This window comes from Staurois parvus, unplaced genomic scaffold (assembly GCF_062004578.1).
Source record: "Staurois parvus isolate SC_StPar_1 unplaced genomic scaffold, SC_StPar_1.0 ptg000151l, whole genome shotgun sequence".
In the NCBI taxonomy this organism is placed as follows: Eukaryota; Metazoa; Chordata; class Amphibia; order Anura; family Ranidae; genus Staurois; species Staurois parvus.
Window position 1 is genome coordinate 12,040,230 of NW_028317947.1, and position 114,622 is coordinate 12,154,851.

The 114,622-nt window shown below is 43.3% G+C and overlaps 1 protein-coding gene across 4 annotated transcripts; it reads right to left on the bottom strand.

Annotated features, from left to right (window-relative positions):
• Nucleotides 1-7,925: 7,925 nt before the first annotated feature.
• Nucleotides 7,926-105,932, bottom strand: LOC149464481 (trafficking kinesin-binding protein 1-like). Of its 4 annotated transcripts, XM_089674451.1 has the most exons (18): nt 105,797-105,932; nt 87,752-88,029; nt 85,776-85,970; nt 33,808-33,884; nt 31,548-31,664; nt 31,349-31,446; nt 29,726-29,834; nt 29,560-29,638; nt 27,026-27,156; nt 26,848-26,922; nt 24,926-25,063; nt 24,748-24,812; nt 19,220-19,414; nt 18,791-19,086; nt 18,018-18,236; nt 17,072-17,174; nt 13,424-13,515; nt 8,845-8,981 (listed from the first exon to the last, which is right to left on the bottom strand). In XM_089674451.1, exons 1-17 carry the CDS (start codon nt 105,814-105,816, stop codon nt 13,467-13,469), a joined length of 2,244 nt encoding a protein of 747 aa, XP_089530577.1. In that variant the 5' UTR covers nt 105,817-105,932; the 3' UTR covers nt 8,845-8,981; nt 13,424-13,466. The 4 variants fall into 4 exon arrangements, with proteins under 4 accessions (XP_089530575.1, XP_089530576.1, XP_089530578.1 ...); XM_089674449.1 differs by lacking the exon at nt 13,424-13,515 and having other exon boundaries at nt 7,926-8,981; XM_089674452.1 differs by lacking the exons at nt 13,424-13,515; nt 17,072-17,174 and having other exon boundaries at nt 8,792-8,981.
• Between the last annotated feature and the right edge of the window lie 8,690 nt (nt 105,933-114,622).

Consider the following 114,622-nt stretch of genomic DNA (forward strand, 5'->3'; position numbering starts at 1 on the left):
CACACTTAGTGGCACAGTACCTAAGGTACTAGCACCACAAAAAAAAAAAAAAAAAGGGGGGGGGGGGTTGAGACCACAGCCCCCTCTACCTCATCGCACCAGTCAGACTTAATGAAAAATTGCCAAATTGGGGCACAGAAAGTGATAACATTTGACAGCTTCTAACCCTTTACCATTCTATGCAAAAAATAGCTTGAGTTAGAATTTAAAGCTGGAGTTAAATTGGCTCATATTTTGCCCTTCCTGGTTCCACCCCATCCCTTAACATGCTAATCAACATTTTATTTTAGACCCAGCACCATCATCACTGGGTGTCTGTGCTTCTCTATGCTATGCTGTAGATGCTGGGCGCAGGGTACTGTAAACAGCTTCCTGAAAACATCACAGCAACTTGTCTCAATTTGCCTTTCAGGAGCCATTTCTAATGTAAACTGCGAGAAGCTCACAGTGTGCAGTGAAGTCAGAGTAAGCAGTTTTAGTACAGGAGAGGAGCCGGTACAACTGAGCAAGACTGAAGGGAGGGCTGGAGTTCAGCTTTAAAAAATGCAGATAACTTTAGGGGAAGGATTCATAAGTTGCAGTGACATTCCTTTCATGTTCTGCATTGATCCCAATAGTGTCCCTATAGCCCCCTCTTCCTAATGTAGCGGATTTCCTGGAGTTGATCATGTTCACCTTGCAACAGGATTTTTGCCTATTCCATTTCAGCACCTCCAGTGGCTTTGGGGCTCACAAATGGTAAATTGAACCATAATCCATGACAACTCTCAATGCCTTTACTGAAAATACACTTGTAACAGGCAGTCTATGACCCTGCAATAACTTACTGTAGGTAGATACTTGTGGATGAATCACCTACCACATTTTTAGATCTCTCATGGATTCAATGGTGAAATGTATGCATCAAACTACCTACAAGTGGGTATCCCTTTTCCTGCACGATTCGATTCCTCTTTAAATGCTTGCTGTCTATGTCATAGGGAAAACCTGAAGTATAAATGTGACATGACTAAAGGGTCTCTTACAACTACCAGTCAGATTCATAACCACCATTGTCAGTCAATTCAAACCTGACTGGTGATATAGCAGGCAGCACAGTGGCTAAATGGTTAGCACTTCCACCTGGCAGTGGTTCAAATCCCAACCACGACAGCACCTGCCTGGAGTTTGCATGTTCTCCCTGTGACTGTGTGGGTTTCCTTCGGGTTCTCCGGTTTCCTCCCACACTCCAAAGACATGCTGGTAGGTTAATTGGCCCTAATATGTCTATGTATGAATGTAAGTTAGGTACTTTAGATTGTACGCCCCTCGAGGGTTAGGGACTGATGTGAATGTACAATATATATGTAAAGCGCTGCACAAATTGATGGTGCTATATAAGTACCTGAAATAAATACATATAGTAATCAAAAAGAGAGAGGAAGTTCCATATAAAACCAGATCTAAGTATTTTTATATATTTTTTTTTCAGAAAAAGTAATCCTGTTAATACCTCAAAATAGATGTACACATCAAAGAATACTAAGGTAAGACGATCCATACTGGTGGTACCTGGCAAGCCTGTAATGATCTCTTGGCAGGGCCCTCCCTGTCCTGATAGGCTTTGGTCAAATCCTCTGTTCCTACAATCAAAGGGCCTGCCATCCTTTCAAGTAATTCTTCTTATACAGGATTTATAGCTCCAACAGTTTGCACAGCGCTGAGGGAAACCGTACAGTTACAATACAACTGAATACAGTAGGAATCAGAGGGCCCTGCTCCTTAGAGCTAACACTCTAAAAGGAGATCATAAACTGCTATAATTAGGCAGCCCCTACATAGGTTTAGTTAAGCCCCGTATATTTATCCATTCCATGGGATCTGAGACAACCAATTATGGAAAGCAGAATGGCTCCTTGTCTCGAGAAATTCTCTCTACACTGCATAAAAATTAATGCAGTTTGTGATCTCCACTGATTACGTAAGTGCAGTATAGAAAGCAGAATTTGTCTCTTAGCAGAACTGAACCAAACTGGTGTGACAAGCAGATATCTCTCCCTGTTTTCACTCCTTGTCCATATGCAGTTACAGTGCAGAAGACAAGCTGAAAAATAAAAGGCAAAAGGTATTGGTAATATTTCGAAGGTTGCTTAGTGTCCTGACATCTAGTAAAGTAATTTCTGAGTTTTATAAAGTACAGCTATCCTTTACAGTGGAATAAATCCAGTTTTGAGAGAGTGGCAACCTTTTAAGTACGATGAGGGAAGAGATGTAAACAGAAAAAAACTTGCAGACACATTCTCTTGTAGAGACAAGAAACCAAAGTCTGACTTACCTCTCCGGTGTGACTTTTTTGGCAGGCCTGACCTATAAAATGGACAGCCACGGTCTAGTGTGGATTTTTTTTAAGGTCTGTGATTCTTGGAAATTCACTGGCTTGGCAATAAAATGTCCCTGAAAATGCTATTAAAATAGGTTACTCAACCACCACTAAAATTCATCTGTTTATTGAACAGATAATCAGTCAAAAATATTTCCATCATCATGAAATATACATCTCAGAACATAGAACACATTACCAGTCACTAATAAGATCACCATTGCAATAGATTTTGTCAAAGACTGAGAGCGCACAAGTCATTTTGAAATAAAGGCCAGAACAGAAGATTTTTTTTCTTTCATTTTAAAGACTAACAGAACTACAATCCAAGATGTTGTATGTGAGAAGGCAGCTTTTGGATCATATATAGTGCCTTCAATATAATACAACCCATGTTCATCATGTAGAAGGGTGTTTAGTCATCATGCTCATTCTGAATGACTGTGAAGTGTCCTTGTACAGTGACATACCCCTTGCTGTTGTGCCTCAGATGTATCAAAGATAACACCCCGGACTTCCTCCTCCAAATGTAATGGATTTTTTAGAGGCATAGATGGCTGCTAATTAAGACTACTTTCTAGCCTAGTAAGGTCTGGCGAGCCCCAAAACTGTTTGAATGAGAAGCCGTACTAAACCCAGCGCCGCACTAACTTTTCCAAAATTTGCAAGTGCAGTCAGATTTAAATCCCATGTCCGTGCTAGGCCTTCATGCTCCCATGTAATACATTACAATCCGGCTAAGGTCCCGTTAACACCTACCAATGGGACCATGTGTGATTGCATGTAGAAACCTCAGCGCCTGGCGATTAGCTACAGGAGGACGCCCCATTGAAAGCAATGTGAGACCGACAGCTCCAACAGGTAGTCGCAGCTCGTGGAGCGATTAGCTGCAAATGCATGGTCCTTGACCCAGACAGTCTGCATTAAGGGCCGATCATTCACAGGCAACCGCTGCTTAAGGCCCCATGTACACGAGACACTTCTGAATGATGGAAACTGCTGGAAAATGTAGGTTAAAAAAAGTCTGTTTAGCTGCATTTGCATACCGCGTTTAGAAGCGTTTTTTAAAGATAACCTCAGGAGACCTTCCCAAATGCCCAGAATACACTGAAAACAGTAAAAAAATTTACTATTTCAGAGAAATAGAGAGAGCGGAAGCAGAGAGAGCAGTATGTGTTGAGCTTAGGTTTCTTTTATTTTTTTTGTGGTGTTTGGATGTGTTCCAGCTCATTTCTGTGCAGAAATTATTGCAGCAGTGTCTAACATATTTTCTTTCATACGAAACCTCAAAGTATGGTGTACCAGGTCCATTTGAGTACCGGGAAAACGCTTTGCATGCACTTTTCATGATGGCTCTGGACAGCATCTGGAAATGGAAAAGTTAAAAAAAATTGCAAACGCTTTTAAACGCAGTTAGCCGCATTTACAAGCGTTTTAAATACATGGAAGATTTTATCAGCGTTTCAAAGGAACTAGTACACCAGGAGTAAACACTTTGCATGCATTTCTGATGATGAAAAAAGGCTCTGGACAGCATCTGGATATGGAATAGTTAAAAAACGCTTCTAAATGCAAATGCTTATAAACGTGGTTAACCGCATTTACAAGCGTTTGGCTTTTGAAATGCCGGTAAAATCTACTCCTGAACGCAAGTTTTCTGCGTTAAAAAAAATGACTGTAAACTCAACTGCCTGTAAACGAAGATGTGTACATGGACACATAGGAAACAATAGGGAGAGTTCAGAGGCTGCTGAAAAAAATGCAGAAAAGCTCCTAAACGTGAGTTTATCAGCTCATGAGCCCTTACACCCGATCAACTAATCACATTGCAGTTCACAGCATACATACAGTACAATACACGGTCTCGGAATTGTGACATGATTGCAAGAAACCTTAAAACAGCAGTACGGCATAAAAATATATTCCCTGTAAATCAGTAGTATTCAGTTCACCTGCAGATGACAGTAAAAATACCAGCCTTTAGGTGACTGTAGTAAACTGTTCATGAGTAGGTGACAGTTGTCAGTATGAAGTGTTTAGAAGATTCCCTTTCATCATTTCAAGTAGTTTTGAACATTTCAGAATGTAGAGGCATCATGTATCTTAAAGTCTGACTTTTGTCCTTTGGAAACAAGATCGTAGATTAAAGAGAAACTATAGTTCCCTGGACACATTACCGCAGCTATACGTTTCAATATGGGAGTGTTGTCCTTTGCGTCTGTCCTACACTTGTACCATTTACTACAAAGGGTTTGGTCGGGCTAAACACAGGTATTATAGTCTACACATGCTTTTAGATACTGAGGCATAATGAAAGGCGAGGTGGTTGAGGGATGCTATGGGGTTTATTTACTAAAGCTGGAGAGTCCAAAATCAGACTCCCTTCTGCATAGAAACCAATCAGCTTCCAGGTTTCATTGCCAAAGCTTCATTGAACAAGCTGAGGTTAGAAGCCGATTGGTTTCTATGCAGAAGGGAGTCTGATTTTGGACTCTCCAGCTTTAGTAAATAAACCCCTATGTGTCACCTCGCATGCTTTCAGATGTGGGAAACAAAGGTGGAATCTGGTCCGCGTTTTCCCGGGTCACCTTGGCATTGTAGGATCCAAACCGGGTTTTGCTTCCTACTAGTGACCAGCAGCAGATGAGAAAGAAGGAAGAGCTAGAGCAGGATGGTGCTAGCCTGGGACTCAGGAATCTAGCGGAGATAGAGCTACACGTGGAGATCCCGCTGTAAGAGAAAGGATAGAGGAATCTGTACTGTTTAGTTAGTGCCTGGAAGGCAAGGATTTATTTTCTGTTTTGCTTTGTTTGTAACCTTTTAAATAAAACTGACTACAAGCCAGAATTTTAACCTCTTCACGCCGGCCGAACACAAATGTGCAGCCTCCCGGCGTCTGGGCCTAGATGCCGAGCGGCCGCACATTTGCGTTCCATTAAAAACAGGACATATGTGCTGAGAGTGCGCGCTCCCAGCATACATGTCCGGTACTCACGGAAAGGTCCCGATCTCCTCTTTCGATCGGGACCTTTCCCGATCATGTGACGGCGGTCACATGACCTTAAACCCCGCCCTGCCTCCCGGCTTCTGAAAGCCTTAAAGGGTCGGGAGGCGCCAGCGCGAAGGGGTTAAGAAAAGACCTGCCTCCTTCCCAGGGAAGGTGACCCCAGTTGAGCTAACCCCCTGCACAATATGCATAGGTCATTGAAAAGCAGTGCTATCAATAAACAGAGGACCACAGGTACAAACTTGCAAGAGCAGGGTTCCCAGAATGGGGTCCCCTATCTCAAACACCCCATGTGATATGTGAGCAGTAGCAGCAATAGTCCTACCAATCATACAGGAAACCCTGCTACAACTGTGCACCACCTGATGAGCGTCTTAGACAAGATTAGCGTCTTACAGGGATAACCCTGAAGTAGATAGAACTATGCACTCATGCATATGACAAAGGACAGAACATGTATTTACACAGATCTGCTGAAGACTGACATTTTTTAAATCAGAGTGCATTTACTCTACATTTAATAACCGACACCTGTTTCTAATACACAGTTTAAAAAAATGACACCTTCATGTGCACTATAATGCAACATACTACCTATTAAAACGGTATCTAAACCCAAAAGACTAAATTGTAATATATTGCAACTTAGATGCGGTCGCTACATTACCTTTTCTTTCCCTTTATTTCTGCCTGATAATCCTGCAAATAAAACCCTTCCTGTCCCCGGGTGGCTACACTCACTGATCCACTGTATCCAAGGTGCTGCCTCTGCATCTCACAAACAGTCATCAGCTTTCTAAAGAATAAAAGTGCAGCGCTAAAAAGTATTCTCCAGTATAATAATATAAAGTTATAAAATGATGTTTAAAATTGGTGACAGTTCGTAATAAGGTGCTTGATACAGGAGTTGATGGTCACTTCACATTCCAGTAGGCAGCTACAGAGACGTCCCCCTTGGTGTGTGCGGATAGGAATCCAGGCAGAGGCCTCCTTAATGGATGGGCGGACGCTTGTCAGTGAACGCTCACTTCCAGAGCCCAATTTTGAGGATACAGGAGCCGAATCACTTGTGGCACCAATCCAGAGGAGGGAGCTGTTCCAGTGTTAGCTGACAAGCGTCCACCCATCCATTAAGGAGGCCTCTGCCTGGATTCCTATCCACACACACCAAGGGAGAAGTCTCTGTAGGCACCTACCATCCAGAAGGAGGAGAGTCTGTTAAGATGGCCCAACTCATCCATCCCATCCCGAGAGGGGGACCTCTGTTTATACTGATTATATGCGTATTTAAAGATACGCATCTGGTGAGTGCGTATTTTTACTATTTACTGACACACCACTGGAATGTGAAGTCACCATTAACTCCTGTATCAAGCATTTTATCACGAACGGTCACCAATTTTAAACATAATTTTATAACTTTATATTATTATACTGGAGAATACTTTTTAGCGCTGCACTTTTATGCATTTGAATTTTATGAGGTTTTATTTAGTTACCTTCTACGTGCAACAGCTGCTATATTACTGAGTGCTCACTGATTCTATATTTATTGCACAGCTTTCTAAAGAAACTTAGGTAGACCCGTGGAGCCAATCCATCTCCGTTAGAATGTACTGACTGCCCTGAAGAAGGTGGAGGCAATTCCTCTATCTGTACATGTTTTACCTCCACTAAACGATTATATTCAACAAGAGTTTCCTTATTCTGGGACCTTGGGCGCTCCTCTCACCTTGAAAAAAGCAAAAAAGGGTGCATTTAAGATGAACAAAGGCAGACATGTTTAAAGTTGACAACCATGGCTTCCTCCTTGAGTAAGGACAGAGGAGCACATGAAAGAAAAGCAAAACCAGCGCTCAGGTCCATACACGTCCTAGGAACACGGTACCAGTCACTTGTTGAAGTGGAGACCTCTAAAGATCGGGGAATCTTGATAATACTGGAAAAAAGCAAAAGGCGCACTCTCCTCGTGAATTGCCATGATCAAAAAGAATTTATGGAAAATGACAAAAGTGTATACTCACAAACCAAGAGTCATAAATAAAAGCAAGGAACCAATGTGACAGTTCCAGCAAATGGTGGTCTTGCGACAGGGTGTGCTAACGCATTTCTGGAGATGAACTGCCTCAGAGCTCATCTCCCAAAATGCGTTAGCACACATCCTTGCTTTTATTTATGACTCATGGTTTGTGAGTATACACTTTTGTCATTTTCAATAAATTCTTTTTGATCACGTTAATGCACAAGGAGAGTGCGCCCTTTTTTCCTTTTTTCCAGTGTTATCAAGATTCTTCGATAGTTAGAGGGCTCCACCTCAGCGAGTGACTGGTACCGTGTTCCCAGGACGTGTAATGGACCTGAGTGCTGGTTTTGCTTTTCTTTCACATGCTCCTCTCTCCTTACTCAAGCACTGTACCTATGGAGGAAGCCATGGTTGTCAACTTTAAACATGTCTGCCTTTGTTCATCTTCACTACATGGGAGCTGATGGGATTAGTAGTTTACAAAAGGTAAGGACACTCTCCGATAAGGGAAACTAATAGACACAACATCTACAGCCTTGTAAGTTGCAATACATTACATTTGTGTTTTTGAGTTTATTTGCTTTTTAGGCTGAAGGTCCACATATACAAAAGCTGGATAGAACAATCAGAACCTGAAACAAGGATTTTTTTCCCATCCAGCATGCCCATCCAGTGGGCACACATTGAGCTGCCAGTTTATCTCTGCTTGGTTGAAGAGAACAGTAGGAACCGTCCTCTTTTCTAACCTGTTTGGCCCAAGTCCCACATGCCAGCACTTGTCTGCTGCAACAACATTGTGTTCATCTTTTCACTCAAATGTTCATTGGGGTACATAAATATTCTAATGCTTGATATATTTGGATAGTGACCATACAAGAGGTCTCTCTTGTAACATGGATGGAATGGGGTTAAATGCTTAGCTGCTTCCGAATGAGCTGTCTGACAACAAAGTGTTTACACTTTTTTTTTCAAGAGCATGCAAGTCACGGTATTAAAAGGTCTGTGGCCTTCATATTCCAGGAATCTTCATCTTCTGTACATGTCCTGGGAAAGTCCACTCAGTGCAAAGTTTTGCAAGTTTTCATGCTGCCTCATTGGGCATTTGGGCAATGTGAATTTAGCTTGGGGGATTTCTATCCTCTGTTGTCCTCTGGAAAGAGGCAATACCCCTTTCCACCACCTGATTCAAACCAAGCCTCTGCAACTGTCCCACCAAGTTCAGGCTGAAGATGCTTTTCTGGGTTGGAGCAGAGTCTGATGTCTTTTTAGCTGTAGCAACGTCCACTAGGGATCTTCCAAAACCCAGACCCATCAAAGTCCTACTCCATCTCAAAGGTAAGAAAGAACTGTGTGCAATTGGAACAGGAGGTCTACTTTCATCTTCTGTTGAGGGCACCTTGTTGGGCTCAGCGGTGGCAGATATACCATGTTCCTGAAGCAGAGTAACTAGTCCCATGGGAGTGTTACGTCCAGAGCCGGTCTGGTCACAGCTTGATGCGGCAGAGGTTACTGTTTGGTCCTTTTGAGTATCTAGATTAAGGGAACTTAAGCTCTCAAAGCTTCCACATGAAGAAAGGACTGTATTACGAAGACTGAGGAAGAAAGCATAAATAGAGATGTTAATGCACCAAGAAATTAGGTCTTCTAATACACTGGTCTACTCCCATATGTTTCCTTTTGGAATAACAGAAATACAACTGCTACAATAATAGTTTTGGCCTCTTTTCCTTTTCTTCACTAGATCAGGTTATTGTTCATTTGATCATAAAACTGATGCTGTCTATATTTATGAAGTTATTTTGTATGAAAACTAAAAGCAAAAATGGAGAGGTTACCTCGAAGAGCTTGCTTCGATTTCAGCACACACTTCAGCACTTATTGCTCCAACATGCTTATGTGACGTGATTTTGATGCTTCAATTATGATTTTTTGAAGCTAGACAAATGCCTTGTGTGTTAATTTCTATTTGTTTTAAAGGGGCCCAGTAGAACCCCAGCTCAGTAGTACCCTCAATCAGCAGATCCCCAGCTCATTAGAACCCTTGTTCAGCAGATGCGAGCTCATTAGTACCCTTGTTCAGCAGATCTGCAGCTCATTAGAACCCTCGTTCAGCAGATCCCGAGCTCATTAGAACCCTTGTTCAGCAGATCCCGAGCTCATTAGTACCCTCGTTCAGCAGATCCCCAGCTTATAAGTACCCTTGTTTAGCAGATACCCTGTTCAGTAGTACTTCCAGCTCTGCTGATGCCCCACTCAATAGTGAGCCCTAGCTCTGCATGCCTAGGATATGGAATGGGGTGTCTAAAAAGCTCATCTAGGTAGTATGGCAGGTGTCCACAAAGATATAACTATATAGTATGTGATCTAGAAATGTAAATTGCATTGCTTCTAAATATATATATATATATATCTCATTTATTTCCAATATACTGTATTATTTTCCTCAGTAGTACACATATCTTGAAATTAAAAGTCCAAAGTGGCTCTTTTAGCTTTAAATCTGGATGGAAATGTTTGCTTTTTGGTTTCCCAGTGCTTCCTGGGATAGCTCATACTGCCATACAAAGCCAAGCTAAAGCTGAATAATACCTGCAGGTGCTGCAAGCGTGCTTTGTCATGGACTTCTATGGAGGCTTTGGAGCACCATTAAAGTGAACTTTTTATTTAGTGACAGGGGTTTTGATTGACATTCAGAGAGCTTTAAAAAAAGCTTGTCTGAAGCCACATTTTGAAGCACATGTAAACAAGTCCATAGGACTCGTTTACACTAGCTTCAAAACATGGCATTGGACATTGCCGATCAAAGCCCCTGTCACGAAATAAAATGGTTAGCTTACAGTCCTGTTTACATGTTGCGTTTGCTTTGCTTCAAAAATGATATACCATGTCCCTTTAGTAGCGCTTCAAAGCCTCCATAGAAGCCTATGACAAAGCTTGCTTGCAGCACCTGCAGCTTTTGAGAGGCTTTAATTCAGCTTTAGCTTTGCTTTGTTTTGGCGGTATTGCAGGTATCAACACACACACAGGGCATCTGGCAAGCTTCATTAAAGCTTCAAAAAAGCACCACTGCAAAATCATTGAAGCATTGCAGAAGCATCATCGAAGCATTGCAGAAGCATCAAAAAAGCATGTTGAAGCAGTAGGCTCTCTAATGTGTGTTGATGTCGAAGCAAGTGTAAACGAGCCCTTTAAGTGAATCTGTCACTTTGTCCATTTAAGGCAAGTGAACCTTGTCTGTGCTCACCTGTTCACCTACTGGAGCCCAGATTGGAAAGCGTTGTGTAAGAGGTCAGTGTTTGTCCGTGAAAACAGCTTTAAAAAGGCTAATGATCTGCTTCCATGTAGCTGCAGAAGCATGAAGCACTGCAGTGGCATGTATGGAAGAGGATCGCAGGCTCCCCTACCCAATAGTACTGCATATTTTTTTTTTCAAGGGCTCCAGCAGGAAAACTAATCAGTGGAGAAGCAGTTAAAGCGATCCAGCTTTTAATTCCTAAACACTTGCTAAACTTGCATGCTCCTAGAATTACATTCGATGAATACTGAAATATGAAAATAAGTATAAGTGCTTATTGCACGCCAATTTAAACACTCATTATCATTTATTCATTGGTCTACACAATGTATTAGTATTTCAAGTTTCACGAGCATTCATAGAACTAGGTTTGTTTCCTTCTCAATTATCTCACATCTGCACATACCAGGATTTTTACAGAGCTGAAGGAGGGATCAGGAGCATTACATTTTAGTATAAGACCTGGAGGGTGCCTAGAACAGGGTGGGGTAGATTTGTTTACCTGACAGCTTTACTTTATATACTTTAATTATTGCTACAAAACACGCACACACACTAAACAAGAATGTTGTATTGACTGACATCTCTCATTCATTTTATTTGATGCAATTTAGTGTAACAACTTGTGCCATGACAGGGAGTTATGGGGAGAATTTTACAACTGACATTTTTTCATAAAAGGTATAAAATGACAATAACTAAAAATGCAGCTCAAGCTGTAATATTTAATGGCACATGTAGAAGTGTTTGTAGAGGGTTTTTTAAGTTTTGGAGAGAGGAGGAAAGGATTGTAACCCTTGTCAAAGTGTTTATTGCCTTCTGTGTTCCCATTAGGTAGATTCACCCTAGTCCTGGTGACCAAAGTTATGGAAAATCCCAAATGTTTGAACTGTCACCAGAACAACAGATGAAGCTAAATCTTCCAATGGGGACACTTGCACCTCTTACACCTCCATTGTTTTTATATTATACTTATACTGAATTCATTGTGAGACCAGTGAATGAACGGCAAGACTTTCTTAGACTGAAAAGGAGGTTAATGAAAACGGGTTGTTCAGTTAGCACATGCAAGAACCCATGGAAGCGGTTAGGCATTAGAGAGAGAGATAGACTTTTTTGTCACTACAGATCAAGGTTCAGATTGCACAGGCCTGTGACTTCACAGATGCAAAGACATCTAGTCCAGTTCTCATATAATTTTAAATAATATTTTTTTTTTTGTTAAGTTTAATGACTTCTGTAGAGTCATCCTGATTACTTTAACGGAGTACCCAGTTTGCCTCTCTAAGGTATACAAAAAAAAAAAAAAAAAAAAAAAAGGAGGGCAAAGAGAGAAATCAGTTATTATCTACCGTATACTTGTATGCCTGTACAGGGCTCTATAGTATTCACTGTGCCCAACAGAAACTTTATCCAGTGTTCAGGAAGCCATGTTGTTTCAATCAGCATCCTGATATTGTTGACAGGTTATCCTTCTATCCTGTTTGTGACTGGATGTCCCACCTGACAGGCAACTAGAACATCCAGGACAAAAAAAAGAAGAGCTATGCATGCTATAGATATGCCTTTCAAGAAAAAGACTTGCATCAGTTTTGACAGATAACATATCTGCTCTTTTTTTTTGGGGGGGGGGGGGGGAAGAGACTGGACCAGAAGTCATCTATTTATAAAGTCACATTATAAATCTTGTGCAGTATTTGAACCCTGACAATAGGTAATAGATGTCTGCAGTAACCTGAGGACAACTCAGTGACCAAAGACCTCACCAGCTAAAACAGTACTGGACATAGGCCTAATTTAAATAGGAAATTATGTGAGGGCTAAGACACTCCTTAAGGTCTGCCCTATTGCTTTTCTACAAAGCTGTGAGGTTATCAAGCCACAGGATATACAACGGCCCCCTCAAGTGTCAAAGAACTCATGAACAGTACCTAAATATTAGATTGCTAGTTCTAGAAGGATAAACTCTGTAAAATTAATACAAATTGTCAATACTGTATACTATTCAGGGATCAGGCATGAAAAAAGCCTGACTGATAGATAAATATATATATCTAGAGAGAGAACACTTCTAACAAAAAAATGACATTCAAATCAGGAAAATATTAGTTTGCACTGTTCTGTGTTCTTCATTTCCAATATATTTAAATTGGACTTTGAAATATACATATACAGTATGATGACAGACAAGCCACCTAGACAGCTACCTGTAGTAACATACAAACTGTATATTAGGTGACAATATATCCTTTGCCATTGGGGCATTTACATGGCTGATTAGGACTGAACGCTGTCAAGAATCAGCGTTTCTGTGTGGCGGGGATCAGAGGTGTGTGCAATAATTGGCAGCAAGCAATCCTGTACAAATAAATAATGAGCTGAAAAGCACATCAACCGTACAGCAGGTACATGCAATTAGATACAGCTGAGCGGCTTCAGACGCCAAACGGTCTGCATCCAAGTCTCTGAGCATATATACCTGCTTTTATGTGCCATTACATGCATACAGAAGCGACGCCTATCAGCCAGTTATTGATTTGTACAGGTTTCCTGGCCGCAGCTGATCGAACACACCTGTAATCACAGCCACGGACAAACACGGATTCTTGGCGGTGTATAGCACTAATTGACCATGTGAATGAGGCTTCAATTCAGAATCCAGTGACTAATTAGATACTGTGCCTGTCCTCAGTGGTCACTGAGTGTCCTATAAGAAATGTGAAGGTCACTGCTGGCTACCTGTGGCCTTGTTGTGGAGTCTGACCCTGCGCTCAGACGCCTCTCAGAAAGTCAAACACTGGAAAAGTTGCTTCCACCAGGACTTGAAGTGCCTAGAACCATGAGGATGGAAAATGGACACATGAGTGAGGGGGTGCAGGAAGCAAAGTGCATGTGGCGGAGTGCAGAGATGAAAAAGCGCAATCCATGCACTGCAAGGAAAGCAGTTAAAGCATATCTTAACCATAAAGAGAAATGTGATATATTGCAGCTTACAAGTCCTAAGATGTGATCATTCATTTTCTTTTTTTTAGGCATTGCTTCTTTATTTTCACCTGGCAATCCTGCCAATAATACATTTCCTGCCTTAGGGTGGTTATGTTAACTCTGCTATTGTATCTATGGAGGGAGCCATGATTGCAGGCTGGACTCCAAACACATCTGCCTTGTTCATCTTCATTACATGGGGAGATTAGCAGTTTACAGTAGAAAGATTCTCACAGAGAATGACAAGGATATGGCATTTCTGGTAAGATCAATAGGTAATTTTTATCCTCTCTTAAAATGTAATTATCTTGAAAAAAGAAAATGAATGCAGCAATCACCTCCAAGAACTTGTAAGCTGCAATACATTACATTTTTGTTGTTGGGTTTAGTTATCCTTTAATATATCAATGACATCTCAGCCCCACAGCAGTGATTTGATGGACTTTTCTTGGTTCACCTTCTGTCTTTTTTTTGTCTCTCTGGGCCCCCAACAAAAAAACTTCCCTATCTCCCCCTGTTGATTTCTAAGAAATATACAGATCTATGCTTGCAATATAGCAATTCAGGCATTTGGCAGAGCGATGGGTATGACCTGGAGAGGCTGTACACTGGTAAGAGATAGTAGGAGGGCCTCAGCTTCTTTGAAACTGGTTTTAAAGTAAAAGGCCTAAACTAGAAACTAGAAACCAACTTTAAATGTTGCCTCCCTGATGCCTGGCATATATTTTCTAATAAATTGTAATCAAAATGCCTCTTTTTAAACCATTTTTCTATTTGGTCACATGATCACAAAGCTCCAGCTCGCTCTGTGGCCGGTAGAGGGGGAAATCTCTTGCCTGCTGACAACGCCTACAGCAGTGGAGCCCGGTGGGTGAAGTCCCAGCTCTGTGTAATTCAGCTCCTTTACTGGCCTTCTACATTACAGAGGAGCTCATATAAAGTTAGTTTATAGTTTGGCCTTTCATTCTACTTTTATAAATAGCAAAATTTATCAAATACCATATAAGAAGTGGTAATAATATGGTCATAAACCACAAGTCAAATGATGGTTAAAAAAAAAACCAAAAACATAAGCAGAAGTTATTATCTGCAAAAATGTCAGCAGGACTGATTGATTTTTATTTTCTCTTTAGCAGAGTCAAGCAGCAGGGATATAAGTGACAGCCAGGGTGGATAAAAATCAATGATTTTTTTTTAAAAAATTAAAAAAATCTGATTTTTTTTATTTAAATCGGATTTTTTTAATTTAAATCGGATTTTTTTGAATAAAATGCTTTTTGAGGAAAATATATTACCATCCAAAGGTTATTCCATCATGAAATAAAGATTAGTTTTTTAATTATGTAGAATAAGGCTGTATATGTTTAATTTTTTTGGTAAATAAATTCCATGAATCCATTCACAATGTCATTCTCTTCCAGAGGTTTTTGTAAGATTATTGGGCAGTTTCTCTACCTACAAGATATTATCACAGATGCTTGGTTTACTTTTGCAGTTCTCAAAACTGAATTTGACTCAGCGGAGATCACATGCCTCTTCTTCACAGCAAAAATGTTATAACATGAACAGAGTTAAGAAAAAGACCTTAATCCTAACTTCTACAAACCTATGAATACAGAATCAACCCCTTCAGTGCTAAGTTTCAAGAAGTTCAGTGAATAGAATAGAAACAATATTTTTCTGATTGTTTGGAGTGGAATAGATCTGCACAAGAAGAAAGGGAAACTAAGTGTGAGGAGGAAGGGGCTGACAGTCTAAGTTTCTGAAAATATATATATTTTGTTTAGCCAAATTAGTTAACAAACATGGATGTTTAAGCAAATCACATATGCTGGAATGTTATTGTTTCAGATGAATAAATCTATTTAAATTGTTATTAATAAGGTAATGATTATTTTTCTCATTCCTAAGTACAACAGAAAAGTTGTCCAAATATGAGTGATTAACCTATTAAACTGGGGATAAAAAAACTAATATGAAAAGTTATTCTAAAAATCTTCATCTACTTGCATATTAAAGTTATACCAGCAAGAATTAGTCTATGTAGAAAACTAGGATTTAAATCAAGCCTTACTGACTAGTGATTTAAATCGTGATTTAAATCAGTTTGATTTAAATCAAATCCACCCTGGTGACAGCCACAGTCTGTACCGTCACTGAGAGCAGAACTGTCTGCCAGGGTCACAGAGCTTTATGGAATAGGAAGGTGACTAAGTCCACCTAAAACTGACAGCAGGTAGATTGATCATATTTACATTATACATTAAAATAAAAGAAACATTGGTCATGATAACCTAAATCTGAATATAAAGATAATTGAATATTTGAATACTTCTTATTAATAATAAAGACAATATATTTGAAGAATAAGAGTGCCTTTGTGCTAAAAATGAACTATGGCTGATCTAGTTTCAGTTGCTAAGACTGGAGATCTTTACAGTTGTCAGCTGTATATACAGAGGAGGAAATCCTGAGTGGAAGGTGGTGGTGATGGTGGGGGGTGGGGGGGGGGGTCCATACAAAGGCATCCCAGGAAATCCTCTTGCTATGATTGCTTCTTGATCATCTCCATAGAAGATTCTGGAAGCCATGAGAGTGAAAAACTACCAGGATTTTGGGAATGTCTTCAGTGACTTGCCCGTTAGACTGATTAAACTCAAAACCAGAAAATGTAATATATTGCACGTTACCAGTCCTTGGATGGGATGACTGCATTAGTGTTCATTTCTTAAACATAACATTATTTCAGCAAAGTACAGAAAATACCTGTACCACTACTAATCCCCCCCGTCCCCTCAACCTGGGGCCAGGAAGTATGATATTAGTAGGATCACCAGGCTAAAAAGAAAAGGAAAAAATGCAGCCACCATATCTAAGAACTGGTAAGCTGCAATATATTTCGGTTTTGATTCTGGGTTTAGATGCACCTGAAACCTGAAAATTACATCACCTGCCATTTGACAGAAAAGTTAAATTGCCTAAACAACAGAGCACAGCAAAGCAGACAGAAGGGCACATGAAGGATCACAGCATCCAAGGGGACAGCGGGGCAAAAAAAAAAGGGAGTAATATTTGCAAACCAAACAAAAAATCCTGACTAGGTTACTGTGCTTTTATCTCCCCACCCTCAACCCTTCTATCAGTGGGATGGTGTGGATGGAGTCCACTTGTGTTTTGTTCTAGAAATCAGCTATTAAATAGACATGTACACAGTGCTGGCATACACCCCCCTCACCCTCAACCCTTCTATCAGTGGGATGGTGTGGTAGGAGTCCATTTGTTTGTTGTTCTAGAAATCAGCTATTAAATAGACATGTAAACAAGGAATGAATGCATAACAGAGTCACCAAGATAAAACAAGCAGACACAAATACACAATATAACATGAGGGAGAAAACCTACCTGGAAGTGACCATTGTAATGTCCTGCAGAGAGTGCGGGGTGCGACATGTGGTTATGGTGAACGTAGATGGTGTCTGGGGGAGGTTGTTATTGGAAGTGAACACTGAAACACACAAGGAAGCTACTTATTACAGACATGGAATATGACAGACATGTGTCACAGAAGTTAGACAACCAATTAGTGCTAGAGAAGACACAGAGGATTGTGACAACTACAGATGAGATGGATGACTAGAGATTGCATAGAAATAACAGGATTTTAAATATCCGTTCAACAAATTACAAATAAGGCCCCTTTCACATGGGTGGACCAATCGGGTTCACCTGTTCATTTTTTTCAGGGGGACCCGATTGGCCTGATTGGACCATCCTTTGCCCTCAATGGAATGGCAGATGTAAATGGACATGTGTCCATTTACACCCGTCTGCATCTGATCCTATCAGATCCGCTAAAAACAGATGGATCAGGATCTGTTCATTGTCCATCTAGTGCAGGGGTGTCAAACTGGCGGCCCTCCAGCTGTTGCCTTTAGGAGTCATGCTTGTAACTGTCAATCTTGCAATGCCTCATGGGACTTGTAGTTTGGCAACAGCTGGAGGGCTGCCAGTTTGACACCCGTGATCTAGTGGATAGGATGACAGTTACATGTAAACAGACAGGCAGTCTGACTGCCCATAGAGGAAAGTGGGCTGTGTCTGTGTGTGCTGTGTATAAGCTGAGCAGACATGGACCTGTCATCTGCCTACTCAGTGGGGATGAGTGGGCAGATCCCCCGCCTAGCAGGCAGATCCACTGGCGGAGTCCGCCCATGTGAAAGGGGTCTTGCATATAAGTAATGGCAGCTATTGACCATCAGTCTAAAAACATTTCAGAGTTAGCAAGTTTATTTTGAGTCTCAGAATTCTTCTTGAATTTAAAAAGAGCCTTAACCAATCAGGTACTCACTGCTACTCGTTTTCCTGTTTTTGGTAGGAGTGGAGGTCACCGTGGCTTGGAAGGAAATTGGCTCCAGGTCATCTTCCTCAAAGTCATTGAGGTTGTAGACATCCTCTACATCAATGTCCAGTTCCTGAAAGTCTTTGGTGAGAACGCCTGGCCTGGGATCCAGGATGCCACCTAAGTTTGGCTTTGCTAGCTGCTGCCAGTGCAGGAGGGTTGCTGAACCTGGAAAAGAAGGTAGGTGGTTACAATGGACATAAATAGAGTGGCATGCCAATGTACTGTATCACACCTTACAAGCTTGCCCACTTCGTGAATTAGTGGATGGCACCACCATACCATCGTAGGAACATAAGGTTCTTCTCCAGCACATTCTGCCTGGAGAAAGGCCTGATAAATACCCGAAACAAAAGCAATCCCTACCAATTAGCAGGTAGTTGTGGGATTGGACATAATAATGCCATAGTAAAGCAAATGAGAAAAGTCGGAGTATGCATTACAGTTTGCTAAAATCTTTGCAAGATATATAGTTCTCCTACAGGGTATTGTATTTTTATTAAATTGGAATATAACTAACTTTTTTTTTTGCCATACTGTCAAACATGCTCTGATGTGAACAGGAAAATAACTAGTAAAATTATGGTGTGGATTACTAATAAGCAACAGTGTTTATATATCATCCACTACAGCATATAAAAAATATGTAAGTCAAGTTACGTAGAATACAGAAAAAAAAGGAAGCAGTTTTCTGTTCTACAGGGAACAAGTCATGTGCTAACCTTCCAGTGGTTTGACAATTTGAAGCTTCTCAGGTAGGTAGGCTCTTGATCCCAGGGATAGACTAGAGCTGCCACTGGCCTCAGAAATGCCAGAATAATTAGTACCAGTGGAAAGGACGCTATCATTGGGTGTAAGGAATCCACTGGAGACCTCTCCAACTCTCTGCAACTTGTGTTCTCTCTCCTTAAATAGATCTGGAGAATCAGATTCTTGTTGAGCGCGAAGTCTCTGAAGTGCAGCGGCCAGGTCTTGTCCTCCAGGTGTACCGGGTGTTCCCAACTTCTTCTCTCCAGCACTGCATGGGGCAAATAAACATTTCAGAAAGGACCATAGATTGCAAAGATGAAAACAATTAGATTTCATTATACAACGTTCCAGCTCAGCTACAAAACTGAGTTTGCATAGAGTTTTGTGGACCTGAAACTTACACAGAAGATTCGTTTCCTCCTCCTGGAACCAATGTCTCCTCCTCCAGATGCACCAAGCTGGAACCCTCTGATTCACAGAAGCTCAGTGGAGGAGTGCCCACGCGACTTGGAGCAGCAGATGGCCGCTGAGAAGGACCACGGGACCTTACCACTTGATTGGCAGCTTTCACGGTCTCAAAAACTCGCTTGTAGCTCCTGTGTGAGGTGTAGCAAATACATAATGTATCAGACTTCCATAGGATTCCCAAAAAATATTGTCATAACCACAGCAACCAAACAAACCTACCCTACCTTTTTAACCTGACCTTAAAATCTAGAGCAGGATCTTACTGCTATGTTTCTACTTTAATTTCCACTATTTCTTCTTTACCAGCACTATCCTGACCTTTGATTAAAGGATAAATTCACCTTTATACAAAAAATAATAAATGCATTTTTTTTTCAAGTAAAAAAATTTGCATTTATTATTTTTTGTTGCAGGAGCCTGTAAAGCATTGCACCAGTAGATCGCTGGTGCCATGCAAGTCTCCTGCAGACTGTCTGTATATCTGCTTGCCCGTATGGGATGTAAGAGCAAGCAGATATACTGACAGGAAGACTCAATGAACTACCACGATGCTCCACAGCAGCATGATCGCTCAATGAGAACTACAAGCCGACAGCTGCTAAGGATGTAGGGACTTGTAGTTTCTCATTCACAGAACACAATGGAGTTCAGTTTTGGGCACCAATTCACAAAAAGAACATTGGGGGACTGGAGGAAGTACAGAGGCACAACCAAACTGATATGAGGCATGAAGGAGCTCAGCTATGAGGAAAGATTAGAGGAACTGAATTTATTCTCTCTTGAGAAGAGGAGATTAAGGGGGATATGATCTCCATGTATAATACATAAGGGGGGATATGATCACCATGTATAATACATAAGGGGGGATATGATCTCCATGTATAATACATAAGGGGGATATGATCTCCATGTATAATACATAAGGGGGGATATGATCTCCATGTATAATACATAAGGGGGGATATGATCTCCATGTATAATACATAAGGGGGGATATGATCACCATGTATAATACATAAGGGGGGATATGATCTCCATGTATAATACATAAGGGGGATATGATCTCCATGTATAATACATAAGGGGGGATATGATCACCATGTATAATACATAAGGGGGGATATGATCACCATGTATAATACATAAGGGGGGATATGATCTCCATGTATAATACATAAGGGGGGATATGATCTCCATGTATAATACATAAGGGGGGATATGATCTCCATGTATAATACAAAAGGGGGGGATATGATCTCCATGTATAATACATAAGGGGGGATATGATCTCCATGTATAATACATAAGGGGGATATGATCTCCATGTATAATACATAAGGGGGGATATGATCACCATGTATAATACATAAGGGGGGATATGATCACCATGTATAATACATAAGGGGGGATATGATCTCCATGTATAATACATAAGGGGGGATATGATCACCATGTATAATACATAAGGGGGATATGATCTCCATGTATAATACATAAGCGGGGGGGGGGGGGGGGATATGATCTCCATGTATAATACATAAGGGGGGATATGATCTCCATGTATAATACATAAGGGGGGACATGATCTCCATGTATAATACATAAGGGGGGACATGATCTCCATGTATAATACATAAGGGGGGACATGATCTCCATGTATAATACATAAGGGGGGACATGATCTCCATGTATAATACATAAGGGGGGATATGATCTCCATGTATAATACATAAGGGGGATATGATCTCCTTGTATAATACATAAGGGGGGACATGATCTCCATGTATAATACATAAGGGGGGACATGATCTCCATGTATAATACATAAGGGGGGACATGATCTCCATGTATAATACATAAGGGGGGATATGATCTCCATGTATAATACATAAGGGGGGATATGATCACCATGTATAATACATAAGCGGGGGGGGGGGGGGATATGATCTCCATGTATAATACATAAGGGGGGACATGATCTCCATGTATAATACATAAGGGGGGACATGATCTCCATGTATAATACATAAGGGGGGACATGATCTCCATGTATAATACATAAGGGGGATATGATCTCCTTGTATAATACATAAGGGGGGATATGATCTCCATGTATAATACATAAGGGGGGATATGATCTCCATGTATAATACATAAGGGGGGATATGATCACCATGTATAATACATAAGGGGGGATATGATCTCCATGTATAATACAAAAGGGGGGGATATGATCTCCATGTATAATACATAAGGGAGGATATGATCTCCATGTATAATACATAAGGGGGGGGATATGATCTCCATGTATAATACATAAGGGGGGACATGATCTCCATGTATAATACATAAGGGGGGATATGATCTCCATGTATAATACATAAGGGGGGGTATGATCTCCATGTATAATACATAAGGGGGATATGATCTCCTTGTATAATACATAAGGGGGGATATGATCTCCATGTATAATACATAAGGGGGTGATATGATCTCCATGTATAATACATAAGGGGGGATATGATCTCCATGTATAATACATAAGGGGGGGGGGATATGATCTCCATGTATAATACATAAGGGGGGGGGATATGATCTCCATGTATAATACATAAGGGGGATATGATCTCCATGTATAATACATAAGGGGGGACATGATCTCCATGTATAATACATAAGGGGGGATATGATCTCCATGTATAATACATAAGGGGGGATATGATCTCCATGTATAATACATAAGGGGGGATATTATCTCCATGTATAATACATAAGGGGGGATATGATCTCCATGTATAATACATAAGGGGGGATATGATCTCCATGTATAATACATAAGGGGGTGATATGATCTCCATGTATAATACATAAGGGGGTGATATGATCTCCATGTATAATACATAAGGGGGGATATGATCTCCATGTATAATACATAAGGGGGATATGATCTCCATGTATAATACATAAAGGGGATATGATCTCCATGTACAATACATAAGGGGGGGGTATGATCACCATGTATAATACATAAGGGGGATATGATCGCCATGTATCATACATAAGGGGGTGATATGATCTCCATGTATAATACATAAGGGGGGGATATGATCTCCATGTATAATACATAAGGGGGGATATGATCTCCATGTATAATACATAAGGGGGGATATGATAACCATGTATAATACATAAGGGGGGATATGATCACCATGTATAATACATAAGGGGGGATATGATCTCCATGTATAATACATAAGGGGGGATATGATCTCCATGTATAATACATAAGGGGGGAAATGATCTCCATGTATAATAAGGGGGGATATGATCTCCATGTATAATACATAAGGGGGGATATGATCACCTTGTATAATACATAAGAGGGGATATGATCACCATGTATAATACATAAGGGGGGATATGATCTCCATGTATAATACATAAGGGGGGATATGATCTCCATGTATAATACATAAGGGGGGATATAATCTCCATGTATAATACATAAGGGGGGATATGATCACCATGTATAATACATAAGGGGGGATATGATCTCCATGTATAATAAGGGGGGATATGATCTCCATGTATAATACATAAGGGGGGATATGATCACCATGTATAATACATAAGGGGGGATATGATCACCATGTATAATACATAAGGGGGGATATGATCACCATGTATAATACATAAGGGGGGATATGATCTCCATGTATAATACATAAGGGGGGATATGATCTCCATGTAAAATACATAAGGGGGGATATAATCTCCATGTAAAATACATAAGGGGGGATATAATCTCCATGTATAATACATAAGGGGGGATATGATCACCATGTATAATACATAAGGGGTGATATGATCTCCATGTATAATACATAAGGGGGGATATGATCTCCATGTATAATACATGAGGGGGGATATGATCTCCATGTATAATACATGAGGGGGGATATGATCTCCATGTATAATACATGAGGGGGGATATGATCTCCATGTATAATACATGAGGGGGGAAATGATCTCCATGTATAATACATAAGGGGGGATATGATCTCCATGTATAATACATAGGGGGGATATGATCTCCATGTATAATACATAAGGGGGATATGATCTCCATGTATAATACATAAGGGGGGATATGATCTCCATGTATAATACATAAGGGGGGATATGATCACCATGTATAATACATAAGGGGGATATGATCTCCATGTATAATACATAAGGGGGGGGATATGATCTCCATGTATAATACATAAGGGGGGATATGATCTCCATGTATAATACATAAGGGGGATATGATCTCCATGTATAATATATAAGGGGGGATATGATCTCCATGTATAATACATAAGGGGGGATATGATCTCCATGTAGAATACATAAGGGGGATATGATCTCCATGTAGAATACATAAGGGGGATATGATCTCCATGTATAATACATAAGGGGGGATATGATCTCCATGTATAATATATAAGGGGGGATATGATCTCCATGTATAATACATAAGGGGGGATATGATCTCCATGTATAAATACATCAGTGGTTCATATAGTGAACTCGGTGTAGAGTTATTCACCCTGAGGTCATCACAGAGGACAAGGGGCACTCTTTACGTTTGGAGGAAAAGAAATTTAATCTCCAAACACGGAAAGGTTTCTTCACAGTGAGAGCTGTGAAAATGTGGAATAGACTCCCTTAAGAGTTGGTTCTGGCCAGCTCAGTGGATTGCTTTAAAAAAAAAAAAAAAGTCCTGGATTCTTTCCTGGATACACAGAATATAACTGGATACTAACATTTATAGGTAAAGTTAATCCAGGGAATATCTGATTGCCTCTCGGGGGATCAGGAAGGAATTTTTTTCCCTGCAGAAGCAAATTGGATCATGCTTTGCTGGGTTTTTTTTTGCCTTCCTCTGGATCAACTGTGGGTGTAGGATTATAACTTCTTTTTTTTTTTTGGTTGAACTGGATGGACTTTTGTCTTTTTTCAGCCAGACTAACTATGTAACTATATGTAACAGTGAACGAGTGATGTGGCTGGGAGGGTGGAGCCCTGCACGGCAAGGTTTTTTAAAAATTTTGACAGCTAGCGAGGGGGAGAAGATTCCCTGCTAGTTGTCAAATGGGGGAAGTGGGAGCCAGTCTGATCATAACATGTTAGATGTTACACCCTAAATACCGGTGTAACATGTACTGAAAGATGAGCTTATCCTTTAAATGGATAAGGCTGATGCTGCTATCTGCCTGCCAGCACAACCCACTGGTAAACCTATTTTAGTAGGACAATTCAAAAATGTAGAAAGAGTAGGGCTTAACAAAAGTGACATGTGTATGCCTAAATATGGGCATATTTTGGTAAAATAGAGATGGAGCTTCAAATCGTATCTGTCCAGATTTTGGAGGCATGCAAATGAAAAGATCTTGAATAATATTCTGTAACTTACTTTAGTTCTGAAGATGCATCAATCCCTTTTCTCATTGTTCCTTCAATCTCTGCTGCTAAGGAATCCTGTGGATAGAAAAGGCATAATAAGGCTACAATAAGGCTACTCCACTCCTCATGAACATGATGCATCATCCAAAACCCCACTGAGTGGGTCTTACTCAATCTCTGCTACTTACCAAAGGGAAAATGTTCAGTGTGCTGTATCTGCTGATAGTGCTGTTGGGGAGGCTTCGGTTCCTTTGGTTCTTCAGCTCCTCCTGTGCCTCATGTAGCATCTCCTCACATTCCCTGTGCTTTTCCTGAAGGTCTTGAAGCTAAAGAGGTACACAAAATTAGGCTGACCACCAAGTTTGGTGATTAATGACAAGACCCCCACTCAAACTAAATGCCTTAAGATAGTGACACACAACCCAGTAATTTTAAGTCAAAGCATCCAATCACTTCTTAAAACTATTATTGAGCGATGTGTAGTTTAAGATAGACACAATAATAGGCATTTTCAATGTTTAAAAATGATTGCAATTGTAAATAAAGTTTTTTTTAGCAAGGCAATTTGATGAAGGATGGGCAGACTTCAGTACCTGGTACACTAGTAAGACATTCATCTGTCTATAGCCAGCATGGCTCTAAAGTTACGAAGGCTAGAGTAGTACAGATTGGTCTCATCATTCTACTCCTACTTCACTTTTAATTTGCTTTACTGCATAAAAGACACTGACCATGTACATAAATGGCCGGACAGGAGCAGTGCAGGGGCGGGTTGCCGTTCATAAACGGCGCCCGCATTTATAGCCTGTGCGCGCTTCCCTGGGAGAGTGCGGCACCGCGACCCGATGCCCACTGTGTCCTCTGGACACAACGGAACACCGATAGCTGTATGGGACCTCTGTGTGAGGTCCGGATCTGGTGGTCACTGATTGGCTAATCAGTGATCACATGAATAGAAGTAAGCAAGATGTCACTTCTGACATCATTGCTTACTACTTGAGAAATCTGTGAATGATCACATGATACAAGGCTATTCACAACAGCCTTGTACCATATGACAAGCTGTGACCAATCACAGCTCACACAGTATTTCTCAATGGCTGCAAGAATGTAGTCAGAGAGAAGGAGAAATGATTGCTTTTACATCCTTTATGGGTGTAAAAAAAAAAAAAAAAATCTTCATCACCCCCCCACTAGTACAGTGTCACTATGGTGACACTGTACTGCTAAGGTGACAGTATGTTAAAAAAAAAAACACAAATAATAATAGAAAAAAGTAAAATAAAATGTAAAAAAGTTTTTGAAAAATTATAATCTTTGGTTATAAACTAATTTTTTTTTATTAAAAAGATAACTGAATAAGTTTTGACCAAGATTTATCAAGAATGATAATTTATTTGCAAAATTATATAAGAAAAACACTTTTTTTTCAACATTTTTGGACTTTTTCATTTATATAGCAAAAAAAAAATAAAACTCCCAGTGGTGAATAAATACCACCAAAATAAAGTTTTATCTGTCTCAAACAAATGCTAACAAAATTCATATGGGTACAGTGTTGCATGACCGCGCAATTGTCATTGAAAGTGTGATAGCACTGAAAGCTGAAAATTGGCCTGGACAGGAAAGGGGTGAAAGTGTCTGGACCTGAAGTGGTTAAGAGTGACTTTATTTAAACCAGTGTTGATAAACTTACTAGATTCAAGGGGTCCAAACTGTGGCCGCTAACATGCCCAAGAGACCTTGCATAAGATTTAGCAGAGGTAATTCTACAGAAAACTGTTTGGGGCTGCAGTCGTACAAATATAGATGGTCAATGGGCATGTGGGCATACTACAGGAGACTTTCAGAGACTGGGGCTTGTTATATGAACAGCTAGTGATCACTGCTATTACAGCCTATTAAAAAGTAATGCTTTCACTCTGGTTGACTGCTGAGGCCCAAGGGGCAGGCAGTAAGTATCAAAGGCCACATGTTTGGCACTAGGAATTTAAATTAGGGTCCCAGCTACAGCATATCAGAAGTGGGGAGTCTCAGCAACAGGATTTAATCCACTGCTGAAAGTATAAACCTCTTAAAGTAATCCACATGTGCCAGGTTTTCATCCTACCTCAGTTTTCAGCATGTTTTCCCTGTCCTTCACAGCCGCTAGATGTTGGTGAAGTTCTTCATTCTCTGTGGAGGTCTAAGAAAAAAAGTAATATACGGTCAGAGCAGACGTTGCCATAGTCGGTGACTTTTCTACCTTCAACATCTGTACAGTTTGTACATTAGAAATAATCACTCACACTGCGACACTTCTGCTGCAGGTGAACAATCTGGGCAAGAAGCTGGCTGATCTCTTCTTGCTGCCGGGCTGCATCTTCTCCTCTGCGAGCCACTTCGTCTGCCAGCAGTGCCATCTGCTTACTGGCCTCCGCTAAAAAAAAACACCACAATACATATTACCTATTAATAGACATAAATGATGCAAAAAAGGTGGCTCTATTTTCACCACAACCATGAATCCAGTGTCATTTCAGAAAAATAACCCATTCAGTGAGAAAAAATAAATAAATAAACAGATGGGAATTTATCAATGCAGGAGCAGCTGGAGAAACTGTGCATGGCAACCAATCAGCTTCTATATTTCACTTTCAAAGCTTAAAACGGAGCTCCACCCAAAAGGGGAAGTTCAGCTTTAAGCCTTTGTCCCCCGCTCCCCATTAAGGATTAGCACCTTTGGGGAGTGGGTACCCCGAATTTGACAGGTACCCACTCCCACTTATGCTGCGATTGTCTAGGCAATCAGAAGCTGTCCTCCCTACCTCCCCGTAGTCTTCTGGGACACGTGACAGGTCCCAGAAGACTACGAGGCCATTCACATAGCGCAGCGCTTTTCACACATGCGCAGTGGGCACCCAGCTGTGAAGCCGCAAGCTGTCACAGCCGGGTGCCCACACTGAAGATGTCGATGCCAGGGAGAGAAGACGGCAGATGAGGACACCGCTGGACCGAGGGACAGGTAAGTGGCTGTATTTTAAAAGTCAGCAGCTACAGTTTTTGTAGCTGCTTTTTTTTCAGGTGGAACTCCGCTTTAAAGCATTACTAAAGGTTCTTTTATTTTTGTAAAATAACAAACATGTCATACTTACCTGCTCTGTGCAGTGGTTTTGTACAGAGCAGCCTGGATCCTCCTCTTCTCGGGTCCCCTGCCGGCGCTCCTGGCTCCTACCTCCTGTCGGGTACCCCCACGGCAAGCAGCTTGCTATGGGGGCACCCGAGCAGGCACGTTCCCAAGCCGCTGCTCCGTGTGTCCATTCACACACGGAGCCACGGCTCATTCCCGCCCGTCTCTCTTTTGACTGGCTCACTGGCTGTGACTGACAGCAGCGGGAGCCAATGGCTTCCGATGCTGCCTCAGCCAATGAGGAGAGGGAGCCCCAGGATAGCAGAGACTCCAGTGCACATCGCTAGAGAGGAGGCTTAGGGGAGTATTATGTATTAGGGGAGGCTGGGTTGGATGCTGCACAGAAAAGGTTTTTAAGCTTTATGGATAGAATGCATGAAGCCTTTACAACTACTTTAACTGAACAAGCTGAAGATAGAAGCTGACTGGTTGTCATACAACCCTGCTTATTTACTAAAATTGGTGCACTCAGAATTTTGTGTAGATGTGCATGGTAGCCAATCAGTGTCTAACTTCAGCTTGTTCATTTAGGCTTTGGCAATAAAACCTGGAAACTGATCGATTTCTATGCAAAGCTGTACCAGATTTTGCAATTTGCAGCTTTGGAAATAACCTCCTCTGTCTACTGCAGTTTTGACGAATTCCCCCAATAGTTTTTATGGGATCTGCATGGCTATTAGCACTTGAAAACATGTACAAAATGTTATAAAAATAGATCAGAGTGGCCACTTCTACTCAGCTTGTCATATCAGATAAAACTGAAAGCTCTGTGGTCCTTAAAGCGGAGTTCCACTCATGCTGTCAAAAAATAAAAGTCAGCAGCTACAAAAACTGTAGCTGCTGACTTTCAAAAAACAGGCACTTACCTGTCCCTCGGTCCCGCGGTGTCCCCCCGCAGCCCATTTCACCGGCCATCCTGTATTCCAGGAGGCCGGCATCTTCAGTGTGGGTACCCCGTTGTGATAGCTTGCGGCTTCACAGCCAGGAACCCACTGCGCATGCGTGAGTAGCGCTGTGCTTCATGAATGGTCCTGTAGTCTTCTTGGACCTGTCACGTGTCCCAAAAGACTACAGGGAGGGAGGGAGGGAGTACACCTTCCGCTTCCGATCGCCTAGGCGATCTGACCGGAAGTGGGAGAGGGTACCTGTAAAATTTGGGAACTCGCCCCCCCAAAGGTGCCAATCCTTAATGGGGAGCAGTCCTTAAAGCAGAACTTCCCTTTTTGGGTGGAGCTCCGCTTTAAGGTGCATTATTTCCAATGTGTCATGTATTAGAGGGGTGATGTGAACCTGGGAAGAGCTACAGTTAAGTAAACCTATTACATTAGTTTGCATGAGCAATGCACAGGTTCGCTTTAAAGCATTCCTGACAAACATTTTATTTTTGGCTCTGCGTGGCACAATGAAGGATCAGACCCTTGCTGTTTATTGCTTTCTGGGTCCTTTTAAAAAGATTTTGCAAGAAAAAAAAGGAAAAAAAAATACTCCTTTATGTACCAACAGCCATAAACACCTGACAAAGGTTGTAACTTATCTCCTCTGTAGTAACAACTAAAAAAAAAGTTGTGGCTAAAGTTTCACTTGGAATCAGGTTGGACTCAGGCAACAAATTACAATGACTCAGAAGATCAAATGTTTTGGATATTAACTCACAGAACTGTTCTACGCAGTCCAGCATTAGTGAGCTCTCCTGGTCTTCATAGTCATTAGTTCTATCAAGGATGTGGCTGGCCTGTCAATAAAGAAGTAGACAACTGTAAGCGGACCACAGCTTAAACCATAGGTATTTACCATGCTTTTGGTTTAAAACTGAGCTTACCTCATTACGCATCTTGTGGTTCTCTTCCTCCAGGTTCTTGAGCTTTTGCTGGAGGGCATCTAGCTGGACATCACGTTGAAGACAGAATGAGGAGTGATTTCTATGCAGCCTACCAGGAAAAGATAAAATAAGTAGTCAGTCATTTTACTACAGTTCCCTCACTAGATGCCACAAAGCTCAACAGGACAATTTAGACAAATTAAAATCAAACCAAGTGTTCTTTTATTGTGTTTGGTTAATCTTGGCTTGTCTCTTCATCAGCTACCACCTTCCTAAAAAGGCAGCATAAAATCTTTGCGCTATGTAAATTGGCCAACAGCACTGAGAAAGGGCCTCATACCAGTTCCAGATTGGGGACTTCAAAGACAGTGAAGCTGAAAAGGGTCAATCCTTGCTGAAGCATTCCAGACCTACAGTATGCAGGACATATTGTGATGTTGCATTCATCACTGGCAGAGTGGGCACAAACAAGTACAAGATTCACCGATGTATGTTATGGCACTGGTTAGAGGGACAGTCCACTTAAAACCAATATTTCAGTTTTTGGTAATTTGGTAAATCCACCTGAAACTTTATTATATCTCTCAGGGACCTTATTGGTGGGATCTCTGGGTCTGCACACTGCTGTGGGCACTATAAGGGCTCATGATCAAAATAATCAGGATTCCAGGTCATGTGTGAATGATCTAGATCAGTGGTCTCCAAACTATGACCCGAGGGTCAGATGCAGCCCTTTGCAGGCCTATAACCAGCCCTTGGGGCAGTATTCCTCCCAGACATATGAGGCACTATTTCTCCCGCTGACACCAATAGTGGAGCATGATTCCTTCCACTGACTCCCATGATGGGGCACTACTCCTCCTACTGACCATAGGTGCTATGTAACTGACCACCAACCCTGAGGCAATGTTTATTTTCACTGATGATAGGCCGGGTCCTTTTTTTTACCTCACTGGCTATAGTCTGGCCCCCCTAAAGTCTGAAGGACAGTAAACAGGCTCTTTATTTGAAAAGTCTGAAGACCCCTGATCTAGACCAGTGTTTCTCAACCTTTTTTCAGTCAAGACACCCTTTAAAATTATGGACAGTCCTGAGGCACCCTTTAAAATTATGGACAGTCTTGAGGCACCCCATTCTAAAATGTGAAAAACTATTCTAATAGTTTTATATAGCGCAGCAACATCAACACATACAGGGCATCCAACATTAGAGGTGATTTACTGGTACTGACTAGTATTCCAGTGTTTCTCTTCTCCCTCAGTTTTAATCCATCACTGAGCAAATGTGACCCCAGCAGTGATGGAGAGGGGCGGGGGAGGGTCAAACTAGGATGCTGTGCAGGCAGCTGACATCCTCCTTATCAACTGACGGCACTGGTTGTTAGGGTATCGGCGGCTAGAAGGTCGTAATGGTGCACAATGAAAACCTGGGGCTTTGTGTAACTAAAAGGCAGGCTTGTTCCACCTGCTGGATTGTTCAAGTTTTGGGCAATTTTTTGTCATTTTGCCAAGGCACCCCTGAAGAAACCTCAAGGTACCCTGGTTGAGAAAGGCTGATCTAGATCATCATCCTAGACTACAATACAATGTATGTGTTAAAATACTGTACAGAAAATATACTAACGGTGTAGCAATGGCAGATGTGGACTCGCTCTCCAAGTTGCTGGTGTACAGATGGAGAAGGTCTTCCCGCATGGACACTTCATGTCGAAGCTGATAAACCTAAGAATCCAATCAAATAAAAATAAAAAAAAGTTATACGCTCTGAATGTTACACAAGTTTTAATGCTACCTTTAAACTCCAGCATTCGCCCCATAATCACCTCCTCTTTAGCGGCCTCCAGCTGTTCCTCCAGATACTCATTCCGTACTGTCAGTTCTTGATTTTGCTTCAAAAGGGACTGCCCAATACGAGCGGCTAGCTCAAGGTCTCTCTCTTTCTGAGGATGGCAATAATATACAACATAAATACACAAACCCAGCAAAAAAAAAAAATCCAAATCTTAGTCAGCCATCTCAATATTATGCATATACAGTTGCAAGAAAAAGTATGTGAACCCCTTGGGATTACGTGGAGTTTTGCATGAATTGGGCATAAAATGTGCTCTGAACGTCATCTAAGTCACAACAATAGAAGAACACAGTCTGCTGAACATAATACTACACAAACATTAGATGTTGCCATGGTTTAATTGCACATAACATGTAAACATTCACAGTGCAGGGAGGAAAAAGTATGTGAACCTTTGGACTTAATAACTGGTTGACCCTCCTTTGGCAGCAATAACCTCAACCAAATGTTTCCTGTATTTGCAGATCAGACCTGCACAGCGATCTGGAGTAATTTTGGACCACTCCTCTTCACAAAACTGTTTCAGTGTAGCAATATTCTTAGGATGTCTGGTGTGAATCGCTCTCTTAAGGTCATGCCACAGCATTTCAATCGGGTTGAGGTCAGGACTCTGACTGGGCCACTCCAGAAGGCGTATTCTGTGCTGTTGCAGCCATTGTTTTGTTGAATTACTTGTATGCTTTCGGTCATTGTCCTGTTGCATCACCCATCCTCTGCGGAGCTTCAGTTGGTGGACAGACACATACTTTTTCCTCCCTGCACTGTGAATGTTTACATGTTATGTGCAATTAAACCATGGCAACATCTAATGTTTGTGTAGTATTATGTTCAGCAGACTGTGTTCTTCTATTGTTGTGCCTTAGATGACGTTCAGAGCACATTTTTTGCCCAATTCATGCAAAACTCCACGTAATCCCAAGAGATTCCCATACTTTTTCTTGCAACTGTATATCTGTACTGCGTATGCATACAAACATATGCACATCGTGGGTGCAAAGAACAATGATATCAGATTTCATATTTTATTTGTTTACAGTGATACCTGCTCTTAGCTCAGTATGTGCAGTTTGTAATCAATAAAATGTATGCTGTGTACCGATCTCTGGCTCTGTGTGTTCCTCTTTGGTGGCACTGATAAGTGGTGGTTTCAGTTTACATTTGGCTTGTGGTTAAATGAGGACTGGCGGCAGTCTACACCCCGAAAGACATGAAACAGCAGGATTGGTAAAAGGCATGCAGCACCCCCTAGGATCAGGGTCTTTTTTGTAAGCTACATCAGTTTACGGCATGTGCGAAGAAGGTATTATTGCCATGGTAGCACCTGTTTTACCTAAATGATTGCTAAACTTCTCTGCCTCCTACAATTTGGGGGGTGCGGGTGTTAAAAAAAACCTCTTGCTTTCCCTGATCGAACAAAGCACAGCATAGCTTTACTACAAATGCCAATAGTCCTTTCCCTCCAGCAGAGTGTGCGGGTGCGCTGTTTTGGGACAAGGCAGCGCCAGTGTTTTGCTGAGGAAGAAATCAATGTATGCATGTGAAAAAGAACAGAAGGGGCGAGAGACAGGCAGAGTTATGAAGTCCAGCAGGCAGATTTCAGTGCAGAAAGTATAGTGTTAGTGTTTTGTGAACTCAAGCATGAAGTTAAGTTGCACACTGGATTTCTGGCAGACCACTGGGACACTTTTTTGTATTAGCAACATTTTCAAAATGAGAATGAGAATGTTTATGTATTGCAAAGATGAACTGAATATTTGTTTGTGCTATTTTGCTGTTGGTATACATTTTAAGCTTTGTTGAACAATGTAACACTGGGTAACAGAGTACTGACTAAGCCTGCGTTCACATATATGCGGTGCGGTATATCGGATGTGATTCGCACAGTAACCGCACCTCAATCCTGTGCAAATTACATGCGATTTGTGTGCGGTGCGACTGGAGCCATACATTTTGTCTGGCTCAAATCGCACCGCATCCGCACCAAAAAGGTGCAGGACCCTTTTTTTAGTCCGCACCAGAATCGGATCGCATGGGTAATCACACCTATGCGATCCGATTCTGCACATTGCGGACCGATTGCAGGGTATTGTTCACTTAACATACACACCCGCAGCACCCGCAGCAGTTCGCATGAACGGGGTGCGATTGTGATGTGGTGCGGAATTCGCACAAAAAATGCTGCAAATTTCGCACCGCATCAGTGTGAACCCGGGCTAATAGTGTTTACGTACCTCCTCTAGCAGACTGGTCACAGCGTCTATGTCCCGATAGGTCTTGGTGATTCTGCCAACTCGCTCAGAACACAGGACTGTAAGACACAAAAACACAATTGTTAGGGAACATTCCCAACACAATGCAGTGCTCTGTAAAGCATTCATTTTTGAGCAATAAAGCAAATTGTGTTAGGCAGCCCTATTTAAAATGAATAGGTTACAACCTAATGAAATGATTAGGTGCAGTCTTCATTCTTTGCAGTACATGTGATTTAGATGTGCTTTGGGGTACCATTGACAATTTATGGCACCGCAGCTCATCAATGCACCTAGCACAATGCATTTGGTATGAGAAGGTCCTTAATATGCATGTCTTCTGTGTGGGGGAAACAAAATCATAATCTGACTCTCCTTGTATTCTATTACAGAAAGCTTACTAAGAAGTAATCTCTCCTTCTGAAAATGCTGGTTTCCAGGCTGTCATGCTAAACTTCTGGCTTCAATACGGTTAGCCACTAATTCAGTATGCAGACAAGGACTTTTCTCGGTCTTCCCTCATATATTTCTATTAAGTTAGGGGTAAGTGAGTATTGAACTCCATAAGCCGTAAAATATGAGCCAGCCAATTGGTATTTACGGTAATTAAAAATCCTATATATTTCATCCTTCAAAGTTAACAGGCGTACAGACCATGCACACTAAAGTATTTACAGTACATATTCGTAATAAGCAGTAAAAGCCGTTTAAAACAAGGTCTAATTCATCACTGTATCTAAAAGCATTGTGAAGAAATACATTTTCAAAATTCACAACCCAGGCGGTAAATTCTCAGCATTTTTATAGGAGAACAGAATCTTGACAACCTACCAACTCTGTAATGTAAACACAGTGCAGATGTTTCTAGGGCTTGCAGTGCAATTATATAGGCAACTTTCATTTCGTTTTGGATACGGTCTGCATATTTTATGGGGCAAATCTCACTGTAAATCAAACCAAAGTAGCGCAGGACCTTTTCCCAAAGTTACATCACAGCTGAGCTGCACTGATGTGAACAGGCACCATTAGAAGCAATGATATTTTTTTAATGCACCAAACTTGCGTTCAGTAGATTTTATCAGCATTTCAAATGGTAAATGATTATAAACGCGTGTAAATGCGGCTAACCTCGTTTAGAAGTGTTTGGAAATTTTTTTTAACTCTTCCATTTCCAGATGCTGTCCAGAACCTTTTTTCATCATGAAATATGCATGCAAAGCGTTGTCCCGGTACTCAAATAGACTTGGTACACCATACTTTGAGGTTTCGCATGAAAGAAAATATGTTAGACACTGCTGCAATAATTTCTGCACAGAAATGAGCTGGAACACATCCAAACACCACAAACAAAACAGATAATCTCAACACATAATGCTCTCTCAATTTCTCTCAAAATGTCTGAAATAGTTAATTTTTTAACTGTTTTTCAGTGCATTCTGGAAGGTCTCCTGAGGTTATCTTTAAAAAACGCATCTAAACGCAAACGCTCATAAATGCGGTATGCAAACGTTTTTTAACCTATGTTTTCCAGCAGTCCGTTTCCATCGTTCAGAATTGTCCCGTGTACATGGAGCCTAATGCTGGATATATTTTATATATGTGGAAATTTAAATATTTGTATACCTATAGCAGTTATTAAAAAAAAGACAATTTAAAAGAAATACATTTAAAAATTATTGTGTAAAGCTGATATTCGCCCAGAATATAGTATTTTATCAGAGGTTTGTGCCTCCAGTCACATTGAAAAGATTTCCCTCTTTGATTCGTATCTTTCCCTAATGCAGGTCCTACCATAACCTCCACAAAGGCTGAAAGAACCATGTCAGTTGATGAAGACAGTAATTGAAAATAATTGGGGTTTTGCTGATCATAAACAGTGGACTGACTGCTCGGTCCAGATTGTGGAAAGGTTATGCATGCTGACAGGGGGGTCAACGACTATTTAACCAAAGTTTTAACTCAAAAGCTTGCAGCACAAAAAATGTTTGTATTATGGAAACAAAATAGTGACTACTGGAGAACATTGAACTACTGTTTCTCTATGAGGACCATCAATCGGATGTTTTGCCTGTCCTGATATCTAACAGATCATTTATGTATGTATGTATGTATGTATGTATGTATGTATGTATGTATGTATGTATGTATGATATATATATATGCAGCACAGTGGCTAAATGGTTAGCACTTCCGCCTAGCAGTTCTAGGGTCATTGGTTCAAATCCCAACCCCAGCATTTATATCCAAATCAGGTGAACGGTGTAGGAATTACAACAGTTTGCATATGTGCCTCCCACTTGTTAAGGGACCAAAAGTAATGGGACAGAATAATAATCATAAATCAAACTTTCACTTTTTAATACTTGGTTGCAAATCCTTTGCAGTCAATTACAGCCTGAAGTCTGGAACGCATAGACATCACCAGACACTGGGTTTCATCCCTGGTGATGCTCTGCCAGGCCTCTACTGCAACTGTCTTCAGTTCCTGCTTGTTCTTGGGGCATTTTCCCTTCATTTTTGTCTTCAGCAAGTGAAATGCATGCTCAATCGGATTCAGGTCAGGTGATTGACTTGGCCATTGCATAACATTCCGCTTATTTCCCTTAAAAAACTCTTTGGTTGCTTTTGCAGTATGTTTTGGGTCATTGTCCATCTGCACTGTGAAGCGGAGTCCAATGAATTCTGAAGCATTTGGCTGAATATGAGCAGATAATATTGCCCGAAACACTTCAGAATTCATCCTGCTGCTTTTGTCAGCAGTCACATCATCAATAAATACAAGAGAACCAGTTCCATTGGCAGCCATACATGCCCACGCCATGACACTACCACCACCATGCTTCACTGATGAGGTGGTATGCTTAGGATCCTGAGCAGTTCCTTTCCTTCTCCATACTCTTCTCTTCCCATCACTCTGGTACAAGTTGATGTTGGTCTCATCTGTCCATAGGATGTTGTTCCAGAACTGTGAAGGCTTTTTTAGATGTCGTTTGGCAAACACTAATCTGGCCTTCCTGTTTTTGAGGCTCACCAATGGTTTACATCTTGTGGTGAACCCTCTGTATTCACTCTGGTGAAGTCCTCTCTTGATTGTTGACTTTGACACACATACACCTACCTCCTGGAGAGTGTTCTTGATCCGGCCAACTGTTGTGAAGGGTGTTTTCTTCACCAGGGAAAGAATTCTTCGGTCATCCACCACAGTTGTTTTCCGTGGTCTTCTGGATCTTTTGGTGTTGCTGAGCTCACCGGTGCGTTCTTTCTTTTTAAGAATGTTCCAAACAGTTGTTTTGGCCACGCCTAATGTTTTTTCTATCTCTCTGATGGGTTTGTTTTGTTTTTTCAGCCTAATGATGGCTTGCTTCACTGATAGTGACAGCTCTTTGGATCTCATCTTGAGAGTTGACAGCAACAGATTCCAAATGCAAATAGCACACTTGAAATGAACTCTGGACCTTTTATCTGCTCATTGTAATTGGGATAATGAGGGAATAACACACACCTGGCCATGGAACAGCTGAGAAGCCAATTGTCCCATTACTTTTGGTCCCTTAACAAGTGGGAGGCACAAATGCAAACTGTTGTAATTCCTACACCGTTTACCTGATTTGGATGTAAATACCCTCAAATTAAAGCTGACAGTCTGCAGTTAAAGCACATCTTGTTTGTTTCATTTCAAATCCATTGTGGTGGTGTATAGAGCCAAAAATTTTAGAATTGTGTCGATGTCCCAATATTTATGGACCTGACTGTATATACACACACACACACACACTGTATATTAGATGGGCAGTACAGCGGCTAGCACTTCTGCCTGGCAGTACTAGGGTCATTGGTTCTAATCCCAACCACAGCACCACCTGCCTGGAGTTTGCATGTTCTTCCTGTGCCTGCATGGGTTTCCTCCGGGTAATCCGGTTTCATCCCACACTCCAAAGATATGCTGGTGGGTGAATTGGCTCCAGTCTAAATTGGCCCTAGTATGTACTGTATATGTATGAATATAAGTTAGGGCAATATAATTTGGAAACTCGGGCACTGCCCGAGGGCCCGGGGTCAGTAGGGGGCCCCATGAGATGCCCCTGGTACCTTTTTCATAGGATTTTTTGAGTTTGGGCAAGGACACAGGGGCCCCATGATCCCCTATTGCCCAGGGGCCCCATGAGTTGTCAGTCCACCCCTGGTTAGGGACCTTAGATTGTACGCCCCTTGAGGGTTAGGGACTGATGTGAATGTACAATATATATGTAAAGCGCTGTGTAAAATTGACAGCGCTATACAAGTACCTGAAATAAATAAATATTAGACATCCGTCGGCATATTACATGTCTGTATGTGTGCACTCGGAACTTAAGGTGCAAATCTGCAATTTTTCTGAGCTCAAATCTCCCCTGGGGGCCATTGAAAACCTGTCTACAAGGAGCAACGCTCATCAATAAGGGAGGTGATCACTAATCTTCCATTCAGGTGTCCAATTGCTTTGTCTGGGGATGTGACTCAGGCATACAGAGAGGTAATGATTGTGTCACTTATTACAGGGCGTTCTAGTGTATGAAATGACTATTTTATACACAAATTGGCAGTTGCCCCATATTTCCCCTTCACTGAAGGGCTCTGAAACCTGTAACCCGCGCTGCATTGGTATGAGTGGCAGAACAGGCTAAATTCACACCATTGCGTTTTCCTGTGTTCTGTTTTGGCCAATAAAAGTCAAATAAAGCAGAGGTACCTAGGAGTGGGGGGTTGCTGTCATGCACTAAAACGCATGTAAAATGCATGCCCCCATGTGTTTTTCATGTGCTGCCATTGAAGTTGTTCTGGGTTAGTGACTCAAAGTGCTACAGCCAGAGGTTCAGCATAACAGACAACAAATCTGCATTTTTCAAGCAATGGCAGCCTCCATGTTTCTTTAACCTCTTAGCGCCGGCGCCTCCAGGCCCTTTAAGAGTTTTAGAAGCCAGAAGGTGGGCAGGGTTTCAGGGTCATGTGACTACCGTGATTCACCGTCACATGATCGGAAAAGGTCCTGATCGAAAGGGGAGATCGGGACCTTTCCGTGAGTCACGGACATATGTGCTGAGAGTGAGCGCTCCCAGCACATATGTATTTTCTAATTGTACGCAAATATGCGGACGCTCGGCGTCAAGGCCTGGACACCAAGAGGCCGCATATTTGCGTGCACTCGATGTCAAGGGGTTAAACAAAGGTTTACATTTAGCCCTGGTTCCCACTGATGCGGTGCGGAATTTCTGTGCAATTTCCGCACCGCATCATAAATCGCACCCTGTACATGCGAACCGCTGCGGGTGTGTATTTTAGGTTAGCAGCACCCTCGAAATTGGTTCGCAAAACGTCATGCGATGTGCAGAATCGGATCATTTGGGTGTGAACACCCATGCAATCAGATTCTGGTGTGGACAAAAAAAGGGTCTTGCAATATTTTCGTGTGCATGTGGTGTGATTTGAGCCATACAAAATGTATGGCTGAATTGCACTGCACAGAAATCACATGTGATCTGCACAGGAATGCAGTGCGGTTCCTGTGCAAATCACATGCTTTGTGCCTCTCGGCATCAGTGTGAACCCGGGCTAAAGCAAAACTGAACTCTCACAATCAACATTTTTTCAATCCTTAGGGCTCATGTACACTGCAGCTGATAAACTCACGTTTAGGAGCTTTTCTGCGTTTTTTTCAGCAGCCCCTGAACTCTCCCTAATGTTTCCTATGTGTCCGTGTGCACATCATCATTTACAGGCAGTTGAGTTTACAGTTGTTTTTTTGAACGCACCAAACTTGCGTTCAGGAGTAGATTTTATCAGCGTTTCAAACGCCAAACGCTTGTAAACGCGGCTAACCACGTTTAGAAGCGTTTTTTAACTGTTCCAAATGCTGTCCAGAGCCTTTTTTCATCATCAGAAATGCAGGCAAAGCGTTTTTCATGTATTCAAATAGACCCGACACAGCAGCGCAGTCAGTTCCAGGTTTCGTGTGAAGGAAAAAATGGTAGAACGTGCCGCATTATGCTCATGATGGGATCCATAGTGACTACAACCAGAAAAGACAGGTCATCTCAACACATACTGCTCTCTCTGCTTCTGCTCTCTATTTCTCTCAAAATGTCTGATATAGTAAATTTTTTTACTGTTTTTCAGTGCATTCTGGGCATTTTGTAAGGTCTCCTGAGGTTATCTTAAAAAGCGCTTCTAAGCGCAAACGCTCATAAATGCAGTATGCAAACGTGACTAAACAGATGTTTTTTAACCTACGTTTTCCAGAAGTCAGTTTCCATCATTCAGAAGTGTTTTCCAAACGCCCCGTGTACATGGAGTCTTATACTGCTAGCCTTTTTTAAATGGATAAGAAGGTCTATTACATTTATCATGGGAATTTTTCTTCTTTCATCTGGAGGTTGGACCTTCTCAGCTAAGCACACCCTGCATGCATGAGCTAAGGGCAGATGGATTCCAGGAAGTAAATGCTACATAAGCCCTTGCTCAAGGAGGCCCTGGCTAGAAATTCTAGGGGGTGTTTTCTCAACAAAAAAAAGCATGGAGACATGGATGGATGGATAGGTTTGTGTTGAAACTAAAAAATGAATTAGTGTTTTCGGTTTGTGCTGCTCAGATGCAGTTCAGATTAGCAGTTATAGAACAAATGTACTGTTCTAGATAATAACGGAATCAATAGCTGCCATACCTGCATTTATTTAGTCACAGCAGCCTCGGTGTAATTCGTGAGTCTTGGGGACGGTGGCAAGTCCAACACACATATTTACAAACATTATATGTGATAATGTATAGAGTGCATGTGATAATGTATAGAGTGCATGTGATAATGTATAGAGTGCATGTGATAATGTATAGAGTACATGTGATAATGTATACATACATGTGATAATGTATAGAGTACATGTGATAATGTATAGAGTGCATGTGATAATGTATAGAGTACATGTGATAATGTATAGAGTACATGTGATAATGTACAGAGTACATGTGATAATGTATAGAGTACATGTGATAATGTATAGAGTACATGTGATAATGTATAGAGTGCATGTGATAATGTATAGAGTGCATGTGATAATGTATACATACATGTGATAATGTATACATACATGTGATAATGTATAGAGTACATGTGATAATGTATAGAGTGCATGTGATAATGTATAGAGTGCATGTGATAATGTATACATACATGTGATAATGTATAGAGTACATGTGATAATGTATAGAGTGCATGTGATAATGTATACATACATGTGATAATGTATACATACATGTGATAATGTATAGAGTACATGTGATAATGTATACATACATGTGATAATGTATACATACATGTGATAATGTACAGAGTACATGTGATAATGTATAGAGTACATGTGATAATGTATACATACATGTGATAATGTACAGAGTACATATGATAATGTATAGAGTACATGTGATAATGTATACATACATGTGATAATGTACAGAGTACATGTGATAATGTATAGAGTACATGTGATAATGTACAGAGTACATGTGATAATGTATACATACATGTGATAATGTACAGAGTACATGTGATAATGTATAGAGTACATGTGATGCCATTATTATGGTACCGTATTATTAGAGTATTATGTGATAACATATTACATACATTTAGGATATTTCTGTATCTTGCAACAAATCACTTAAAACTGGGCAAATTGATCATCCCAGACCACCCATACAGAGACCGCTATCACTTGTATACACAGACCACCAGCCAACATGGAAGGTGGTGATCAGCTGTTCCTCTGCATCTGATGACACCTAAGATAGCAGTCTTCAACAACAACCACCTAAACCACGTCTTTCAACTTTTTGAGATGGGACAGAGGGACATTTTTTTGCACATTGTATTTAGACAAAGGATACAAATAAATTGGTTAAATGCAGTAGTTTTCTAAGTTGGCTACATACAGGCAAATCTTGCAAACCGTGAAGCAACTGCCCAAACTCGTGCTCCTAACCTGATAAATGTAACAAGAAGTTGCAGTGACAGATGGATATTTCCCAGCATGCTGGATAATCTATGCAACCCCATGTTAGGCACTGAGAGCTCTACAATCCAATGTCAGGGGAATTCTTCCTACTGACCAACTATGTAAGGAACTTTCTTCCCACTGACCACCAATGTAAGGGGCACTCATCCTACTTACCACCTATGTAACAGGAATTCTTCCTACTGACCACCTATGTAAGGAGCTTTCTTCCCACTGGCCACCAATGTCAGGGGAATTATTGCTAATGATTACCAATGTAAGGGACACGCTTCCTACTTACCACCCATGTCAGGGGAGTTCTTCCTACTGACCACCTATGTAAGGGAAATTCTTCCTACTGACTACCTATGAGCTTTCTTCCCACTGACCACCAATGTAAGGGGCACTCTTCCTACTTACCACCCATGTCAGGGGAGTTCTTCCTACTGACCACCTATGTAAGGAGCTTTCTTCTCACTTTCCACCAATGTAAGGGGAATTCTTTACTCAAGAATTTTTAGCACTGACCACCAATGTAAGGAGTATTCTTTCCACTATCCACCTGTGTAAGGAGCATTCTTCCCACTGACCACCAATGTAAAGTGCATTCTTCTCACTGACCACCAATGTAAAGTGCATTCTTCTCACTGACCACCAATGTAAAGTGCATTCTTCTCACTGACCACCAATGTAAGGTGCATGCTTCTCACTGACCACCAATGTAAGGTGCATGCTTCTCACTGACCACCAATGTAAGGTACATTCTTCTCACTGACCACCAATGTAAGGTGCATTCTTCCACTGACCACCAATGTAAGGTGCATTCTTCCACTGACCACCAATGTAAGGAGCATTCTTCTCACTGATCACCAATGTAAGGTGCATTCTTTCCACTGACCACCAATGTAAGGTGCATTCTTCCACTGACCACCAATGTAAGGAGCATTCTTCTCACTGACCACCAATGTAAGGTGCATTCTTTCCACTGACCACCAATGTAAGGTGCATTCTTTCCACTGACCACCAATGTAAGGTGCATTCTTTCCACTGACCACCAATGTAAGGTGCATTCTTTCCACTGACCACCAATGTAAGGTGCATTCGTTCCAGTGACTAGAAATGTAAGAAGCATTCTGCCTACTAACTACCAATGTAAGGTGCATTCTTCTCACTGACCACCAATATAAGGTGCATTCTTCCTACTGACCACCAATGTAAGGTGCATTCTGTCCACTGACCACCAATGTAAAGTGCATTTTTCCCACTGGTCACCTATGGACTGGGCATTCTTCCTACAGACAACCAACGTAAGGGGTATTCTTCCCAATGACCACCAATGTAAGGGACATCCTTTCCATTGATCACCAAAGTAAGGAACATTTTTCCCACTGACCCCAAATGAATTATTTTTAGCAGGGTTCCCCTAGCCCTGAAAATTATTCTAAGGGTTCTTCTGAGAAAGAGAGCCTTGGAGCCTTATTATGCTAGCAATGCTTCTTTCAGTTGTACCATTATCCCAAATGAAGTACTATATGACCAGTTCTAAACTACAGTACTTCACTAAATGCTATCCATGGCCGTATACACATACCGATAAGCAACTAATCACAGATTTGACTGTTTCAAACTACTGTCTGATAAAACAAATAAAAACAATTTGTTTGAATTTGAATCTTCTCAATTAAAAGCAATTTCTGATAAAAAATAATATTCACAGAAATATATCTAACAGCCGATTAGGTACATGTATGGCCTGCCTTAGTTGCTGTGGGATAGTCAATGATGGAAACGTACGGATTGCTGGCTATTATTTACAATGGGTGTCTCTGGCTTTCAGTGTCAGGAAAGCTTTGTTTTGAGCGTCCACCACACTATACAAGGCTGTTGCATGTGGCACATTACTACTGTGTGTGTTAGCTGAACATTCAGATTATATTATCACTCTACTTCCATACCACCACTGCCTGATTAAATTCTACAGAAAAGAAATCCATTTTTACCTTCTTCCAGGTCATCTGCCATGGAGTCAGGGTCAAAAATGAGGTTCCCGTTGCATTCATTTTCATTGGCCAGGTTGCAAGTGTTTGTCCAGAACTCCATGGCTGCTGGAAGTTGAGCGGTGATGGCTTCTTCACCCCCTAAATCAATCAATGGGGGACATGGATCCCTAAGAGGAGGATGCTGGGAGAGTGTCTGAACAGGCAGCAGCCAGCACGTAGCCTGACCATATCCTGATGAGCCCAGTGTGCAGGCATCAGAGGACGGCTAGAGGATGGCAGTAAGGAGGCACCGAGTGACACCATGTAAAGTACACTGTCCTGATTGTCTACTAGCTAAGCTCTCTACCCTGCTTTATAGCCTTGTGGCTCCTGTATACACCTGGCTGGGAAGGGCTTACTCCAGTGACAGGAGGGAGGGGATGAGCAGCAAAACAAAACAGAGTCCTCTCTGCATTAAAATGCAAGTCCCTTTTCAGAAGGTAAACAGGAAAAACATGCCTCTCTTTTCAGCTCTGTGACTGGTATGGGTGGTCCTCTGCACCAAGTTTGCAAAACAAAATATCATTCCCACTGCCCCCCTCTTCAAAAGGAAGTGGTACATCCCAAGCTGTGACAATCCATCCCGACACCTGCTCTTATCAGAGTCATAAACATAGGAACTTCAAGCAGAAGAATGTAAAAACAAAGCCTGCCGTCACACGTACACAGGTCGTGTCATACTACCAACCTTCCAGCCCATGTATGAAGTGTCTGCACAAGATTCTATTTACTGATCATTTGGGTGAAGGCTGACACGTGTTTTGTAGATTTCCTAATGTGGATTGTTTCATGTGCTGAAAAATGCATAAAAAAGTCATGGAAATGCATCGGATGCAACTGATTCAGTTTAATCAGCCAAATATGTTGCCGTTGTGCATCAAAATAAAAGGTGTGCGAAGTCTTAGGGATCGTGTTCACTTGCTGTTGGGAAAGGGGAGGGGGGGTGAAAAAAGGGTCTGAGCTGCTTTTTTTCCCACTTGTGCGACTTGCCATGCGGCTTTGGGGTCAAAAGTCATATGACACGTTGCACCCTATGTTCCCAATAAATGCCATTCAAATCTGTGCGACTTCAAGTCACAAAGACATGAAAGTAGTTCCTGCACTACTTTGTTATGACTTTTGATGCGACTTTAGTCCAGTGAATGTAAAGTCGCACCACAAGTCGAATCAAAGTCACGCTTCAAAGTAGCACTGGAAATCGTGCGACTTTGGAGACATGCTAATGTGAATTTAGTCTAAAGATAATTTTTTAAAACAACAAACGTGTGATACTTACCTGCTCTGTGCAGTAGTTTTGCACAGAGCAGCCCCAATCCTCTTTTCGGGTTCCCCGCCAGCCCCTCCCTCCTGCCCCCAGAGCTCTGGGGGCACCTAAGCAGGCTTGCTCCTGAGCCGCTGCTCTGCGTGTCCATTCACGTCTGCTCCCTCTCTCTCATTGGCTCACTGGCTGTGATTGACAGCAGTGGGAGTCAATGGCTCCCACTACTGTCTGAGCCAATGAGGAGGGAGAGTCCCCGGAGAGCTGAGGATCTTGTGCACATCGCTGGATCGCAATGGGGTTCCAGTAAGTATTGGGGGGAGGGGGGGCTGCTGCACACAGAAAGTCGTTTACCTTCATGCCCCTCCTTCCTGCCCCCAGAGCTGTGAGAGCACTCAAGCAGGCTTGCTCCTGAGTTGCTGCTCTACGTGTCCATTCATGCCTGCCCCCTCTCATTGGCTCACTGGCTGTGATGGACAGCAGTGGGAGCCAATGGCTCCCGTTACTGTCTGAGCCAATGAGGAGGGAGAGTCCCTAGAGAGCTGAGGATCTCGTGCACATCTCTGGATTGCGATGGGGCTCCGGTAAGTATTGGGGGGGGGGCTGACGGGGGACTACTGCACACAAAAAGTCTTTTACCTTCATGCATAATACATGACGGTAAAAAAACCTTGAGCCTTTACAATGACTTGAAGATGAGGTTGTACACGTCGCAGCTACGGCAAAAATGATCCCACCTGTTGGGTTCAGTGGGCAGTACTGCTGCCAAACACAACTCATTCAAATAAATAGGGCCACGCTGAAACCACTCTGAAATTGCGTGCTTGCAAAGTGGTGGTGTGGCATTTACAGGGTTAATACAGGTGCTGTGGAGGTGATATATCCTCCCCCCACCGCCTGTCAGACATCTTGGAAAAAGCAATCCACTGTGGTAAGATTTTCAGAGGTGCAGCAATGACACTTGCATTTTAAATGTTGCCTAAAGCTGCCCATACATTAAAGGGATTTTCAAACAAACATTCCTAAGAATGAACATTTGCACATACATTCTGGGTAGATTCAATGACTTGATGAATGTCATATACAAGTACAAAATTTTGTCTGTTCTTTATATTTGATTTTGGAATTAACGTAAATACCCCAATGAGAACCACATTCATGTTAAAAATTTATTTGCTCGAGAAAAATAACCATCCTGCTCCTTTGGATTTTCTGGTAACTGCCGTCAAATACAAACGATGATTTGACCCCACTAATGATTAGAAATCGAATGAATGCTAGCTTAAAGTGTTACTAAACCCTTCACTATATCTGGTCTCCCACAGTACACAGAACATGGAAATGCAATTATTTTAGTAGAGCACTGGTTAAGGCTTGTAGGAGGAGTTTTCATTCTCATTTCACTGTCCTATGAGACTGCAGGACCCCTGACCCTCTGTCTGGACAGTGCTGATTGGCCCTGTGCATCCTCCCAAGAAAGAAAAAACACTCTAGCAGCACACACCAAACTGAGCATGTGCAGCTTGCCCCAAGGGCTCTGTTCTATCAACAGATTAATTGGGGACAGTAAAAGGGGAGGATCAGAGAAGACAGGATTAAGCATCCTTTTTACACAATGCAGAGGATTAACCCCTTAGGTTCCACAGTGAGTATAACAAGCATGCTTTACTGCATATACAGACTGATTTTACTGTTGTGGGTTTAGTAACACTTTAACAGTTCATTTTCTTTAGAAAGCAACCACAACCTGAGTAGAAAAGCCTGTCCCCATAGAAGCATGCTGCAGAGAAAGTTCCTTGCTCTCTGTGTGGAAGCAGCGGTCTCTCTGCACAAATCTGACATAGCTCCTGTTCCCGAGTGAGAGCTAGGGCTGTCCAATCAGCAAGGAACATGAGCTTGGTTGACTGGAAAGCTCTAACTCTGACTTCGCTGCAAGCATGTCAGACTTCTGCAAAAAGATCACTTCCTCCACAAAAACGGCAAGGGTCCTTCTCTGTAGCATGCTGGCGTGGGACAGGCTTTCCTACTCAGGCTTTCTCATCATCAGTTAAAGCAGTCTTGTGACTTCTATCAGCGCCCGGCAGATCCCTGGTCAAAGCTTGTAGGAGTGGTTTCATTCTTCTTTCACTGTCCTATGAGACTGCAGGACCCCTGACCCTCTGTCTGGACAGTGTTGATTGGCCCTGTGCAAATCCCATGCACCCTCCCAAGGCTGCTTTTTGAAGAAAAAAACTGTAAGGCTAGGTTCACGCTTGTGCAAGTGTTTGCGCGTGCTGAAATCACATCTGTTCCTGTACCCACAACTACGTTCTGCTCTTTACAGAGTGAATGGGCTGCTATGCCTGCGCAAACTTGGGCTGCAACAGATGCTTAGGTGTGAGCCTAGTGTAAGACTTTGCTCACCTTGAATGTACAAAGCAGATTTAAACTGAAAGTTTATTCAGGCATTAAAGCAACACTATAATATGCAAAAAAAAGTGAGCGCTACTAATAGAATAATCAAGTAAGCAGCTAATAGCACTAAAGATGATCACAACCACCTTCGGTATAAATAAAATAAGCAAAGTGCAGCGCTATATACAGTTGCAAGAAAAAGTATGTGAACCCCTTGGGATTACGTGGAGTTTTGCATGAATTGGGCATAAAATGTGCTCTGAACGTCATCTAAGTCACAACAATAGAAGAACACAGTCTGCTGAACATAATACTACACAAACATTAGATGTTGCCATGGTTTAATTGCACATAACATGTAAACATTCACAGTGCAGGGAGGAAAAAGTATGTGAGGTCCTAGCTTAATGACTTCTCCCAGAGCTAATTGGAGCCAGGAGTGAGCCAACCTTGACTCCAATCAGTGTGATGATATTGGATGTGTTGCTGACAGCTGTCCTGCCCTTAAAAAACACACACCTGTTTTGGGTTTACTGGTTTCAAGAAGCACTGTCTGATGTGAACCATGCCTCGCAGAAAAGAGCTCTCAGAAGACCTACGATCAAGAATTGTTGACTTGCATGAAGCTGGAAAGGGTTACAAAAGTATCTCCAAAAGCCTTGATGTTCATGTGCCCACGGTAAGACAGACTGTCTACAAATGGAGAAAGTTTAGCACTGTTGCTACTCTCCCTAGGCGTGGTCGTCCTGTAAAAATAACTGCAAGAGCACAGCCCAGAATGCTGCATGAGGTAAAGAAGAATCCCAGAGTGTCAGCTAAAGACCTACAGAAATCTCTGGCACATGCTAACATTTTTGTTGACACATCTACAATAAGGAAAACATTAAACAAGAATGGAGTACATGGGAGGACACCACGGAGGAAGCCATTGCTGTCCAAAAAGAATATTGCAGCACGTTTGAAGTTTGCAAAAGAGCACCTGGATGTTCCACAGCACTACTGGCAAAATATACTGTGGACAGATGAAACCAAGATTGAGTTGTTTGGGAAGAACACACAACACTATGGGTGGAGAAAAAAAGGCACAGCACACCAACATCAAAACCTCATCCCCACTGTAAAACATGGCGGAGGGAGCATCATGGTTTGGGGCTGCTTTGCTGCCTCAGGGCCTGGAAGGATTGATGTCATTGATGGGAAAATGAATTCCAGAGTTTATCAAGACATTTTGCAGGAAAACGTACGACCATCTGTCCGCCAACTGAAGCTCCGCAGAGGATGGGTGATGCAACAGGACAATGACCCAAAGCATACAAGTAATTCAACAAAACAATGGCTGCAACAGCACAGAATACGCCTTCTGGAGTGGTCCAGTCAGAGTCCTGACCTCAACCCCATTGAAATGCTGTGGCATGACCTTAAGAGAGCGATTCACACCAGAAATCCCAAGAATATTGCTACACTGAAACAGTTTTGTGAAGAGGAGTGGTCCAAAATTACTCCAGATCGTTGTGCAGGTCTGATCTGCAACTACAGGAAACGTTTGGTTGAGGTTATTGCTGCCAAAGGAGGGTCAACCAGTTATTAAGTCCAAAGGTTCACATACTTTTTCCTCCCTGCACTGTGAATGTTTACATGTTATGTGCAATTAAACCATGGCAACATCTAATGTTTGTGTAGTATTATGTTCAGCAGACTGTGTTCTTCTATTGTTGTGACTTAGATGACGTTCAGAGCACATTTTATGCCCAATTCATGCAAAACTCCACGTAATCCCAAGGGGTTCACATACTTTTTCTTGCAACTGTAACAATTTAAGAAGTTCGACCTCCAAAGTTCGATCGAAAATCGATCTAAACACACACATAAATGTTCATAGAATCAAGCGAATGATAAGTGAACACAGCTAAAATCGGATCCGGGAAATGGCAAGAATGCGCACTCACCGACCGCACATAGGAAATGCGCGTTTTTGTGTATCCAATCAAGCGAGTATCGATATCCCACAGGGAGAGATGTCCTCAATCGATCTGCTGGGCTAATATGGCCTCCTTAGATTGGAATGGATCAATCACGGCACACGTCCCTTCCAGGTACAGGTATCCCTCCTCTGGATGATATGTAGCTGTGTCTGCCGACCCCTCAGTGGGGGGTAAAAAGTGGAAAAGTACCCATAGTGTAGTATGTCAAATATTTATTGATGAAGGAAGAGTTTACAACCTAGGTCAGTAATGTTACTGGCAGTGTGCCAGAGAACACAGAAATACAAATAAAATAAATATAAAAAGTATGCTACTGACCCTTTAAAAACAAGCACCCAGACCTCCTCGCGGTCTGGGTGGTATAGAGGCGTCACAGGCTGTCAGTTCCTCCTGAGGCCTTTCGTGCTAAGGCACATCTTCAGAGGGGATGCTGACAGCTCTGTGACAGACGCCAAATGAATAAATAGAGAAAACGCGGGATTCGCGCATGCGCAATGGATCGCCGCCATTTTCCAGAGGACCATACAACTGCGCATGCGCGCACATCGAAGCGCCATTTTGCCACAGATATATAGAACTGTCAGCAGTGGCATATCTAGCCATGCTGACAGGACGCATATACAGCGCAATTGAGCCTGAAACATATGGCTCCAAATTCCCAGGGAGGTAGGATAGCAAATACTTTCAGTTTCTATCACAATAATATGGCAATAATGCCTCATTGATAAATTCACCACAATGAAGGTGACACAATAAGGGGATGATATAAATAAACCCATATAATGAAAAAAGCGCTCCGAGTGCCCAGGTTTCAAAACATTGACAGTATACCAAATGTCATTACATGCAAGTGATTAACGGTCTATCAGAGAACAAGAACAACTGAAGATAAATACAGTTCTCCACCGCTATTGGTCAGTATATTTGCATCTAAAAACACCATTATTATGCCAAAAAGAGGGGGGGGGTTTTGTAGTGTTTATAATACACTACCATCTCAAAGCGTATAAACACTACTTATGCCACTAAAAAGTGACTAAACCCTTCCCGAGGAAATAATAATATTCGTAGTGCGTCTCTTATTTGGTAATAATTCACCAGTTTAAGGTAAAAGATAAATTGGCATTAATATATGGCAGATGTAGGTGATCAAGGTGCAAAGTAATTTATATATCATTAAACATATTCAAATGTGTAAATATGAGTGACATATCATATGAGTGACATACAGTCATGGCCGAAATTGTTGGCACCCTTGATATTTCTCCAGGAAATCATGTATTTCTCACGAAACGTATTGCATTAACACATGTTTTGCTATACACATGTTTATTCCCTTTGTGTGTATTGGGACAAAACAAAAAAAGGGAGGAAAGAAAGCAAATTCGACATAATGTCACACAAACCTCCAAAAATGGGCTGGACAAAAGTATTGGCACCCTTTCACAACTGCGGATAAATAAGAATGTTACAAGCATGTGATGCTCCTGTAAACTCACCTGGGGCAAGTAACAGGTGTGGGCAATATAGAAATCACACCTGAAAGCAGATAAAAAGGAGAGACGTTCACTTAACCTTTGCATTGTGTGTCTGTCTGTGCCACACTAAGCATGGACAACAGAAAGAGGAGACGAGAACTGTCTGAGGACCTGAAAACCAAAATTGTGGCAAAATATCAACAATCTCAAGGTTACAAGTCCATCTCCAGAGAACTAGATTTGCCTTTGTCCACAGTGCGCAACATTATCAAGAAGTTTGCAACCCATGGCACTGTAGCTAATCTCCCTGGTCGTGGACGGATGAGGAAAATTGATGAAAGATTGCAACGCAGAATAGTCCGGATGGTGGATAAGCAGCCCCAAACATGTTCCAAAGACATTCAAGCTGTCCTGCAGGCTCAGGGAGCATCAGTGTCAGCGCGAACTATCCGTCGACATTTAAATGAAATGAAACGCTATGGCAGGAGACCCAGGAGGACCCCACTGCTGACACAGAGACATAAAAAAGCAAGACTACAGTTTGCCAAAATGTACTTGAGTAAGCCAAAAGCCTTCTGGGAAAACGTCTTGTGGACAGATGAGACCAAGATAGAGCTTTTCGGTAAAGCACATCATTCTACTGTTTACCGAAAACGGAATGAGGCCTACAAAGAACAAAACACAGTACCTACGGTAAAATATGGTGGAGGTTCAATGATGTTTTGGGGTTGTTTTGCTGCCTCTGGCACTGGGTGCCTTGACTGTGTGCAAGGCATCATGAAATCTGAGGATTACCAAAGGATTTTGGGTCGCACTGTAGGGCCCAGTGTCAGAAAGCTGGGTTTGCGTCCAAGATCCTGGGTCTTCCAGCAGGACAATGACCCCAAACATACGTCAAAAAGCACTCAGAAATGGATGGCAAAGAAGCGCTGGAGAGTTCTGAAGTGGCCAGCAATGAGCCCAGATCTAAATCCCATTGAACACCTGTGGAGAGATCTTAAAATTGCTGTTGGGAAAAGGTGTCCTTCCAATAAGAGAGACCTGGAGCTGTTTGCAAAGGAAGAGTGGTCCAAAATTCCGGGTGAGAGGTGTCAGAAGCTTATTGATGGTTATAGGAAGCGACTGATTTCAGTTATGTTTTCCAAAGGGTGTGCAACCAAATATTAAGTTAAGGGTGCCAATACTTTTGTCCAGCCCATTTTTGGGGTTTTGTGTGACATTATGTCATATTTGCTTTTCTGCCTCTGTTTTATATTTGTTCCAATACATACAAAGGGAATAAACATGTGTATAGCAAAACATGTGTTAATGCAATACCTTTTTTGTGTGAAATACTTGATTTTCAGGAAAAATATCAAGGGTGCCAACAATTTCGGCCATGACTGTATATAATGAATAAATAAATAAATAGCTTATAATTATAAATTCACCTTAAACTGGTGAATTATTACCAAATAAGAGACGCACTACGAATATTATTATTTCCTCGGGAAGGGTTTAGTCACTTTTTAGTGGCATAAGTAGTGTTTATACGCTTTGAGATGGTAGTGTATTATAAACACTACAAAAACCCCCCCCCCCTCTTTTTGGCATAATAATGGTGTTTTTAGATGCAAATATACTGACCAATAGCGGTGGAGAACTGTATTTATCTTCAGTTGTTCTTGTTCTCTGATAGACCATTAATCACTTGCATGTAATGACATTTGGTATACTGTCAATGTTTTGAAACCTGGGCACTCGGAGCGCTTTTTTCATTATATGGGTTTATTTATATCATCCCCTTATTGTGTCACCTTCATTGTGGTGAATTTATCAATGAGGCATTATTGCCATATTATTGTGATAGAAACTGAAAGTATTTGCTATCCTACCTCCCTGGGAATTTGGAGCCATATGTTTCAGGCTCAATTGCGCTGTATATGCGTCCTGTCAGCATGGCTAGATATGCCACTGCTGACAGTTCTATATATCTGTGGCAAAATGGCGCTTCGATGTGCGCGCATGCGCAGTTGTATGGTCCTCTGGAAAATGGCGGCGATCCATTGCGCATGCGCGAATCCCGCGTTTTCTCTATTTATTCATTTGGCGTCTGTCACAGAGCTGTCAGCATCCCCTCTGAAGATGTGCCTTAGCACGAAAGGCCTCAGGAGGAACTGACAGCCTGTGACGCCTCTATACCACCCAGACCGCGAGGAGGTCTGGGTGCTTGTTTTTAAAGGGTCAGTAGCATACTTTTTATATTTATTTTATTTGTATTTCTGTGTTCTCTGGCACACTGCCAGGAACATTACTGACCTAGGTTGTAAACTCTTCCTTCATCAATAAATATTTGACATACTACACTATGGGTACTTTTCCACTTTTTACCCCCCACTGAGGGGTCGGCAGACACAGCTACATATCATCCAGAGGAGGGATACCTGTACCTGGAAGGGACGTGTGCCGTGATTGATCCATTCCAAACTAAGGAGGCCATATTAGCCCAGCAGATCGATTGAGGACATCTCTCCCTGTGGGATATCGATACTCGCTTGATTGGATACACAAAAACGCGCATTTCCTATGTGCGGTCGGTGAGTGCGCATTCTTGCCATTTCCCGGATCCGATTTTAGCTGTGTTCACTTATCATTCGCTTGATCCTATGAACATTTATGTGTGTGTTTAGATCGATTTTCGATCGAACTTTGGAGGTCGAACTTCTTAAATTGTTATATAGCGCTGCACTTTGCTTATTTTATTAAAGCAACACTTCACTCTCTTCAAGAGCTAAAGTAACAGAAAACTCTTCTACATCCAGCACATTTCCAAGTGTGTCAGATGTCCATTGGCCCCACTATGGTTCCATTTGCACGTTTACCTCAGGGGTCTCCAAATGTCTATAAAAAAAAAAAAAAAAAAGACAGTTTACTGTCCTTCAGGCTTTGGGCATGCTGGACTGTACTCAGTGGAAGGAAGCTCTCGTGGCTGTGCAAAACGTGGCCCGCAGGGACGTGGATACATGAACCAGGGGTCAAGCACACCTCACTTATCTACCACTTTAATGGACAATGCCTAATACATAGCCATATCATATACTCAGTTATAGTATTCCGTGGAAAAAAAAACACTGCAAAGACTTCTTGAGTAAGAAAGGAAAATATATAAAGAACATCTGAAAGGTATCCCAAATGTTCTATATTATAATTGCAGATTGCATGCCTAGAGCCCTTCCTACTCTGTGCAACAACTTGTACCCTTTAAGCACATTTGGGGAAACTGGATCAAGGCACATGGACCGATCCAATAAAATATCTAATGGGTAAAATATTTTCGTGGAAAATCCAAAATGGCAGTATTCCATTACAAATATTTGCTACATTTCGAGGTACAAAACCAACCCCTTTAAGGCAAGGTGCTTACTGTAAAATTTTTCCAAATGTGTCTGGAGACATTACATAGAGCCTACGCATCCAACGCCTCCTGGCAAGATCTGTTGGTGACAGAAGATGTTAATACATCATCCTACTACAACCCCGAATGTCCATTTTGGGGGGACAGTGTGATTGTATAGGCTGTTGGAATGCGATTACAGTTCCCCCCAAAGGTACAGTCTGTATGCACCCCCTATACCCCCCTCCCACCACTATTGTGCCAACACCACCCTGCTGTGATCTGAATTCCTGGTAGAGGGTGGCCACATTTGTTTGTTTGTGCTTCAGGGTCCCACTGATGTAAGAACTGAGCATTGCACACACTAGCCTTTTAAAACAGCGCCCCCTCTCGAACCCAGAAGGAAAGACCCTGTGCTGGAGCCTGGAAAGAGGTGAGTGTGACAGTAACCTTAAAACAGTGTAATACTGTGTTCAATTCTGTATATAAAATTGTCCTCTTGTGAAAAAGCTGGCATCTGGTCCTGTAGGGGGTTCATACCCCGGTACTGAATGTTAAAAACTTGACTTTTCTTCATGGCCTAGCAGTTTCTGATTCCATCTCAAATTATCACCTGTTGACTCCAGGGAATGTAGCTGATATTGCCCTGGTGAGCACCAGAGTACTGCAAACTCACACACATTGGGTCATTGTGATGCCTTGACACCATTGTGTCTTGTCTTGTAATAGTATTCAGGTCATGTGTTTAAATTCCATGACGCCTGTTTGTCTGCAACCAAGGAACGGATTAAATAGTTCTTAAGTTGTCTGGCCTTAGACAAGTGACCATGCCTGCTTAGGGCATGGGTGGCGAACACACTGAGCAAAAGGTCATCCCCATTGCAAGTGAGCGGGAGGTTATTTGTCAGAACCAAGTTGGGCTGAAAGGTTGGAAGATGACTGCAGTGGGGCAGCAGAAGACTGGGTTGTCCCTAGGTTTTGAGGGTGGAATATAGGTGGGCCGTGAGTTGTGCCAACTTCCAGCAAGGTGGTGTCTCTGCACATTTATCCACAGGGCAGTCTGTTCAAGTTGTTGGGATTAGAAGCCCAACTCAGAGCAATCTGTTTATGAAAGAGACCCCAAACAGGTTTTAATATAAAAAAGCACCAATTTACCACCTCTTCCGGTGCTGTCCCTCATAGTAACTAGTTTTCACGACTAGGTGCACTCAGTCTCCCAGGATGAATGGTGTGCACCATTATTCAATCTAGAAGGTTGAGGAAGAAGTGGAGGATCCTTCAGGAGGATAAGGGACAAGCCTGGAGTTAGTCTGAGAATTGTTCTCCAGGAGGAGTTGTAAATTTCTATGTGCCCTTTTATCTTCAGTGAGTGTGTTCACAGACTCCTTTATAGTTCCATCTTCTTGGTGCAGGATGACTGGTGCTCACCATCATTCAATCTAGAAGATTGAGGAAGAAGTGGAGAATCCTTCAGGAGGATAAGGCATGAGCCTGCAGTTGGTTTGAGAATTGTTCTCCAGGAGCAGTTGTAAACTTCTATGTGCCCTTTTATCTTCAGTGAGTGTGTTCAAAGACTCCCATATAGTTCTATCTTCTTGGTGCAGGATGAATGGTGCTCACCATCATTCAATCAAGAAGATTGAGGAAGAAGTGGAGGATCCTTCAGGAGGATAAGGGACGAGCCTAGAGTTGGTCTGAGAATTGTTCTCCAGGAGGAATTGTAAACTTCTATGTGCCCTTTTATCTTCAGTGTGTGTGTTCAAAGACTCCCTTATAGTTCTATCTTCTTGGTGCAGGATGAATGGTGCTCACCATCATTCAATCTAGAAGACTGAGGAAGAAGTGGAGGATCGTTCAGGAGGATAAGGGACGAGCCTGGAGTTGGTCTGAGAATTGTTCTCCAGGAGGAGTTGTAAACATCTATGTGCCCTTTCATCTTCAGTGTGTGTGTTCAAAGACTCCCTTATAGTTCTATCTTCTTGGTGCAGGATGAATGGTGCTCACCATCATTCAATCTAGAAGACTGAGGAAGAAGTGGAGGATCGTTCAGGAGGATAAGGGACGAGCCTGGAGTTGGTCTGAGAATTGTTCTCCAGGAGGAGTTGTAAACATCTATGTGCCCTTTCATCTTCAGTGTGTGTGTTCAAAGACTCCCTTATAGTTCTATCTTCTTGGTGCAGGATGAATGGTGCTCACCATCATTCAATCTAGAAGATTGAGGAAGAAGTGGAGGATCCTTCAGGAGGATAAGGGACAAGCCTAGAGTTGGTCTGAGAATTGTTCTCTAGTTCTATCTTCTTGGTGCAGTTTTGGAGGTTATCAGCCTTATATATATGGTACATTAAAAAGAACACACTGATTAATTGCCAATTACAGTCATATAACCTTAATTTACCCATCTGTACCTGTAAATAAATACATGATCCATCAAAAGTCAATGATTACGCCCACGGTTTTCCTGCCAACTATCATTCCCATAACGCACGTAGCAGTAAGGTTAATTTCCAGAGCAGCCAAATTATTTCCTTTATCTCTCTTTCTGTACTTTAAAACGCAACTTGAATGCAAGCCCTTTCCTGCCTCAATCCTATTTAAATTAGGTTTATTTTAGCCTAACAAATCATATAATTCATGATATTTTAAAGTAGAATGATAGGCATTTTTTTTTTATTTTGGATAGAGCAAAGGAGGGTTATAACCCAGGTCAGATTTTGTTTTCACCATCTGTGTCCCACTGCTGAGATTTCCCTTCATTTCCTGTCCCATAGTGAAACAGGGAGAGAGAGGAAATTCCTGCAAATTAAAGTGTTACTAAACCCATGTCCCTGCATTGCACTATTTAGCTCTGATGGAGAAGGGACCCCCCTTCGAAACACGTCAGCTTCACCCTGAGAGTCTCCCCTTCCGATGGGATTCGCACGTGTCTCCTTATCGTACGATTTGTTTTTTAGATTATATATGCCTGTTATATTGCTACTTTTGTGAGTCTCTCTCTTAAATCAATAAATCCATTAATTGTTTACTACGCAAGGAAGGTGGGCTCTGTTTTTCTTCTCTACTACAGCTTGCATTTACTAATTTACTATATCTGGTCTCCCACAGTAAACAGAACATGGAAATGCAATAATTTAAGTAAAAATAAACTGCTAAATACCTTTTCTCATCAGCAGTTAGAGCAGTCTTGTGACTTCTATCAATGTCCAGCAAAGCGCTGGCCAAAGCTTGTAGGAGGAGTTTTCATTTTCCTCTCACTGTCCTATGAGAATGCAGGACCCCTGACCCTCTGTCTGGACAGTGCTGATTGGTCCTGTGCTGATCACATGCTCTCTCCCAAGAAAAAGAAAAAAACTCTCTGAGCATGAGCAGCTTGCCCCCAAGGCTCCGTTCTATAAGCAGATGAAATGGGGACAGTAGAAGAAGGGGGGAATCAGAGAAGACAAAAACTAACATCCTTTTTACACAATGCAGAGGATTAACCCCTTAGGTCCCACAGTGAGTATAACAAACATGCTTTACTGCCTATACAGACTGATATTACTGCTGTGGGTTTAGTAACACTTTAAGGGAATTCCTTGGGGACCTCAGGTCACCAGAACTAGTGTCCCCGTTGGAAGATTTCTCTTCTATTACTTTTTTGAGGATAACCCAAAATGTAGGATTTTCTTTTACTTTCACTTGCAATGATAATGGTGAACAGGACAAATAGAGAGGATGAATCTCCTTAACAGGGTCACAGACAGCAATAAAGACCTGGCAAGCGTTCTAATCCCTCTACACTGTTCAAAACTAGAAGAAAAAAATTTGCCTTTAGTTATACTTTAAATATCAGCAATTCTGAACAGGGATGGTAGTTTGTACTCTGCTTCTCAGGTGTGTTAAAGAGACAATATAATAGCAAGTTTTATGGTGTCTGTTTTGTGTACCTTAAGCTGGGTGTACACATCGAAGTTTGGCCAGTTCAGCAGGACCCAGACAAATTTCAATGGATGTGTAGCCCTGTCTGTTCAAAAGAAGCAGATCCTTAGACTGGCTTCTGTGGTACGGTCTGCTTGGAAAACCAGCATTTGATCAGCTGTTGCAGCCAATGGCTGCATACTGTAACTAATCAGGGGGGGTGGGGGAGATTCCTGTATCCACATCTGTGAATCTGTGTTTAGTGTAATTATAATATCCTTCAATAGAGGAAATCATGCTCAGATGTTTACATATGAATCTCTCCTCTACCCCAGAACTCAAGCTGGGGGGAGGATCAGCTGTTATTCAGAACATCCTGTGCCTGAAAGGCTGATGGGGGAACAGATTGGGGACAATGGCAGTGTTATGGGCAAAGACACACTGGATTTATATGCAAATTGAAAAACACCATGAACTCCACCTAACAAAGAGGAGACTAAAACTATGCACTCTGGGTCCTTTAGTCAACACATACATATTAAAAAAGATGGGAGGGTCTCAGTAATTGAGTTGGAGTCCATCCACAGAATGGTAACAGCATGTTATCCGCACTCCACGCCTGTGTACCCTAGCCGAATTCCATGCCCGCGTACCCTAGGCGCCCTCCACATCCGTGTACGACCGTGTACCATAGGCGAGCTCCACGCCCGTGTACCCTAGGCGCCCTCCACGCCCGTGTACCCTAGGCGCCCTCCACGCCCGTGTACCCTAGGCGAGCTCCACGCCCGTGTACCCTAGCCGAATTCCACGCCCGTGTACCCTAGGCGCCCTCCACGCCCGTGTACCCTAGCCGAATTCCACGCCCGTGTACCCTAGGCGCCCTCCACGCCCGTGTACCCTAGCCGCGCTCCACGCCCGTGTACCCTAGGCACCCTCCACGCCCGTGTACCCTAGCCGAATTTCACGCCCGTGTACCCTAGGCGCCCTCCACGCCCGTGTACCCTAGCCGAATTTCACGCCCGTGTACCCTAGGCGCCCTCCACGCCCGTGTACCCTAGCCGAATTTCACGCCCGTGTACCCTAGGCGCCCTCCATGTCCGTGTACCCTAGGCGCCCTCCATGTCCGTGTACCCTAGGCGCCCTCCACGCCCGTGTACCCTAGGCGCGCTCCACGCCCGTGTACCCTAGGCGCCCTCCAAGCCCGTGTACCCTAGGCGCCCTCCACGTCCGTGTTCCCTAGCCGCGTTCCACGCCCGTGTACCCTAGGAGCCCTCTACGCCCGTGTACCCTAGGCGCCCTCCACGCCCGTGTACCCTAGGCGTGCTCCACGCCCGTATACTCTAGCCACGCTCCACACCCGTGTACCCTAGGCATGCTCCACGCCTGTATACCCTAGCTGCGCTCCATGCCTGTGTACCCTAGCCGCGCTCCACGCCCGTGTACCCTATGTAGAAAAAAAAGCTCAATTGCACCCAAAAGCTGATGTCAGATGGGCAATTTTGCAGGAGACAAATCGTCAGCAGCAAGATCACAAAAGAGGCTGCCTCTCTATCCCTATGGAATTGCTTCCTTTGCAGCCAGATGTCGCTTTGTTGCTGGCCCAAACGTTGCGGAACCCAAATCGCTTGATTAGCTACAGCAGAGGCAATTCCATCAAGACAAACCGGCTGCCTCTTACCAATACTACCCATCGGTGATTTTGACAAATCGCCATTGGTAGGATTGCTAGTGGCGGAGTTGCCCCCCCCTGACGTCAGCCTAAGGGCCATTTCAGACAGGCGATTTTTTTTTACCAGTAATTCCATACTGCTACAGATCGGTAAAGTCAATTACTAGCGATTTGTAGTTAGAAATGTAATAGCTATAGTCACTGACAATTTGTCGCTGCTACATCATTACGTTGGTGCGTTCTGCTACAAATCACTCTCCTTCAGTGATTTGCATCTAAGTCATAAAAGTGAATGCAGAGAAATTGTTGCTGGTGAGCTAGTTGGGGACATAAAACACTGCTCAAACCGAATTCTCGAGTTATCGATTCCACGGAAAATACGATTTACTTAGCAATAACTAAAAAAAAAATAAAGAGGTGCCTTTGTATGTCTCTCTGTGCAAATCTTTACGGAAACTGTAATAACATCATGGGAGACAATCTTTGATGGACAAATGGTGCAGCTCTGATTTTCTGGAATGTCTGTCTGCTTTCTGTCTCCATATTTAGGCCTTTGCTGGTTGTCATGTGGAAGTGCCTCTGGTCATTTTGCCCAAGTCCTGAAGAGCAGAGTCTAAGGAGCCACTTGGAATTCACCAACGTACCCCACAAGGAGTGACTGAGTTTGCTGCAGAATCACATCGCAGCCCTCTGCTGGAGTCAGGCTGGCATCTTTTCTGCCCAGTTTCTACCAAACCAAACCACAGGGCTGGGTATTGGATATATGGGGACTGGGTGGCACGGGAAACATGGGATTGTTTAAAACGGAACCTGAGCACCACAAACCAAAAACATTATTTCATTCATAATCATTTTTAATAATCAAAGCTGGACTGTAATTACGTGTGTTGAGCATTTCACCTTCCTCCAGACACAGAGGCTGCTGTGACTGAAATGCAGGTAAAGCACAGAGTCCATTGCCATGAATAACAGTAGATCTGTTCTATAATAGCCAAGCGGAACTCAACTGTATCTGAGCACAACAAACTGAAAAGACTGTTTAACTCATTTTTAATATTCAAAGCAACCCACCCACCCATCCATGTTTACATGCTTTATTTTTCATAGAAATCACTTTGAACACCCCCTTCCCCCCTAGCATTTCTGGCTGTGGCCATCTTAAGGGCAGATGATTCATGTCGCATTTACTTCCTGGAATCCATCTGCCCTTAGCTCAGACATGCAGGAAGGTGGGTGTGCTTAGCTGAGAATACCCCGCCTCCCCTTCTGAAGACTCCTGAGATGTATGAAATAATTTGCCTATGCCTGAAAATCAGGAAGTAACTGAAAAAAAAAAAAAAGTATAAAACCAGTAAATATGATATACACAGCATTATTATTATTATACAGGATTTATATAGCGCCAACAGTTTGCTCAGCGCTTTACAATATAAAGGGAGACAATACAGCAACAATACCGTTCAATACAAGAGGGTTAGGAGGGCCCTGCTCCTTGGGGCTTTCAATCTAGGAGATTACTAAAAGTATTGGGCCAGCCCTCCAAATCATGTGATTCAGGTGTTCCAATCACCTCCATGGTCACAGGTGTATAAAATCATCACCTAGGCATGCAGACTGCTTCTACAAACATTTGTGAAAGAATGGGTCGCTCTCAGGAGCTCAGTGACTCCAAGCGTGGTCCCGTGATAGGTTGTCACCTGTACAATAAGTCCATCCGTGACATTTCCTGGCTACTAAATATTCCACACTCAACTGTTAGTGGGATTATAACAAAGTGGAAGCAACTGGGAACAACAGCAACTCAGCCACGTAAAATGACAGAGCGGGGTCAGCGCATGCTGAAGCGCACAGTGCGCAGAAATCAGATTAGCACAACAACAGTGTGTAGAGATCTTCATGGAATGGGTTTCCATGGCCGAGCAGCTGCATCCAAATCCTACATCAACAAGTGCAATGCAAAGCGTCGGATGCCGTGGTGTAAAGCACGCTGGACTCTAGAGCAGTGGAGACGTGTTCTCTGGAGTGACCAATCACGCTTCTCTGTCTGGCAATCTGATGGATGTGTCTGGGTGTGACAGTTGCCAGGAAAACAGTACTTGCCTGACTGCATTGTGCAAAGTGTAAAGTTTGGTGCAGGGGGGATTATGGTATGGGGTTGTTTTTCAGGGGTTGGGCTTGGCCCCCTAGTTCCAGTGAAGGGAACTCTTAAGACATCAGTATACCAAGACATTTTGGACAATTTCATGCTCCCAACTTTGTGGGAAGAGTTTGGGGATGACCCCTTCCTGTTCCAACATGACTGCACACCAGTTCACAATGCAAGACATGGATGCGAGAGTCTGGGATGGAGGAACTGGACTGGCCTGCGCAGAGTAGTCAATATTGATTGAGAGCGTGAAGTTGCACTTTAAGCTTTAACATGTTATTGTCACTTCCATAAACATTTTATATCTTTTTGCAACCTTTAAAGTGTTACTAAACCCACAACAGTAAAATCAGTCTGTATACGCAGTAAAACATGCTTGTTATAATCACTCTGCACTGTGTAAAAAGGCTGTTTGATCCTGTCTTCTCTGATCCCCTCCTCCTTTCACTGTCCCCAAGGAATTCCCTTAAAGTGTTACTAAACGCACAACAGTAATATCAGTCTGTATAGGCAGTGAAGCATGCTTGTTATACTCACTGTGGGACCTAAGGGTTTAATCCTCCGCATTATGTAAAAAGGATGTTAGATCCTGTCTTCTCTGATTCCCCCCTTCTTCTACTGTCACCATTTCATCTGCTGATAGAACGGAGCCATGGGGGCAAGCTGCTCATGCTCATAGTTTTTTCTTTTTCTTGGGAGAGATCATGTGATCAGCACAGGACCAATCAGCACTGTCCCTTCAGAGGGTCAGAGGTCCTGCATTCTCATAGGACAGTGAGAGGAAAATGAAAACTCCTCCTACAAGCTTTGACCAGTGATCTGCTGGGCACTGATAGAAGTCACAAGACTGCTTTAACTGCTGATGAGAAAGGGTATTTAGCAGTTTATATTTACTAAAATAATTGCATTTCCATGTTCTGTGTACTGTGGGAGACCAGATATAGTGAATGCTTTTAACATAGCTGGTGATTGGAAAATTGAAAATCCCTTGGTTTGGAAAATTTGTGCTATGGGGTGACGCGGTCTCCTATAATATCCTGCCTGTAAGTCACCTCGTTACATGTTCGACCAAACAATCAACTGTGCAGATGCTTGTTCCACTGTTGTCACTATAAGGAAACCCGCCCTATGATATACCATGCAGTCATCACTTTACTGCGTGAGCGTAGGATGTGGCTCCAAAGAAGTTGCAAATAACACTGTTCAACAAATTTTTATTTTTTGCCAGTTTTGGAAACAAAAGGATCCATTTCTTAATGAATTTCACATTCTGAGTTCAAATATAACAATGAAATTTGTCAATTGGCTCTAGTTTTTCTGTAAACGGAAAGTTTTCTACTATAGGCGTAATGACTACATAATGCACAATAATTATATAGATAGATGTCTTTCCACAAATATAAAGCAAGTGATATTGACTACATAACAAAGCCTAAATGGCATAATATATTGCATAGGATTACCAAGAAAAATTATAGCCATAAGCTAAGTTGAATCATTTTAATACTTAGGATTCTCACTAGTTTTGTCTTCAGTTTGTGTCGGTTTTGCTTCTCTTGGCTTTTCTCTTGTATTCGAGGAAAGGGCTATCTCCTACAACTGCACGTGACTACACGCTTCAGGTTCTTCCTCACTTGACTCAACCACGAAGGATTCTGGTGCTTTAGGAATTGGTAGCCCCTCTCCATGAGGAACTGGACGTATTGCCGATGGAATATTTGGATAGTGCACAGATAACTTTTTCTTCTTATTTAGCCCTTTTACAATTGGAGGCACCATACAAAAGTAACAATTACTAACATGATCTGTTGGCTCTCTCCAAATCATTGGCACAGCGGAAGGCATAGATGCCTTTTTTCCATTCAACCATTGCTCCAGTGCCGTCCCACAAGAATTGCAGCATATATGTGGTGCCCAGCTCTTGTCCTGGTCTCCTATCTTGCAGCCAAAATACAAGTTGTAGGCTTTCTTAATCATTCCTGTTATCCTCCTTTTTTGTGAGATAAAAGTTATTTCACCGCAGATATAGCAGAAATTATCTGCTTTATTCACACAAGTTCGAGGCATTACTGAGTAGCCTATATAAGCATAAAACGAAATGTAAAGACGCTGTCGAACTACAATCAGCTACAGATACTGCAGCTTTTATGCAGTGAAGTGATGCAATTAAAGGCTAATATTGCATCATCTCAGTATACATGCAATTTTCTATTGGTCACCAGTATCAACTGCGCAATATGCAGCTGAAGTTGCATCATAATTTTGAATGGCTTACGTCATTAGATGGGTGAATATATCATGGAAACTAGAGCCAATCAACATTTTTTAGGGTCATTTTCGTTTTCAGCACCCCAAAATTATGTAAGATTAGCTAATTTTATGCCCAAAACTTTTTACCTGTTGAACAGTGTAACCAGCACTGAGATGTGACAAAGGATGAAAAAGTAGGTTTTTTTCCCAAATACAAGTGGAAAATGTGTAAGATACACAGCACTGGTGTTATTCAGTATTAACGGATTTAATCTAAATCCTACACTAATCTCTCCCTATATAGTTGTCAGCCAATCCTATGCTCTCTCTACAATAGCTCCAACACATTATCATATTGCTGCTTTGCCCCTACTATTTTACAATGAGGGGGCTGGGTTAGCCAGTCTCATATCAGGATTGGATCCTGTAAGTTTGCTGGCCAGGGTTGACCAAAAATGTGAACGTTTGCCTAGACACGACTCCTGGAAAATCATGGCTGAGGCCATACCAAGTCTCACCTCTATTGTGTCACTTGTGGCTCAGTATCAAGGTGTATTTTGTGGGTACAAAGACATCAGAATAAGTGTGCACTGTATACCCCAGTATTCAGCAGAGTACTTTTCTCTCTTCAGGGTACCCACAGGCCCTATTTTATCTAAAACATAGAAAAGCATGGGAAAGGCATGCCACTACAAGCCATAGTCCATGAATGCTCACCAATGTTTTTGGCCACTTGCCCTTCAAGGTGTCGCTCCTAATTATAAAGAAATGTTTACAACAATGCTTCGCTCTTCAAATCTTGTAGCCTTCACCTCCGCAACATCGCCACGATACGCCCGTTCTTAACCTCTGAAACTACTAAGTAACTTATTCACTCCCTTGTTATCTCTCGCCTTGACTATTGTAACTCCCTCCTCATTGGCCGACCTCATCGCAGGCTATCCCCTCGTCTGTCTATCATGAATGCTGCTGCCAGACTCATCCACCTTGCCAACCGTTCCGTATCTGCCACCCATCTCTGCCAATCCCTCCACTGGCCTCCACTCAGTGTCCTCCACCCCTCTCTGCCAATCCCTCCACTGACCTCCACTCAATGTCCTCCACCCCTCTCTGCCAATCCCTCCACTGGCCTCCACTCAGTGTCCTCCATCCCTCTCTGCCAATCCCTCCACTGACCTCCACTCAATGTCCTCCACCCCTCTCTGCCAATCCCTCCACTGGCCTCCACTCAGTGTCCTCCATCCCTCTCTGTCAATCCCTCCACTGGCTTCCCATTGCCCAACGGATAAAATTCAAAACATTAACAATAACATATAAAGCCATTTATAACTCTGCCCCAAATGACATCACCAATCTCCAAATATTATTATTATACAGTATTTATAAAGCGCCAATAGTTCGCTCAGCGCTGTACATTACAAAGGGGGACAGAACAATACCAATAGAATGGAAAACATGAGGGGATTGAGGGCCCTGCTCTTTCGAGCTTACAATCGAGGATATATCATGCAAACCGTACTCTCCGCTCCTCACACGACCTCCTGCTCTCTAGCTCCCGTCTCCTCCTTCCATGCTCGTCTCCAGAGCTTCCCCCATCCTCTGGAACTCTCTACCCCAATTTATCAGACTATCGCCTACTCTGCTCACTTTTAGGTGATCTCTGAAAATCTTCAGGGAAGCCTATCCTGCCCTCAGCTAATAATGGAATCTTCTATTCCTCCTACCAGTCCACCCCCCACAGTTATTACCTTTTGTACCACCAGCCCCTCCCTCTTAGATTGTAAGCTCCAAGGAGCAGGGCCCTCCTATCCCTCTTGTATTGAACTGTATTGTTGCTGTATTGTCTCCCTTTATATTGCAAAGCGCTGAGCAAACTGTTGGCGCTATATAAATCCTGTATAATAATAATAATATATAAATCCTGTATAATAATAATAACAATAAATAATCTTAGATTGTAAGCTCCAAGGATCAGGGCCCTCCTAACCCTCTTGTACTGAACTGTATTGTTGCTGTATTGTCTCCCTTTATATTGCAAAGCGCTGAGCAAACTGTTGGCGCTATATAAATCCTGTATAATAATAATGACTCAGGGCCATTCTAACATGGACAACTAAAATGGGCTGAGATCTTGTTGTGGCTCGCATTCAATGAACTAGAGAACACATCTCTTCCTTACACTCTTTTCTCTACATTACTGTCCTCTGTACTCAGAAATAAGATGAGGAATGGCTCATTAGGGAACTGTAGAATGAGTGCAGTGGAATGTAGAACAGGCAAGAATTGTCTAGTGCAGTTAAGTGCAGCCAGACAGATCTGTCGAGTGTCATTAGTGTGACAGCACTGTTTACCAGGCTGTGTGAGGAGAAGGAGAATAGGCCTGCAGGCCTGGAGGTGAAGGACCAGACACAGATAAATGAGGAAAGCATGCTAACAGACAGATGCCCAGGACGATCCTCCGCTTCCATCTGCGCTAAAAGCTCATCTCATCTCTGACCTCATTTTATTAATAGGGCAGATCGGGACCATTGCATGTTGGAACTGTGTTTACTTACTGTATGTCGGTAATGCAAGGCAACTATGCTTTGGAAACCACCAGTGTTTAGACCAAAGGGGCACTTTATTTAATTCACAAATTTGTAAGCACCTTTATTAATATTAGGTATCACATTATATTAAAACACTTGTGCTAACCTTTACCCAGTGGGGTTCTGAGGCAGGTGCGGGGGTTGCGCGCCGCATCAGGTGACACCTACTGCATGGGGTGACACCGGACCCGCTCCACAAAAAGGTAAGTTGTAAAGTAAGCCGACGATCCCGCAGGATGGTTCGGATCTGCGGATTGGGGAGCATAATGGATCGTACTGTGATCCACTATGCTCAATCCGCAGATCCGAACCATCCTGCGGGGATCGTCGGCATGCAACCTATACGGGGTGACACCGGACCCGCTCCACAAAAAGGTAAGTTGCAAAGAAAGCCGATGATCCCTGCAGGATGGATCGGATCTGCGGATTGGGGAGCATAATGGATTGGAGTCTGATCCATTATGCTCAATCTGCAGATCCGATCCATCCTGCGGGGATTGTCAGAGGGGGTGTCACCAAGTGTTATCGCACCAGGTGACACCAACCCTAGGGAAGCCCCTGCCTTTACCTACTTGTGTGCCACACATACAGTACATTACCCACGTCTCATCATCGTAGCATTGCATCTTTCTGGAATCCTCTCCCCAGAGAGCCAGAAAGTAACACTCACCTAGTGAAAAACACAAAAAATACTTGCAACCTTGAAAACTGGGAAACACTAAAATGGGGATCATGGTTGCCCACTGTGCTGCCTCATATCCCTGTACATTGTGCTTATTAATAAAAAAGCTGAACATTTTTCTGAACTTATCTACAATCCTCCCTGACACCATCCTGTGAAGAAAAGAACCCCTTTGAGATTGAACTGCTTCTCATCCAACGTCATTCAACTCCGAGTATCTTCTTTAGTGATCTTAGGTCAAGTATAAGTACACCTTTGGAAACAGGATATATGTTCCACACGGTTTTAGGATGGAAAATGTAACATGTTCCCAATGCTGCATCCTCTGCCCCTTGAATCACAACCAGCACCCTGTGAAGCGCCGTGGTAGTTCATTGAATCTTTTTGTCAGTTTATCTGCTTGCCCATACATCCAGTAATGTTTGATGGTTGTAGTCGTTCCTCATAGCAGAGGTCCTCCAGCCCCCTTATTAGCTTTGTTGCCCTTCTCTGGACTCTCTTCAGCTCCAGCACAACCTTCTTAACCACTTCAGCTAAAGCCATTTCTGTCACTTTTTGTTTAAATCAGTATTTTTTGCTAGAAATTTACTTGGAACTCCCAAACTATATATATATATATATATATATATATATATATATATATATTTTACATTTTTCTTTTTGCATAGACCCTAGAGAATAAAATGGCAATTGGTGCAATATTTTATGCAACACAGTATTTGCACAGCGGTTTTTCAAATGCAATTTAAAAACAAAATACACTTTAATACATTTTAATTAAAAAAAAAAAAACACAATAGATAACCCAATTTTTTGGTAAAACATAAAAGAAGATGTTACGCCAAGTAAATAGATTCCTAACATGTCATGCTTTAAAATTCTGCACACTTGTGGAATGGTGCCAAACTACGATACTAAAAAATCTCCATAGGTGATGCTTTAAAAATTTTAACAGGTTACCTGTTTAGAGTTACAGAGGAAATCTAGCTCTAGATTTATTGCTTTCACTCTGACGTTTGCGGTGATAGCTCACATGTGTGGTTTGAACAGCGTGGTCTACGTATGCGTTCACTTCTGCATGCAAGCACGGAGGGATGTGGGCACTTTAATTTTTTTTTTTTCTTATTTATTTTATTTTTTCACCATCTCTAAATTTTTTTTAATCAGTTTTATTCCTATCACAAGGAATGTAAACATAGATGACAGGTCATCTTTATGGAGAGATCTGGGATCAGTAAGACCTTCAAATCTCTCCTCAACCTTTAAACACAAAAGCTAAAAAGAGAAAAAAAAAAGGGTCTTGTTTACAAGGCACCGGAAGCTGAAGCTCTGGTCCTCCAAGGCCATAGAGGTGATCAGAGACAATCTGGTCTCTGATCGCCTCTATGGCCAGCTGCAAAACCTGTTGGATGGTTTCTTCGGCCTGCCAGAGAAAACGAGGCAAGAGAGGAAGGGGAAGGGGGATGGATATGTCCCCTCACGCAGCTTCTGAAAGTAATCCAGCAGCTCATTAACCACTACGACTGCTTTCATGAGAAAGCCAGTCACCGGCTGGTAAGGAAAAAAAAATACCTGGGTTATGGCTTCAGCCACTGGTTAACCGCAATGTACATATAGGCATCACAGTCCGCAAGTGCCTAAGGACTGGTGACTGCAACTGGACGGCATACTCAAGATGACGCTAAACCAGTTTTGTAAAGTGCTAAAATTATAGTTTTATCTCAATTAAATACCCTTTTTTATGCATGCCAATAGACTGCTGGCCTTGCTTGCTGCAACTTGGCATTTCATGCTATTGCCAAGTCTGTCATCTACTAGGACTCCCAGATCCTTTCCCATCCTCGATTTCCGCCAGATATTCTCCCCCTAGCAAGTAACTTGTATTCATATTTTGAGCTACCAAGTTCATTACTTTACATTCCTGGGGTATCCCCCTCACAACTCTAGGCCATTTTGAAAATATGTCACTGATCACCACCCTCTGGACATGCTGCTGTAACCAGTTTTGTATCCAGGTATATACCATATAATCAATGCTAAAAGACCTTACATTGTAAATTAAGCATTTATGGGGTACTGTATCAAATGCCTTCCTGAAATCCAGATGCACCTTCCATTTGTGTCCCCTATCCTGTTGGTTCAGTGGAGCCTCCAAGAGCAAACTGATACTTCCAGGTATTGTGAAGCACAGAAGGTTTTTCCATGGCTTCATACAACAGAGTACGCGTTGATCAAACATTCAATCACAAGAGCAGAGGTGGGGTCTTTAGGGATGGAGTAACAGGCCAGAACCTGGAGCTAGGTAGATGGTGGTGAAGGCCACAGAGTGGATACAGAGGACTTTATTAAAGAGAAAAACAAAAAGAGAAAAATATAGTGCACTCTTCACAACTGTGCTGTTCATCAAATAGTATATGAGGTCCAGAAAAAAATATGTTCCTCAGAAACAAGAAAGTCTTACAGATGCAGGATAAGAAATATGCCCAATTCAGTCCAAATGGCAGGGAAAAACCACTGGAGGCACTTGAAGATGATGGACATCAAACTTTAAAGCGGGAAACCATGAACCTGCAGATCCTAGATCAGCGGTTCTCAACCTGTGGGTCGCGACCCCTTTGGGGGTCAAACGACCCTTTCACAGGGGTCACCTAAGACCATCGGACAACACATATTTCCGATGGTCTTAGGAACCAAGACACCACTCCTCTATCAGTCTCCAGGCGGGTCCGCCCACATGCAGATACGCCCACATACGAGTACCTGACGTGATAACATCATCGCGCCAATCCCATCACATACACCCCGTACAAATTCAGGTGTATGTGACAGGGTTGGCGCCATAATGTACTTATGTGGACCAGTCACACAGTAGAGCAGCTACTGTGTTGAAAGCAGCTGCTGTGTTGAAAGTAGCTACTGTGTTGAAAGCAGCAGTATTGGAAGTAATAGTAGCAAAATTACAGTTATGAAGTAGCAACGAAAATAATTTTATGGTTGGGGGTCACCACAACATGAGGAACTGTATTAAAGGGTCACGGCATTAGGAAGGTTGAGAACCACTGGACTAGATGATCTATTCTGCACAAAGGAATGTCTGGCCCCTTTCTTAGCGGTGATGAGAGCCCTGAAAAGGGCAGAGGCACAGAATCTAAGATACCATCAGGTCTTCACCAGGGCTCCTAGTTCCAGGGCTCCAGATTGAAGTCCCCTGGCTCATCTTAACAGGCTACAACTGTGAGGAGGTGGAACTCCCTTGCAGCGCTGGGGCACTTGACTTACACGCCTTCAAAGTACACAGGGAAATAACTAGAAAACACAGGACTACAGAGGAAGACAAACGAGAGGCACAGACTGGGAGCCCAGCCACAAGGATCATTACTTCTGGACTGGTTCATCACAGATCTGTGATCTATATTGGGGCCTATTAATGGAATGGGGTTTTTAGATGTGCCCAGAGTTCTGCATGAACCTTTTAAACCACATTGCTGAGGCTCTAGTTTCTTCTAACTAAAAACAAATCTAGATTTGCACTAAACAACTGCAGACTGTATGTAAAAATAGCCGAGCCCTAATGCATAGATTCTTTAAGTATAGATAAATGCGGCACACATACCATAATCTCTACAGATAACCACACTGGAAAGCTCTTTTCTAGACCAATAATCTTCTTAATGATCCCTGGAAACTTCAGATCTGAGAATCTCCTGATCCTCTCTTCATTATATTGTACTAATGAATACATCTGACCTGTCTGTGTTCACAAGAACCACAGCCTAACTGTGGTATGAAATGAACTCTGACAAACAATTAGAAACAGAAGAAGCCACTGTGGCTGTTCAGTGAAGAACTCATAAAAACGTACTGGATTCATTCATATCATGGGCAGCACAGTGGTTTAATGGCTAGAACTTCCACCTGGCAGTACTTGGGTTGTTGGTTCGAATCCCAACCACGGCACCACCTGCCTGGAGTTTGCATGTTCTCCCTGTGCCTGCGTGGGTTTCCTCTGGGCACTCCGGTTTGCCTCCCACACTCCAAAGACATGCTGGTAGATTAATTGGAACCTGTCTAAATTGTCCCTAGTATGTATGAATGCGAATTAGGGACCTTAGATTGTACACCCCTTGAGGGTTAGGGACTGATGTGAATGTACAATATATATGTAAAGTGCTGCATAAATTGACGGCGCTATACAAGTACCTGAAATAAATAAATAATAACATCAGCTGCGTGCCCAAACATTGCCTTAGTGCAGTGGTTCCCAACCTCAGTCTTCGAGTACCTCCAACAGGTCATGCGTTCAGGATTTCCTTCACCTTGCACAGGTGCTTTGAATCAAGAAAAATTCCAAAAACATGGCCTGTTTGGGGTACATGAGGACTGAGAACTGCTGGCTTAGTGGCTAGCCCTACATGTGAATAGAATTTGTTAAGCTGGCCACATACTTCGGAGGGTGGTGGGACTAGGCACCCTAGGCCAAAAAGGGTGGTGTCACATGACTGATCCTCACCAACAATAGGACTGCTAGGAGACCGCTCACCTTTTGCTATTGAGTTGCCATCTCAGCCAGATATCACTTACTGCCCCCAGGCTAGTGGGGGAGATTTGACAGATTTTCAGGCCGGTGAGGGAGCAATTCTTTAGAGGTAATTAACAGGCTCTCCTGGGTGATTCAACCTTTGTGCTTATTGTTTATTGCGACCTTAAATTAAACCTCCTGTTGCTTTTGGAGGGTGCTACCGCCTGCTGATCATGACCCATTCAAGTAAGCGCCCCGCAAGTGCATGCTTCTGCGGGGTCCAAGGGGTTAAAGCAGGTGGTGAGAAAGCAACACAACCTGCTTTAACCCCTTGTTTGCTGTATTGCATTTGCAGATCGGCCTCATTCACTTGAATGGGTCATGTCTGGCAGGTGCTACAACCACCAACCATGACAGGGCGTATAACTCCTGCTGCGACATGACCACTACAGCTAAAGGGGGTGCGGTTGGGACTGGGGTAGTAAAAACACATCTTAACTATAGGGTTTTACCACCCCCCAAACTGCAAATGTAAATGAACCGTTCTGAGCCCACTATGAGGCTGCTTTCACACGGATGTGCTATGGTTTACCTTCACCGAGGGTGCAGAACAGTGCATCTACAACTTTCCTGGGTTATCTGTGCTTTGCCATAGACTTAAAAGGTGTGGTGTGCTTTCAGAAAGTGCACCAAACCCAGAGGATATAATAGAAGTCTATGGCTAAGCGAAGCAGACCTGCAGGAAAGCTGCACTGGACCCACGGTGTGGGTAAACTGCAGCACACTGTCACCGTTGATAGGGCTTCCATCTTTACCTGGTCTTCCCTCCGGGTTCACCGACTCCGGTCCTTTGAATGGCTGGGCCACAATGATGTCACTTCCGTGCATGCGCACATGAGTCACGGTTTACGGCACAGAGCTCTGAAGGGACAGCATGGGTATGTCGTCCCTATAGAGCGCATGTGCTGGCGACGTCATCGGCTGCATCCAGTGTGAATATCTCCTAAACTTGCACTGTTTCAAGTGCATGCGCACAGGAGTCACAGTTTATGGCACAGAGCTCTGAAGGGACAGCATGGGTATGTCATCCATTCATAGCGCATGTGTCTGTGACGTCATCGGCTGCATCCAGTGTGAATATCTCCTAAACAGTGCAAGTTTAGGAGATATCCACTGTACCTATATGGAAGCCTTATTATCTGTACAGTTGTCTGTAGGTACAACTTTACTACCTCTTCAATAAATAGCCCCCTTTTTTTGTATATCCCACTAAAGCTGGCCATACACTAGAATTTCATTCAAACGTTTTCATTTTAAGACCATTTGTTTGATTTTCTAATCATTACAAGAATTTGTTTTTGATTGCAGTGACAAGAAAATTCAAAGAAGCAGAGTGGAAATGTTTTCTTGAATGAACAGATTTCTAATAATGTATGTGGTTTTCGTTTGGTAAAGCCTACTCATTCCAAAATCGACTGTTAAAAGCAAACCAAATTTTGAAGTGCAAACGACATTCGTCAAGTCATTGGATGTACTGAAAATTTTCGTAAAATTTTGAAGTTCAAATGACATTTGTCGAGTTATTGAATGTACTGAAAATTTTCATACAAATTTTGAAGTTCAAACGACATTCGTCAAGTCATTGGATGTACTGAAAATTTTCGTAAAATTTTGAAGTTCAAACGACATTCGTCAAGTCATTGGATGTACTGAAAATTTTCGTAAAATTTTGAAGTTCAAACGACATTCGTCAAGTCATTGGATGTACAGAAAATTTTCGTACACGTTCTGAAGTTCAAATGACATTCGTCAAGTCATTGAATGTACTGAAAATTTTCGTAAAATTTTGAAGTTCAAACGACATTTGTCAAGTCATTGGATGTACTGAAAATTTTTAAGTTCAAACGACATTCGTCAAGTCATTGGATGTACTGAAAATTTTTAAGTTCAAACGACATTTGTCAAGTCATTGGATGTACAGAAAATTTTCATACACGTTTTGAAGTTCAAATGACATTCGTCAAGTCATTGGATGTACTGAAAATTTTCGTAAAATTTTGAAGTTCAAACGACATTCGTCAAGTCATTGGATGTACTGAAAATTTTGAAGTTCAAACGACATTTGTCAAGTCATTGGATGTACAGAAAATTTTCGTACACGTTTTGAAGTTCAAACGACATTCGTCAAGTCATTGGATGTACTGAAAATTTTCGTAAAATTTTGAAGTTCAAACGACATTTGTCAAGTCATTGGATGTACTGAAAATTTTCGTACACGTTTGAAGTTCAAATGACATTCGTCGACTCATTGAATGTACTGCAAATTTTCGTAAAATTTTGAAGTTCAAACAACATTCGTCAAGTCATTGGATGTACTGAAAATTTTCGTACAAATTTTGAAGTTCAAACGACATTCGTAGAGTCATCGGATTTACTGAAAATTTTCGTACAAGTTTTTGTACAAACATTCGCTGAAAATCCACTAGTGTATGGCCAGCATTACAGCACGAACCAGTCATCAAAAACTTTATTATTGACTTAAACGGTCATTAAGTACATATCTGGTGCTAGGAGATAATCGTTTGCTTTCTACTAAATCCTTTGTATGAAAAAGGCTTCGTAAAAACACAAGGTCATAAAATGAGTAGAAAAACAAGTGAGGGCAAAGCTGCATCTGAAAGAATTCCTGCAATCCTTTGCCTTCTGCCTGGTGGCTACGAAAACCTGATCCATCTTTTGTCATGTAAAATGAGAGAGGCTGAGAGTGACTCTAGGCCAACCCTAACTGCCTGCCTGTCCCTCATGAAGATTAAGGCCCTCCATTGAGGACGTGCTGGTAGTCACATCCACAAGTCACTCAGGAATCCAGACAAACATCTCATTTAGCACAGTATTATTATGGGGTCAGACTAAATGTTGGATGTAGATTGGATGCAGCTGCCTGTTGTAAACATTCTACAGGTTGACCAACGCCTCTGTGCTCCCTCACAATGGCCCACTTTTCTTCCATTATTTTGTCCGTTCGGAGATCTAAGCCCAATCACTAATAAGTGCTTTAACAAGTTAATTTAAAATTTTCTTTCAATATTTCTGAATCTGCAACTTTCAATAAAATAGTATCTGATAACCCTGCCATGAAGAACACTTCTTGTTATAAGGTGACAACAGTCTCTAAATGGCGCTCCTGTGTTGTCACCCTGTCACCTGTGCTTTAGTTGAGTAAAGCCTCGTACACACAATGAGAATATTGGATGAATGATTGTCTGTTTTTTTTTTTTTTGCATGCTAGTTTCATAGAGAAAATTAAGAGGTTACTAAAGTCACGGAAATTCTTGTATGACAGAATACAACTTCGGAAGTGATGTAACGTATTGTATTGTAATGTATTGTTTTGGTTCCGAGCAGATGCGGGTTTGGTCACTCAATTTTTTTTCAGACAAATACTGTACTGATTAAACGAAAATCGTTCGTTCTGGAATTGTACGAGAAACATTTTCATACTTGTCCCTTTAGCCCTGGTTCACACTGATGTGGTGTGGAATTTGTAGCGTTTTCAGTGTGAATTCCGCACTGCATTATAATTGCACCCCGTTCATGCGAACCGCTGCAGGTGTGTATGTTAAGTCAACAAAACCCCGAAAGCGGTCCGCATAACGCGGTGCGATGTGCAGAATCGGATTGCATAGGTGTGAATACCCATGCGATCTGATTCTAGTGCGGACCCAAAAAAGGGTCCTGCACGTTTTTGGTGTGGTGCGAATAGAGCCATACAAAATGTATGGCTCCGATCGCACCGCACACAAATCGCATCACATAGGTATCCACACCTATGCGATCCGATTCTAGTGCGGACCCAAAAAAGGGTCCTGCACATTTTTGGTGCGGTGCGAATAGAGCCATACAAAATGTATGGTTCCAATCGCACCGCACACAAATCGCATGTGATTTGCACAGGAATGCGGTGCGGTTCCTGTGCGAATCACATGTGATATACGGAGCCGCACGTATGTGAACCCGGGCTCAGATAGTTTCACATGAACTCTTGCGATCAGCTCTTGAAAGCTGTGTACTAACGATGAGATTATCGGATGATCGCCCTGAATGTGGTATTTTGCGTCCGTTGCGTCTGATTTTCTCATTGTGTGTACTAGGCTTTGTGTTATACTGTTATGTTGCTTTTGGAACTGTCATCCAGGGAAGGTTTTTTCTTGAAGTTAAAGCTGAACTCTGGCCTTCCCTTTTTCATTTCCTGACTGGAGGACATCCAACTTCATCTAGTGTTTTCCTCCCTAGCCTAGCTCTGGCCCACCCCTTTCATTCATTGGACTTCAGTTCTCCAATCATGGAGTCTCAGCATTGCATGTGGCGTTACCTAGGGTGGTCTGCATGCAAATACAGCCTTGCCTTAGAATGCCCACTAACCCAGACTGACATCCACCAATCAAGACATTTAGATATTGGCATAACTCCACCCAAGAGTCAGCCCACTATTTACATCAGGACAGATGGCTCAGATGAAGGGTCCTGTTATTTTTCCAGGTAGTTATGTACAGCTCCCTGCTGGCCCCCTGGAGCCATAACACTGAAATATGCTTGCTCCATATAATTAACCCCTAGACGCCGAGCGCACACAAATATGCGGTCTCGGCGGCTGGGCCTTGCTGCCGAGCGGCCACATATTTGCATACCATTTGAAAATACATATGTGCTGAGAGCGAGCGCCCTGCGCACTCCCAACACATATGTCCGTGACTCATGGAAATGTCCTGATCTCCCCTAGCGATCGGGACCTTTTCTGATCATGTGACTGCCGTAACAGTGAATCACGGCGGTCACATGACCCTAAAATGCCACCCCGCCTCCCGGCTTTTGAAACCTTTTTAAAGGGCCGGGAGGCGCCGGCACCAAGGGGTTAAGTTGACGAGTCTTCACACTGATCCACTGCGGTTTGACCGCAGCACAGTGTACCAGCGGTTTTTGTGTTTTTCAGAAAACGCACAAAAAAACTTCTGCTGTAATAGAAATCTGAGGCAAAGCATGGCTAAATCCTATGAAAACTATGGGTACACTGTGCTGCATCCGTGCTGCAAGGAGACCTCAGCAGATTTGTGTGAATCCGCCCTAATTGGATGATATTTTCTTTGTAAAAGCATTGTGTATCAAACAACCGCCATGTTTTCTTCATAAAATCCTTTATACACATTTTTGTCTTTTTTTGTTTCAGTACTGATGATCTCCACCGCCCTCCTACAGCTACATAAAGTGGAACTTCACTCTCTCAACCAACATTGACTATTTTGAATCCTTATGCTGCTAGCATTAGTAAATAGATAGGAAAGTATATCATATTTACTTGTTTAAAACGGTTTTTAACATCTCTTCAGTTACTTCCTAATTTTCAGGCCTAGGCAAACTATGTCATACATCCCAGGAGTCTTCAGGAGGTTAGGAGGGGTTTTCTCAGCTAAGCACACCCTCCTGTCCGCGTGCCTAAGCTAAGGGCAAACGGATTCCAGGAAGTAAATGCTACATGAATCATCTGCCCTTACCCAAGATGGCCACTGCCAGAAATGCTGGGGGGGGGGGGGGGGTTCAAAGTAATTCCTCAGCAAAATAAAGCATGGAGATATGGAATAAGCTGCAGATTTAAAAAGATTGAAAAATACTTCTGAAATTACACAGACAAGTTACAGTTCTATCAGTTTTTAGCAACTAGTATTTCCAGAGGGGAAGCCATGGCAGGCTCCATGTCTCATATACACTATATTGCCAAATGTATTGGGACTCCCCTCCCAATCATTGGATTCAGGTGTTCCAATCACCTCCATAGCCATGAGTGTATAAAATCATCCCCTAGGCATGCAGACTGCTTCTACAAACATTGGTGAAAGAATGGGTCGCTCTCAGGAGCTCAGTGACTCCAAGCGTGGTCCCGTGATAGGTTGTCACCTGTACAATAAGTCCATCCCTGACATTTCCTGAATACTAAATATTCCACGCTCAACTGTTAGTGGGATTATAACAAAGTGGAAGCAACTGGGAACAACAACAACTCAGCCACCAAGTGGTAGGCCACGGAAAATGACAGAGCGGGGTCAGTGCATGCTGAAGCGCACAGTGCGCATAAGTTGCCAACTGTCTGCAGAGTCAATAGGTAAAGACCTCCAAACTTGGTGTGTCCTTCAGATTAGTACAACAACAGTGTGTAGAGAGCTTCATGGAATGGTTTTCCATGGCCGAGCAGCTGTATCCAAGCCTTATATCACCAAGTGCAATGCAAAGCGTTGGATGCAGTGGTGTAAAGCATGCCGCCACTGGACTCTAGAGCAGTGCAGACGTGTTCACACGCAATCACGCTTCTCTGTCTGGTAATCCGATGGAATGTGTCTGGGTTTGGCGGTTGCCAGGAGAACGGTACTTGCCTGACTGCATTGTGCAAAGTGTAAAGTTTGTGGTGGAGGGGGGATTATGGTGTGGGGCTGTTTTTCAGGGGTTGGGCTTGGCCCCTTAGTTCCAGTGAAGGGAGCTCTTAAGGCGTCAGCATACCAAGACATTTTGGACAATTTCATGCTCCCAACTTTGTGGGAACAGTTTGGGGATGGCCCCTTCCTGATCCAACATGACTGCACACCAGTGCACAAAGCAAGGTACATAAAGACATGGATGAGCCAGTTTGGGGTGGAGGAACTTGACTGTCCTGCACAGAGTCCTGACCTCAACCCCATAGAACACGTTTGGGATGAATTAGAGCGGAGACTGTGAGCCAGGCCTCCTCCCCCGACATCAGTGCCTGACCTCACAAATGTACTTCTGGAAGAATGGTCAAACCTTTCCATAGACACCCTCCTAAACCTTGTGGACGGCCTTCCCAGAAGAGTTGAAGCGGTTATAGCTGCAAAGGGCGGGGCCAACTCAATATTGAACCCTACGGACTAAGACTGGGATGCCACTAAAGTTCACGATCGTGTAAAAGCAGGCCTACCAATACTTTTGGCAATATAGTGTATGTAGGGTTGTCTCTGGAAACCATTGCAGAAAGCCAACTATTCAGCAGGAACACCGCCATAATCATTATCTCACTCAAGGTCTCCCAGCTTCAGAACGTAAACACGCCGTCTAGACCGCACCCTATGGAGTTATGTGGATACTGGATAACATGCTACACAATTCTAGTAATATATTATACAGGAGTAAATATACATAAAGGAACAACCGTGACACTGGATTATGATTAATTATCTACCTTGTTCATTTACTTTCCCATATTATGGCGGTTCTGCGGAACATGTTATTATGCAATAGATTTCTGTCTATGCAGAGAACAATACACCATATCCACCCCTCCTCCGCTCAAACAAAACTGTATTCCTGGTACAGTAATACTGGCTAAAAAACAAATGCTCACTAATGATATAGGCCTAGTTTCAGATGTCCTAAAGATACAATGAACCTAGTGAAGCTGTTCACATTTGTACATTGCGATGTTAAAAATTATGTTGTGCTTTTTTATTTCTGTTTCAACTTGTTGTAGGTGAGCTCATGGCAGATTGTCATCCTATGGTTACAAGCACCTCCCCTGAATACCTACCATGTGCTTAACCGCAATTAACCTGCCATGCATGGTGAGCTCAGGCGTGCTCAGATCCCAGTCTCAACTGACCTGACCCAAGTATATGTAGCACTTGGTCCTGTTTGGATCTGTCTTGCCATTGCCAAGCAGCATGGTCCATTAGGATACCCACCACTTTCCAACCACGCTGCTAGCAGGAAGACAGAATTGTGAGTGATGGTGTCTGGCAGCAGGGTTGGTTTGGAGACTAGCACTGCCATTCAACAGATCATTCAGCGCTGTGGGGTTAAGGTGGAACTCCACCTAAAAGGGGAAACTCTGCTTGTTTGCCTCCTCCCCACCTCCACTGTCACATTTTGCACTTTTTGGGAGGGAGGAGTAGGTACCTGGTTTTGACAGGTACTGTCTCCCACTTCCAATCAGATGCACCGCAGTGGTCTGAGCTGGAATTTCAGGCCCCCTTCTGCCTCTGCAGCCTTCTGAGACATTTCACAGGCCCCAGAAAACTGCAGAACCATTCATAAAGTGCAGTGCATGTGCAGTAGGAAGCCGGCTAAGAAGCTGCAAGGCTTCACTTCCAGTTTCCCTTACTGAAGATGCCAGCTTCTGCACCCGAAGACGACTGAAGAATCGGCTCAGGTGAGGACATCGTTGGAGCCCTGAACAGATAAGTGTCCTTATATTAAAAGACATCAGTTACAGTATTGATAGCTGCTGACTTAATTTTTTGGGGGGAGCCTGGAGCCCCGCTTTAAGTGATTTGTCTGGAGCGGATTGTAAATACAAAGCCCCGGCAGATGGATCACATAGCCCCGCAGTGCTTATGAATGAAGAAGCAGTGCTGTCGGGGTTGTGTGATAGAATTGCCAGTGCCCTGTATGTTTAATCGTAGTTATATCACACAACCCCGATGTGCTGATTGTTGATAGATACAGAAGTTTGAGCTGTGTATGGCCAGCATAAATCATGAGGCTGAACTCTAGGCAGACACATAAAAACACTACAAAAGGAGACCGCAGATAGAAGGAGAAAGCAGAGCTGGTTCATCAGCCTGGTCCTTAACTGTCCAACCACAGGATAGGGAGGTAACCCAGCTATGGTATTACCTATAATAATTTATAGTCAGGTCAACAACCTGGTTGGGTTCAATGGCAGGTCTGTGTATATCTCAGGACTGTATGGACAGAACTAATCAGAGTATGTATATATTTGCCTGATTTTAAGCTTTAACCCACCCAATGCTTTAGCCTCGGCTCCTTTAACACAAGGCAGGCTTTGTTATGATCAGTAGGGGATCTGTCCATTGACCACCTGCTGATCAGAGCAGAGTGGACATATGACAGGTGCATGACCACTCAGTTTCTGCGCAGCAGACACAGACACAGCCAGCTTTGCTCTATAGGCATCCAGGTGTAAATGGACTCCACTATCCGTTTACACCTGACTGCCCTCTGATCCGATCTGCCAAGATAGTGGGGGGATGTATCCGCTTCTGTGGTTTGTTTTTGTTTTTTTTAGTGGACCAAATTATAATGAGGTAGGCAGGTGTAAACGGACACAAATCCGTTTGCACCCTCCAGTCCCTATAAGTGAATGGAGGGTCTGATCAGGTCTGCTGAAACACTATCAGGCGGACCTGATCAGACCCTTCATGTGAAAGGGGCCTTACCCTTAAAACATGCTTTTATTGTTCACCCTCCCTTTAACACTTGACAACTAAAAATACTGAGTCTTTGTACTTTTGTACAAAAACTGTAGCTGCTGACTTTTAAAAAACAGCCATTTTCCTGTCCCTTGGTGTGTCCCCCGCAGCCTGTTTCACCAGCCGTCCTGTATTCCAGGAGGCCGGCATTTTCAGTGTGGGTACCCGGCAGTGATAGCTTGGGGCTGGGTACCCACTGCGCATGCGCGAGTAGCGCTGTGCTTCATGAATTGTCCTGTAGTCTTCTGGGACCGGTCACGTGTCCCAAAAGACTACAGGGATAGAGGAAGGACACCTTCCGTTTCCGATCGTCTAGGCGATCGGACCGGAAGTGGGAGCGGGTACCTGCCAAATTCAGGTACCCACCCCCCAAAGGTGCCAATCCTTAATGGGGAGCGGGGGAGCAGTCCTTAAAGCGGAATTTCCCCTGTTGGGTGGAGCTCCGCTTTAACACTTTTTACACAACACAGAATTTTCAGTTTAGGCGGCAGCTGGTCACTGGGGTACCAAGAAAATGTATCAACAAAAAACTGGAAATATCACATTCTAGGAATAGACAAACGTTAATATGTAATCTCAGTTTTATAATGGCATATTTTGTGCCTTTCATTATATCCCCACCAATAAGCTCTCTTCTATGTGTATTGACATGCTGTACAAAGTTCAGTGGTGCCTTGAAAAGACAGCTACAGACCCTCCCTGGAAGTGATAAGGAACAAGGAGTGTTGTGTTCACATACTGGAGCTATAACCTTTCATTGACTTACTGTTGAACATCAACACTTGTACACACCACCCCCTATGAGCCTCAGGCATGCTGTGCGATAATAACACTGCTCCGTCCACCTGTCCATCTCCTGAAAACCTAGGCTGGCCATAATCAGCTCGAATTTCTGTGAATTTGCCTCAATTTGAGCCATGGGTGGCCCTGTTGGCACCATTCAGCTAAACCAGGTCAATTTAAAAATGGAATGAGCTGGGCGGGGAAATTCACAGCCAAACAGTAACTGCATCTTGTCAAATGCAGACACTGTTCAGGTATTAAGGCAGTGGCGGTTGTCATGGTTGACTGAATACAATAGCTGGCTGTTTAGTGTGATGGGGAAATCGTGTGATTTCCCGCAGGCTGAGTGAGATACATCTAAATGTGTATATGTGTATGGTTCAGTCCCGTATAGCACAAATTCCAGTCCACATGCAAGTGGTTAAAAAACTTAAACATTTTTTACCTTAATGCATTCCTTGCAAAGAGGTAAAAAATGATCAGGGATCAGCATCCCCCCTCACCCCCCGCCCCCCCATTTACATACCGGAGCCCTCGTTCGAGGGCTTCCACTGCTGTCAATTTAAAGCCAGTGATAAGGGAGCGGGGGGCAGGGCTGAATCCCACTGTCTGTCAATGGACACCGATAGCAGGGCTCGGGAGCGAGCCCACACAACTGCCCCCTTAGGAAGCGGCTTCCTATGGGGGCAATGGACAGAGAGGAGAAGCCAGGAGCACTGGAGGGGGACCTGAAAAGAAGAGGAGGTTCCATTGCACAAAGCAGGTAAGTATGAACCTGTTTGCGATTTAAAAAAAATATATATATTTACACTCTTAGATTGTAAGCTCCGAGGATCAGGGCTCTCCTATCCCTCTTGTATTGAACTGTATTGTTGCTGTATTGTCTCCCGTTATATTGTAAAGTGCTGAGCAAACTGTTGGCACCATATAAATCCTGTATAATAATAATGACAATAATTTAAAGTGGAACTAAATATAATAAACATTGCAAACAGGTCAGGCTTTTTATTGCAGAAGAGACATGCAACGCCATAAAATACACTTACCTGCCTATTCGCAATCCTCTGCATACACTGAACTGCGCATGCATTTATATTCTGGCACACAGCAAATGTGTCAGGATGACGTTACTCCTGCGCATTTGTGGAAGTGAAGTCTTACGGTGATGGCCAATCAAATTGGTCAAAGACCAGCACATGGAAGGACCCAGGGAGAATATGCCAGCCAGCGACTTTGCAGGCACTGGTCCATTGGAAATAAGGTAAGTATTTGTGCCTTTAGTTCCGCTTTCACCTGGCAATATACTTTTGTCTGGTTCCTGATAAAGAGGGTGAAATTCACTTAAAAGACTGGCTCTTATGTCCCCCTCTTGGCTGGGAAGAAAATTGTCGGTTCAACAACGGCTACATCCAATCAGATGCAGAGGTTGTTCTGGTATTCAAACAGCCAATGGTGCTGGGCATCAGAATTCAATGGCCCAGCAGGGGGATTCGTCCAATTGCACTATAGCCTCTCAGATCTGTATATATCCTTCTGTGCTATGGAAGATAATATTCTATGAAAGATGTTCTTAACTATTATGGAGTATGTCTGGGTTAAAACAAAATAGTACATCTCTGTAATACAGACCCATTTCCCCACATTGTATCCATTAAATGTTTTGCAAGTTCAGAAACACACCAGTTGATCTGCTAGAGCTGCTGGGGACATCTACATGCTTTGCAGAGGTGGACTGAATGTGTTTTTTTTTTTTATTTGCCCAGACTTACACTTTAAGCCCTGGTTCACATTGGATGCGACTTGGCATGCGATTTGCATGCCCTGCGACTTGCAAATCACATGCCTATTGTCCGCAATTGGAGTGATCATATCGGTGCGGTTCTGACTTGGTTGGAGCCGCACCAACTTCAAAAGTAGTACATGCACTACTTTTGGTGCGATTTACAGACATCTTTATCAGATGTCTTGCAAATCGCACCTGTAAGTCCAGGGGCAGACTGACCATTTGGGAACTCGGGCACTGCCTGAGGGCCCAGGGTCAGTAGGGGGCCCCATGAGATGCCCCTGGTACCTATCATAGGCTTTTTTGGGTGTGGTTTGAGTGTGGGTGAGGACATAGGGGCCCCATGATCCCCTATTGCCCGGGGGCCCCATAAGTTGTCAGTCCGCCCCTGTGTAAGTCGCACGATTTCAAAGCCGGGCTTGATGTGAACGGAGGGTTAGAGCTCACGGGCCATGGGAAGAATGAGAAGTATGTCTCCCAACTCCAAGAGCTCCATCTAGTGGTTCTTCATCAGCACAGCTGGAATACTAAAGGTGGGAGAGAATACTATACTATACCGATCTCATCTAATAATGTACAGAGTCCTATTTACTACTCAGGCAGGAAAAGTGAGGGTCAGCGATAGTAACCAATCAAATGTGATATAGTGCATACGTACTGCCATAAAACATACTGACAGAAAGAGAGGCCGGGAGCCACAGAAAGAGCTCATCAGTCGGTCACTGCCCCTCCACTTTCACACACTGGGGGCAGGTTAGTGACCTAACTGCAATAGAGAAAGTCAGGTCACTAGCTTGGCTGTGCTTTGTGGCAAGGATGTGTTCCTATCAGGTCTGGATGGAAATCATTAGACCAACTTCTGTCAAAAAGTACTAGGGTCATTGGTTCGAATTCCAGCCATGGCACCACCTGCCTGGAGTTTGCATGTTCTCCCTGTGCCTGCGTGGGTTTCCTCCGGGTACTCCGGTTTCCTCCCACACTCCAAAGACATGCTGGTAGGTGAATTGGCTCCTGTCTAAATTGGCCCTAGTATGTGTATGTATGAATGTGAGTTAGGGACCTTAGATTGTACACCCCTTGAGGGTTAGGGACTGATGTGAATGTACAATATATATGTAAAAGCGCTGCGTAAATTGACAGCACTATATAAGTACCTGAAATAAATAAATAAATAAAAAAGGTCCTCCTGGAAAACCAGCATTTTCAGATCCAGTTTTTTAACCAATTCCTGCCTGGCCTATAGTCAAATGATGGCCAGGCGGGACAGCTCTGAATCTGTGTGGGCATCATATTATGTCCTCTCAGAATGGGCTGTGCTGCAGCGTGATCTGTCATTCCCCCCAAAAACACAGCAGGAAAGATCCCTGCATCCATATCGCTAGTGTAGGTGCAGGAATCTGTAGGTTTTTATTTTTTGTTCAAACGGAACAGTTGAACGGAAAAAAAAAACGTACTGTGTACACTCAGCCTTAGCATATGGCTTTACAATGATGACGACAATAAGGATAGGGAATCCTGACACATGAGCCAGTCACACATGAATCGAAATTTAGTTGGTTCAACAGGAACCGGACAAATTTTGATCCATGTATGGGCACCCTGTTTGTACAGAAGTTGATCTACCAATCAACTTCTGTACAACCAGCCTGTTTGTTTTTTCCCGATCGATCAATGCCGCCGGCAGCACTGATCGCTGTATTTTGACAGTGGGGAAGGCTCCCCACCGTCAGAACACAGTAGCATAGGAGGAGTCATATCATTTTTTCAATGCATAAGCTGTCTTAGCTGTAGCTGATCTGAGTCTGGGTCATTCACTCACGGAAATACTTCAGTGTCTCTTCTATCTGTTCAGGTGTAAGACGGAAGGGCAGGTCAGGTGGGAGTAGTGGCGTGTGTAGCCAGTTGTCCTGGTCATATCCAAGTGTGGTGTTGGCCCGCAGAGTGTAGTGAGGGAGCTGTTCCTGCAGAAGGCTGATGATCTCCACCTCCGGGACATCCCCACTGGTGCACACATCTGAAAACACAAAAGGTTAAATCAGAGCAATATCATGAAGATGCGGGAAATACTAGGTTAGGTTCACTCGGTCATTCTCTGCTCGGTCTTAAAGTGGACCTGAACGTAAAAAGTGAAGATTTGCTATGATTAGGGAACATTTAAAAATGTGAATTGTGCTTGACATTTGCACATTTTGTCTGGAACTTCTGATAAATAAAAGTGCACTTCCTGGTATGTGAGGGTGCCTAGGCACTCCTGTGTTTACAGCCTCATAGATTTAGTATATCTACAGTTTGAGATCTGAGGCACTGCTTCTAATGTCAGATTTGCAGTGAGATTTGGTGATGTCACGACGGGGCAACTCTCTGTTCTCCTTGCAGTAGGCTCTGACATGAGGAAGTAAGGCCCTGCCTCTATCAAGATGGCTGAATTTCAATCCATGGGCTAGCTGGTTGTACACAAGTCAATCTATCGTTTGACTTGTGCACAACCAGCCTGTCAGGTTTTTTTCTGAATGATCAGTGCTGCTGGCTATAACGGGAAACACTTCTCCTTGCAGTAGGCTCTGACATGAGGAAGCAAGGCCCTGCCTCTACCACCAAGATGGCTGAATTTGAATCCATGGGCTAGCTGGTTGTACACAAGTCAATCTTTTGATTGACTTGTGCACAACCAGCCTGTCAGTTTTTTCTGAATGATCAGTGCCACTGGCTATAACTGGAACAGTTCAAAGTAGACAGTAGTAGTGCAGTAGACTCTGACATAAGGAAGTAAGGCCCTGCCTCTACCAAGATGGCTGAATTTGAATCCACGGGCTAGTTGGTTGTACACAAGTTAATTTTTAACTGTTTGTCAGTGCATTCTGGGCATTTTGGAAGGGCTCCTAAGGTTATCTTTAAAGAAACGCTTCTGAACACAAAACGCACATAAATGTTTTTGTTGCCTAGAGCAGCACAAAGCCTAAATACACCATTGCACAGATGTACTGATCAGTCTGCCTGTGATCCAGGCCTTCAAAGGAAGTTTTGAAATGTACAGGACCAAGCAGCTAACTAAATGCGTGGTAGTTTTCGAATAACAGGGCGCCCCCTAGCGGTTTCTTCAAAGGATGCAAGCAGCACTTGTAACTTTTTTGTGGTTTTTTTTTTTAAACTCTGTTTAATTAAACTCACATAGACATAAAAAGTTCACAAATTACAGTTATTATATAAAAAACTATATGCTTTTATACAATATATGTTTCATACAATAAAGAACTGGTACACTGGTAATCTTTCATTTACTTTGGTTACATACAGGCTGTAACCTCACCTGAGAGTAGAATTAGACCATAGGTCCAAATGTTATGGACAAACCTGCTTGGATTGTTCCTATCTCATTTATTTTATTTATTTATTTCAGGTACTTATATAGCGCCGTCAATTTACGCAGAGCTTTACATATACAGTGGGGATCGAAAGTTTGGGCACCCCAGCTAAACATTTGTATTAATGTGCTCCGGTTTCCTCCCACACTCCAAAGACATGCTGGTAGGTGAATTGGCTCCTGTCTAAATTGTCCCTAGTATGTGTATGTATGAATGGGAGTTAGGGACCTTAGATTGTACACCCCTTGAGGGTTAGGGACTGATGTGAATGTACAATATATATGTAAAGCGCTGCGCAAATTGATGGCGCTATTTAAGTACCTGAAATAAATAATAAATAAAGCCATACGTGGAATTCAGCTGTAAGTCCCAGGGAATCATTTTAGAGGACTTTGACACTAATGTTGATGAAGCGACCGTCTGGCTTCCTTACCTGTGATTGTAGAAACATCTCTGAACTGAGGGGGGTCCTCTGCTGCTTTTCCATGTATCTCATTGTCCTGGGGTGTAGGCGCATTAGCAGGCACTTGGTGATTACTGGGGAACACAGGTGGGTCTCTGGCAGCATCCTCACAGAATTCGGAGGAGTCCAGCTTGGCAGGAGTCAGGGGATGATGCAGGCCGCCATGCACTGATGATCGATGGAATCCTTGTTCCGGGAGGCAGAAGAGATATCCGGGCCTTTCTCCAGCGAGGCCACCGCTGATTGCTCTGCACAAGAACAGCCCATAATATGATTAATACACGGAGTGAAGATGAGACTTCTAATAGTTCTACAGCTTCTTTAACAAGTAGATTAGAACAGTTTACCATAACAATGGAAATTGTTATAAAAATATGCCAATAATATATTCATTCAAAAACCTAATAATATCTATAAATATAACCCCAGTTTTCATTTCCTGATCTGGAATCACAATGGAATGGGAAAAGGGCAGCGCTGTAAGTCAACAGGGCTTTGCTTCATTGCTGTCAGTCTAATACAGGGAACTTTCTATCAGGAGGAGAGAATACAGAGCTGACCTCCTTCACGGTGTGTAGCAAAAAGCAAAATGTTAGGGAATCAGCTTTGCAGGGGTTCATGGATCACGATTGGCTGAACAGAATATTCTGGCAGATCTGACAGAGTATTTAATGGAAATATAAACATTAAAAATCCCTGAGATAAACCTTAAACTGGCCATAGATGGTTCAAATATCGACTGGTTCAGCAGGGACTGGCTGAGATTCTAGCCATTTATGGGCAGGCTGATTGTGCTCGAATTGATTGTTGTATGACTTGTGTACAACCAGCCCGGCAAATTTTTCATGTGATTATTGCTACTGGCTATAGCCATTAGTAATATTCAGTTTCCCCTCTGCGCCTCCCCACCAGGGACAACACAACAGCTCTGCGGAAGGGATTCCCCCATCAACACTGAGTTGTGTTGATGAGGGAATCGAGCGGTTTTCTTTATGAAACTTATGGTTGCAGGAAAGAAAATCGCATCATCTATGGCTGGTTTTAGGCAAAATCTTTATAATAAGCATCATAAAAACTAGGTGGTCAACCTCAAAGTAACTTGCAATCAAAATTCTAATGGTGTAAATATTACATGGCTGCTACATTCCTAACTGGCATGTTAATTTAGCACTTCTAGTAGCAGGCTGGATCTCACCCGTTTCTTATGTCTCAGAGAAACTACAATGATGACATAACCATTGTTCTGTCCAACTGCTGCAGTCAGGTACAGTGCATGTCACTCTCCCCTGATGGGAACTCTAGAATGCAGAAAACACGGTCATGGTTCACGACTGCCATATGCCTTTAAGTGTTCTTTGTATTTTGTCTCTGCTCCTCCCTTTCCTATGGTTTAGTTCATGCTGTATAGATAGCCCCACCCCTTTTATTCATTTCCCATTTCAGCTTCAAGCCTCATGTCTCATAAAGCAGATCACATTATGATCTTTTGACCTATCAGATGTTCATTATTATCAGATGTTCATTATTGTAAGATTCTCTCAGTTTGTGGCCTAAACTTCACAAGATCTACAAGGTGTTGTCTGGATCGACTCATTGCCTGTGTTATTCAACTAAGATTGGAGTTATCGCTATCTCATCACAACTGTAAGTTACAGAGATCACACTTTCAATGCTGAGATTGGAGAGACAGAACAAACACCATTAACAAACTACCAGTGCCTGCTAATAAAAATACACGTTTTGGTGGAATTTCCTTTATAATCATAAAGCTTGTGATAATTATTTATTGATTTATTTCAGGTATTTATAGAGTGCTGTCAATTTACGCAGCGCTTTACATATATATCGTATATTCACATCAGTCCCTAACCCTCAAGGGGTGTACAATCTAAGGTCCCTAACTTACATTCATACATACACATACTAGGGCCAATTTAGACAGGATCCAATTTACCTACCAGCATGTCTTTGGAATGTGGGAGGAAACGGAGTACCCAGAGGAAACCCACGCAGGCACAGAGAGAACATGCAAACTCCAGGCAGGTGGTGCCGTGGTTGGGATTCGAACCAACAACCCTAGTACTGACAGGCGGTACAGCTAACCAATTAGCCACTGTGCTGCCCCATGCATGGTTTACCAATGCCAATACCATCTAAGCCTGTCTCCTTTCCAGTCGCCCTGCATTGTCTCAGATGTTATGGATTTCTTTTCTCTTTTTGATGAATGGACAGGACAGCCAGATCATAGTGTGTTCTGCTGATAGGAGATAAACTCCAGGCAGGTGGTGCCGTGGTTGGGATTTGAACCAACGACCCTAGTACTGCCAGGCGGAAGTGCTAACCATTTAGCTACTGTGATGCCCATAAATAAACCACAGTTCCAGGTTTCTTTTATTTGCTTTTTTTTACATTTATTTTATTACAGGTACTTATATACCGTATATATAGTTTTTTTATTTTTACTTCCCTCCACCTAAAAGATTTCAGTTTGTTGTTCGACTGAGTTGTACAGTTTATAGATCACATTAAAAGGTGGAAAAAGTTCTGAAATGATTTATCTTTGTCTCATTTTTTTTACATCACAGAAACCTGACATTTTAACAGGGGTGTGTAGACTTGTCATATCCACTGTAGCACTGTCAATGTATGTATAATACATTTACACTAGTCCCTAACCCTCAAAGAGTGTACAAATATAAGGTCCCTAACTCACATTCATACATACACATACTAGGGACAATTTACTTACCAGCATGCAAGGAGCATACAATCAAAGGTCCCTAACTCACATTCATACATATCCATACTAGGGCCAATTTAGACAGGAGCCAATTAACCTACCAGCATGTCTTTGGAATGGTGGAGGAAACCAGAGTACCCGGAGGAAGCCCACACAGGCACAGGGAGAACATGCAAACTCCAGGCAGGTGGTGCGCCGTGGTTGGGATTCCAACCAACAAGCCTAGTGCTGCCAGGAGGAAGTGCTAACCATTTAGCCACTGTACTTTTTTCGGCATATAATCTGGATTTCTTTATTGTTAAATATTGTCTTTAAGCTGGGAAATTAGGTGCAAAGATCTTGCTACCAGCACCCAGCCAGAACTGAAATATTTTTTGTAGTATTAATATACAGTATACATAAAATTAATGTAAAACAAAATTTTAGAAAAAATTAAACTGCAGGTGTACACTGTGCTGTATTAGAAAAGACTGAATGCTTTTATTGCCACTTATGCAGCTCTTTGTATTTATTTATTATGTTGTGGACATATCAAAAGAACAGAAGTTAAAGAATGATATACAAGAAAAAAAAAGTACATTATAGAATGTGGTTTCTTTATATTCTCAGGCATTCATTTTAAATGTTTAAATGTTTCAGCAAATCCTGCATGTATTACAATATAAAGATACTCAGATTTGTCGGTCTGAAATCAGTAGTACAATATCACAGAGTAAAAGGAATAAAGATTTTTTTTACAGTGCCTTCAGGAACACTAATGGGATAAATGTTGGCATGTAGTAATACTGTTTGTACATTAGATGGCAGCATTACTCCATTCTAACTAAACTGTATTATGACACCAGGACTACACCTTGGACTCAGGTTACCATTTGCACAACTAAATAAATCTAGTTTTTTTTTCCCCCAAAGGAGTGAATGCCAAGGTTGAAAAGTATTGAATAAAAGCACAGTGACAAACAACTTGCCAGACTGAAAGATTGCTGTATTCATCATCACAAGTCATATTTTGAAGTGACTGTCAAGTTGTAAAAAACTGCAGCTGAAAGGACCTTTGAAGAGAAGAGCTAGTATACTAGCCTGTCTGCACTGCAGCCTTTGTTGGTCCCTGCAATCAAGGATTCTGGGAGTGTCAGATGTCTGGGTCCTATATCATGTGCTGCAGTACATTCATCCAATCACTATGTCACTGATGAGTCCCGTAATGACATAAGGGGTCAGAGGTAGGAACCATGGCAGGCAATGGAACCGGGGCAGGAGAAGGAACCATGGCAGGTAATGGAACCGGGGCAGGGAATGGAACCGGGGCATGGAATGGAACCGGGGCAGGGAATGGAACCATTGCAGAAAATGGAACCGGGGCAGGCAATGGAACCGGGGCAGGCAATGGAACCGGGGCAGGGAATGGAACCATGGCAGGTAATGGAACCGGGGCAGGCAATGGAACCGGGGCAGGCAATGGAACCGGGGCAGGGAATGGAACCATGGCAGGTAATGGAACCATTGCAGAAAATGGAACCATGGCAGGTTGACTATTCATCATCACAAATCATATTTTCAAGTGACTGTCAAGTTGTAAAAAACTGCAGCTGAAAGGACCTTTGAAGAGAAGAGCTAGTATACTAGCCTGTCTGCACTGCAGCCTTTGTTGGTCCCTGCAATCAAGGATTCTGGGAGTGTCAGATGTCTGGGTTCCATATCATGTGCTGCAGTACATTCATCCAATCACTACGTCACTGATAAGTCCCGTAGTGACATAAGGGGTCAGATGAAGAAACCATGGCAGGCAATGGAACCATGGCAGGCAATGGAACCTGGGCAGGGAATGGAACCTGGGCAGGCAATGGAACCATGGCAGGGAATGGAACCATGGCAGATAATGGAACCATGGCAGATAATGGAACCATGGCAAGCGACGGAACCAAGGCAAGCGACGGAACCATGGCAGCCGATGGAACCATGGCAGCGGATGGAACCATGGCAGCTGACGGAACCATGGCAGCTGACGGAACCATGGCAGAAGACACAGGCAGATGACACTCCTAGAAGTGTTGGATGTTACAGAAACAGCCGGAGACAGCAGTGCTAGAACGGGGAGCTAGGAAAGACACAGGCTGACAGAGAGGTAATGCTAGACACACAAGCAAAGATTTCTGTCATTCAGCCAGCAGGCTGAATTAAAGGATTCACCTTTAAAGGCCTATTCATACTACACAGCATGGATGGAGGAATCTTCCCTGCCATCTACTGTATTCTGACAGTCAGCACCTGCAGCTGTCTGAGAACCCAAACTGTGCATTCATCTGATGGGATGCAGACACTTATTTGTCCAAAAATTTTCCCCCTGGCTCTTTCAATTTTTCAAATGAAGTTTGTCATCCTGAACGGTGCTGAAAGTGCACAACTTGAATTCCAACTGTGTATGGCCAACCTCAGTATAATTCCTCTTCTTTTGCAGGGTCACTTTAACTTGCTAACCTGAGGAATAGGAATACTATACGTTTCAAAAAGGACCCAATATTAGTAAGGGGATCGATGCTTACTCGGGAATTAACCCTTCCATCAACAGGGGTGTAGAAAACCTCAGTGAGCAGATCACACTGTATCACAAGAATGCTCTACACCAGTGGTCTGTCACTCAGCTGCTGCTCCCTGACCGGCTGCATCCTCCTCACTCCCAGGCCTCCAGTCAGCTGCAGATCCCTTAAAGTAGAAGTCCAGTCAAATCCCAGCAATACGTGAAGCTGCTCCCACCCCCATTGTAAGCCTCTTCCAACAACCCTGTAAAAGATGTCTTTACTCACCTATGCTGAGGGTGCTCCAGTCTGGTCACATGATCTCTCCAGCGGCCGGTTTCAGTGAAGGGTAACATGTTACCCATAGGTTTGACTATGGGTCAGCCTGTTGTCAGCTGTCCCACCTCTACACTGAAGCCGGCGTTGGGAGCCGATCATGTGACAGGATTAGAGCACCCTCTGCATAGGTAAGTATACACATCTTTCCTTTACAGGGTAGTTAGCATAGGCTTAGAATGGGGGTGGAAGCAGGTTTGAGCAAAGCTAGGATTTGACTGGACTTCCACTTTAAACTCCCACAGTGCCTCCCAACTTACATAGTGCGCATCCAAACCTCCTCCAGCATCCATAGTGTCACTCCAAACCTCCTCCAGCTTCCATAGTGCCCCTCCAAACCTCCTCCAGCTTCCATAGTGCCCCTCCAAACCTCCTCCAGCTTCCATAGTGCCCCTCCCAACCTCCTCCAGCTTCCATAGTGCCCCTCCAAACCTCCTCCAGCTTCCATAGTGCCTCTCCAAACCTCCCATAATGCACCCAGCTTCCATAGTGCCCTTCAAACCTCCCACAGTGCCTCCCAGCTGCCAAAGTGCCCCTCAAAATCACCCACAGTGCCTCCCAGCGTCCATAGTCCCCCCCCCTCCAAGCCTCCCACAGTGCCTCCCAGCTGCCATAGTGCCCCTCCAAACCTTCCAGCTTCCATAGTGCCCCTCCAAACCTCCTGCAGTGCCTCCCAGCTGCCATAGTGCCCCTCCAAACCTCCCAGCTTCCATAGTGCCCCTCCAAACCTCCTGCAGTGCCTCCCAGCTGCCAAAGTGCCCCTCCAAACCACCCACAGTGCCTCCCAGCGTCCATAGTGCCCCTCCAAGCCTCCCACAGTGCCTTCCACCTGCCATAGTGCCCCTCCAAGCCTCCCACAGTGCCTCCCAGCTGCCACAGTGCTGCACAAAACCTCCTGCAGTGCCTCTCCAAACCTCCCAGCTTCCATAGTGCCCCTCCAAACCTCCCACAACGCCTCCCAGCTTCCATAGCGCCCCTCCAAACCTTCCATAGTGCCCCCAGCTTACATAGTGCCCTCCAAAGCCCCCACAGTACCCCCAGGTTCACAAAGAGCCCTCAGCTTCTATATGCTGCCCACAGTGTCCTGCAACCTGCAGCAGAGCCTCCAGCCCTCTACAGTGCCCCCAGCCACCAACTGTGTTCCACAATGCCCCCAATGTCCCACATTGCTTCCCAGCCCCTTCCAGATACCCTTTCCCCTACATGGCCACCAAATCCAGAGTCCCCTAGCTCACACCACAACCCCCATCCCCCACACACTAACACCCAGCCCCATTCAGAGCCTTCCAGCATTTCAGTGTAGGTAAATTCCCATACTTTTATTGTGCAAGTATAAACTTTATTCTTCACTGCTGGGACATGAAAAGTTTTGGAGTAATTTATCACCCTGTTCTCAAAAGGTTTGATAACCCCTGCCCTACACCATGGCATTCTTTATGAAGTTTCAGTGTTTACTGAAGGTTAAAGCAGTCAACACATTTTGGTGATATACATCCCTTTCATCAGGGCTAATAACAGAGATGTGAACATATTTGGTATTAATTTATTATATATTAACCTATAATTACATTCAAAATATGTGTCAGTCTGCCCAAACCTGGCTCAAATGGAGTACAAGGTTCAATATGAAAAAGTCACCTCCATTATCCACTGGCACTGAAGAAGATCAGAGTCCAAGCTGCCAACAACTTGTGTGATCATCAACCAGCCAATGTGATTAGGAAGGACATCAAGATTCTGGGGGTACTCTTCATACAAACAGACAGACGGATCCACAACAAACAAATTCAAGCATCATCATGGATAAATACAAAAGCTCAGAGACCATCATTACGGCAGTGACTGTGGATACCAACATTGTTGCAAATGGGGAGGATGGACAAATATCAGGAAATGTGACTGTTCAAAATTTTGGACCCTGTTGGCCAATGACAACAGTAACTACTGAAAAGCCAAGCTTGGTCAGTCACAGCTGTACTGAGGAGCTGTGTGGAGCTATCCCTAGCAGAGGTGGCAGTAAATCCTGGAGTGGGGGTGTTCGTTCAACCCAAAATCTGAAAATCTGTTATGAGGGTAGTTTTAGTTCAGGAGAACTGAAATGTTTACCTTTTCTGGAAAAATGGTATTAAGAGCTACCTCCAGAGCTGGTCACATGAATAAATGTGTAGACGACTGGCCATGTGTTGCTCTTGAAGGTCATCTAATCCTCACTGCCAACTGGCACTGGAGAAAGCCTGAAGTAGCAATACCCCATTGCTCCAGATTTGTTCTATTTTTCCCCTAGGTATTCTCAAATTATAAATAAGTCAAATAATCCGATCATATAACAGAAGATTGCATACACATATCCGAGGATGTCCATAGATGGCCTGACCGAACACCCAGTATGTCAGGATTAAAGTGATTGTAAAATTTACATGTGTAAAAAAATAAATGTCATACTCATACAGTATTGCACAGGGTATCCCTGATCCTCCTCCTCCAGGATCCCCTCCCGCCACTCTTGGCTCCTCTTCTTCTTGGTGTGCCACCATAGGAAGCCTTTCGTATGGCAGCACACTTGTGGGTTCTACCCTGAGCCGCACTGCCTGTACCCCCTACCTCCACACACTCCTTCGTCACAGGATTTGACTGACAGCAGCAGGAGCCAATGGCTCCCGCTGCCTCAGCAAGGCCTGTGAGAGTAGAGAGAGCCGTTACAGACGGGCACAGCGCTGGATCAAACGTTCAGACTTTAGAACTACTTTAAGCCATTTATGGATAAGTTCTTCTGACTATCTGAAGCCATTGTTGTAGCTAATGGGGCTTTTACAAAGGGGCAGCACAGTGGCTAAATGGTTAGCACTTCCGCCTGGCAGTACTAGGGTCATTGGTTCAAATCCCAACAACGGCACCTCCTGCCTGGAGTTTGCATGTTCTTCCTGTGCCTGTGCGGGTTTCCTCTGGGTACTCCGGTTTCCTCCCACACTCCAAAGACATGCTGGAAGTTTAATTGGCTCCTGTCTAAATTGTCCCTAGTATGTGTATGAATAAATGGGAGTTAGGGACCTTAGATCGTACGCCCCTTGAGGGTTAGGGACTGATGTGAATGTACAATATATATGTAAAGCGCTGTGTAAATTGACAGCGCTATATAAGTACCTGAAATAAATAAATAAACCTGCTGAAAAATTGTCTTGTCCTGGCCAATCCTTCCAATTTCTCACTGAGAAGACGGGCAGAGGGTGACAACCACATATATGCAGCTTCAGCCAATTGCAAAAGTTGCACAGTGGGTCACGAGTACAGCAAAAGATGGACCCAACCCTCCCCACTATTCCAGAGAAGTGTCCCTTCTATGGCGAGTCTTAGGTCAAGATCGATCAATGAAATTCATTTCGAATTTCCATTAATAGCGCTAGCTTACCCACACTAACTGAGCTTCCTCCACTGCCTTGTACTCATCAAAATAGGGCATTAAATGTTTTCGAAATGGGTCCAGGAGATGTGACTTTTTGTCCGTTAACTACTAATTAACTAACTAATTAATTAACTGTATAATAATTAGTAACAAATTAAACAACCTTCCTAAAAACAGCAACAAGTAGGAAGGTTCCTTCCTGGGGAAAAGGGGGTCAGAGGGCACCGTAATCCAGCAGACAAAGGAAGATGGCCTCTTCTGTTTACTGCTGTGCTGAAGTTAATGTTTATCCAGTGAACAAACAGGACAACAAAGAACTCAGCAGTCCATATTTTCAAAGAGATGCCCAAGCCTTTTGCTTACCCAATCTTAGATGAAATAAAACAGAGTCTTCAAAAGATGTCCAGTGGGCCAGTTTGTCAGATAACATTCTTATGACACTTCTGTCTTTGTCACTTGATGTATACTATAACATGCTAAGGTGTAAAAGTTGTACAGATGGTGTTGATTGGTTACAGGACATATATGTATTGTGACTGTCACTTCAATTCCACCCTGAGACAATTCTCACCATCCCTAATGAGGAAAACATACCTCTGTAATGCTCTCCAAGTACACATACAAAGGCTTGTATACAATGAGAGCCCAGAAAGGTAACCAAAGACATGGGATGGAAGTCAACTGTGTAAGTACAATTCAAACACTGTTAGGGGCCCAACGTAGTCCATTGGCTGCATACAGCCAGCCAACATGTTCTGTGGGTCAGCTACTTGTTGGGCACCTTGCAGTAGTGGTGGCGGGGTGCCGGGTACTGGGATGTTCTCTGTGTGACCACACACCTGGAACTATAATGAAACAGATACTGTGATGCAGAGTGATCTCTGCTCAACAGTAGAAGTATTTTCCCGGCCCGATGTCATCATAGAGTGAATCAGGTAAGGCTAATGAATACTGCTGCTGACCACCAATGAGGTGGTTATTATTGTAGTCACTAACTCCAAAGCTGGAGGTCATTATTGCTGCTACTGGCACCAGTGCTGAGGGATATAACTGCTGCCACTGGCACCAATGCTGGGGGTTATTACTGCTGCCACTGGTACCAATGCTGGGGGTTATTACTGCTTCCACTGGTACAAATGCTGGGGGTTATTACTGCTGCCACTGGCACCAATGCTGTGGGTTATTACTGCTGCCACTGGTACCAATGCTGGGGGTTATTACTGCTGCCACTGGTACCAATGCTGGGGGTTATTACTGCTGCCACTGGTACAAATGCTGGGGGTTATTACTGCTGCCACTGGCACCAATGCTGTGGGTTATTACTGCTGCCACTGGCTCCAATGCTGGGGGTTATTACTGCTGCCACTGGCTCCAATGCTGGGGGTTATTACTGCTGCCACTGGTACCAATGCTGGGGGTTATTACTGCTGCCACTGGTACCAATGCTGGGGGTTATTACTGCTGCCACTGGCACCAATGCTGGGAGTTATTATTGCTGCCACTGGCACCAATGCTGGGAGTTATTATTGCTGCCACTGGCACCAATGCTGGGGGTTATTACTGCTGCCACTGGCACCAATGCTGGGGGTTATTACTGCTGCCACTGGCACCAATGCTGGGGGTTATTATTGCTGCCACTGGCACCAATGCTGGGGGTTATTACTGCTGCCACTGGCACCAATGCTGGACGTTATTATTGCTGCTACTGGCACCAATGCTGGACGTTATTATTGCTGCCACTGGCACCAATGCTGGACGTTATTATTGCTGCCACTGGTACCAATGCTGGGGGTTATTATTTCTGCCACTGGTACCAATGCTGTAGGTTATTGCTGCAACTGGCACCAATTCTGGAGCTTATTATTGCTGCCACTGGTACCAATACTGGAGGTTACCATTGCTGCCACTGGTACCAATGCTGGGGGTTATTATTGCTACCACTGGTATATATGCTGGGGGTTATTATTGCTGTCACTAGCACCAATTTTGGAGGCTCATATTGCAATCCTTGATCACAATGCTGGGGGCTATTATTATGGCCACTGACAAGAATACAGAAGGTTATTAATGCAGCCACAGGTACCAATGCTGGGGGTTATAGTTACTGCCTCTGGCCTCAATTCTGGGGGTTATTACGGATAGTCATACCAATTGCTGGAGGTTTTTATTGCAGCCACAGGTACCAATGCTGGGGGTTACTATTGAGGCCACTGGCAACAATGCTGGTGGTTCTTATTGCAGTCACTGACACCACTGCTGGAGGTTATTATTGTGGTCACTGACACCAACGCTGGAGTTATTATTGTGGTTGCTGATGCCAATGTTGGAGGTTATTATTACAGTCACCAATGTCAATATCTGGAGGTCATTATTACAGCAAATATCAACAATGCCGGGGGTTATTAATCCTGCAGCTGACACCAACAATGGGGCTAATTTTACTGACAATTTGTCTTCAAGTGTTTTATAAAATACAGCAGGATCAAAATTTACGACCGTTAAGGTGCATTATAGGCCAACAATTTTGAATGGGCTGTCTTGATATATTGCACTTCAGATGCAAAAGAAATTGATAGCATCTTGTTTTTTTATTAGAGCTGCTACTGAACAGCCCTCTGGAAGTGCCAGGGGCCACACATGAGAGCCTCAATTTTCAAGCTGATCCCCACTGGCCTAGACAAATGTGGGTGTTAGCACCCCCAAGTATACATATATAGCTCAATAGATAAGGGGAAGGATTAAGGAGAGAAGAGTAATGCTGGCTACACATAGTCAGAGCAGGTTGAACCAAAGAAAAACCCTAATAGATTCTCCCATCCACACTATACAGCGCGGCTGGATGTATCTCTTGCTGCAGCTGCTGTATTCTGACAGCTGCCACCAGCGTCTGTCAACAGTACCTTAGCAGTTGTTTCTGAGTGGATGTATCCGCCATTGGGCCAACATATTTCCAAACTTTATTTTTCAATCAAGGATTCAGGCGAGAGGGTGGAGACAAGGCCACCCATGTAGAGAATTCCCGATGGTTCACTGGAACGATCTGTATGGTTGGCTTATTGTCAGGGATGATCAGACAAGCTTTTTTAGACCCATCCAAGAGCAAGCAGTCAACACTTTTCTATTGCGTCTGTAATAAATATGGTGGTCTTCCAGCCAAAAAAGGTACATTGTGAGATACTAAAAGTTAACCTATCAAAACAGCAACATAAATGTTGCCACCTCTGACCATTATAGAGAATATGTCACTTTACCTATTCATTGCAAAGTGACAGGTTCTCTTGACAGGAAGCCCACTTAAATGTGTTCACTATTCTCTCCCCTACCCGCTCCTTTGCTGATGCACTGAGAAACAACCAGTATTTCTGGTTACGGGGAAACATTTAATTTTCTAATGACCAGGCCTGGACACTTTTACGCAAGTAGCAGGAAAAAGAGAATTAGACTCATTTAAGCTCAGTCACTCAGCTTCATCTGAATCTTACTCATGGAATATTATTATTATTATACAGTATTTATAAAGCGCCAACAGTTTGCTCAGCGCTGTACATTACAATGGGAGACAGTACACGAGACAGTACAGGAACAATACAATTCTATACACGAGGGGTTCGAGGGCCCTGCTCCTTGGAGCTTACAATCTAGGAGGGAGGGGATAGCGGTACAGGAGGAGATAGCTGTGGGGGATGGAGTGGTAGGAAGAGTGGAGGAGATCGGCAATAAGCTGAGGGCGGGGTAGGCTTCCCTGAAGAGATGGGTTTTCAGGGTGCGACTAAAGGAGAGGAGAGTGAGTGATAGTCTGATAGATTGGGGTAGGGAGTTCCAGAGGATGGGGGAAGCCCTGGAGAAGTCCTGGAGAGCGGCATGGGAGGAGGAGACAAGGGAACTAGAGAGTAGGAGGTCTTGTGAGGAGCGGAGAGTACGTTTTGGGTGTTATGTGGATATTAGGTCAGTAATGTAGTTTGGGGCAGTATTATGGATAGCTTTGTACGTCAGTGTCAGCATTTTGAATTTTATCCGTTGGGCAATCGGAAGCCAGTGGAGGGATTGGCAGAGGGGGGTGGCGGAGATGGAGCGGTTAGTAAGGTGGATAAGTCTGGCAGCCGTATTCAGGATCGACTGAAGCGGGGATAGCCTGCGGTGAGGTAAGCCGGTGAGGAGGGAGTTACAATAGTCAAGTCGTGATATGATAAGGGAGTGGATGAGTTGCTTAGTAGTTTCCGGGGTTAGGAACGGACGTATTTTGGAGATGTTGTGGAGGTGCAATAGAGGTTTTGGTTGGAAAAGGTATCATCTGCTTAACTACCGACCTGAAAAAAATATAGTGCAAATGAAGTCAGCATTCCTGATCTGTTCTGGGCCAGGAAAACAAAGTATTGGAGTCAGAGGACCAAGTAATCAGTCACCTACCATTTTCAGGTCTCAGCAGTCATCCTTGGAAAACAGATCCATGAAAGGATCTACTAGAACCTCACAGCCAATATACAAATGACTATCATGTGCATGAAGAACTCAGAGATAAGCAGGACATCAAGGAGCACCAAAAAACATTTTCTATTGATTTCACCTGGGAATCAAGCTGTAGGTAAATATAGCTACAAAAGGAGGTAAAGCATCTCAGAGTCACAAGAGTCCCCACAGCTCTGTTAATATCTGCAGATAGCCAAGTATACCTAAATGATGTCTTGATCTGCCCATGTATTGTCAACTTTCCAGACTTCTTTTTTTTTTAAAAACGGTTTATAAAATATCTGTTCATGTAGTTTACTGTGGAGCTACCTGCACATGGTGTTTCCTCCTCCAACAGGAGATGTTGTGTTACCAGGAGGATATAATGGACGGACTCTGCAATCTTCTGTTTAGATGTTCTACATTATGGAAGAACCATGACGCCATATTAATCATTAGCCATCGCAGAGACCCAGATTAGCTGATTTTTGCATAACCGATCTTCTGATAAATCGGCTTAGCCACCAAATGTGGACTTTGCCCAATATACCTGGTGGGGGCATTCATTCAGGAAGCTGAGCAAAAATACACCTGCATGATGATATTTTCACTGGCCTCATCCTAAAAATGGAGGGAACTTAACCCATGAATATTGACCCCTTGCGCCTGACATTCTGGACACCTGCATCAGATTTACAGTATAGTACCTGCAACCAGTGGTGTATTTAGGTTTTGTGCTGCCCTAAGCAACACAAAAATCATCTGCCCCCATGGATACGGGCCAACACCACCACCACCCCCTCCCGCGAAGAGAGCCTGACATTGACCAACAACACCCCTTCTGCCCCCCACCCGCAGGAGAGCCTTCCACTACCCCTGGCAAAAGAGAGAAAGACACTCATCTTCACACCTCCAGACATCCCCGGGAATGAGAGTCAGGTACACCATCAAGCAGCCCGCAGCCCCTCTCAGATCCCACCTGGTTCCAATGGCACACATGTCCCTTCTTCCATCCCTTCTTCTGGGGGGAGGTGCTGCCCCCCTGAAAAAAGCCACCCTAGGCAAATGCCTTGTTTGCCTTGTGGTAAATACGCCCGTCTGCAACAGTTTTAAAATTTATCTAAACCCCCCAAAAATGGTAAATATTGAAGCTTACAAGTCCTTAGATGTGATGGCTGCATTACTTTTCTCTTTGTTCAAGGTCTTCTCTTTATTTTCTCCCAGTGATCCTGTCAGTAACACTGTTCCTGTCCTAGGGTGGCCACCCTCAGTCACTGCTCTATAGAGGAACAGCGTTGTCACCCTAGGACAGGAAGTGTTAGAACTACAAAACTTCTCTTCCCCTCTTCATCTCCATAACATGGGAAGAAGGTGTTCTGTTGTCCACAAAGAGAACTGGAAACAATGTAACTGATAACAGTGAACAGATTCTATGTTTGATCAGGTTGGATGATTTCACTGAGATCTGTATGATTATTATTATTATTATTATTATACAGGATTTATATTATTATTATTATACAGGATTTATATTATTATTATTATACAGGATTTATATGGCGCCAACAGTTTGCTCAGCGCTTTACAATATAACGGGAGACGATACAGCAACAATACAGTTCAATACAAGAGGGATAGGAGGGCCTGATCCTGGGAGCTTACAATCTAGGAGATAATTTGTACAAAACCTCTCAATTAATGAAGAAAGGTAACCAGGATCCATAAATCGCATGACTCTCCAAATGCTGGACATATCTGTTTGCATATATTATGGGGAGTCCAAAAATTTGCAATTCAGCAGTTTGCAAATGGACTTTTCTCTCACCACCAAGAACTGTGACTGAAAGACATCACCTGAGATATGAACTTGTGCGACTTTGTGGTCCAACGTTTTTGTTTCCCAATGAGTCCCGTTCATATCTGTGCAACTTCCTGTGCTACTTCGGTCTGACTTTCACGTGACTTGAGAGCCATAGACTTCAATGTAAATCCTCCAAACTTGCATGAAAGTCACACCTGAATGAAATACATGCGACTTCTGTAGAGCACAAACAATCACCCTTGGTCAAAGCCAAATACGCACCAAAGTTGCACTCATCCAAAGCTGCATCACTGTAAAGTTGCAATGAAAATCACACGTGAATGGAGCCTTATACTTATCTCAGATCATACACTTGGAAAGCATTGAAGCCAGAGGATCAACATGACACCCAGGCAGATAACATTTTTAAGCCCACACTTGCCAGCAGCAGTTCTCTCCACCAGCTTTAGTAATTTGAATCTACCCTAAATCAACAATGAAAAAGGCACTCAACTTGCAGAAATGTTATGGTGTCACTAATGCAGGCCATAGACGGGTCGTTTATCGGCCAAATTTTGGTCCGCACGTAAATCGGCCGATATTCACGCTGTTAGTGGGGCCAGCCCGTCAGCCGTTTTTCGTGGATCTTCACATTTATTTTTATCGGTCATGCTGGAAAATCCACGAAAAATGGCCGCTTTTTGTGGACGCTGGTGGCAGCATCGGCAACGGGGCCGACCGATTTTTCGTTTACCGGCCGAAAATTCGGCTGATAAGCAGCCCATCTATGGCCTACATAACTGTTTTTTTAAATCCCATCCAAAAGGGACTAGAGCTATTTAAAAGGCCACTCCACCCAAACAGATATTTAGTTATAGGTGGAGCATGGTTGGCTGCAGCAGTCCCTGGCTTCTTTTATGACTTTGCTGCTTTAAAAAAATACTTTTTTTGGATGCGTTTTCCCACTCACCTTCATGTGTTTCAGGTCCTGTGACACTGGCACGTCCCTAAATGTGTGCAATGCACAAGGGGACGAGGGCCCACTGAGTACGGAAAGCAGACCTTACCACAATGCCATTGTTTGAGCTGCAGTCATTCCGGGTCACTTGTGACAGCAGCTCAAAGGAGACCCGTGTATGCCGGTACAGCACCTGTTCTCTAAAAGACGCAGGTGCCGTGCTGACAATACGCTGAGGAAGGACGCATTTATGTACCTCGACTTCTACACCCCAGTCCCCATATACAATGCCAATATTAAAAAGGTACTAATAAAACCCAGTAAACCCAAGTAATAGTCTGCAGCCTGCGGGGTATAGGTGTTTATTGGGTACAAATCGATCACATTCACCGTGATATAAACGAAGTAATTCAGCAGGGAGAGTGGGAGCCCCTCATTATTATTATTTCAGGTACTTATATAGCGCCGTCAATTTACGCAGCTCTTTACATATATATTGTACATTCACATCAGTCCCTAACCCTCAAGGAGCGTACAATATAAGGTCCCTAACCCTCAAGGGGTGTACAATCTAAGGTCCCTAACCCTCAAGGGGTGTACAGTCTAAGGTCCCTAACCCTCAAGGAGCGTACAATCTAAGGTCCCTAACCCTCAAGGGGTGTACAATCTAAGGCCCCTAACCCTCAAGGGGTGTACAATCTAAGGTCCCTAACCCTCAAGGGGTGTACAATCTAAGGTCCCTAACCCTCAAGGAGCGTACAATCTAAGGTCCCTAACTCTCAAGGAGCGTACAATCTAAGGCCCCTAACCCTCAAGGGGTGTACAATCTAAGGCCCCTAACCCTCAAGGGGTGTACAATCTAAGGTCCCTAACCCTCAAGGGGTGTACAATCTAAGGTCCCTAACTCTCATTCATACATACCCTCATAATGCTCCATGTACACTGCAGCTGATAAACTGACGTTTAGGAGCTTTTCTGCGGTTTTTTTTCAGCAGCCCCTGAACTCTCCCTAATGTTTTCCTGTGTCCATGTACACTATGTCGTTTACAGGCAGTTGAGTTTACAGTCATTTTTTTGAACGCAGAAGTAGATTTCAACCGCCAAAACGCGTTTATAAGCATTTGCAAATCTTTTTTAACTCTTCCATTTCCAGATGCTGTCCAGAGCCTTTTTTCATCATGAAAAATGCATGCAAAGCGTTTTCCCGGTACTCAAATGGACCTGGTACCCCATACTTTGAAGTTTCACATGAAAGAAAATATGTTAGACACTGCTGCAATAATTTCTGCACAGAAATGGAACACATCCAAACACCACAAAAAAAAAAAAAAGACAGCTAATCTCAACAAATACTGCTCTATTTCTTTCAAAATGTCTGAAATAGTTATTTTTTTACTGTTTTTCAGTGCTTTCTGGGCATTTTGGAAGGTCTCCTGAGGTTATCTTTAAAAACGCTTCTAAACGCAAATGCTCATAAACACGGTATGCAAACGCGGCTAAACAGATGATTTTTAACCTGCGTTTTCCAGCAGTCAGTTTCCATCGTTCAGAATTATCCCGTGTACATGGAGCCTAATGGGCAGAGCACAAAGATCTCACCAACAGGGAGACAGAAAAGCCCAACAAGTGTTCAAACTTTCCAGCATCTACCAAAATTGTCACTTTAGGATGGACTGACCCTTAAAGCAGAACAGTGATGCTCGGGCAGCAGCCTGTATACACAGACAACACTACAGACATTGGTAGTTACAGTAGTGCATTGTAATGAACTTGTCAAACAGGGAGGATCATCATACATCAAACTTTCTTCCTACTGACCTGACAATCTTGTAGTGCATGGTGGATGGAGTCCCCGGTGAGCCCGCTCGGTGTCCCCACTACATCTTGGTAGTGGTGTCCCCACACCTGGATGTTACAAGCTGTGTGAAGGGACTGCGAGGAGCAGACGGCTGCTATCAATTGAAATGTGTGTGAATAGAGGAGGAGGAGCCCAGGCTGAGCACACAGGAGGAGTAGACTAGATCCTGGAAGAGTCAACCTATTCAACCTCTTCACTACAGATGTACAATAGTTCCTAGAAAAGGAGGGTCATCGAGTGTTCATTACACAACTGATATTCCAACATTCCGGACTGCAAGATTTCATTGTTATTACCGTCTATCAGACACATAAGTAGCAAGATGTAAATTTTTTCCGATATCTTCTGCCAATCTCACCTTTTAAAAGCTCATTCACACTGGCAGTGCTCTCTGAAGAACGACCCACATTTGGATTGCTTTTTATAGAGCATTTGACAGGCACTGAGGAGTTATTGTATCGCCTCCTCACCTCCTGCTTTAACCCTTGATTGCTGCCTCGGGACTGTCCATAGTTTTAAAGGGTGCCTCGGGACTGTCCATAATTTTAGAGGGTGCCTTAGGACTGTCCATAATTTGAAAGGGTGCCTCGGGACTGTCCATAATTTGAAAGGGTGCCTCGGGACTGTCCATAATTTGAAAGGGTGCCTCGGAACTGTCCATAATTTTAGAGGGTGCCTTAGGACTGTCCATAATTTTAAAGGGTGCCTCAAGGCAGTCCATAATTTGAAAGGGTGCCTCGGGACTGTCCATAATTTGAAAGGGTGCCTCGGAACTGTCCATAATTTTAAAGGGTGCCTCGGGACTGTCTATAATTTGAAAGGGTGCCTCGGAACTGTCCATAATTTTAAAGGGTGCCTCGGGGCTGTCCATAATTTTAAAGGGTGTCTCGGGACTGTCCATAATTTGAAAGGGTGCCTCGGAACTGTCCATAATTTTAAAGGGCGCCTCGGGGCTGTCCATAATTTGAAAGGGTGCCACGGGGCTGTCCATAATTTTAAAGGGCGCCTCGGGGCTGTCCATAATTTTAAAGGGTGCCTCGGGGCTGTCCATAATTTTAAAGGGTGCCTCGGAACTGTCCATAATTTTAAAGGTTGCCTCGGGACTGTCCGTAATTCTAAAGGGTGCCTCGGGGCTGTCCATAATTTTAAAGGGTGCCTCGGGGCTGTCCATAATTTTAAAGGGTGCCTTGACTGAAAAAAGGTTGAGAAACGCTGACCTAGGGTAACAGGCAAAGGGGATTAAAAAAAAAAAAAAAGCACTGTGAAGCTCCTCTTTAAAAATGAATACTGTAATGAGAGCTCAGAATACGCACTGCAAGCATACCACACTTTACCTTTAATTCTGAGATCTAAAGACGTTGAACCTCATTTGATACGGAATAGAGGGATCATTTATCTGATCACCCTGGTCATGCAGGAATTTTATACATACAAAACTCCCACAGTGCTCTGAATATAAGCTTTGTGTGTCTTCTGCTCTCTTGTAACATTTGATAGGTATTAGCCCTCCATTCTGACACAGTGCCCAGAATGTTCTATTGTGTCCATGTAATCCGCCATCATTGGGGAAGGACACACTAGACAAAGTATCAGGTGCGTGTGACTTAGAGAGCCAGCACTGGAGTGTGACATACCACAACTTGTGCCCACCACTCCCATTCAATGTCCGTCCTCTCAGGATTTCACTTTTAGTAGTTAAGGGGATCTTCTGATCTGAAGTGACAAAACACTTGGAAATTACCGGCACAAAGAGAACCCAGAAGATCAGGTAGTATTCTATCTAGCAGTAGCTGAACACAATCTACAAACGGGTGTTTTCCAAAAACAGTCAATGGATTATTTTGTCCTTTACGCATTAAAGTTTCCCGGTTCGTACATATGGAAGGTGACAGGGAGAGCTTGGCACGGTTCTATCCCACACCAGGTGTCTCTATATTATTTATTACAGGTACTTATATAGTGCTGTCAATTTATGCAGCTCTTTACATATACAAATGAAACACGAAAAATTAGAATATCGTGCAAAAGTTCATTTATTTCAGTAATGCAACTTAAAAGGTGAAACTAATATATGAGATAGACTCGTTACATGCAAAGCAAGATAGTTCAAGCCGTGATTTGTCATCATTGTGATGATTATGGCTTACAGCTCATGAAATATATATTAGAAGATGTTTTTATTCAGATACAAATAGATACATTGTTGCAACCGCAAGACTTTTTCATGTCAAATATAATAGCGGCCTGGAATTCTTCTTTTTCTTCTTCTTGCAGGTCACGGCTCATGCGCAGATTTTTGATTGGTAAAACGATCGGCCGATTTGCCCATCATTGCTGGCCGATTTTTTTCCAACTTTACCGATAAAAAAATGTGCCAAAACCCTGAAAAACGGCCAACCAATAACCCATTAACGGTGCGAAAATCGGCCGATTTTTTTCTTCTCCAGCCGAAAAATCGGCCGATTTTTGACCCATCTATGGCCTGCATAAGGCAGAGCAATACAAAGCAGCATGCTGGTGCTGACAGGGGAGAGATCTGTTTTGTTTACATACAGACCTCTCCCCTGCCAGTGTTCCTCGGTGATCGCTGGGGAATCTCCGGCTGGGATCGGTGATCAACAGCTGTAGCCGCCAATGGCAGCGCGGGTAGGGTGGCGTGTGCGCCCCCTACCCAGGAATGCAAAATCACACACACACACATATATATATATATATATATATATATATATACACACACACACACACGAGATTGTGCACAGCCCTGCCACCCTGTAGCAGTAGGTCTGCTATAGGGCGGTTGGGAAGCGGTTAAAGTGGTTGTAAACCTCAGTCATGAAATATGAACAAAGCATATCTCTCTATGGTGTGTACTTGTTTCAATCATCAATTCTGTCTGCTGCCTCATTCCTCTGCTATCTATAGGAGTCACCTCTGACAGATTTTCCTGACACCAAGAAGTAAAAAGGTGACAGGGGAGGAACCTCCAGCACACAGCCTGTGATTGACAGCTTCAGCTCAGTTCCTGTGTGAAGGGGAGCATGTCCCTTACCTCCAATCAGCTCTCACTGAGCTCTGCTGAGTGTAACTTCAGCTCCCCACCCTCTACTTTATAAAAGCTCAGACAAGCTATATAAATTCTGCACTTTGAATGGCTGCAGAGAAGAGAGGGCTGCAGATAAACAAGTACAACCTATTAGGAGGATTAGTTTAATCTCAGTGTATCACCTGAGGCCAGTCACTTCACAGGAGATATGTAAGGTTTTACAACCACTTTAATCTCAACATGAAGTTACCAAAAGTATTAGTCAGTTATTAGAAGTATTGTACTTACATAGCGCCGATGATTTAAGCGTCACATATTGTACAGTAACATCAATCCCTGTCCTCAAGGAGCTTACAGCCTAAGGTCCTGATCTCACATACTGTACATCAGGGGCGGACTGACAGCTCATGGGGCCCCCGGGCAATAGGAGATCATGGGGCCCCTGTGTCCTTGCCCAAACTCAAAAAAGCCTATGAGAAAGGTACCAGGGGCATCTCATGGGGCCCCCTACTGACCCCTGGCCCTCGGGCAGTGCCAGAGTTTCCAAATGGTCAGTCCACCCCTGCTGTACATACACATACAGTACTAGGGCCAATTTAGACAGGAGCCAATTAACCTACCAGCATGTCTTTGGAGTGTGGAAGGAAACCAGAGTACCCAGAGGAAACCCACGCAAGCACAGACAGAACATGCAAACTCCATGTAGACAGTGTCCCGGGTGGGATGTAGACCGAGGTCCCCAGTGCTGCAAGGTAGGACTGCTAACCACTAAACCAATGTGTATTTCTGCACCAGGATCAGCACCAAATCACACGCTTCCTGCACTCAAACAATGCAGCACCCAGATGGCAGTCCTGAAAATCACTGCCTCATCTCTACATATGTGTCGGGAGTTAGAGCCCCCTAATTAGTGTCATTGGGAGCCCGATACATTAACACAAGTCGACGTGGTGAAATGTGCCGGCACAGCGCTGATCATCTCCGGCAGGGTAAATGTCATCCTTCATGTGATGATTGCCCAGTAAACACATACATGGAAATGATGTCTCCGTGGCTTTTGTCGTTGCTATGAAGCCAGTGAACAGCTCTGCCTGCCTATTCCTCCTCTCCAGAGAGGCCCCGGGTTGCCCAGAGCAAGATGCCTCCGTGTAATCTCACACGTATATTGTGTGCTGTCATGGGTGCAACCAGCGTGTACAGAAAGGCTGCAGGGACACACAATCCTCCTCCACAAAGGAAAATCTCCTTGTATTCCTACAAGTTCCTAGCAGTTTGCACCGTGTTTTACATAACAAGGGAAACAGTACAGTTACAATTACAGAGCGTACAGTACCAGTATACTGATAGAAGAAGGTCCTGCTCTTCAGAACCTATCCATATATAACACAAGGGACACCACCGGTCCTATGAATGTTTTAGGCCTCGTTCGATCTGTACACCTGGAGCCAAGGGCCATTTTTACCCGTACCCGTGTATTCTGTGCAAACCTATGCATCTCTGCCTTGTGCGGGTCATCTAGAGCCCAGGGCGAACATGCCATATTGAGCCCCCCCGAAGATGTATGAGCATTAGGTGTGAGCAAAAATCCCCTCCCCACGCTAAAAACGAGCATTCATTTGCATGCTTACTAAGCATACAAATCCACCCCCCTGCTGAAATCCCCCCTTCCCAGCACAAATCTTTGTCCCCTATCCCCCTAGATCAAATCTCCTCTTCCTATATGCTCCAAGCACAAATCCCCCCCAGAAAAATTTCCCCCTCCTAGCACAAATCCTCTGCCCCTTAAATGTTCTCTTACCCTCACTCCAACACTCCAACCCCACCCCTCCTAGAACACATTCCCCTCCCCTGATTCCCCCCTTCCCCCCAAAGTTCCTCTCTTAGCACAAATACCCCCCAATCGTCCCTACTGGACACAAATCTCCCCCCCCCCAAAATAAATTTCCCCTCCTAGCACAAATCCCTTCTCCCCCACTCCATCCCCAACCCTCCTAGGACAAATTCCCCTCCCCTAATCCCCCATCCTTATACAAAACCCCCAAAGTTCCCCTCCTAGCACAAATACCCCCCTACTGGACACAAATTCCCCCCAAAAGAAATTTCCCCTCCTAGTACAAATTCTTTCCCCCCACACTCTAACTCCACCCCTCCTAGAACTAATTCCCCTCCCGTAACCCCCCATCCTTGTACATATCCCCCCTCCCCCCCAAAGTTCCTCTCCTAGCACAAATACCCCCCAATCATCCCTACTGGACACAAATTCCTCCACCCAAAGAAATTTCCCCTCCCAGCACAAATCCCTTCCCCCTTTACCATATCACCATTTCTAGCACAAATTCCCCCTCCCCACGCAAATCCTCTTCCCCTCTCCCAACTCAAATCGCCCCAAATCACCACTCCTAGCACACCTCCTAAAATGTCCCCTCCTAGAACCATTCTTACCCCCTGCCGCCCCCCAAATTCCTCCTCCCAACACAAATCCCTTCCCCCCAATCTTCTTGTGGTGCCCCTCACCTCACGTGATACAACAGGGCAGCCACCCCTCCTGCCCACCCCTTGTCCTGGCCCTGGGCTTGTGTATTGCTCTTCATAAATAATTATTTCCCATAGGAATGCATTGAAAACCAATTCATCCGTTCCGGAGGTAAACGATACTAAAATACCGGGAGTTATTTTTATCAAATCATGTGGTATTTTAGTCACAACCATGTGTTAATGTTTCAGCTGGATGTTCCCACTCCCGCCTTCCAAACTGAGCCCAAAATATAGTGCTTGGGCATTGTGATGCATTCAATTAATGGGTCACTAAGGAGGGCCCCAGGATCTCATTGTTATGCATGGAAATCATGGATCTTCATGTACAGGGGAGAACCTGTAGATTTTAGATTGTGAGCTGTCACGAGCAGGGCCCTGCTTATTGTTTTCTATTGAATTGTACTGTGACTGTACTGTCTCCCTGCGGAATCTGTTGGCACTGTAAAAAATCACGAATAATAATAATTTGTATATTTCACTGACTGAAACAAAGTTTTGGGTGGACTGACCCTTTCTTGATCTGTGTACTCACTAAATCAGCAATCCCAGCTGCTTAGAAGAAGGGATTGTGGGTAATGAGTGGTTTCATGCTCCACTTGGGACACTTTCAAGTATTTATAGGTGTCTGCTGGGTGTTAGAGAGACTCTTGCCCTTCTTTGATATAAAGCTATCAAGCAATTCATGATGTACTCCCTGCAGTTCATTGGAGGTCATCTATTCATTTTCGCTCTCTCCATTCTGTTCTCTTATGACTCTCCATAAAAATGGGATATTTAAGTGTAGTTCACACTAGCAGAAGAGGGGCAGTAAAAACAGGCAAAGGAGTTCTGTTTTAACTGCCTATCTCCAATTTTATATGGCGTCCAGAGGAGTGAATTTGCATCATGGTGATGTAAAATCTCCCCTGGAGATTAAAAGAAAAAAAAAAAAACCCCACAAAGGCAATCAAGAGGCAGCAGTGTCATCTCCTGATTGCCTATAAATTGGCCACCAACTGCGGTCTAAGAAGCGATCCACCTGAACGTTATTCAGAACTCAGTAAAGTCTATCACCTGTGTGAAGGAGGCCCAATTGTTACCCTAGGTTCACATCTGTGCGGGTGGTGCCACTGCGGATCCCCACGAAAATCCGTGCAGCCGCACCACCCGCACAGAGGAATGCGGACCCGCAGGTGGGTGCCATTAGTTCTAATGACAGGTCGCCCGCACTGGAAAACGCAACCGTAATGGGAACAGAGGTTCTCGTGCAGGCTTCGTTTTCCAAAGAAGTGCAGGGACTTCTTCCCTGCGTGTCATGGGCACGGGAGTCCATTCAAATGAATGGGCTCTCGTGTCCGTGCAAAACACGGTTGCATATATGTGAACCGGGGTCATAGGATTGTTGATTACAAACACCCCTTGACATACCTATGCTGTAATACCTGTGTTTTCCTTCTCGTATTCACATCTTTAGGGACGGTTCACACCAGACCTGGATTAGAATCGCACAGGAACGTGCTGTGCTTTCCTGTTCGATTCACATGTGGCTCTGGGTGGTGCAATTCCAAGGTCATTCATTTTGAATGGGCTAAAATTGCACCACAAAGCACCAAAAGTAGTGAATGCAGCACTTTTTAAAACGTATTGTAACCGGATCGCATGGTACAAAAATACCTTGCCATCCCTTGCGGGCAAATGCACTGTGTTTGCGACCTGCATCTGGAGTGTCGTTAAACATTTTACGGATACCCGTTACAGAACCGAATAGCGGTGCGTTTTGCATGCAGGTAGGAATGCGCACCGCGTTCCTGTGCGATTCCAGTACACACATAGTGTGAACAGGCACTTAAGTCAGCTCTTCTCAACCAGGGTTCCATGCAACCTTAGGCTCCATTTACATTTGTGTGACTTTGGAATGCAACTTTGAACTGACTTTACACTCTCTGGACCTAAGTCGCATTAAAAGTCACATCAAAGTAGTGCAGGCACCTTTTTAAAATCGCATCAAAAGCTGCATAGATCTGAACGGGTGCCATTGAAAAGAATGGGCTGTGACTTATGTCCAAGGGCGCATGACTAGTCACACAAGTGTGAATGGAGCCTTAGGGTTCCTGTAGAGCACAGGTGCCAAACTACAAGTCCCATGAGGCATTGCAAGATTGACAGTTACAAGCATAACTCCCAAAGGTAGAAGCATGATGGGACTTGTAGTTTCCGAACAGCTGGAGGGCCGCCAGTTTGTCACCCCTGCTGTAGAGTCTGTTAGGAGATCCTCCAGCTGTGGCTGATTGATCTCCCACCTGATGTGCTTGCATAGCTCCACTGCCAATTGCCACTTAGAAAGGCCCGCGACATGAGAGCCGTTATCTTTATTGGCTAATACAGATGGCTGTGAAAAATGCAACATTTTTATCAGTGTCTGCAGGTGTATTGTTTACCTTGGCCCATGAACACAGTAAATATGCACTGCATTCAGATCCATAAAAAAATAAATAAAAAATCTGCCTCTGGGTTTCTGCATATTGACAGCATTTTGTGCTGCATGCATGTAAACATTTGTGATAACATTTACTTGCTTACATCACGAATGTACTCTTTTAGAGTGCAAGAGCTGCCTGCATCCTAGAAACAGAAGGGCAGCTTCCTTCAGGAGTCTCCTGCGTCCTAGCAACGGAAGATGCTAAGCAGCAATAGCCACCTGGGTCCTAGCAACAGAAGACTGAGTGGCTTCCTTGTGTTGCTGCCTGTATCCCAGCAACGGAAGGATACTATTATTATTATACAGGATTTATATAGCGCCAACAGTTTGCTCAGCGCTTTACAAAATGAATGTAGACATAACAGTCACAATACAATTTGGTACAAGAGGACACAGAGGGCCCTGCTCGTTAGAGCTTACAATCTAGGAGGAAGGGTTGAGTGATCCAAAAGGTGATAGGTAATAGTAAGGGCCCTCTGTCTCCTAGATTGTAAGATCTAATGAGCAGGGCCCTCTGTTTCCTCTTGTAGCAAATTGTATTGTAAATGTAATGTCTACCTTCATTTTGTAAAATGCGCTGTGCAAACTATTGGCGCTATATAAATCCTGTATAATAATAATAATAACTGTGGGGGGGATGAGCTAATGGAGGAAATAAATGGCAGTTTACTAAGTAGAAGCAGTTTAAAGAGAAAGGTTTTCAGGGATCGTCTAAAAGGTGGATAGATTAGGAGATAGCCAGACAAATTG

Coding starts and splice junctions, on each gene's coding strand:
- LOC149464481 (XM_089674449.1), bottom strand. CDS start 105,816: ATGCACTACAAGATTGTCAG. Junction 85,971..87,751: donor AGATGTTTCTACAATCACAG/GTAAGGAAGCCA, acceptor TTGTGTTTTCAG/ATGTGTGCACCAGTGGGGAT. Junction 29,639..29,725: donor ACCACAAGATGCGTAATGAG/GTAAGCTCAGTT, acceptor CTTTATTGACAG/GCCAGCCACATCCTTGATAG.